The sequence below is a fragment of the Astatotilapia calliptera genome, chromosome 11, assembly GCF_964374335.1.
Source record: "Astatotilapia calliptera chromosome 11, fAstCal68.1, whole genome shotgun sequence".
NCBI lineage: Eukaryota > Metazoa > Chordata > Actinopteri > Cichliformes > Cichlidae > Astatotilapia > Astatotilapia calliptera.
Genome location: NC_137432.1, coordinates 24,810,458 through 24,949,199, shown reverse-complemented (window position 1 = coordinate 24,949,199; position 138,742 = coordinate 24,810,458). Strand labels below are relative to the sequence as shown.

The 138,742-nt window shown below is 39.8% G+C and overlaps 13 protein-coding genes and 2 long non-coding RNA genes across 20 annotated transcripts in view; 8 read left to right on the top strand and 7 right to left on the bottom strand.

Annotated features, from left to right (window-relative positions):
* The window catches only part of ptpn6 (protein tyrosine phosphatase non-receptor type 6), a 23,665-nt gene extending 1,875 nt beyond the window's left edge, over window positions 1-21,790 (top strand). The window contains exons 1-16 of one of the 3 annotated variants that reach the window (XM_026184326.2): window positions 3,146-3,700; window positions 4,070-4,095; window positions 5,521-5,643; window positions 7,047-7,241; window positions 10,447-10,630; window positions 11,852-11,968; window positions 12,247-12,375; window positions 13,764-13,860; window positions 13,974-14,053; window positions 14,182-14,328; window positions 16,321-16,452; window positions 16,563-16,717; window positions 19,299-19,366; window positions 19,499-19,650; window positions 19,949-20,013; window positions 21,497-21,790. In XM_026184326.2, coding sequence (XP_026040111.2) covers window positions 4,088-4,095; window positions 5,521-5,643; window positions 7,047-7,241; window positions 10,447-10,630; window positions 11,852-11,968; window positions 12,247-12,375; window positions 13,764-13,860; window positions 13,974-14,053; window positions 14,182-14,328; window positions 16,321-16,452; window positions 16,563-16,717; window positions 19,299-19,366; window positions 19,499-19,650; window positions 19,949-20,013; window positions 21,497-21,593 — 1,749 coding nt within the window. In that variant the 5' untranslated portion in view covers window positions 3,146-3,700; window positions 4,070-4,087 and the 3' untranslated portion in view covers window positions 21,594-21,790. Of the gene's footprint in view, window positions 1-3,145; window positions 3,701-4,017; window positions 4,096-5,520; window positions 5,644-7,046; window positions 7,242-10,446; window positions 10,631-11,851; window positions 11,969-12,246; window positions 12,376-13,763; window positions 13,861-13,973; window positions 14,054-14,181; window positions 14,329-16,320; window positions 16,453-16,562; window positions 16,718-19,298; window positions 19,367-19,498; window positions 19,651-19,948; window positions 20,014-21,496 lie in introns of those variants that run through there. The other 2 variants (XM_026184325.2, XM_026184324.2) reach the window with 2 other exon arrangements.
* LOC145431940 (uncharacterized) lies at window positions 20,569-24,298 on the bottom strand. Its single transcript, XR_013912269.1, has 2 exons — window positions 23,936-24,298; window positions 20,569-20,723 (listed from the first exon to the last, which is right to left on the bottom strand). It is a non-coding gene; the product is annotated as an uncharacterized LOC145431940 (long non-coding RNA).
* On the top strand, window positions 23,903-27,093 carry rbp5 (retinol binding protein 1a, cellular). Its single transcript, XM_026185260.2, has 4 exons — window positions 23,903-24,427; window positions 24,827-25,011; window positions 25,907-26,008; window positions 26,815-27,093. The coding sequence occupies exons 1-4, from the start codon at window positions 24,352-24,354 to the stop codon at window positions 26,866-26,868; spliced, it is 417 nt and encodes a 138-aa protein (XP_026041045.1). The 5' UTR covers window positions 23,903-24,351; the 3' UTR covers window positions 26,869-27,093.
* On the bottom strand, window positions 26,929-38,155 carry LOC113032361 (tumor necrosis factor receptor superfamily member 5). Its single transcript, XM_026185258.2, has 8 exons — window positions 37,749-38,155; window positions 37,480-37,605; window positions 36,514-36,660; window positions 36,308-36,401; window positions 35,825-35,901; window positions 32,670-32,780; window positions 30,376-30,504; window positions 26,929-28,343 (listed from the first exon to the last, which is right to left on the bottom strand). Exons 1-8 carry the CDS (start codon window positions 37,804-37,806, stop codon window positions 28,165-28,167), a joined length of 921 nt encoding a protein of 306 aa, XP_026041043.2. The 5' UTR covers window positions 37,807-38,155; the 3' UTR covers window positions 26,929-28,164.
* Window positions 32,705-33,170, top strand: LOC145431941 (uncharacterized). The gene is made up of 2 exons (XR_013912270.1): window positions 32,705-32,833; window positions 33,068-33,170. It is a non-coding gene; the product is annotated as an uncharacterized LOC145431941 (long non-coding RNA).
* Window positions 38,156-38,386: 231 nt separating the features above from the next.
* On the top strand, window positions 38,387-43,902 carry c1s.2 (complement component 1, s subcomponent .2). The gene is made up of 11 exons (XM_026184549.2): window positions 38,387-38,621; window positions 38,782-38,980; window positions 39,061-39,241; window positions 39,800-39,925; window positions 40,133-40,326; window positions 41,860-42,010; window positions 42,111-42,226; window positions 42,333-42,417; window positions 42,505-42,639; window positions 42,726-42,800; window positions 42,882-43,902. The coding sequence occupies exons 1-11, from the start codon at window positions 38,608-38,610 to the stop codon at window positions 43,703-43,705; spliced, it is 2,100 nt and encodes a 699-aa protein (XP_026040334.2). The 5' UTR covers window positions 38,387-38,607; the 3' UTR covers window positions 43,706-43,902.
* A 4,379-nt stretch (window positions 43,903-48,281) lies between these two features.
* On the top strand, window positions 48,282-57,674 carry LOC113032624 (ovochymase-2-like). The gene is made up of 24 exons (XM_080308285.1): window positions 48,282-48,428; window positions 48,789-49,002; window positions 49,898-50,081; window positions 50,166-50,306; window positions 50,633-50,838; window positions 50,948-51,095; window positions 51,192-51,310; window positions 51,410-51,488; window positions 51,592-51,726; window positions 52,049-52,123; window positions 52,223-52,428; window positions 52,521-52,735; window positions 52,931-53,294; window positions 53,877-53,989; window positions 54,347-54,560; window positions 54,758-54,935; window positions 55,030-55,170; window positions 55,316-55,521; window positions 55,612-55,759; window positions 55,851-55,969; window positions 56,182-56,263; window positions 56,369-56,574; window positions 56,667-56,881; window positions 57,077-57,674. Exons 1-24 carry the CDS (start codon window positions 48,328-48,330, stop codon window positions 57,441-57,443), a joined length of 4,176 nt encoding a protein of 1,391 aa, XP_080164411.1. The 5' UTR covers window positions 48,282-48,327; the 3' UTR covers window positions 57,444-57,674.
* Window positions 57,675-62,162: 4,488 nt separating this feature from the next.
* Window positions 62,163-68,387, top strand: tapbpl (TAP binding protein like). The gene is made up of 8 exons (XM_026185657.2): window positions 62,163-62,513; window positions 62,814-63,023; window positions 63,109-63,378; window positions 63,474-63,674; window positions 64,822-64,989; window positions 65,073-65,176; window positions 65,577-65,802; window positions 66,256-68,387. The coding sequence occupies exons 1-8, from the start codon at window positions 62,450-62,452 to the stop codon at window positions 66,321-66,323; spliced, it is 1,311 nt and encodes a 436-aa protein (XP_026041442.2). The 5' UTR covers window positions 62,163-62,449; the 3' UTR covers window positions 66,324-68,387.
* Window positions 68,388-70,007: 1,620 nt separating this feature from the next.
* Window positions 70,008-74,512, bottom strand: LOC113032770 (synaptobrevin-like). The gene is made up of 5 exons (XM_026185861.2): window positions 73,762-74,512; window positions 72,597-72,744; window positions 72,242-72,400; window positions 71,781-71,832; window positions 70,008-71,412 (listed from the first exon to the last, which is right to left on the bottom strand). Coding segments are annotated over exons 1-5 (378 nt in total). The 5' UTR covers window positions 73,764-74,512; the 3' UTR covers window positions 70,008-71,395.
* Window positions 74,513-76,067: 1,555 nt separating this feature from the next.
* Window positions 76,068-81,338, bottom strand: mrpl51 (mitochondrial ribosomal protein L51). Its single transcript, XM_026184511.2, has 4 exons — window positions 81,103-81,338; window positions 80,812-80,914; window positions 76,831-76,938; window positions 76,068-76,461 (listed from the first exon to the last, which is right to left on the bottom strand). Exons 2-4 carry the CDS (start codon window positions 80,900-80,902, stop codon window positions 76,265-76,267), a joined length of 396 nt encoding a protein of 131 aa, XP_026040296.2. The 5' UTR covers window positions 80,903-80,914; window positions 81,103-81,338; the 3' UTR covers window positions 76,068-76,264.
* Window positions 81,339-86,006: 4,668 nt separating this feature from the next.
* lag3 (lymphocyte activating 3) lies at window positions 86,007-88,693 on the top strand. The gene is made up of 8 exons (XM_026185476.2): window positions 86,007-86,168; window positions 86,258-86,387; window positions 86,572-86,780; window positions 86,965-87,219; window positions 87,311-87,619; window positions 87,706-87,954; window positions 88,065-88,186; window positions 88,306-88,693. Exons 1-8 carry the CDS (start codon window positions 86,108-86,110, stop codon window positions 88,399-88,401), a joined length of 1,431 nt encoding a protein of 476 aa, XP_026041261.2. The 5' UTR covers window positions 86,007-86,107; the 3' UTR covers window positions 88,402-88,693.
* plekhg6 (pleckstrin homology domain containing, family G (with RhoGef domain) member 6) lies at window positions 88,692-106,701 on the bottom strand. The gene is made up of 15 exons (XM_026185475.2): window positions 106,550-106,701; window positions 101,917-102,121; window positions 101,257-101,385; window positions 100,810-100,947; window positions 100,305-100,400; window positions 100,147-100,197; window positions 99,718-99,867; window positions 97,687-97,797; window positions 95,583-95,732; window positions 95,325-95,459; window positions 94,675-94,794; window positions 94,431-94,563; window positions 94,219-94,334; window positions 91,305-92,773; window positions 88,692-89,341 (listed from the first exon to the last, which is right to left on the bottom strand). The coding sequence occupies exons 1-15, from the start codon at window positions 106,567-106,569 to the stop codon at window positions 89,164-89,166; spliced, it is 3,201 nt and encodes a 1,066-aa protein (XP_026041260.2). The 5' UTR covers window positions 106,570-106,701; the 3' UTR covers window positions 88,692-89,163.
* Window positions 106,702-108,401: 1,700 nt separating this feature from the next.
* On the bottom strand, window positions 108,402-113,218 carry tnfrsf1a (tumor necrosis factor receptor superfamily, member 1a). 2 transcript variants are annotated; one of them, XM_026185472.2, is made up of 10 exons: window positions 113,056-113,218; window positions 111,694-111,895; window positions 111,485-111,599; window positions 111,251-111,376; window positions 110,976-111,131; window positions 110,804-110,882; window positions 110,036-110,079; window positions 109,633-109,820; window positions 109,428-109,545; window positions 108,402-109,321 (listed from the first exon to the last, which is right to left on the bottom strand). In XM_026185472.2, exons 2-10 carry the CDS (start codon window positions 111,760-111,762, stop codon window positions 109,032-109,034), a joined length of 1,185 nt encoding a protein of 394 aa, XP_026041257.1. In that variant the 5' UTR covers window positions 111,763-111,895; window positions 113,056-113,218; the 3' UTR covers window positions 108,402-109,031. The 2 variants fall into 2 exon arrangements, with proteins under 2 accessions (XP_026041257.1, XP_026041258.1); XM_026185473.2 differs by having other exon boundaries at window positions 108,896-109,321; window positions 109,428-109,542; window positions 113,056-113,209.
* A 4,528-nt stretch (window positions 113,219-117,746) lies between these two features.
* Window positions 117,747-125,263, top strand: LOC113032371 (uncharacterized). Its single transcript, XM_026185273.2, has 8 exons — window positions 117,747-117,888; window positions 118,306-118,447; window positions 118,539-118,664; window positions 120,660-120,797; window positions 122,155-122,292; window positions 124,353-124,403; window positions 124,487-124,591; window positions 124,705-125,263. Exons 2-8 carry the CDS (start codon window positions 118,306-118,308, stop codon window positions 124,806-124,808), a joined length of 804 nt encoding a protein of 267 aa, XP_026041058.2. The 5' UTR covers window positions 117,747-117,888; the 3' UTR covers window positions 124,809-125,263.
* Window positions 125,264-125,397: 134 nt separating this feature from the next.
* Window positions 125,398-137,116, bottom strand: LOC113032370 (uncharacterized). Of its 3 annotated transcripts, none has more exons than XM_026185272.2 (11): window positions 136,991-137,116; window positions 136,232-136,342; window positions 136,035-136,086; window positions 135,619-135,729; window positions 135,312-135,455; window positions 133,502-133,601; window positions 133,292-133,326; window positions 126,512-126,628; window positions 126,241-126,263; window positions 126,046-126,151; window positions 125,398-125,835 (listed from the first exon to the last, which is right to left on the bottom strand). In XM_026185272.2, exons 2-11 carry the CDS (start codon window positions 136,298-136,300, stop codon window positions 125,564-125,566), a joined length of 1,029 nt encoding a protein of 342 aa, XP_026041057.2. In that variant the 5' UTR covers window positions 136,301-136,342; window positions 136,991-137,116; the 3' UTR covers window positions 125,398-125,563. The 3 variants fall into 3 exon arrangements, with proteins under 3 accessions (XP_026041057.2, XP_026041055.2, XP_080164501.1); XM_026185270.2 differs by lacking the exon at window positions 136,991-137,116 and adding an exon at window positions 136,499-136,608; XM_080308375.1 differs by lacking the exon at window positions 136,991-137,116 and having other exon boundaries at window positions 136,232-136,433.
* Window positions 137,117-138,742: the final 1,626 nt, after the last annotated feature.

Genomic DNA, 138,742 nt, shown 5'->3' with positions numbered 1-138,742 from the left:
AATAAAGCTCCAAGATCCCCGAGGAGAGTGAAAGTCTGTAGTTTTAGGACAGTTTGGATTTCCTTCAGTCTTTGTGGTGCATTGTACCTGAAAGCAGATCTGCAAAGGTTAGAGTATATGAGAAATATCTTGAGTATTTAACGGGTCTTGAATTGTAGTTGCAAGATTTAAATGTTGTGTGGTAGCTTTATAACTGAACTCAGGCTTCTGGACTTGGCTGAAGAGAATGTGGGTCATAATTCAGTGTAGTTCTGAATGCAGATCGAATGTATTCAAGCATTTGCTCACTTTAGTCCATTACCTGTCACTTGTGCTTTCATTACTTCTGTATGGAGTTTGCATTTTCTACCATAGTCGTGCAGGTTTTCTCTACTTTACATTGAAAAACCTGCCTTAACCTGCCTGTATGGATGCATGACACTCTCACAAAAGAGATTCTTTATTTCAAGAGTATCACTTCCTGGTTAGATAAAGGGTAATAAATGCCTATAGAAAATAAACATTGGTTCATAAATCTTGGAAAATATCTGAAGATGTCCAATTGGGATTTGCCTATTTTCTTTTCCTTTTTTTTAAGTACTTTTTTTTAGTAAATCAGGTAACACGCATATGGAAATTAAAAGGTCTACGCATACACTCACCAGACACTTTCTTAACCTGTCTAATTAATTCTTAATGCAGCAGCTCAGTTTATTAGGTTTATATGTAGATGTGGTGAAGATGACCTGCTAAAGTTCAAACTGAGCGTCAGAACGAGGAAGAAAGATGATTTAATTGACTTTGACCATGGTTTGGTTATTGGTATCAGGAGGGCTGGTCTGAGTGTTTTAGAAACTGCGATTTTCCCACACAACCGTCTCTGTGGAGCCTTGTTAATGTCAGAGTTCAGAAGAGAATGGACAGACTGCTTTGAGCTCACAGAAAAGAAACAGTAGCTCAAATAACCACTCATTACAGCCACAGAACAGCATCTCTGAATGCACAACATGCTGAACCTTGAAGCAGATAGGCTACAGCAGCAGAAGGCCACACCCAGTTCCCACTCCTGTCAACTAAGAACAGGACACTGAGGCTATGATTTACATGGGGTCACAAAAACCAGACAATGAAATTTTTTTCTCTCTCTTTTTTTCTCTTTTTTCTTTTCTGAGCCTTTTCAGTACCTGCTGATATTTTCCATCTGCTTTGTGTTGTTGAGGCTTAAAAAGTGTTGCTTTTCTTGGTACTGATGAGAAACCTTTCATCCATATCTACAACACATTGACCAAGCATCATCTACCAAAGTTCGCTTTGGAAACTTTGAAAACTGCATTCTGGCCTTTACAACCAGGTGCTGCTCACACAGTTTACACCTAAATGCACTGTTAATGACAATGAAATATTAGAAAAATGTCGCCTCATGCGATGAGTCTGCTGCAAAATTCAGATGATATCGTCAGAATTGGGTGTAAACAGCACAATAGCATGGATCCATCGTGCTTTGTATCAACATTTAAAGTGGCTGTTGTGGTGTAAAGATGTGAGGGATGATTCTTGGCACACTTTGGACCCTTAATACCAAGTGAGCATGAACAGCATAGCTTACCTGAGTGTTGTTGCTGACCTTTATGACCAGTGTGCCCGTCTTCTGATGTCGGCTTCCAGCAGGATAATGTGCCATGTCACAAAGCTCACAACTGGTTTCTTGAGCGTGGCAATGAGTTTTCTGTACTCAAATGGCCTCCACAGTCACCATGTCTCAATCCAATAGAGCACCTTTGGGATGTGTTGGAACGAGAGGTTCACATCATGGGTGAGCAGCTGACAAAGCTGCAGCAACTGTGTGATGCTGTCAGATCAATATGGACCAAAATCTCTGAGGAATTTTTCCAGAACCTTGTTGAGTCTAAGCCACTAAGAATTAAAGCAGCACTAAAGGCAAAAGCTCAAAGCAATAATTGGTAGGAAATGCAGCCTAAATGCTGCCTGACTGTTCCCCAATCAAAGCGGTGGCATTTAGTTTGAAACATACAAAAACAGAGAGGAACAACTCTTCACATTTAGAAACAAAGAAGTTGTGATTGTGAGGCTAAAATAACAAAATAACTGTCACCAATCACTAATATTATCTTCGCTCTTCAGGCCTTTAATGAACAGAGCAGAAGTGCGTGTACTGTAAATTCCTCTAAACAGAAACAGTTTGATGCATTGCAACATACCGATGCATTGCAACACTCAGCAGACTGACCAAATCTGGGAAACATCCTTGTTGTCACTCTGAGGCGGTACAAAGACAAAGTGTGTGTGCACATTTCTGCCTGTGTCCCCCAGCCTGAGAACTGAAGCTTTGTGATGTTAGATGGGGAAGCCAGCTTCAACTGTTAAACATGAGAACCTCAGCGCAGAATAATGCAAACTGCAATAGCTTGTGTTAACCACGACCAGCAGCACCTGCAGGGCTCTGTGTGTGTGTGTGTGTGTGTGTGTGTGTGTGCGTGCGCAAGACAGAGAGAGTGTGTGTGTGTGTGTCTATAGGGGGGGTGAGGTGAACTATATGTTGCAGTTTCTTCCACTTTGTCTTAACTTTTTTTTTTTCACCCAGAGTTTAAGCACAGCTTCACTGTCAGCTTTGCAAATTTATCTGTAACGATCTTAAATTAAGACCGTCAGAATTGATTTCACACTTCAGCATGGCCCATGGGTATATATTCTTGGGAAAAGGAATTAAATATTTTGAATTCAAATTTGCCTTCTCAAGCCTGTTATAGGTAAATATGACATGCAAGTTAGATTCAGATTATCTGTGGTTCTTTAACATTTTTTTTTCATGTGTTTGCAGAGTAGCCAGACATTTCTTATGTGTGTCTGTGTTGCATTGCAAGAAACCTGGCCTCTCCTTGAAAATTATGGAGCAAAGATAAACATGTGGCATTAAATTATTTGCCTAATGCCAGTTTTCAGCTTCGGGTTTGGTGCTTCTGCCTCTGTAGTCTGATAATGAAAGGCGCTCACGCTTGCAGCTGAAAGCAGCACATGTGCGCGCACACACACACACACACAGTTATGTATAAACATTTCTGCACACCGAGGGGGGAAGGTTAAACTGTGAATGAGGAAGCGATCTGTGACTCTGACCTTTGTGTGTTATATACACACCTGGAAGTAAAGCACAAACAGTCAACAGTGGTTGCAGACAGGTGGGCAGGCAGAGGGGAAAAGCTTTGCAAATGCTTAGTGAGACAAAGTGCGGGCTTGTTCACGCTGGCACGAGAAGCTCAAACTGCCTATTTGGTGGATGTTTTATTCCTGTAACTGAGCTGGAATTACTGGTGTGTCGCTCTGGCTTGTGATTCGCTGCCGAATGGAACCGTTTGAATCTCGCCTGCTGCCGTTTTTGTCGAGGTCTGCACAGAAAACTAAGCGATGGAGCGCCAGAGGGCACATGTTCATAGCTTAAAACGACACCGTTGTCAAATGTAACAAGTTTTTTTTTTTTTTTGGTTGCTGTTGTGGTTGTCGTCTAAAAAAGTCTCTATCTGGTGGAGGAATTCCGGCCTGTCAGCTATTTTGGTTCCTGTCTTGCTTTCACTATTTTGTGAAAGGAGACGTAAAAAGGAAGGAAGAGGAGCGCGAGAGAGATCGACAGAGAGGAGGAGAGGCAGACGTATACAGTCTGTACGTCTTGTTGAGTGTCACTTGTTTGCCGAGGAAGCCGAGGAGAGTAAGTGTTTACCTGTTTTCCTACTGAGACTGAGGGGAGTAGGATGTAGGAAGAGGGTGGAGGCAAGAGTAGATGGAGGAGAATGGCATGGGCTGATGGTTGTTTTGTGAATGTGGCCTTATGCAGAGGTTAACATTAGATGGGAAATGTCGGTGTCTGAAGTCGAGTAAGTAAGTTAAAGAGTAAACGCACACGAATGAACCAGACTTAATTTCAGTTTAAGCGACCGTGAAGTGAGGAAGGCTAGTTTTTGTCTTAGATTAGTGATTTGAAAAAAAGAAGAAACGTATACTTCTGAGTTTACACATGTGACACAGGTACAAGCGGCTCCTGCTCACCAATCGCTCTTCTTCTTCTCTTTGGTCCCAGAAACGTTGACGAGACAACATGGTTCGGTGAGTCAGTCCCCCGCTGGACACTGTAGTACTCTGTTAGCCAGCTCTGGTCGTGTTCTTTGTGTTTTGTGCGAGCCGTAAAGACAACTTCTCTCTTTCCATTCTTCCTCCTGTGTCGTTCTCCAGCTGCCGACTCGTCCTGCTCTCTTCCCCTATCATGTGGTTGCCTTGTCTTGTCTGTTTGTTCTAAAAAATGTGTCATAGATGATGTTTAAGTTCAGAGCTTTGAGTAAAACACCTGTTAGCCTCAACACTTGCCTTCTTTAGTGGTTCTGTATCACGTTCCCTTTGCATGAGCTGCCACTAGTGTGTATTGGTAACAGTATTACAGATGTTCTCCTTTTCAACCCATTCCCATATAAAGATCACTTTTGGCATCCCAAAGTTAAAGATTTCCTTGATTAAAATGGAAAATGTAATCATTTAAAACAAGTTGGGTTTTTTTAAATTATCTGTGAGTGTAGTTTTATGAACCTTGAATACACCCTACCCTTTTGACAGTGATGTATTCAAACTTGACTAATTCTAGTTCACCGTATTTGTCGCGAAAAACCCAAAGTTAGGATTCTCCAACATTTCTGGGGCCCGTTTTTGTGCCATGCTCTTGCAGTGAGCTGGTGAGGTGACTTTTCCTGATGCAGCGACATTCAAAATGTTCTTGCTGTTTTTTTTTTAAAAAAGCATTTTTAATCTAATGTGCATAAAATCTTTAAAAAGCAACGTTAGGTCTGTTGAATTTTTTTTGTGGTTAGCCACAGAGTGTTAGCCAACGTGTATCACACCTTTAAAGCAAACAAATGACAAACACCGTTTTGGTCCGGAGAGTTTGTGGATTTGTGGGTTATATTTGGACAGATGTGCTGCATAGTATCAATATTTCTGCTGCTGTTTTATTCCATTCTGAAATGCCTTATTGAAACGTTTAAACAGATGTCATTATGTCCTGTTTAATAGTAAATGATAACGAGAATGAGCGGAAAAAGTAATTTTGCATTTTCTGATCAAGATTAAAGTCTGTAAACGTGATTAATATGCATGCACAGCAAAAACTGCCGTTTTGACTGTGAACCATAACATATTAACTGTAAAATTTGCATAATCTAAAAATATCTAAAAAATAGTAACAGAAGTTTGCAGCAATTAGATCAGAGATGTGCTAAAATTGGTGTTCGAAAGGCTGAACTAAGTTTTTCTTTTTCTTTTTGTAGACCGGTGAGATCAGCCTCAAAGTTTCTGTGAGGATGTGCAGCTATTTTGCGTTTTTTTGTGTGTGTTTTTAATCAGTTTACCTTATACTCGCGGCGATCCTGTGCACAGTTACTTGCGTGTTAATATGCATACGACATTAATCTCGTAAAGTCTTTTGTGGCGGCTTCGCATTGAGTGCATTTCTATGTTTTACACACTATATTTATGTCTATGCAGATGGTTCCACAGAGATATCACAGGCCTGCAGGCCGAGGAGATACTCAAGACTCGAGGCATTCATGGCAGCTTTTTGGCTCGGCCCAGTAAGAAAAATGTTGGCGATTTCTCCCTGTCTGTAAGGTAATAGAGCACCCAAAATCTTTGTTTGATTTTGTGAATTTTAAAGCTCGTGCTTGATGTGCATGATTCATCTCAAGATACCCCCAGCGCAAAAATTGGATTCCTGCATTCCCAGCTTCTTTAAATCCCTAAATTCCTACAATATAAAGTATTTCTCTATTTTTTGTCTTTTTCTTTTTAAATACAAAAAGAGATGCTGAATATTTGAGGACTCCATGTACTGCAGGTGTAAATGAAAGCACCCGCCACACTTTGTGATCGTGACAAAGTCAAACTGTGAATTGTAAATTACCATTTTATTCCTGTTAAAATAGTACAGATAAATATATCTGATACCTGAAATAATCATCCTGAGTAGCAAAACCTTGTTTCACAGTGTTGGCTTATGTTGTGACTGTGCAGTAGAAGTGTGATACACTCACACTTGTGAAGGTCACATGTCAGAACTTTTTCCAAAGACAATATTTCTGTAGATGCTTTTGCAGTGTGTCAGTGGTCATTTCCTATAAGCAGGTCTTAAAGTAAAGCTACCATGTAGGTCAGTTTCATAATCCTGAAAGCTGAAATGACATAAAACATCTGTTCACTGATGATCCGAGGGGTAAAATCTGTTGTTTAAGAGACAAAAAGATGGAATAAATTGTAGCTTTTTTATATTTCAGAAACCATCGTCCAGTTTTTACACGTTAAAAAAAAACCACTTTTGGCGCTTTTGTCTTTTTTGGGTTGAAGGTTGGTGATCAAAACCACAGCTCCTCTCATTTACCAAGTCAAAGTACATTAAACCCATTAACCACCATCGGAGGATATTTTAAAAACACATTTTAGTTACACAGGTTTCTTTTTCCATCTTAGAAACGTCTTGCAGATTGGAGCCTTTACACTGAATAGACACGAAACGGTAACATCCAGTTGCTCCAGTGCCAAGATAACAGTTTAAAATTTTGTCCCAAGCCTAAATTCAGTCGATGTTAAAGGGTATTTATTTCTTGAAGCCAAAGTCTTGTTAAATGCAAAAAGAAAAAGACTTTGGCAAGATTCCTGGTCCAAAGTGATAACAGGAAACACAATATATCTAGAAAAGTCTTTACTACTCAGGCAACCAGAGAATACAAAATATATACACCATGTGTTAAAGTGAAGTCACAGCCCAGCCTGACTGAGCATGCACTGACACACACACAGGTACTATACAGCACTGTTGGCTGCAGAATCTGTGAAATGCTCTGTGAGATTGTGGTTGAGTAATTTGTGGGCCGAGCGCCCTTGATCTTTTTTTTTTTTTGACAGATAAAAACGACATAAAATTTGTTGTGCAGGTCAATTTTTATTACACACTGTCAACAGGAAGTTTTATGCCAGGAAAACACTGACGGTTAGTTGGTGTGGCCTTATCTTCTCAGGGTGGGTGAGCTGGTGACCCACATCCGCATCCAAAATACAGGAGACTACTATGACTTATATGGCGGTGAGAAGTTTGCCACGCTGTCAGAGCTGGTGGATTACTACACGGCAGAGAACGGCATCCTGCAGGACAAGGACGGCACCGTTATCGAGCTCAAATATCCCCTCAACTGCTCCGACCCCACCACAGAGAGGTGTGTGCATCATTACGTCTCAGCTCTGTGTTCACTGTTCAAGCCCCAGCCGGTTAATGTGGCCCACAGTCACCGGCCTCTCTGCGCTGGCTCCACCTACACTTTCGGGTTAAGTTAAAACAGTGGTTAGTTAGGCGGTTGAGTCAAATATAGTCAACTGTGACCAGGTATATTTCCTCTGTAGTTGGGATAACAGGCATCATTTGTTGTTTCAATATTTCTTTCGGCTTTAATCTTTTCCTCTGTGGGAAACACTTTTGATCTGTGGCCAATTTTAAAAAAAAATGTATATGTAATAGCAACTTTTCTTTTACCGTATGAGTCAGTAAAAACAAGTGCCCACGCTGTCGAGCTGTCGAGACTTTATTCCTACGCCAGTCTCCCCTGCCGCAGCTTGTGGATTACATACGAGCAGCATGTATTCTTTTCCAGGTGGAAACTTTATTTGCAATTCAAGTATTTCTTCAGAGAAACCCCCACAGGTTACATATAAAAAATGTAGCTCCCTCAAAACAATCGGATATGGCTTTGGGCCCCAAAAAACTAAGAAGACTCAAAAAATTTTACCTCATCCTTCCTCCCTGATTATTCATAATCCATAATCCTGACATATGATCAAATATTCTGCGTGTTTTGCTTTAAATGCTGCATGACACTGTTTTAAGTGGGGTATTCACCCATGATCGACTCCAAAAACATCATCTCCTAGGGCTTCTCTTGAGCTCAGATTTTTAGTTCGGCTTAACATTTTACTTCCTCCAGAAGTATTTAAAAACACTTTTAACCCAGCTCCGGACATGCATCACACGCACAGTGATGATCAAACATTCAGGTGGTGTGTTTGTTGCATATAAATAGATTATTGCAACACTGGTTTTATTTTTTCCTCTTAATAGAAATAGATCAAAGTCAACCAGAATTCCCTCTAAAATTACTTCTATTTTTAATCAGAGGTGCCAAAAAAAAAAGAGAGAAAAAAAAAGAAGGGAAATCAATATCTGGCATGAATTTAAATATGCAGTGATATCAGACTTTGACTCTTCTGATAGCGTAGATTTATTTTTAACCTTTGCACCCATGTATCCGAGAGATTCTGTCAGTACTTTACGCAGCAGTGCCGGAAGCATTGTTTATCTTTGTTCCCAGAACAGAGCAGTTTAAGTAAGTGAATGTGGAAAAAATAACCAGCAATTATCGTCCACGAAAGCCATTTTTTTGAGAGAAATATTAACGAATAATTTGAAACAGTTTATGTAAATAAAGATTTTTATTTTTATTTAGGATGGAATGAACTCATAGAGGATATCATTTCGAACCGTTTGGAGAGGATCTTGTTACGAGAAGCTGCATAAGGAAGAGCCTGCCTTTTAACGCTTGAGTTTTGAGTGGTTTGGTTACAAATCAGCATTGCAGTCATTGCTGTAACAGGAGTAGTTCTTCACTAAAACGACCGCTTTTAAATTTAACCTAAAAATGTGTTTTCAAATGCAGGAATTTTAGTCGCGTAGCAGAGTTTGTAGCAGTTATCATGCTGCTTCCTAAAACACTTTTTTTCCGTTATTTCATTCTTGCTGATGTCTGACGTGTCTGCTAAATATAGCCACAGATGATACAGATTTTCTAACGTCTTTGTCTGCGTTCACATCAAAGGACAATCTGCCCTTCTGCTATACACATCCAAATCTTAATCTATGTATTGTTTGACAAAAACAACATCAGAAAGCTTGCATATATATATTCTTAGAGCTTATATGCGCAGGCTTTTGAACGCTATGACATTGCTGCTAGAGGTGGCGGCTAATTGACGGTATATTCCTCCAAGCTGGAAACATTGTGCGACTCTAGGCTGCTTAAAGTGGGTTAATGTCCAACTTGTAGTGGTAAAGTTGTACACTTTGACTCCTTTTATGACTCAAGGAGGACACTGCTTTCTGTATGTGTGTATTATGGTGTGTTTCACCCAAACTAGATGCTCTACCCTGTGCCCCCCCTCCCTCCCCGTCCTTCTCTCTCTGTCGGTTGTCTAACTTCCCTTTTGTTGCTGCGGTTGGAAACTTTAAGTTTTGACACTTTTGAAAGCAATGGCCAGACCCTGCTTTGCCTTCCTCTATTGCACACTCCATCATGTTCTTGCTCACTCACTTGCTATCTTCCTCATCTAACCCGAACTCTCTCTCGGCTCTTTGCAGAGCAGTTACCTCACCAGGTTGCATTGTGATGCAGTCCTCTTTATATGAGAGTTCCTATTTACCTAGAAGCTTAACGCTTCCTAGAAAAAGGACAAAAGTGCTCTGAGGACAATTATCATGTTCAACCTCACACAACACATGCATATTTAAACTGTGCTAAAAAAAATTTTGACCACTCACACGCACAGCTGCTGTTTTCTGCTGCACAGCGTCTGTAAAACGGAGCCAAAACGACCTCTTTTTTTCTGTCTTTGCTGTTTTTCTTGCACACTGCCTTAAATAAAAATCACCAGGTGCAGTCTCTATTTATTTTTCTTTGTCAAAGCATGCTGTGTGATTTGGCAAAGAAGTAAATCTTGAAAAAAAGAAAGAAGGGAATTATTAAAAGCATGCAAAAACTACTTGCAACACACAAAAAAAGAAGAAAAAAAAAACAAAGCGTACTTATCTGTGGATGATAAACCGGGGGGAGTCTATAAATACTTTGTCCTCTTCAGCCACGAAATCTGTCATCAGAAATTTTCCGACCGCAATGCAGGAAGTTTAGACGAAGAAATCGAGAACTGTGCCTAAAATTAAGTCACAGCCCAGCCTGACTGAGCATGCACTGACACACACACACACACACACGAAGTAAGTGTTGGACATAAAAATACACTTGACCTGCTCTATAACGGCAACATCTGTGTATTTTCTCTCGCTGTTTATAACTCCTCTAATTCTCCCGATTCTGTTGTGGCTTTCTATTTCTATTTTACTGTACGGTACGCATAACAGCCCAGTGAACCACATCAGTGTCTCTCTGACAACCGCTCAGGCTTGAATGCCTTTAATGCAGCACCCATGGCGCTACCGGTTCTTAGCTCACGTGTAGAAAGCAGTAAGAAGGAGGTTTTTTTTTGTTTTTTATTTTTGTGTCTAAAATGTCAAAGTTATCTTGCAGTGCTCACAAGCCAAAAATCTGCAGGAGACACAAGTTGCCATTTTAATATTAAACAAGTGTGCATGTGTCTCAGGTGGTACCACGGTCACCTGTCAGGGTCCAACGCCGAGAAGCTGCTCTCTGTGAAAGACGAGCCAGGGACCTTCCTGGTCAGAGAGTCGCTGTCCAAACCTGGAGACTTTGTCCTCTCTGTTCTGACGGACGAGATCAGCAAAAGCGGAGGAAAGAGGGTCTCGCACATAAAGATAATGTGCCAGGTGGGTGCCATGCATGTTTCAGTGGCAAATACGAATGCATGAAACCAGGGTATTGTTTTTCTTTATCACTGTCTTAGTGTAAACGTACAGAAACAAGAGACCTTGAAACTGCGTCCCATCACAAAAATACTGAGGGACATTCCCGTATATGTGCAACTCACGTTGAAAAAAGGTTTTAGGTCTCATTTCCCCTTCTTATGTAATAAAAGACTTTTTTCTCATACTTCAGCTACTGATGAAATTTAAAAAAAAAAAAAAGCAGTGTCATGTTTTAGTGGAAATAGACAAACAGATGAAACCCAACCTTATCCTGATATCAGTCTTTGTTTACACAGCCACAGCAAACAACTGCCAATGATACTCACAAAAACGTCTCACATGGCCGACTCATTTTCATAGATTGTGTCTTTCCGCCATTGGTCACTATCAGGGCCTTTGCATGTTATTTTTAACCACGGCACACCTCACAGAAAACACTCCTCGGCCTGCATTTAAATTGGTTACATGTTTTGTGCACTGCTGGGGTTAACAAGATTAATATAAGATTAGTGGTGGGGTCACAAAGGGGCTTTTCACAAGCACGTGGCAGAGATCAGGCGAGTTTGCCGGCCACACTGCTCTGAATCGTCGGCTGCTGCAGAAGGTTGCTCGCTGCCTGAGGAAATCGGCTTTGTAGCAACTGTAAAACTGAGAATTTTGGGCAGTCTAGCATTGACGCATTTTTGTAGACATGCTTTGAATATTGTTTGCATGTGCATGTCACAGAGGGATGCTCTCTGACAGCTCTTTTGTACCCAAACCTTTCTTATTTACTTTGGATTGAATCGTGTATGCTCCTTAATACACACCTATTCTACACTCTTATACCGTCTTGTACCATACAGGCCATCTCAATTTGGTGACCTATTCACAGAATTTCTGCAGAATTTCCCATGTCTCCCTTTGACATGTCAAACACTGCCCCAGGATCCACCTGCAGGTTTCGGGGCAATATCTACTCATCACTTCCCAATTTATGTGTTATATTTATGACACATAACTTTATGTGTCATATTTGAAATATGAAAGAGTTTGGAGCCTAGATGTTAAACTCTAAACATTTTAAGCTCGGGTTGTCTGACTGAACTCCAATTTTGCTTTGTCTTTAATTGTGGGTTTTCACTTGGCCGTCTTTGAAACTTTTTTTGTTGTTGTTGTCGTTGACATGATTGGTGTGTGCAGAGTGACAGGTATACCATCGGAGGCTCAGACATGTTTGACACGCTGACAGACTTGGTGGAGCACTACAAACGCAAAGGCATTGAGGAGATCTCTGGAAACTGGGTTTACCTCAAACAGGTGAGATAAACTATAGACAAATTATGTCAATAGACCAGAAACTCTAAAAGTGTGAGTGATGTCTGAGGTAAATGTCACATGAAACCATGTTTGAATCTTATAAAACGAGGGCAGGATGTCTTCTTTGTAAATTATTTTAAAAGACGAGCAGCACAGCCCACAGATAGGAAACATTACTCACTTGTTTGCGTTTGTCTTAATTATGATGATGTGTAACGCGCTCATTGGCTTCTTATTTCCTTTAATCTCTAATATAAAATTTTCCTTCCCTCCCTCAGCCGTATTACTCCACTAGAGTGAACGCAGCAGATATTGACAGCAGAGTGAAACAGCTGGACCAGACCACACAGAAGCAGCAGGATGGCGAGGGAGAGAAGAGCAAGGCGGGCTTCTGGGAGGAATTCGACGTAAGATTTAATCCAAACTTATTGCTGTTTCACACAAAGCATTAGCATAAAATAGACCACACATCAGCATTTTATAAACCAACAGAAATTGCCATCAGGCTTTGGTATTTTACTTCCTTGTGGGGCCTAAACAACTGTACAGGCAGTATGCTACCATCTTGTGGTTGGAGAATACACTAAATATGGGGCATTCAAAGCTTCATTTGCAGCTTTGATCACCACACAAGCAGAACATTTAAGTGTTTCTTTTCTTTTCATCGATTCATTTTGAACTTCTGTTGATTTACTTGTCAAACCAGGTAAAGAATATTAGTAAATTTAAACCCTCGTGGCTTTATTTCATTATTTCATTAAAATGTAAATACTTAATGGAAAGATTGTAAACTAATTTCCAAAACCAGAGTCAGAAATTCTTTTACAAAAGAACATTTTAATCGAAAAATCAGTTCAAAGGATTTTCTGGAGAACTAAACTTATCCTTCAAGTTTCTCCTATAGTGGTGAAATCATCGTGGACCGCACACGGCCCACTTTGATCCATGAGGTATTTTAACATTGCAGTTTCAGCAGTATATTAAATTTTTTGAACATGATAAAATGAATGTGTAAAAGCAGTAGCTCATGTCCAGACTGTCCCTGTAGTTATAAAACAGAACTTTTTTGTTAATTCACAGAAAATGTTCTATTTTCGTGTTTTTAATTGTGAATTCACTAGAAACCCAAAACTTTTTATGTTAGATAGTGAAAAAACAGAAACCTTTGTCAGTTAATTGTTTAGCCACGACTTAATTACATTGGTGTAGTATGAAAAACCTTAGTCATTTTTAAATGACTAAGAATGTAATAAACATGCAAGAGGCCAGTGACAAAGTACGCATGGGAAACTAAAGGAAAAGAAAAGAAAACTATTCCCATTCCAAGTAATCCTTTTCTGTCTGTGCAAGGAAAAAGACATTTGTTTGTAGCATGCTGTCACTCTAGTAAGCAGCCCATGTCAGTCATGTGACTGATGGTGCATAAAGATCACCATACGTAGATGGATTTGTGTCTTTTGGGGAGGAAGGGTCATCCAAAAAAAATGTAAAAATGGACAAACATTAATTCCTGTAGATACATTTATGAACTCATGTCCAGGACTGCAGTACAGGACATGAGTTAATGGGTTATTATTGACAAAGTGGGTGTAGCCTAGGCTAGATTAACATGTCCTTTTGTATGCTACATGTGAGAAAGGACATGTTCAGGCCTTCTGCTGACCTCATTTTTCTGTGAAAACAGCTGTTGTTATCATTTCGTGTTAGTATAAAACTGTAACATGCGTTGGTTTGTATATGGAGCATACTGCACAGGTCACAGCAGGCATCACGCTGTCATCCTCTCTCCTGCCAGGCTCTTCAAAAGTTGGAGGCAAAGGTGAAAAAGAGCAGAGATGAGGGCCAAAGACCTGAAAACAAGAGCAAAAACAGATACAAGAACATACTTCCATGTGAGCGCATTTTTATTTTATCATTATTATTCTCTGAATTAAAGAAATCAACACAGAGCTAACTTTCCCACTGTTTCTCAATGAACTTCTTTCCACTTTTTTCCTCTCACAAGTCAATGACACCAGGGTCATCTTGGAGGACAGTGATCCCAATGTTGTGGGTTCAGATTACATCAACGGCAACTATGTGAAAGTAAGAATCCAAAGCCACTGAGCTCATAGAAACACAGCGTGACAAAGACACAGAAGAAAACTGTGATATTTGTTGCTTTGAAGTCTTTCTTGGTTCCGAGTGTGCATTGATTCGCTCTGTGTTTGCAGAACAAACTGCAGGAATCCGAAGATCAGAAAGTTTACATTGCCACTCAGGGGTGTCTAGCAACAACAGTTAATGATTTCTGGCAGATGGTATGGCAAGAGAGGACCAGCGTGATCGTGATGACAACAAGAGAGGTCGAGAAAGGACGGGTCAGTATAGCAACATCCATGCATCCTTTTTTTCCACTTATCCAATACAGGGTCACAGTTGGGCTGGAGGCAGGGTACACCCTGGACATGTTACCAATCTATCGAAAAGTATCAGAATAATTAATATAATAAAATAAAAGCAGATTAGGGACTTTTACATTTTTGTTTTGAGGGGTTTTTTTTTTGTGCTTTTTGAATAAATTTGTGAGCTGATCAGGACATCCTTAAACGCTTAATTTGAGCATCGGGTTTTGCCTTCAAAATGGCCTTAAGTCTTCATTTCATAGATTGGTGCTAGATCCTCAGACATTTTGATCCACATTGGCATGAAAGCATCACACAGTTGTTGCAGATTTGTCTGCATTATGTGAATCTCCTGTCCCACTGTATCCCAAATGTGCTCTACGCGGAGCACTGTGGAGGCCATTGGAGTACCGAGAGCTTACTGTCATCTTAGGAAACTAGTTTGAGAACACTGCACTCTGGTCAAGGGATGGACATGTTCAGTAGCAATACTCAGGTAGCTTGTGCTGAATGCTGAATTGGTACTAAGGGGGCGAAAGTGTGACAAGAAAATGTCCCCCACACAGTTATACCACCAATCAGTCTGAATTGATGATGAAAACGCAGGATGGATCCATGGATTCGTGTTTTTTTTTTGTTTTTTTTTTACATCAAATTCTGACCCTACAATCCAAATGATGCAGCAGAAAATTAAGACTCATCAGACCAAACAAAGTTTTTCCAGCCTTCCAGTCTAATCATAGCCTCAATTTCCTGATCTTAGTTGACAGAAGCAACACTCAGTGTGGTCTTCTGCTGCTGTAGCCCATCTGTTTCAAAGTTCAACATGTTACAGATTCAGAGATGCCCTTCTTCATGCCTGCGTTGTAATGAGGTTTTTAATGAGGTTTATCTGTTGCCTTCCTATCAGGTCAAAGCATTTGGGGTTACAGGTGTTTGAACAGATATACCTAATAAAGTGACTGGTAGACATTTAATTATACTCTAATACATTTATTTCAGTTTTTTATAGTGTGCTGATTCTTGTTTGTGTTTCACACCTGTTGCGTGTTGTTGGCTGGAACCTGTAAAACTGATGATCTATAGTAGAGGTGTCAAACATAAGGCCCAAGAGCCGGAAATGAGCGGCCAGACAGTTCAGTGTGATTGTAATGTGAAAATTATAAAGAAGGAGAAATTTTGGACTTTTATCTGTGCCTATCATGTCCCAAAGTAATTAGCTAAAACAAACAATTATTTACAAGTAATTAATTATTGTGTATCATTAAGCTGAAAGAAAAGAGACAAATTTGGAGGGTATTTTTAATAGTATGAGGTAATAGTTTCATTGGTCTGTGCCACTTAACATTATGTGTATGTGGCTTTTGATGTAAAATACACTGATTATCCAGCTCTCACATATTAGCTGCTGTGTGCATGTTAGGTGCTAGACAACCGACTGACAACTTAAATCCAACATTTGTAAGTGGTTTTCACACTTACCATGCTGCCCTGATCTTAAGCCTTTAACCTACTGAGTGAATTCACAGTGTGATTGGTCGCCATGTTTTATCCCTTACCCCCCCCAAAAAAAAAAAAAAAAATCTTGGGCGTGAGAAAGTGGCTGAAGCCAACAATTTCCTGTTGTGTGCTATGTGTGAGAAAAGCCACCTTCATACATCACCCTGACCTGCGTCTCCCGACACGGTCCATTTATGCTCATGTGTGAAAACACTTCAAAAGCATGCGTCATCTGACTACTTCCCTCTTAAAGTAACCCTCGTTTGTCCTTCGAGAGAAGACTGGTAAACAATGATCAGCGCGAAACTACTTTAAATAGTTGTCTGCATGGCTTTTAAGTTAAAAGTGGAAGCACAGAAAAAAAAATTTACTATAATTGGAAAGACAACCATGATTTTTAAAAAGCCTGAGATGTTAGTTGATTTTGAAGTGACGCTTAAGGTGAAGTTATTTTTCATTTTTGTGCAGAATAAATGCGTTCCATACTGGCCTGAGCTCCACTCAACTAAGGAGGTGGGCCGCTACGTGGTGAGCTGCGAGCTAGAGAGGGAAGCTGGTGATTATAAAATCCGAGTCCTGGAGATCGCACCCCTGGACCAGGTGACCTACAAACACCAAACTCTCACCTCACTGTGGTTCCTCATCTCTGCACACCTAATGATTTCTCCAGGTTTTGACCTTTCTTGTTTCCCCCCCCCCCCCATTCTTAGCCAAAACATGTTCGCAAAGTGTGGCACTACCAGTACCTCAGCTGGCCAGATCACGGCGTCCCTCAGGAATCAAGCGGTGTCCTCGGCTTCCTCACTCAAGTGAACTCTAAACAGGCTGAATTTCCTAACGCCGGTCCCATGATCGTCCACTGCAGGTACCTAACAGCTGCAACCCACACTCTTCACTGAATATTTCACTTCTCAAATCCTTTCTACTTTAAACAAGTGATGTGGAAAACATCTGCATTTTAAATACAGTAGACATATCAAAGCAACACTGTTTCTTTTCTTTTTTTTTGCAAAGTGCTGGGTTTCATAATCCTTAATTAGGTGATAATACTTAGAGGTTTAAGATTAAAACAAGCACATTTTCTGGATTAAGATTAGTAGTAACTAAACAAAAGGCTTCAAGTTTACTGACAGTTTATCCTACTGGAATTTTCCCAGTGTGATTTAAAAGATGCTGAGGCTGCTTGTGCTTCCTTAAAGAGATTTTGGATGTCGGTCAAGTGATTATGTGATCCCCGTGTTAGCATTTTTGAACGATACAGACATGTTTAAAAAATGAAGTATGAAGAATTTAATACTTTACCCAACACAGGACTCTGCATGCAACAGCATGATGTTTCCTTCACTTAGATTTTTGCCTGATAATGTATAAATATAGAATATTTTCAAATGAAAACAAGTAAAGACTTTAAATTAATTTTTTAAAATCTCTCCTACTCTCAGATTGGTTATTTGGGAGTGCCTATCTCATCAGCTAATAATATAGCATCAAGTCCACATTTCTGACATTTCCTAGACAAACCTATTGATTTAGAAAATATTTTTCTGATTAATAATTAATAACAAATGATTTTAACACTTGATTTTAATTTTGTTTTAAAGCTTCATCCTGGCCTTTCTTCTTTTTTTTTTTTTGAAACAACTTGTTTGTTTGTTTTTTTGTAGTTTTACATATTTCAAACTAGTAAAAGTGTAAGTTTAGTTGTAAAATCCTGTGCACTTTCCCCTGCACAGGGCCGTGGATGAGTCACAAATGAGCCATTTGTTCAGATCACTGGATATAGTAATCCAGTAACAGGATCAAAATTGTATGATTCTCATGAGGCTCTGCAAAAACAAAATGGCTTAAAAAATATTCACAAATGGTTGCATGTGTATTTTTTCTTTACAGAGAAATAAATATAGATTTGTGACTAGTGATTCAGAAACAACATAATAATAATGTATACTTTATTGATCCCTGTGGGGACAAATTTCTCTCTGCATTTAATCCATTCACTCAGTGAAGCAGCAGGCTGCCACCAATCTAGCACCCAGGGAGCAATGTGTAGGGACGACGCCTTGCTCAGGGGTACCTCAGGGTAGCTGTTAAGTGGATTCAAGCCCCTGACCTTCCCATCATGGAGCGACCACTCTACCTACTGAGCTATCTGTGCCCTGTTTTTGTCGGGAAGTTTATAATTGGCATTAATGGTGCTGTGACAAGATGAGTTTTTCTCTTGCAGCATCATGAGACTGACATTTGTGGTTCTTGGAGAAACGTCTCAATAACTACTGAATAGATTTGCATTGATTTTAGTCCTCTTATGCCAGTCCCTTCCCAGCGTTCACTACTATTATGGTGTGCATTACTTTGATTTATGACCAATTTTAGCTTTGCATTGGGTTTTGCTGTATGTAAGCCAGATATTAGATGATAAATGTTGCACGTGTTGCACATGGTAAGCACCAGTATTGATTGAGTAATGCGAGCCTGTTGGCATCTCACTGAGCTGTGAGTGTAACTGCCTCTAGGTCAGTGCTGCCTGTGTGAAAATGTAATCGGAGAAATATTCTGTGGACAGACTGAGACAAAAGCTGAATCCTGTTACAAACTTACACAGCAACTAATATAAAGAACATCATATCAGCAGTCAAACATGGTACTGATAGTGTGATGGACCTGCATGACTTGCTGCAGTTGATGGAACCATGAATTCTGCTCTCTACCAGAAAATCCTGAAGCAGAGTGTGTCCGGCCATCAGTTTGTGTCCTAAAGCTCAGTCGCTGTCAGGTTATGCAGCACTACAAATATTGGAAACACACCAACAAGTCCACCTCTCAGTGTCTCAAAAACAAAAGAAAGCAAGAAAGGAACAATAGTTTTGGAGTGGCCTTGTTAAAATCTGAACTTAAATCGGATTAAGACGCTTTGGCATAACCTAAACAACTGTTTCATGCTCAAACCTCTTCCACTGTGGCTGAATTAAAACAATTCTCTAGAGAAGAGTGGGGCAAAATTCCTCCACAGCGATCTGAAATAATCATTGACAGTTATTGCAAATGCTTGATTGCAGTTTTTGCTGCCAAAGGTGGCAAAACTAGTTTTTCACAAAGGGGCTTGGTGGTTTGGATCTCTTTTTTCCACTTAATAAAACAGCATTTTGTGTTTACTTGGGTTGTCTTTGTCTAATAATAAAATCTGTTTGATGATCTGAAACATGAAAGTGACAGACTAAGAAATTGGGAAGTTGGTAAGTACTTCTCAAAGCACATTGTTATTGATGTTTGTATTGCACTTAGAAGAGATCTTACTGTTGCACATGTTGGTTCAGTATCGCCGCTTACTAGAACACTTAATGGACTTTGCATCATTAATCCATTTGTGCTTTCTTTTCTGGTCCAAATTTCTGACCTGTTTGTCTCCGTGGGTGAGATTAACTTTGCTTCTTTTGTGATTTTTGCAGTGCTGGTATTGGTCGAACGGGCACAATCGTGGTAATTGACATGATCATCGAGACCATTGATACTTTAGGTAACAATACAGTAAAGAAATATGTTCTTGATAAATCAGTCAAGTAAAAATGAAACCATTCGACGTGTTTTACTCTTTGTTGCTGTGCCTCCGTTCACCCCCTTCCTTTTTTTCACTTCCCTTTCATTGCAGGTCTGGACATTGATATTGACATTGCGAAATACATTCAGATGGTGCGAGAGCAGCGCTCTGGTATGGTGCAGACTGAGGCCCAGTACAAATTCATCTACCTGGCTGTGGCTGAGTACATACAGATCGCCAAGGCCAAAGACTCCGCCTCAATGGTGAGAGGAGCAGAGAATCTAGTCACTGTGGCTCAAATATAGTTTAAAATTGGGAAACATAGAAAAGAGGCTGTGAATGAGTGTTGGCTCATTTCATCATTGATTTAAACACTACAGCGGAGCAGTTCAATGCCAGCAGAATGATAAGTTATCAGAGTCCCTCATGAAAGATGAACGTTGACCCAAAGACGCGAAAACAGTCGACCACGCAGACTGATCCAGCAACGTGACCTCACTCCCTGTTTGACTAATTCTTTCTCAGTCACTTGTGAAACGTCTTTGCCTCTCTCTTCCTCAGGAAACCGAGACCGAGTATGGAAATCTCCAAATCAAACACCAACCAGCGGGCAGAGTGGTGTCAAAGTGAGTGACTCTGTGTGTGTGATTGTGAATCGAGTGTCCCGAATGCACTCACGTTGTTCCTCTAAATCTCACACTGCCACCCTATTTTTGTTTAAAAACACGATCCGTCTTCGGGTTCATGTCTGCAGTTTCTGGAGGAAGAACTGATTTACAGTCTTGTTTCATTAACGTGGGGAGCTATCGGCGAGTAGTTCGTACTCTAGTTTAAACCAGTTAAACCAATTAATTAACCAATTAAAATCAGATTTATGTGTTTAAATATTCTTAGAAAAACAGATTGATTCATTTTAATTTAATAAAGGGACATCAGTACAAGAGGAAATTAGAAAGAATTTTACTTTTGAAAGATTTTTTGTGGCAATTTTGGCCTTTTTTTTTTTATTATGTTAGAAAAGATACAGAGAGGAAATCGAGAAATAGGCAGGGCTCGACCCAAATATTTCATTATTTAAATATTGTGTAGTTCCCTGTGTAGGTAGTGCAAAAAAGGACAGGTGCTAACCTCATGGAGATAAAATCTCTGCAATGTAAAAATACTAATGAGAGAAACACTTGTTTAGTTTTCAGTCGACATCAGTAGACCTTTGACCTTTTTATTTGTTGGGGTTTTTTTCAGGCCGGTTTCAGAGCTCTCTCTGGAGCCATAAAAGACTTTCCACAATCTTGTTTTTTCGTAGATGATTCATAGATGTAGTAGCGCGCCTCAATACCTGTAAAGAGAAAATAAAAGTAGAATTCAGCTGATTTGGTCTTTAGCGTTAGGTCCAAAGACAAGTTTAAGAAGGAACGATTAAAGATCAAAGCAGCTGATCTGACTATTAGTCAAACACAGGTTGTGTATAAAAGATGGACACAGACACTCTTCTGAAGCCTCACATTGAGCTTTTTGCCCCTCATAACACTTTAGAAACCAGCCCCAAGTGGCTGTTTGAGAAAGTGCAGTTTTTTGGCTCTACTGCACTGGCCACTTGGTCAAACTCCAAAAACACTGGATCCTACATTTGCTACATCCTGCTTTATGAGCTTGAAGCACAAGTATCCTGCTAAAAGCTGCTTTCAGCCATCATGATGACTTAATGCAAAGAGGACTTTTAATGGATGTAGGTGTAAAAAAGTGTAAAAAATGGTTTTTTTACATTTTGCACTGTGTGAATGAATGAAGTCATATTGTTTACCTGTTGTCTGTTGTGACCTCTGGACTATGAGATGCTCATACTGGACGAGGCTTTTAATGAACTTAATTATTAGGAGAAAGCAGACACACATTGGCCGGTTCACTGTAACGCTGTAAACTTTGACCCACTTGGAGAGCTGAATAGATGGCCTGCAGCTTTGAGTGATGGATTGTTTAAACGTTTCTCATGCAGCGTGACCTTCATTAATCTCTCCACTCTCTCTGATGCGTTTCTCACAGATCTGTGTTTAATCAGTCTTGGCGGCTAGGATGAAATCACTAATCAGCTTTCTCTTCGTCTCTTTCCAGAAACAAAGAGGACGTTTACGAGAATCTGTCAAAAGGAAAGAAAGACGCGAAAAAGTCAAAGTCGGACAAGAAGAGTGGCTCCGTGAAAAAGAGATAGAAGACTGGGAGGTTTTATCAAAGTATGTCATGTTATATTTATGCAGACACCCTTGTTAATGCAATCTATTTGTTGAAGCCTTACGCAAAATAAAAGGAAGGTTCAGAAAAACAGCATAACTTGATGACATCGTCTATGCTACATGATTGCTTGGCTAATGTTTGTTCAAAATAAAGGCGGGCTGTGTGTACACTTTCTGTGCTGCATCTTTATTTATGTCTGTTCTCCAAGATGAAACATCAGAAGCTATAAGGCATGCAACACCGATGGGAGCTTCTCCCTGTTTGCAGTTCAAGCAGGAGGGATTCAGCACTGGTTTTCATTCAGGAGGGAAAAACATTTTTAATTTCGCTTTACTTCTGTTTGCATAAAGAAAACTGGTGTCAGGTTTTAATTTTAGCGAAACATGAGCAGTAGTAGTATGAATCTCACACAGTTTTAGCAAAACTATACGAAACCATAAAAATTCTCTTTTGTTTTTATTTATTTTATTTTGCATTTATTCAATTTCTAAAGCTTCTCTGGGTTGGACCATTTATAAACTCATCAAATTCATTTTCAGTTAGAAGCATTAAGCAGACTTTTTCTGCCTCTCTGGAAGTTTCGCCCACAGCAGGTGTTATTGAATTTGTATTTTCTACTCTAGTTTTTATTTTTGTTTTGTTTTTAATTTTTGTTTTGAATTCAGTTTAATGTCAGAGTGGCTTTGCTTGTTTCAGTTTCCTTCTTATTGTTTGAAAATGTTTCGTTTTAAATGAGTTTTTATTCATTTCAGTGTTACTTTTAGTCTTTTGAAGTATTATTTTAAGGAAAATCCCCACAGCCATTGCAACAAATCACATAACTTACTGAAAGCATTTGACTCACAGTCATGCAGTCATGATAGAAAATCTTACTAAATTAGCACATCCTAAAACTAAGGATATTTTCTCTAAAATTATTTGAGTTCAAAAAATTGTTTTAGTTTCTATTTTCATTTTTTCTTACATTTACCCAGTTTCTGTTTGCAGAAACCAACAGACTGCTCAGACCTCCTTTAAATCTCAAATTGATACTGATTATGTAGCTAACTTTGGTATTGATCTGATACCAAGTAAATACAGGCCCAGCATTGGCGATACCAGCACCGATACTTTTAACTTATAAAGGCAGTTGTAGAGGAGAGTAGTGTGTCATGACATATAAGATAAATCACTGTTATGAGGTAGATTCTGAACAAACTGTAGCAACCACTGAATCAGAATCAATAATGACTTAATAAAACAAAACACACCTTTCAGCTTTTCAAGTATTTTGAGTTTGACCTGGAATTTAAAAGTGATCTGGGTCAACTTCAGTTGTTTAAATGTGCTATAGGCCAGCGGTCCCCAACCTTTTTTGCGCCACGGACCGGTTTATGCCCGACAATATTTTCACGGACCGGCCTTTAAGGTGTCACGGATAAATACAACAAAATAAAACTAGTACCAGTATCGAAAAAAATAAGATTTATTCATAACACACGTGAAAAGACCGAGGAAAACCGAGTTAACAATAAAAACGATAACAAAATAACGCTGAAAACCGATAAAAACCCTGAAAACCATACATTTCACACCTGAGCCTCTACCCTCGCGGCCCGGTACCGGTCCGAGGCCCGGGGGTTGGGGACCGCTGCTATAGGCTGTAAATAAAATAGACACAAAAACATTCAGACATTTTATAGCGCATGTTTCAAGTATATGAACTAGTTCAATCCACTGTTGGCACTGATACTATAGGTATTTGGATTGATCTGCACTTTTTTGGATGGAACACCCTTGGGAGAAAGCAGAAGGCGGCACACAGGTAAGAGACACAATCTGGCCCTTTAAAATGTTTCATTGGTTAACTATGAACTTGCTTTCCTGCCTCTCACCTGTTGGCGTAACAAAACTTGCTATACTATATATACTAAACTTCATCAGTACCAGTTGGGAGGCTACCAACAAGGAAACACCTACAAAAGCATCAATCAGTAAAACATGAAAAACCTCTGTGAGTTTTCTTTTGTATAAATAGGGTCAGAGTTAGCCATGTGTACTGAAGAGGACTTTCATTAAAACCAACCAATCAGAGGAAAGCTGGCTTAAACGGAGAAAACAGCCTTTTTGAGAGGAATGATTAAATGAGGTCTGTACATCAAAGTAAATAAGGACGATTTGGAACATGCAAAACTTGTTTAGTATGGTCAAAGAATAAAAGATGGCGCTGGAAATGAGCATATCAGGTTATCCTTGATGTCTCTTTGTTCCTCGCTTTGACTTTGTGCTGCTCAGCTGCTAGTGCACGAGCATACCCGTTTACTTAGTGCATCAACCAACCCTCTGCATGTCTGGGATCCGAAGCGCCGCCTCTTCTTGCAACTGATCCCTCTGAGAAAAGCATTAGTAAAGATGAATGAACCTCCCCCTGCATGAGGTCCTGCAGAAAAGGCCCCGCTCCCTCCCTGGAAACGATTGCATATACTGAGCGTGAGTCACCACCAGAGTTGCATATTTGGAGCAGCTTGCAGCATAACCGAGCACCAAACTCCAGCAACAATCTGCAACAGGCAGCACTCATTCCACGCGCATTCCCGTCAAATCCGGGTCCATTGTCCAAAACGTTGCGCAACTGAAAGTGATATCACAGGAACCGGCAGCTTGTCTGTGAGATCCACACGGGACTGGAGGAAAAGCAAGAACGAGGAAAAACGGGGATTTCTGGAGTTTCGGAAACAACAAAGAAGAAGAAAAAAATGGCAAAACCTAATTACAGCGGCACTTATCATATGGTGGAACAGGAGAATATGGATTCCTACCTCGGAGCTTTGGGTACAAATCTTTATACAGTATTTTAAATACTTTTGTAATCTTCAAGTGCGTTGCTTTTTGTAACAGATGTGCAGTTAAAACCCTCCAATGTAACAATAATCTTTCATGTCTTTTATTTTTTTAAGTATTCATATGTTCACTGACTCGTTGCCATTAGGTTACTTTAAAAGGTAACCTTAAGTGTCTGATTTAATGGTGAGGACCATCTTTATTTGCTGAAGCACATTAGTGTAATGAAATCACCACCTTGTCCTCTGTGTGACCCCGGATCCATTCACTCCCTCACACTGTGCGTCCCCTCTGCCTGCAGTGTGTGTGAGAGACAAAAAAAACCTGCTTTACTGAAGTAACAGACTGTGGCTCATGCTACAACATCTCTCTCTCTCTTTCTTCTCTTAGATGTTAATTTTGCTCTGAGGAAGATCGTCTGTCTGTTGAAGCCCACTAAAGAGGTCACCCATGACCCGGCCACAGGAACCATGAAAATCCGCACACTCACCACCTTCAAGAACTTCAACATGGATTTCACTATTGGAAAAGAATTTACTGAGGACCTTGGGCCAGTGGATGGCCGTGTGTGTCAGGTACGTGTTTTGGTTTTTCCAAATGTGCACATCGGCATGTTTGTACATGCCAGGTGTAGTCAACCAACAAATATCACTCCAGGAGCAACATCCAAAAACTTAAAGGCCTCTCTAACAGTGACAATCTTCAGCTTACTGAGTCTAACATCAGCAGAACTTTAAACAGCAATGGGGTGTGGAGTAGGGCTACCAGAAGAAAGCTGCTGATCTCCATTTGCAGCTTGCAAAAGATCTAATTGAAAAACCAGGACACTGAACTATAATTCAGGTAAAGATGATATTGAAGCAGAGCTTTTTGGTATAAAATGAGAAACCAGTTTAAATGAAGGAAATGTTGATGGTGGCTTGTTTTGCTGTTCTTAGTTGTCTTTTTCTCATTAATGAAGCAATGAATTCTGAATGATACCAGCAAACTCTCAGGGAGGTGACAGGATGCCTGTCCGTGGACTAAATCCCACGAGAATGTGGGTTATACAACAAGATAATGGCCTCAAACTCACAAGTTCCCCCATCAAAGTGAGGCAAAGAAGAATGAAGATGTAAAATGTATTTTTTGTAGTCATTGCTGTCTACATGATACAAAAAAATGCAAAGGTTCATAAATTTTTTCCACTCAGAGATCATTTTTCTCAGCAAACAAACCAGAGTCAGACTTAAATAATCTAATACATATAAATCTTAAACTTAAATCCACTTGTATAAAAATCAGATGTTTTTTGTCACATGTTTGAACAAATGAAGTATATTTTAAAGGGTTCATGACCTTTCACGGATCACTGTATTAGTCTCCCCTCTTTGCGCTGCACAAAGCTTCTTGTCTCTGTGTGGCTAAGCGTTGTGTGAGCTACTGTACATGCTAATGTCTCACACTAACGGCATCTCTGTGGTTACACAGACTACAGTAGATTGGGACGGCGACAAGCTGGTTTGTGTACAGCGAGGCGAGAAAGAGGGACGAGGCTGGACGCACTGGCTGGAGGGCGACAAGCTGCATTTGGTAAGGATGTACGAGGGGAAGAAGAGGCCAGTGCAGAGAGAAAGCAAGGAAGAGGGAAGAAGGAAAATGAAAGCTTAAAGGGAAGTGATGGAGAAATTGATATGCTAAATGAGGGAGGGTATTCAAATAAGGCAGGTTTTAGAAGTTATTCATTTCTGTTACCGTCTTTGTGTGAAGAGGTTTTTATTAAGAGGTCAGTGGAGTTTGTACATGCCTAAGGCCAAACTACGACCTGACAAAGGAGGCAGAGGAGCCCTGAATGCACGTCTTTATGGAGTGAAGCTCAGAGGCACTTTTGAGCTCAAACAGTTCAAGCTCATAGCTTATCTTTCATTACTGGTTACGTTTTCAAACGATCTACATTGTTCCGCTAAAAAGCTCTCACGAGGTTTTTTTAATACCTTTGTTGCAATCGGGAGAAAACAATGTGTTGTTGATGCTAAACTCAAGAGAGAATTGGGAAAGAAATGCCAGCTAGGATCAAGACTTATAATGGTGGGTTTTAGAGATTACACAAAGCAGGGGAAGGGAACAGTGAGGGACTAATATAGAGGCGGAGGAGGAAAGTAGAGAGCGGGCTGAAAAGACCTGATGAATAGATGGTGAGAGAGTAGAAGACGGATTACGAGGTCAAAGGATGAGAAGGAGAGAGGTGGGGTGGAAATGGTGTCCTGGACACAATCCCAGTTTTGTGCTCGTCTTTAATGTGCCAAATGTTCTCGTTGTTTCTCACCATTCATTTACACCCTCTCACTTCGTGTTTTTTTTTTTTTTTTTTTCTCGTCTTTTCCACTTCCTCTCTGCAGGAGATGAGAGTCCAAGGAATCAAAGCCAAGCAAGTCTTCAAGAAGGCAAACTGAAGTCACAGGAAATGTTTTACAGCGAATAATCCTATTAAAACAAAGTAGCCGGTACAAGAGTCACGTTTATAGCATTTTTATTATAATCAGCAGTACTGAATATTGAAAACAGAATATGAACTGAATATGTCTGATGGGTTTAACAAAGAGAAGAGAGCAGTTTAGCAGAATGACTGCGTCCTTCCCCATATTGCACAATGTTATAAAGAAGTCATAATTCATGCATCTGTCGTGTTTCTATTCCGTGTTTTAAATTATACAAAATGTGTGTGTGTGTGTGTGCGTGTGTGTCTGTGTGTGTTGCTGCTTCATATCTAAAGTCATTTTCACTCATGAACTGCAGCCCTGAACTTTTACAGAAAGTACCAAAGTAAAAAAAATGCAAAAACGACAACAAAACAACAAAACAGTCTGACAGAGTCAGCTCAGACATTAGCTTTTAACCTCCTGTTCCCTGGTTCAAAGTCTATGTGAAGCCGACTATTTACTGATGTGTGCTGCATGGCAGAAAGGAAAACTTGAATCAGTGTGTTCATGCGCATTATAATGATTTACATATACAATACATTCAAATCTGAATTACTGACTTAAGTGGGAACAATATAAGTTAAACAACTCAATATATACAGATTCCATTAAACGGTCAGGATAGCAGTAGATTTCCCACTATCAACAAATCCAAGGAAAAGCTACAAAGATTCATGTATTTTCTGATTTCACTATCTTATCAGCAATAAAACGATTTGTTCCTATAAAGAAAGCAAATCTTTTAAAAGCAAAGAAACCTAAAAATGTTTTTGAAATGGGTGGAAATGATGCTATTTTTGTAGGATTTATTCCCGCTGCTCAAAAATACTCATAGCAGCAGCAGGATGTGGGATGATGAAGGATGATATCACGCACTGCGTCACTTTGGCTCACTTAAAATGTAAACTATATTAGGCTCTGTTTGTTACTATCACCGCTTAATTTTTTTTGGTCATTTCGTGAGAATTGTTGTAGTAACAAAACTAAACAAAAACAAAACATGTCAGATTATTCCTGAGAACAGGACACCACTGTGCATCACCAGTGTTTTTTCAGCTGTGTGGTCAGGACAGCACAGAAATGTCACTTCATTTGAGAGGAAATTCTCATGAGTGTCCTGCAGGTGGCATCAGTCAACCTTCAAGGGACCTGAAAGAGAGCCCAGTCTCTCTCTTTTGGTATTAAAAGGGTTTAAAGGTCTTGAAAAGAACTGCATTGCCTCCGATCCAGTGAGGGTCTGAGGTTGGGTAAGTATGCCGTTACACTGGATTATGTCCCACAGTACTCGTCCTCCTGTGGCTCGGATTGCGACCTGAAGAAGTTGTTGCAGTAACTCGCGTTTCCATTCGTGTTACTGGATTCGACAAAGGAAACGGAAGCTTTCAGTGGAGTTATGGGGTGGCTGGTGTTCAAGGTGTCCTCTGTGCAGGAAATGACCAAAGGATCATCTGAGGAGAACGATAAAATCATTAAGTATGACCATTCCTCACTGGAAATGCAGTTTTGCACTTTATGAGCTGCAATGTTTGTAAGATGAATGTAAATGAGTTCCTGAGAAACTGCAGAAATGACCAACATATAGCATCCAGCTTTAGTGTTGTGTCACATAGATCAAGAGTGTCAAACATAAGGCCCCAGGTCCAGAATTGACCTAGGAAAGACCCCAATCTGGCCCACTGGATGGCTTTGGAAGCTTTTAGACCATTTCTACCCATAAAACCCTCCCTCATCGCCATTCACAATCAGAGATGCCCATCTCTGATTGTTACTTGTAACGCGTTACTGTAATCTGATTACTTTTTTCAAGTAACGAGTAAAGTAAGGGATTACTATTGCAAAAACGGTAATTAGATTACCGTTACTTTCCCGTAGGAACGCTGCGTTACTGCGTTACTAAAACCGTGATTTTTTGCGAGAATGTCTCACGAAGATGACGGACGCGAGTGCAGCCTTAGTGACAACAGCTGTGTGCAGATCAACAATGGATCACATATCGATTGTGGGAGAGAGTATGAGCGTGTAGCGTTTAAAGTGTGGAAGTACTGACCTTACTTTGAGTTTGATTCCATAAAAAGTGACAAAAACATTAGCGTCCATCGTGCGTGAGAAGAAAACTTCTTTTTACAGCGAAAAAAACCCCTAAACTTCCGAGCAAGCACCGAGTAGCTACGACGTGATGGGAAACTCACAGAGAAACTCGCGGATTCTTCAATTGACCGGGGCACACCTGCACCAGGGTAAACCTCCGCCTACTGCAGTCCTGCTTTACAGGTGAAAATAGAGCACAGGACCGCTGAGTCTTTGACTTTATTTATGTTCTGCTGTGTTTTACTTGCATCTATTTGAAAGAGTGAGTGTAAACACAAAAAATATTTTATTTTATGTGCTGGAATGTGTAGAAAATAGGTTTAAATGTTAAACTAATTTATTCAACTCAGAGAATGTTGCATATAATTAAATTTTTGCTTGATGCATAAAGTTAAAAGATTAAAACTGATAAAACAAGTTAAAAAAAGAGACTTTTCCATTTGATTACATTTTGTATGATGGATTATGCAGTAAAAGTAGAATTGGGCTGAAAGATCTATCGCTTTATCACCTCTTCAGGTTGTAAATCGTGTTTTAAAAAAGTAACTAAGTAACTAAGTAGTAACGGGATTACTTTTTTGGGGAAGTAATCAGTAATTCGTTACGTAATTTTATGCGCGTTCTCACGATCCAAGCTCAAAAACTCACGGTGACACCAGAGCAGCACTTCTTTACCATGTAGGAAAAATGAGTCATACTGTTGAAATTGTGGTTCTTTGTCCTATTTTAAGTTATCTCATTGATTAAATGTGTAGTTCAACTTTTCACACTGACAGAAATTGTAGTTTCACCCATCTGGCCCACATAAGATCAAAGTCGTGGCCTGCGATATAAAAAGAGTTTCACATCCCCAGCATAGATGAAGCAGGCTCGTCCTACATGAATTAAGGCCGTGTTTTGACGATTTTAGGGGGAAATGCTGTTTTGATTATCAACCAAGGCTGCCACAGTCTCACCTAGGTGTTGAATTAAGCTGAGATCATTGGAGATTTATTATTTACATACATTGTTCTTGTATTTCTGCAATCACTAATTCCAATGTCAAACACTAAGTGTGTGTGGAGAGATAACTGAGTTGTTCTAGGCATTATGGGGCTGTGCTTAGAGTAGATACAGTGTTGAAAAACAATCATTATAGTGAAATTAATAACAATAATGTTTCAACAAGCCAAGCATGTGAGCAAGGTTTTATAATGGCACTAAATACGGGTGAAAATGTTTTACAGAAAATGATTTTCGAGCCTAAACAAGTGGACTGCTGCACCAACACAAAAGTCTTGGGGCACTTTTGTTGCACGCAGTGACTTTGTTTCAAACTTAAATCCTGCTGTCTGAGAACAAGTCGATAACATTATGTGTAAATGATGTAAAAGAGTCGATGTGATTCTTCACCTTCGTTAAAAATTGGTAACTTGCAGTCGGGCATGATGCAGGTTTCTTGGCAGTAAGAAGGCTGCTCTCGAGGCATTACATCTGGAATGGGAACCACTGCTACTGGAGTAACACAAATACTGGATCGAGCTGTCACACAGACATCACAAATCACAAGGGAAAAAAAAGGCATTTTAGTTTTATGCTCACAAACATGCACAAAACATACAAATAATTCCACCAGTTGGACTTTAGATGGCACTAAAGCCTCCCCAAAACCCCCAAAATCCAAGGGGTTGAGTTTGACCAAAGCACCTCCATGTAAAAAAAAAACACCAGCCACTGGTCATTAGAGTCGCGACATTGAGTCCCTTCACTGTCTTTTGACCATCTGTGTGAACTTTGTTCTGAGTCAGCTCCGAACAGCTCTGAGAACAGCTCTGAGATACAGACAAGCAAACCAAGGCTGTTAGAGTTCCCGAGACTAAACAGAACATTAGCCATAAGCAGGTTACTAGGGCGATCGTGGCTCAAGAGTTGGGAGTTCGCCTTGTAATCGGAAGGTTACAAGGCGGCTCGGACAGTCTCGGTCGTTGTGTCCTTGGGCAAGACACTTTACCTACCGCCTACTGGTGTTGGCCAGAAGGGCCGATGGCGCGATAACCCTAACCCTCGCTTCTGTCAGTCTGCCCCAGGGCAGCTGTGGCTACAACTGTAGCTGCCTCCACCAGTGTGTGAATGGGTGGATGACTGGGTGTGTAAAGCGCTATACAAATATACAAAGGCCATTTACCATTACTGATTTTTTTTTTTAATCCACTTTTAGTCTTTGTCAGCTTTGTTCAGTTTGTCAACACAACTAGCTCGAGAAGGCGTGTTAATTACGCTTGTTTACTGAGACCGGGGTTTCTACATGACTGTGAGATAATTGCGCATGTTGCAATAACTGCTGTAAACTAGCCCCTGACTAATATTGACCATTTAACAACGAAAGAAAGGAAAACTAATACTAAAACTAAACAGTTTTAAACAACATACACGCCAATAAAAATAACCAGTGTGTAACGAGACTCAGGAAACGACTGATTAAATAAAAACCCACAGAATTAAAATAAATTCAAAACTATAATTACTCTGAAGTGTTTCTAAAACGAGACTCAAACAAGTGGCATTAAGAAAAAAACTTTCTGAGCAAAGAGAAACTTCCAATTTATATCACATACTGAAAAAAACATAGCAATAAATTATTACTAGAAAACAAAACTTTGAGCTGCACAAACCAACATATACAGTATATTTATACCATCTACTGTACTGAGCTGGCAGTAAAAATCCTAAAGATAAGTATCTCCAAACCTCAGAAGATAAAACTGAAACTGTTTGCATGGCAGGATATTATGAGGCTATGAAAAAGGAAACTTGCATTTTGGTAATTTCTCTAGTAATAAGCCTTTGATATATCCACGTGCAGATATGTGGAAAATACAGGCATTATGTCATGAAATCAAAGGATCTTATTGGCTCAGAATCACTCTTAAACTTTTCCCACATGACTGTACAAAGAGTAACAACTGGTGCTTTTAAAAGTAACACACACCCCTTCCTGTAATATTAGCAAAACGGCACACACGCTCTCTAAGACAATAATTATATTCTGTGAGTTCATCAGTGATTTCCAGTACTAGCACATTGTTTCTGTGGAAATAAAAGAAATGTCAGTGAAATAGAAGGGTAGCCAAAATAATAAGCTGTGTGACTGTGTCACATACGTAGGAATTGTTTCTCAGTATGAGCTGTCTGCCCGTGAAGAGTGCGTCACATTACACCAAATAACTGTGTCAGCCTGAATATGTACAGGATGTGGTTTCCTCATTGAGACAGTCATGTTCGCTAAAGCTCCTCGAGCATCAGACTCGGCTGCTGCTTTCTTAATCTGTCAGAGAGTTCAACTACATCATATCCTTTTCAAGCGAAAAGAAAAGGAGAAATTCAACTTACTTTACATGAAAGATCACATTTTAATATTCAAAAAATCCAGTCTGCAAATGTAATATTAGGTTTCCCTGAGGTTTTGTTATTAATACACTGCAAGGAAACAGTGGGAGGCCATGTTTGAGAGAGATAAGCAGTGACCTTCAACTGTAAGACTTCAAAGCCAGTACCCTCTCACTGTTGTGGCTTAAAGCATGAGTAGTTACTGCCAGTGGGTGGGCTTACACGCACATCATTTTGCCGCCTCTTCAGGAAGACAATTATGAGAACAAGTGTGAGAAAAAGTGGCAAACATGCCCATCCGAGTGACGTGTCGTACACACCTGCATTGTACGTTTTGCATTTCTTTCTCCAGAGGATGAAAATCAACACGATGACGATTGCGGTCAACACGAGCCCTGACCACAAACCTGCTGGCAACATCCAATAACAATCTGGAAAACAACGAGAAGAAAATGTTCTTAGGGCCATGCCGAGTACATCTACAGTGGGTTATTCACCTGATTGCACAATAAATTTTCACAAGCGTAATATAACTTCTGGGAAACTTAAAGTGGGAGGGAGTGATTACTGATTACAACTCATGTTTCTTCATTAATAAGGTAGTGAGTGAAATGACTGTGACGAGGAGAAACTTGATTTTTTTCTGACTTTATCAAAGAAATAAAAAGACTGATTATTGTTAGTGAAAGATTATATGCATTTCTTTTTGAATTTGCAGGTGGTGACTCATGATCCGTGGAAGCTCACTTAAAGAAAACTCTTTCTGGTGAAGTGCCAACATGTCTAAGCAGCATTAATTCTTAATAAATGGCCGCAATCCACTCCAGAACAGTCCAATCATTTGTAACATACAGCTTTACGTACTGTGTTCATAAAGCAATGATATCTACAACAAAATATCATAAGGTCTAAATGTGCTGTATAAATATGACTCGCATATTTGTTAATCACATTGCTGATTATATGTTGAATACATGTTTAAAATAATATTTTGAAAGATATAAATTATATGTATTCAATTTAAATCAGTTTTATTTAAGGGAGGGAGCCAAGGCAAAAGACGTCAGTTCAATATATTTTCAAGCATTCACTTACTGACTGTACAGCAGGTTAAGCCGCTTCATCATTCAATTCAGTTCAATTTTATATGCATAGTGCCAAATAAGGTAATAGAACAATCAGATGACTTCCCCATCCATGAGCAAGCAATTAGTGACAGCGGGAAGGAAAAACTCCCTTTTAACAGGAGGAAACCTGGCTCAGGGCAGCCATCTGCCACGGCAGGCAGAAACAGGACAAAAGACACACTTGGAAGAGAGCCAGAGATGAATGAAAACTAATCATTAAACACAAAGTGGTGTATAAACACTGAGAGTAAAAAGAGGGGAGTGAAGAAGAAACACTTGGGAAGCCCTCCTCAGCCTGTAGGAGCTTTATGGTAATGCAGCAATGCATTATACAGTGATATACACTATTATACTTTAAAATATATTGGATTAAATAATAATTTATGCTGTTTTTTCTACCTAAGAAGATGAAAAAGGTAAATCGGACTCTAATTTAAACCGTTTTAGGTTAAATTTAGACTTCAACATTAGACTTATGTGTGAGTTTCACTACTGATTTGACTCAATTTAATGGAAATAAGTATTTAAGGGGCAAAATATGCATTTTATGAAACCTGAAAGTAGGCTTTAAAGCTTGCATAAAATGACTATATTTAAAATGTGATAAACACTGGAAATCTTCACCATCTTCAACATCCCCACCCCCCTCTCAGTATCACCCCAGCAAATATCACAGTAGTTAAAAGAAGTCATCTCATGCGATATTTGGACTTGATTCATTGTCTGGAGTATATTTAGACATTTCAGTATGTCTGTATTCTTTGTCTGTGTGCTTCTTCTGCCCCCTCTTTTTTTTTTAGCTGCTCAAAATTCAATGCGCCTCACAAAAACACTTCCTGTTAAACAATGCATGTGGCTTCATGCTTTCCCAGAAGTGACTTTGATAGGTGAATTTGTTTTTAGTACTGAAGCAAAAGAATGTCTTCCTTTGGTTTCATTAAAAAGAAATACCACTGAAAAATAAGGCTCGGCGGGGTCGTATGCAAAATCATTTTTCGCGGTAATGTAGATGTTCACACGAGGTATTTTAAAAACTTTGATGGTTTTTAAAGTTTTCTGCTGACACCACCATCAAACTGATTTTTAATCCAAAAAACTTTAGCCAAAAGAAAAATGACTATTTCCATATGCCATTACTTATATTTGGTGGTGTGGCTCTGCTTTGGGACTTCTCTGCATTTCCATGCTCAGATGGGGAAAGCCTACGGTGAAAAGAGCAGCAGCAGGACCCCCTCACAGAACAAAACTAACGTCGATTACGACAAACATCACATGAATTGAGTCAGACGTAGTGTGAAAAGAGGGAGCTGGGGTTGCAAAATAGCTCACACTGCAGCTATAAACAGGCTAAAGCAGTCTAAATAGGACACCCTACATAAGATTTGTCAGTTTGAAGCACAGAAGAGTGTCAGCTGACATGTGCTGATATTAAGATCAGCCGTTATCAGCTGATCTACTGGGACTGTGGGCTGAGCTCAGCTTAGTAGCCTTCCTGAAGTAATGCTAGGCTCAGTTTGTGGTTTAGATGTTTCTGAAAGAAAGTTAAGCACCTCTTAACCTTCTAAAATTAAAATCTAAGGTGGTGAGCTAGTTAAGCAATATACGTTCTTAACATCAGGGTGTTAACAGGTCAAAAATTAATACCTAAATACAGCCTTACAGGGTTACTGATGTGGCCATACACCACAGCACTCTGCTACCTAACAAATACTACTCTCTTCTTGTCAGTGCCTTGAAAGTATCTGCCCTAAACCCATGTTTCTTCAGAGAACTACACCAACTCATGGTACAAAGACCGAACTGACGCTTCAATATCTTGCTCAAGAACAACATCTTGCTTCAACAAACTGACTGGAGAAGTTTGTGAGTGTACCACTCACCTTCCGACTTTTCTTTTTTAAGCTTGAGGATATAAATTTCAGATTAGTTAAATGGACCACACAAATACTCTTTGTCTCGCATTTAGTTGTTGGAATTTTACGCTGGCTGACTGTGAGGCTGTTTGAGTGGCACATTAATTTAGTGTTATTTGCCGCTCACAGCCTCTGACTAGATATGATGTTTGGTTTTTAAGGCAAGCTATAGATGTAGTGAGCGTGAACTAGAGCAATATTGAGGTCCAGTGGGCTAAACTATAGCTACTACTTTAATTTTACATGAAAAATGTATATATTAGTAATTTTGCATCAATACATCTTCAACTTCCTTTCTTAATTATAGGTCCTGTTACAGGAAGATAATGTCAACAGGAACTCAGTGAATCACTCGGCATAAGAGCATCCGCTGACAACTCCATCTCTCTCTTTTTTTTAACAAGATCTCAAACACTGATAAAGCCAGAAACTTACCAGATTTGAAGTTTCCACAAACTGCATCTCTTTCATTATCTCCTGGAATTTTCAGCACTCCTCCGTAGTCCTCACATCTAAAAAAAATACCACCAACAACAGGTGAACACAATAAATATGAATAATAATAAAATAATAAAAGTCGCAATTTATAGTTGTTGTTTTAAAAAAAAAAAACTGGACAAGCTTTTGCTACAAAATCGGTGTTAAAGGGATGTAAAGAAAAAGGCCTCCTACAAGCATGGGAAACTGTTTCAGCACAATTTTTACAGTCTGGATGAAATATTTACAGTAGGTAGGATGTGGGATGTTGTACGTTTCGAGTTTGTAGACTGAGGGCACCAACCGAAACCAAGAGACTAATTTCTGCTCTGTGTCAATGGATGACTAATTCACTCACAGTCTACATAAAACACACAGTTCTTCAGATTTAATAATAACATAATAATAATAACAATGATAATAGTTGTAATGCAGTCTTGCCTGGTGTGAGGTTTACAGGGTGACACATAATCTGTTACGTTGCTGAAGGTCCCCTTTCCACATGGAGCACAGATTACGTTACTCGTGCCGTCGCCTATAATGAGGAGTGAAATTTATTCACCTGACTTTGTGGCACTTTAGCTAAGAATGTGAAATATCACTGGAGAAAATTATCGTTCATTAGGAATTTTATAGTTAAAGGTTACCTGGAGTCTTGACCCCTTCACCCACTTGGCAGCGGGTTACAGGCAAGCAGTGTTCACATTCATCATCGTTGCAGTAGAAACCTGACACACACTTGCACACTGTGTTTGCTTCAGCTTTGCATCCACTGAGTGTCTGCTGTTTGATACCTGAAAGAGCAAGGGAGAGACGTTATTTTCTTTGCGTTTAAGTGTGTGTGTGTGTGTGTGTGTGTGTGTGTGTGTGTGTGTGTGTGTGTGTGTGTGTGTGTGTGTGTGTGTATAGATGGGGGTCGTTGATCTCCAGTTCAAAGTGTCAAAGTGGCTTGAACATAAAGAACAGTGAAAACCCACCTCACAGTTTCTGCGCTATGAAACATTTTGAAAGTGTTGAACTTGAAAATGTAAGTTCCTTTATTGTCTTAAAATCGTCTCTTAACACAATTATCTTAACATAAATCTGAGCTAAGCTCTGTGGGACTTACAGTAAGTTCAAAATGGAAATTTAGTTTAATTCAATTTTCCCTTGAACTTTAATAGCGCCAAATGACAACAACAGTTGCCACAAAACACTTTTGGACGCTGCAAAAACACAAAAATACAAAGAAACCTCAACAGTCAAACGACCCCTTGTGAGAAATAAAGAAGATGTTAAAGAAGTGGATCTGTGAGCATGTGGTGCTGACTTGGACAAACAACAGCAAAGCAGGTATTATTACTCCATAAGTATAGATATCAAAAGCCATCAGCTTTCACAATCTGCAACATCATTATTGCGCAGTTTCCTGCTGTCAAACAGTATATTTCTTTCTTTCTTTTGCTGTGAAAGCAGCACTCCTAGCTTTTTTGTATTTTGCATAGTAGAGTTCAAATACGGTCTTTCTAGTTCTATATCGTTGTATTTCTATTAGAAATAGACTGAATTGTGGTTCTGTGTTTCTTTGACTGAGCTTCTAAGACTAATGCTGCGTGTATGCCTGTGTAACTTACTGAGAAGGCATTGCTTGCAGCGTTGGCATTTTTCCACATGATTTTGAGAGTCTGTGTAGAACCCATATTGACATGTGGCACAATCGGTCTCTTTTGTGCCATCGCATGCTGTCTTCATGTACTCTCCTGACAAGGTGAAACAAACAGACTTGTATATTAGATGTTGGTTAATGAAAATACGGCTTTTGAAGAATGCTGTGCAGCCTGTAAAGAAAGTTTGTTAACCGAGGAGAAACGTGAGGAACTGAAGCATTGTCGTATTCACTGACCTGCATTACAGCGTTGACAGCATCTCCCACCATACTCGAACTGATCTTCTTTGCACATTTTGTATCCTATTCGTCAACAGCCCTCCACCTGCGTGTAAACTCTCTAAACTGTAAAAGCCTGCGTCTTTTCAAGCTGTTTCTATACCTGAAAATTGGCTAAATCGGTATGGTAGCTCAGAAGATAAAATCCAGAACTGAACTCTGTCGATCGCCTTGGCTTTTCTGATGATCAAGCAGTTGCTGCTCAGGTTCATCTGCCTCCACTCTATTTCTGACGTACTGTCTCTGATTTGTTCCCCCTCCTCACTCGGTCTTACCTACTTCTCATGTCTTTTCTAGTCCTACACAGTGGAAAGCCCCAGTGACCCTCATCTGCTGTTTCTCCCCCTTCGCCTCTCTGTAGCTCTGTCGTTCCTCATTTCCTTCCTGTACTAGCCTTCTCATGTTAACTGTAAATGTGTTTCCGTACTGTAGCTACAGGACTAAATGCTGATTTTGGCACTCGAAGTGCACAAAGGAATATTTCCTTCATCCACTACACCCTTTCCTTTCATCCTGTCACCATTGTTTCAATACAATATTTGTCCCGCTGACAAAGGATCGGTGTTGAGTTGAAAAGTGCAAAGCTGCTGAAAAGCTTTTGGCTCGGTTTGTCTTCCTGTTGCTCCACAGTCACCCTCCTGTTGCCGTAGATGCATAAAGAAACTATCTAGAAATAGATTTATAAATGCTTACGGGTGCAAAACATAAGCAAGAGAGGAAGGGGGCAGCAGGAAGAGGGTGAAATAGAAATTAATATGAAAAGAGGAAGGAGACATGTTCAAATGCTTTATTTGAGAAGAGATTTGATCAGGACAAGATGTTAAGATCAAGGTGGGTTTGGATTTGTTTAATTATCACAATAGATGTGCAAAGAGTGATTACAGAGTGTCTGTCTCTGACATCCAACTACTTAATTTCTGTTTAACGCTACTTTTTAAAAAAAATATTCTTTACCCTTATATTTATTTTTGCTTTGCACCATTTTCTTCAGTCTCCTGCTTCTCCCGCTCTTCCACTCCACGTACTGCATGCTGCTGGGATGGGTGGAGTCTCCAGGTTATCCCAATGGGTACTTACCTCATGCTAGTCTAAATTGGAGCAGGTGCGCCCCCAAAGGTCACAGCCTCTCCATAAGGTTCATCCACCTGGACCTGGAGGACAGTATCGACTGTGAAAATGATGCAGTGAAGGTAAGAGGATATCTTAAATGATGTTAATACCTGCCACATACTATTTTCTCATTATGCCTCTCATCTTTTTTCCCCCTCAGATCTTTTCAAATGGAAACTTAATTTCCGTTTTGTGTGGCACAAAGGAATTTGAGGAGCTTCAGTCCACTGTAAATCCTGCGCTTTTCTCGCCCCCGGGTGGCTGCCTCGCCCTTTTGTTCCACTCGGACTACTCAAACATAAAGAGGCACACCGGCTTTAGAGGCTTTTATACAACCCAAGGTGAGAATCAGAGTAGAAATCTGCAGAAGGAGCTCAGCTTGTGGAAATATACTTATACTTTTGTAATCATATTTCAAGGAAGTCATTTTTAGAGAATAAATCACAGTGTAAAAAGCTTTTTGTTTAATAAAGAAAACATAAGATTAAAAAACATTTGTGTGCAAGAGTTTGTCTTCTTGCACTGCAAAAAAAAAGTGCTGACGACACTAACGTGACTGATGTTTCACCTAAACCTCGTCTAGTATCAGTAGACTCTTGTTCCTCTACTGAAGACTTTTGCCACACATGTTACCTAGAATACAAACCAGGAGAACTGATGCGAAACTGTGGTTTTCTCTGATTTTTTTTAATGCAAGAGATGCAAAATGTCAAGGATTTTTGTTGTCACTCTGTCGAGATGAACAAACATTTGCTGTTTGATCACTTGTTGAGTTATGACTTCTGTTAAAATGTTACGATAGATAGCATGATTGATATATTTATCAAGTCATTCCAAGGAATTGTTTTTTTTTTTTAATGCTTTTCTGCGTTTAACCGTTAGCTCATTCCCTCTGTTAGACTATGACGAATGCAAGGATAACGAAATCAACCAATGCACCCAGTTCTGTCACAACTTCATCGGAGGGTACCACTGCTCCTGTCGCCACGGCTACCACCTGGATGTGGACAACCACACTTGCACTGGTACAAATAATCAAATTTGCTTCCAAACATTCAACAGAATCAGTATTTAACACGTCTGAAGGAGACAAAAATACACAAAGAGAAGTGAAAATGGGAAAATAGAGGAAGCAGAAGTATTGTGGGGAGATTTTTGGGAAGGTACTGATTGTGTAAAACTTATGATTTTGTTAAAATGAAGGTAATGGCAATGATCTCTCATGTTCACAGTGAACTGCAATAAGGACCTGTCAGGAAAGAGCAACGGTATCATATCCAGTCCTTCCTGGCCCAACTCGTATGCAGAGAACGCAAACTGCCAGTACACGCTGCTCGTCGACTCCCAGTCTCAGGTGGAGCTCGAATTCTCGGACGTTTTTGATGTGGAACAAGGCCCCAATGGTCAATGCATAGATGCACTGAGAGTAAGTGATGACTCAGAATATGCAAATACCTCTCGAAGCTGTGTGTGTGTTCCCCCCAGAAACTTTAACTTTGCATATCAATAAACAAAGAGGAAGTTCAGAAAAAAAAGTGTTGTAACCATGGATTTGACAACAGACAGTCATCCTATTTTTGACGTTTTATGGTTTCTCTGTGTTACACATTTGGGTTTTTTCTTTGTGTACCATTCCTGTGTACATTGATCTCATCTTGTTTAGTTTCAATTTGACATATAACCTAATTATTATTTTGTTGTTGTACTGTTGTTGTTTCTTGTTTCAGAGCCACAGAAAAAGAGTCTCTAATGACATTTGAGATAAATTTTCTCCCAAATAATAAAATAATAAATGGATAAGTGCTAGAAATATAAGTTAGGGTAGTTCTTTGTCAGTGTTAGACATCACGTCTTTTGTCATTTTCATCTACACAGGAACTTTAAGGCTGATATTTTTAAGGTCATATCAGGCCTCAGTTCTTACATTCAGAGCCCATGTCGTTCACCAAGTAACAGCAGTTTTTTAGCCCTTAACCAGGAAGTGAAACTATTCGAGATTCAGAATCTCTTTTGTGAGATACCTGAGACAAGCGCTAACCAAAAGGGGGAGGGAGGGTGAGTACAGCTGCTACCAAGAGAAACCAGAGCTCCAGAAGAAAACCCCCAAAGCGGTGGGAAAAATGTGCAAACTCCAGAGAGAGAAGGGCCCTGCTGGGGCTTGAAGCCCAGGCCCCTCTTTCTTTGAGGAAATGGTGCTAACAACGTCACCAACCTGCTGTAAGCACATTCAGAGGAAATGGTGCTAACAACGTCACCGCCCTGCTGTATGCACTGTCAGAATTTCCTCCAGGATTTCTCTGTAATTGACTTCAATCATTTTTATCTGAAAGCCTCCTGTATGCATTTTCTGGCAACATGTTACTTAAATGTTGTGACTTTTTTTAAAGTCTGTCGCCTTCTAAAATTGACGATCTTGTTGGCTGCTGCTGTGTAGTCTCAGTTACAATAAGGACAGGAGGCTGTGGAGGTTTGTGGTCAAAGATCCCTCATAGAGCCTGGAGGTGTGTTTTAGGTCATTAGGTCTTTTTCAGAAATGAATAATCATCCCACTGAGCACAAACCACTGCAGGATACTGTGGTAGTCATGCTGGTTAACAGACTATCACACCTTAGACTTGTATCAGTAACCACATAAGCAGATGCAAACCATAAATCCAGTTTTTAAGTGCAACCTTATGTCTGGAAAGCATTGATGTGGGTTATAATATGTGATTTCTAAGGCTGGTCTTCCTCTGTAGCTGGGAGGACAACACACTGTTGTGGGCCTAATGATTTCTTTTTTTTTTTTTACAAGGGTTTTCCTTTTTTAAACGTCCATGTCAGAATGCTATAAACGGATAGTCTCGCACATCCATCGAGCAGTTGTGTTCAAATTCTTGACAGGTGCTGCACGTCTGCATCTTAAAGAAAGTCTGTAAACTTGAACTTGGTGACAGTGCCTGTGTTGTTTTGTTTGCAGATTGAGACTCCCTCTGGGACTCTGGGACCGTTCTGTGGCAACACGCCTCCCGAATCGCCATTTCTCACTCACGCAAACAAGCTCACGATCCGTTTCACCACTGACGACTTTGGCACCAACAAAGGATTCTACCTCAACTTCAGGACCAGAGGTACTGCAGCCTCCTCATCTCAGACACAGCTGGTAAAGAGCATCTGTTTGGATGTTTGTTGGAAACGACTGTGACTCTTCTTCTCACATCTTAATTGCAGATAAGGTCTGTCCAGCAGTGGTGACCTCACACTCCACCGTGACTCCCAAGAAAGCAGAATATAATCGTGGTGAAGAAGTGAAGGTCACTTGTGAAGAGGGCTATGTTGTAAATGATGTGAGTGCAGAAAGAAATCTGAAGTGTATCCTTGACATTTGATGTAAATATTTAATTTATTAAATAAATTGAATTCTAAATTAAATTACATTCTCATTTTATTAAGGATAAAGGCATCCATGATGTGAAATCAGAGTTCAATGCAATGTGCCATAGCACAGGTGTATGGACTCCCAGCTACACCTGTGGATGTGAGTCTGACTACAATTAATTTCAGATTTTTCTGTTTGTGTCTACTTGTTTTTTTCACACTCAGTATCATTTTTTCTCATATATAGTGGTCAATTGTGGACTTCCTGATATACCGGAAGATGGTATTCTTCAGTTGGTGGGTTCAGATGACCCACAAACTCAATATAAAGACCAGATCCAGTTTAGCTGCAGCTCAAAGTACTACACGCTGGAAGGAGATGGTGATTACAGGACGTTTTTGCTCATACCTTTTCTAGTATCACTGATCTGTTATTCCTTTTGCAAATTTCTCCTTGACTCTTTTCAGACACATTCATTTGCGGTGCCAGTGGCGAATGGATATCAACTAACGGAAATGCAGAGTTTCCAAAATGTCTTCCAGGTACGGATGTATTCCTTCTGTTTTTCAATGTCACTATTCGTTTGGAGCTCTGGGTTTAATGATGACTTCTATTTGTTTCAGTGTGTGGGCAGCCTGAAACACTGATAGCAGGTACAGGAAGAATTTTGGGAGGTCAGGATGCAAAACTGGGAGAAATACCATGGCAGCTATTCATAAAAGAGCCCAGCAGAGGAGGAGCATCCCTGATAAATGATCAGTGGGCTGTGACAGCGGCTCATGTTGTGGATGGGCATGAGAACAGCCCTTTGAAAGTCTTTGGTGGACTGATAGATAGAAGGACAACAAATGCCCCAAGCGCACCTACCTTGATCACTAACAGGATCATAATTCATCCTGGCTACAGAAAGGGGATCACTGGAAGTGCACGCACTGATTTTAACAATGATATTGCTCTTATAAGATTCACCTCCAGAATCACATTAGGCCCAAACCTGCTTCCCATTTGTCTGCCAGAAGAAAACAGTGATGTGCTGGAAAATGAACAAGGTACAGTGTCAGGCTGGGGGAAGACAGAGAAAGACAAGCCATCAGTTTTTTTAAAATATGCTCATGTTTCAGCCTACTCACGCAGCGAGTGTGAGAATACACCGAGACTGAATGACATCCCTATGAGTTTCAGTAATAACATGTTCTGTGCTGGAGACAGCGGGAAGGACAGTTGTCAGGGAGACAGTGGAGGTCCTTTTGTTTTGCCCATGTTGTCTTCTAGCAGTGGGCCTTACTATCTGACTGGGGTTGTGTCATGGGGAGATGAATGCAAGCTTCCCACGGGGGTTTCAACTACAATAGTGAACAAGGGTTATTATACCAAGGTAGGGAATTATGTGAAGTGGATTAAGCAGACAATAGAGAGAGTAGAGGCAGAAGAATCAGAGAGAAAGTAAAATAAATGATGAAGAAAACACTCTGTTATATACGATAATAAAATCATTTTCAGGGCTGATTCACATTTTAAAAAATTACTTTGCTTATAAAATAAAGACCGCAACCTTATAATCAAATGTACCAAAATAAATAACACAATCAGAACAGCTTGTTATTTCTACATTGTTTCCTATTAAAGAGAAATGTTTGCAAATCATCTGCAGACAATCTGTGTGTGTGTGCATGTTTTCAATTATTTAATCCCTATTAGTTAAGAGACACACAAAGCTGCATTTTTAAAAACTCTTGTATAATCAGTATATTTTCCCTATAAGTGACAGCAGGCTATGATCTTCTTTTCCTTTCCGGTGCTTCTTTTAGGGGTTGCCACAGCAGATCATCTGCCTCCATATCACCCTGTCTCTATAGTCTATAGCATCTTCTTCTGTCACACAAACCCTCTGCATGTCCTTCTTTCACTACATCCACCTTCCTCTTTTTCTTCCTGCCCGGCAGCTCCATCTTCAGTATCCTTTGTCCAATACATATCCACTACGCCTCCTCTGCACATGTCCAAACCATTGTCCCTCTTTATTTTCAAATCGCTTAACCTGAGCTGTCCTTCCGATGTACTCATTTCTAATGTAGTTAGAACCATAAATTAGAGGATCATCACAGTGCTTTACAGACAAACAAGCTTTCTCACATTAAAAAACTAACACCAGTAGCTCCAGATGTTGCTCTCAGTATTGAATTAATTAATTAATTAATTAACCAATTCGCCTATTTTTTTTTTTAAACAATTTATTTTTTCAAAATAATTCTTCAGTTATTTGTTATTTTTGTGGCAGAGGTCTGGCTATGATATCTACTGTTATAACATACAGACACACTCTATAAGAAGTGGTGTATTGTTCCGATATTGCATGACAGTGTCTGCATAATAGTGCATGACAACTGAAAACAAGGCCCTCAAACCAACAGCCTGACAGAGCCACACAGGAGAAGTGCACTTATTTTTAGACAGCCACAAACCATCGGCCTAATCCCTGACACTGCAGTGTTTAACATCAGTATGAGAAGCATGTTCTAGAGTCACAGCAGTGCAATCTTCATAAAAGTTGTTCTGATTAATACTGCAGCCAATATGCTCTTTAAAAAAAACTAAACTATAATTAAAAACAACCCTCAGCTCATTACGAAAACAAATCATGGCTCCAGTCTCACTTCCTCATTAGGGGTAGTGATGCTCTACTGCCGCTTAGTGGTGACACATATTACTTACTGTAATTCTATCCATCCAAAACAAAACTGAACTTATTAACTGCCCGTTATATGTTTTTTTCCCCATACATTCACCTGTATTTCTTTTCCGAATACAAAAATGATCAATGCATGAATGTGCATACTTTAACACATGATCAAACTGCGAGGCCGTCTCGCCAATCGGATGATTGCAAGACCCAAAGAAACTGAGTTAAATGGTGAGAGAGAGAGATGCTTGTGTTTAAAAAACAAACAGAATTCAGTTGCTTTGCTTTGGCCTTCAACAGCAACAGATGTTGGCAGCTGTAGACGGTGCACATGGGGTAAGTTTGAATTTTTGGTTATCTCTCACACAGGTTTCTGAGACGTCCTAGATTCAGCCGAGTGGTTTTACTTCCTAAACTGAACTACACTGTGACAGAAAACTTAAGATGATATAAAGGAGAATCAAACATCCAGCTAAACGCTCACAAGTCAAACTAGCCAGCTGCATGTGAGACCACAGACTGTGAGAGTCAGAGCTCATGGAGGCAATAAATATACTTTAAAAAACACAGACCTAAAAATAAATAAATACATGATAGATTTGGCCTTATTTCAATGTCCTGCTCATTTTTCTCATAGTGAAGTCTATGAAAGCTTATGTAAATCACAGGAACCAGCTAATATTTAGAAATGACACAAATGAAATTATTGTATGGGGTTGGTTGGCATGCACTGAAAACAATATAGTTACAAAGAATGACGCGATAAATGTAAATAGTGTGAGCATTTAATTCAAGTCAAGTCAAATTTATTTGTATACCACATTAAAAAAAAGCCAGCTGCTGACCAAAGTGCTGAACGGCTGAAACCCCCCCACAGTGCAACATCTGCTTTCATCTAAACCTAACCTCCTCTACCACACCAGCTCTCTGCATGTTCTCCTTCAGCTCATCCATGAAGTTTCTCTCTGGTCTTCCTCTTTTCCTCCTGTCTGACATCCTCTGTCCAATACGTCCACCATCCCTTCTCCGCAGATGTCAAAACCAACTCAGCCTGAGCTGGTCCTCAAATTTTTAACCCTGTTCTTCTCGGTCACTCCCAGTGAAAGTCTTCAAACCTTCAGCTCTGCCTCCTGTCTTTTTGCTACAATCTCCAAACTGTACATCATAACAGCTCTCACTACTAAAAGCCACCTCGACAGTACAAGACTCCGCTATACAGTTACACCTAAAGTATAAAGGTCCCTCTTTCAAGGAATGAGTTCCCATTTTGGACCGAGAAAACAGATGATTTAAAACTGTAAATGACCATCACTGAACAGAGGGGGTGGCTCACACGCTCTCAGTCTTTAGATGCCTTCCCAGACACTTCAACCCCGACTCACATCTTACACCAGGTGACCTCAATAGATCATGTGATAAGGTAGTTCAAGGTGTCACGATGGTGTCATCTACACCTCTGACCCATTCCCCTTATTTTAAGGTCATTTGCAAACAGGATTCCATTTAAAAGCACAGGTACACACTGCAGACGTTGCACGCCATATACCTTTATATATTAGAGATATTTGTATTATTGGAGCTACTGAGCAATATTTTGTAATGTCATGTATTATTTAATATAGTACTTTAACTCATTTCTTACTATTTTTACTGTCTTGGACCAACTGGGACCACAGAATTTTCTCTGGGTTTAATAAAATATTCTGATTAGGAGTTTGCCTTGGTTCATGAGATGATGCACATGATTGAAAGTATAGGTCAAGGGTTTAAATATTTGGGAGCTCTACACGCTTTGGTCTTAGAACTGGACAAGCCTCTTGGATGACAGGAGACATTTTTTTCAATTAAAAAAGACAAGAAAGGAACGCCCAGTTGCTCTCTTTTCAAGCACGTAAGTCTCATTATTATCTTGGAAATCTTCCATTTTCCTCACTATGTCATCTGCAAGCATCATACAATCACAGGCCCGGAGACTCTGCTTGACCTCATCTGTCAACCTGTCCAGTGGATCAAAGCTGACCCCTGATATCATCCCACCCCAGTCTGTCACCCATATCACACCCCTCACCACTGCCTTGTTGTCCTCATACATGTCCTGCACCACCCTCACTTTCACCCTCACTCTGCCACACTTCCTCATGCAGAACCACACTTCCTTTCTTTGAACTCTATCTTATGCTTTCTAAAGATAAACAACGACACAGTGCAATTCCTCCTGACCTTTTCTAGACTTCTCCATCAAAACAAAAATAGCATCTGTAGTTCGCTTTCTTGCTCAGTGACCATCACCTGTCAGCCTAGCTTCAAAAACTCTTTCCCATGGGTTTATCCCTTTGTAGTTTGTACTACTACTACTAATAATAATAACAATGAATTATCCTTTGTACTACTTTTTAATAAAAAACATTAAGAAATATTCATTGTTTTCATTAAAATGTGTATTAAATGTATCTGTATTAAAATGTGTTAGCCAGGTAGCATCATTGTAACAGACTTTCTAATTTTGTATCAAATTATAGCTGACTCCTGTCTCTGTCAACTTAAAATAACAGATTTTCTATGCCTCGATCAGTTAAAGTTTTAGGATGCTTTTGCTGGGAGGAGCTAAATTAAATAAAATTGAGAAATATACATGGTTGTTGCGACCAGATAAAAAATGTAAACCTTTCAATAGTAGATTTTTGTTGGTGGCCCCCTCTAGTGGTCTGTAAAATAACAGCGTGGCGGCCCCCTACACTCAGATCAGTCCGTTTTGGCAACTAACAAGGTTAAACAAACACAAGAACACAAGACTAAAGAGCGTCAGACTTATGGGAACTAATGCAAAACATTCTAAGGTAAAGCAGAGAGGAACAGGTTGTTTCAGTTCGCCTTCAGAAACTGAAACACTGATGCTATTTTGAGGGCAGAAATAAACCACATGCTGATATAAATAATGACAGGCAACAAACACATCCACATACTTGATGAATCTGATTCCTCATTCTGGAAATCAGTTGCTTCACCTGCTATTTTAACATCCAGACGTTTCGGCATGTCTGCTTGGCCTCAAGTTAAACTCTGAAAACACTTGCTGTGATCAAGGATGCCTAAAAAACTGTTAATGCCGCCCTCTGGTGGTAGGATGAGGATTAAGAGTGGATTAGACAGTGAAATAAATCAAGATCGCTTCATTATTCTAATGTGATAATTGTGCTCAAAAATTGCATGAGTTTATGTTATATTTTTTAGATGTAGAATTTGCAAAGTCTGTCTCGTTCTCTAGTTTAGAACAAAATTTTTCCTGTTTATCTGCAATTTGGAGTTGCTTGATTTTGCCAAGATAAACAATTCCTGGCATTAACGTAGAGAGTTGCTAAACACTGGAAACGACAGACTTTGTGACATTAATGTTTTACTTGAATGTGAGACATTTGCTCTCGCAGCAGCCGACCAGTTCACTCATGGATACGGTTAATTGGAAAATGCGCTGGGTCTCTTGTATCATCTGGTAAGTGGATTAGACATTTTCAAGTTGTCAAATATCTCCTAAAATCCCTTTTTTGGTCATAAATTTCCACTTTTGTGCAGAAATTTTCAAATCATGTAGCTGAAAATAGTGGAGAATTACTTGTGTTTTTATACTGATAATCTGCAAGAATTCACTTTAGATGAACAGTGTTTTATATTTTTATTCATCAGTCAGTATGCCATATATATGCAGTCTTGACAATATTATATTAGTTGCACAGTGGTGTCGATTGTGCCACTGTGTTTGTTCTTCTCTGTTTGTATCAACTTTGGACTGGCAGATCAGATGACTGCAGACTGATAAACAGATCAAACTCTTTCCTTTTTTGTACCTTTCTAGGTTTCTGTATGTCTCAGTGTGTGAGTGCTCACCTCTGCCAGAACCAGAGCCTCAAATGTACGGGAAGGTCCAATCTCCTCTGTACCCTCAGCCTTACCCTCCCAACCTGCAGGAGCAGTGGGACCTCGTTGTCCCTGAGGGCTACCAGATTCGACTCACCTTCACACATTTGGATATTGAAGCTTCTGCGAACTGCTACTACGACTCACTTACAGTCAGACCCATATTTCAATACATATACAGAATTACCCTAAAAATCATAATATTAATAAATAGCTTAAGGTGAAAACCCAAATATGATTCAAGAGTAACGCTTGACAACCTGATTTGAGTTTACCACTTACATATGTTTTCATGTTTCTGTCAAGGTAATTAACAAGGTTATTATAGTTAAAACTAGATGTAAAAGTTTTGAAAAACTTTTGAATAAAATTAAAACTAACTGAAATTATTTTTTAAAGTTGGGAAATTAAAATAAAATATAATTGCAGTCACAAAATTTTATCGACACTTGTCTGATGAGATGTTGCCAAACATGTTTAATGAGACTTTGGATATCTAGAGGACTGTCAGTCAACTGCTTTCAAAAATGCGTGTTTTTATTGTAGTACTTGATTTTCCTAAATCTTGCCTCTGAAATATACATCCATACAATAATACTTAAAAAAGACTAAACTGAAACTATGATAACCCTGGTAATCACCGTGATCATCTTGTTGATTGTGATAATTGTAAGTTAAAAATTTACAACAGTGTATAACCACTGGAGACAACAGCAACAGATAGCTGTAGCTTATCAGCAGATTGTATCGCTGCTGCTATGACAAAAAGTTTTAGAGTCAGTCTTTACTGTGACGTTGCACAGAATTTAAAATGGTAGAGGGACACATAACTGAACAGATTTTTTTCTCTGCATTACTATATCCAGTTTGATGTTGACTTAACTAAACTTAGCATTAGTTCTGGCGGGTCATTGGATTATGTTTGGCCTTTCTGGCACTTTTAACCATCTTAGACATTTAAATGAAGAACCCATGAACTGAACATAAATTTTCATCTTCTGGATTTTGCCTTATTTTCATGTAGGATTTTATTCTTTGATCCTTTAGGTTTTCTACAAAGAGAAGGCCCTCTGGAAATTTTGTGGCAGTGAGAATTCTGCTGATGGGCATCACCCAGGCAACGAGCCCATCTTGTCTCCAGGAAACAGTCTCACCCTCATCTTTCAATCAGACAGCAACAACCCGGAGGCCCACCAGAATCTGGGCTTCTCTGCCCAGTACCATGCAATAGGTAGCTCCTCCACCTCTGTTTCTTGCACTTCCTTCTTTTACTGCTGCGCCAACTCACACTAACGTAATGACTTCTCATTATTAGACATAGATGAATGTTCTGCACCAGAGCCTGGAGATGGCTCAGGGCCACTCTGCTCTCAGATCTGCCTCAACACTCTTGGCTCATATCTCTGCTCCTGTCATCATGGCTATGAACTTCGCTCTGATCAGCGCACCTGTGTGTGTGAGTACCATGAAGATGCTTCCAATGAATGTGCGCTCAGACCATCAAACTGGAGTCTGCTGGGAGAACTTAGCTCCACTTCACAAACACATTCAAACATATAGGATCTCAAGATTACCAAAAGCACTATAAAAAAGAGGAGAGGATGGGGAGTCTGGGTTTAATGTTGGAGGCAGTTGGGTCATCAAACAGCACTAATTATTATCACTTTTTTGATTCTGGACTTAAAACATTGTGTAAGGACTCCCCAAATTATCCTCAAACACTTCAGTCAATTCATTAAGAGGGTAAACTTTCTCAGTTTCTTTCCTCTCTCTCATGCCCAGTATCCTGTGGCGGTGGTATATTTGATGAACCAGAGGGGCATCTGTTCAGTCCGGGATATCCTAATCACCCACCTCATGCTGTGTCCTGTCAGTATGTCATTTCTGTACAAGAGGGCTTCACTATTACTCTAAACTTTACTGACAACTTCCACATTGAGAGCATGGACAGCCCAGAGGGCCCGCAATGTCTCCATCACTGGTTGGAGGTAATGGCGAGCGATTTCAGCACACCTAGATTCATCAAAATCACAGGAAATAAAAATGTCTCTATATGTCATACAATTAATAAACTGTGCACTACTCTCTCCTAAAAAGTTGACTGTCAGAGACGAACAGCCCACAAAGCTATGTGGCAAAACGAGCCCAGGACCGATAGTCACAAACTCAAACATGGTCAAGCTGGAATACCACATTGATGATGAAGGACAGAGCAATGGCTGGAGCCTCGACTACAGCACACACAGTAACATGTCATCAAGCAACTGCAATTCTCCTGTTTGTCCTTCTGGGTTTAAATCTCAGTGTAAAATATATGTTTGATTGTTTTTGCTGTTTCCAGGGGTGAAGTGTCCATCACCTGGAAGTGTAGCTAAAGGCAGGGTCACTCCTAATTTGAGTGAATATCTCTTCAGAGATTACATCTATGTACGCTGCGATCAAGGATACAAGCTGATGATGGTTAGCTGAAATTGTGTTTTTTAACAGTGAAAAACAAAATAATTGTTTCCTGGTTACTGTGTATAATGTAAAACATGGTTTTTATACCCTTCTTTAAAGAATGGTCGGGAGATGGAGAGTTTCTCTTCCATTTGCCAAAGCAATGGGCAGTGGCACCTTCCTCTGCCAGAATGCCACAGTAGGTCGTCTCTAAGCATATATACACAAAGTCTTCTCCATCCATACTAGTGTTCACAGACAAAGTGCATTTTGTTGAATTTTCTTGTTTTGTTCCTCTGCAGTAATTGATTGCGGAGAACCTGACCCCTTGCTGAACGGAGGCGTGGCCTTCCTTTCTGGGTTTCAGAATCAGTATCTTTCTGTTATTCAGTATCGCTGCAATGAACCATTTTACTCTCTCCTTGGGGATGCAAACGGTGAGATGTTAATAGTGCAATTTGTTTTGGATTCCTACTGTTCATTACTTTCCTTTTGCACAGTTCTGAAACTTTACTATTAGCAGGCTCCATTAACTATAATGTGCGATTCTCATTCAGTCAAACCATCATGGCATACTGATATGATGATACATGATATATACTATCATGATTCAAAACTTAAATAAGATTTAAATGCTAACATGATTTAACTGGAAATATATACCCTTTACATTTCTTCCACAAGGGGGAGAACTGAAACTCTTGAGGATCAGCAAAAAAAAAATGTAAAAGTCACATTGTTTCTTCTTCTGCTCCTCAGTTAACTTCACATGTGATGCAGACAGGAAATGGAGATCAACCCATGAAGTTATTGACAGTCCACTTTGTTTACCAGGTATACATTTCCATCCTGCAAAACTTGATGAAGATCAAATGGTTAATTTAATGGGAAATTGATGTGTGAGATTTATATGTAAGTTTGTATCCAATTCAGTTTGTGGTCAGCCAACAAATCACATCAATGTGTATCAGAGGATCTTTGGAGGCCAGGATGCTCCAGATAATACAATCCCCTGGCAAGTGCTACTGAGTGTAAGTGGAAACAGGGGAGGAGGCATGGTGATTGGAGACCGGTGGATTATGACAGCAGCTCATAATGTAGTAAATGAGGGAGTGATGGTAGCAAATGAAACTCTACGGGTAAGTAGTTGACTGTGAGCATTACTTTGTATGATCTCTGTCTGATTGGGATTCCCTTGGTAAGTCTTTCCTTTTATGATATTGACTTGCAGATTTTCATGGGACTTAATGAGGTAAAAGCCCTCGAGAAATCTCCTCTGTTTGCTGCCTCAATCCATGTTCACCCTGAGTACAACAACCCCAACTATGTAGACTACAACAATGACATTGCCCTGATCAAACTGAATGTCACACTCACATTCGACTCATCTGTAATGCCAGTGTGTTTGCCAGAACCAGGAGCCACATATGATACTGGTGTGATGGGGTAAACAAACTATTATTGTGTCATAATGATTTTGAAGTCTCTTTAATGTCATCTACACTGTATAAAATTTGATGTTACTTTTAAGTGCTCTCATTGTTTGTTAACCACTTTATTTTGACAAGCTATTATCTTTAAGGTTCTGGATTAGTAAGAATTTTACTGAGCCCACAATGAATGTGTTTTGTATTCTTTCAGGCTGGTGTCTGGCTTTGGTGTTACAAACGAGAATAATCGTCGCATTATAACAAATCAACTGAAGTATGTTTATCTCCCAGTGGTGGACCAGCAGACATGCAGGGATTCAGTCACTTCGGCAAGGAGAAGACGTAACAACATACCAGACTTAACAAATAACATGTTTTGTGCTGGACTCCCTGAAGGTGGGAAGGACTCTTGCCAGGGTGACTCTGGGGGCCCCTTCACTCTGACTAAAGATGGGCGACACTGGGCTGCTGGGATTGTCAGCTGGGGGGTTGAGTGTGGAGGAAAGGGCACATATGGAGTCTATACCAGAGTCGCTAATTACCTGAACTGGATCAAGACGACCATGCAGGAGAACTAAAGTTACAGTAATTCAGTACAACACGGTGTAAATACACGATGAGAAAAAAAATTGCATAATAAACTAAATTTTCTCTGTTGTGGAGTTTGATTTGAGAATTTTTAATCTATATTTCATTAAAAAACTCTATAAATTCAGTTATTGATTTACTGTCTGTAAGTCAATGCATTATCTTTAAATCCCTGCAAAGCCTGTCTTTTACTACGTTTGAATAAAGATAGTTAATGCAGATCTGCATGTGTTTTATTCTTGTGTCTAAGATTAATCAAATCCTCCCACTTTAAAAACAATAACCACATCATCAGTCATTTCATCCCACTCTAACATTACTAAGCAATACTTTTATATGCAAAGAAGGCCCGCTCTCTTTCCACGTGCTTTTCCTTCGGCTCATTCTCTACAGGTTTGTACTTGATACGAACTTAAATTCTTTTGGTTTTTATGTATAACCATGTTCGAGGCATTATTGGCATTTTTTCTCCCGTACAAATCATGTTTCTACTTGTTTTTGCCAAAACAAACAAAGATAAAAAAGCTTGAAGACAAAAAGTCCAGTTCAAATTCCAGTGCTAAATACAGCTAATCATCTTCTGTGTGACAGTCATGGTTCATTCCAGTCTGAGACATCTCTTCTGGAAGTACAATCGACACCAGAGCTTTACAAACATGGGCTGGACCCACTGCATCATTTGGTGAGTGTGATGAAGATTTTTTTAATTTGTTCGTTGTATTAAAGAATCTTTTATTTCGGTGAATTTCTCATTAAGCTCATGGAGCCTATCAGTATTGCAGAGCTTTTTGTTATATGATGTTTTTTTTAATCATTATGCTTCATCTACAACCAATGTTCTAGACATATAGCTGTTAAAGTTGAAGACGTTGAACAAATTGTTAGTAATGTAGAAGAAATCAGCTTGGTGATTGAAGAAAGTTGATGTTAAAATTAAAGTGAAAATCAGCGGTTGTGTCACTTTATTTGCTCTTGTTCTGTTTGCATCAACTTTGGACGACTGACTCAGCTCCAGCTCTCTGTTTATTTGCTTTTCCAGGTTTCTGTGGTTTTCAGTGAGCGAGTGCCAGCAGCTGTCCACCACTGAGCCTGAAATGCACGGACAAATCCAGTCTCCCCAATATCCGCGACCTTATCCTCCCCACCTGCAAAAGCAATGGGACCTCTGGGTTCCCAGGGGTTACCAGATCCAGCTGTCTTTAACACATCTGGATATTAAAGTTTCTGCAGACTGCAGTCAAGACTCTCTCACAGTCAGAGCTTTGATTAGATCTGAATTTAAAAAATATTTCAAACAAGATACAAAACTTTTTATATTGCAGTTTTCAATTTTAGTGTATTCATTCATTCAGTTTGATTGGAAGTTAATTTGAATTAAGACGTTGGTTTAGAATTTTGTTTTTTTTTACAAAAGCAGTTTGTTAACATGAGTTTTGACTTAATTTTCCAGTTTTTCTACGATGAAAAGGTTTTGGGAAAGTTTTGTGGCCAGGGAAACTCTACTGATCACCATGGTGACGAGACGATCCTTTCTCCAGGCAACAAACTGACTCTCGTATTCCAAACAAGTGACTCTACACCAGAGCATCAACAACATACTGGTTTTTCTGCCACGTATAAGGCAATAGGTACAGTTTTCCTGAAATTTTCCAACTCCCATTAATGTACTATTTCATCAACAGCTTCAGGAAAAGTTTAACACAGTAAATATTCTTTAAATAGACATAGACGAGTGTTCCAAAACAGACCCAGGACTGGATTCAGGTCCGCTTTGCTCTCAAATCTGTATCAACACTGCTGGGTCCTACCACTGCTCCTGCCACAGTGGTTACAAGCTTCATTTAGACCAGCGCACATGTCTGTGTAAGTGTCGAATACAAGAAATTAGGCCTTTTTGTACATTAATACTTGTCATATGAAGCTCAGTCGCTAGAATATGGTTGAGGTGGTATGCTGATTACTGATTCTCTTACTGTTATTATTATACTGACCTTTGGTTCTTGCCCAGTGTCCTGTGGTGGGTGTGTTTTTGACAAGCATGAAGGACATCTGTCCAGTCCAGGGTATCCTAAACCCTCACCCCCTTTTCTCTCCTGCAAGTACATCATCTCTGTGGAGCCCAGATTCATCGTGACGCTCAACTTCAGAGACAATTTTCACATTGATAATAAAGATAATCAGCATGGTTCAAGCTGCCAAGGTCACTTTTTACAGGTAACGACTCGCGGTACCCACAGGGATTAAAAGTTACAAACCATGCTCCTCTGGTCTGTATGTAGCCTTCCACTATCTCTCCCCTCATAGGTGACCATTCCAGGCAGATTAGCTATGAAATTTTGTGGAACAAAGAGTCCTGGTCTGATAGTTACAAACTCAAGTACAGTCAGGCTGGACTACCACACTGAGGAGGAAGGTCTGAGCAACGGCTGGAGCCTGCAATATAGCACACATGGTGAGGAGGAGAGGTGGCATTTCCACGTTAGCAGTTTAAAACTATTTTTCTCATGCTGTTCATTCATGTTTGGTTGCTGCGTTCTTTACAGAGGTGAAATGTCCACACCCAGGGAGTGTGACAAAAGGCAGGATCACTCCTGATTTAAATGAATACTTTAGTGGAGACTCGATCCATGTCACTTGTGACCAAGAATACAAGTTGATGATGGTAATATGACATTTCATTGTTTACTACAGTGTGCATCAGTGAACTTTATTAACAGCCTCTTTTCCCTCACAGGATATTTATAGAGTTTTTTTTGCTATCTCCATGTGTCTGTGTTTGAGCAACAGAAGCAGATCTTTCTTCATTTTTCTTTAGGTTTTTTCTTTGGTGAATTTGTCAATTAGAAAATGTGTGTAACAGTCATATATTTTCAGGGACAACAAGAGATTAAGACATTCTCAGCCATGTGTCAAAGCGATGGGCAGTGGCAACTCCCTCTCCCAACCTGCATAGCAGGTACTGATGTGCTGTCAAAATAAAATACTCTAATAACAAATTTAGGACTTCAAAATGAAAGCATGAAGCCTTTGCTTACACCTGAGTTCTGTTCATCTTATCCAGTTTGTGGTCAGCCAACAAATCACATCAATGTGTATCAGAGGATCTTTGGAGGCCAGGATGCTCCAGATAATACAATCCCCTGGCAAGTGCTACTGAGTGTAAGTGGAAACAGGGCAGGAGGCATGGTGATTGGAGACCGGTGGATTATGACAGCAGCTCATAATGTAATAAATAGGGGAGTGGTGGTATCAAATGAAACTCTACGGGTAAGTAGTTGACTGTGAGGATTACTTTGCATGATCTTTGTCTGATTGGGATTCCCTTGGTAAGTCTTTCCTTTTATGATATTGACTTGCAGATTTTCATGGGACTTAATGAGGTAAAAGCCCTCGAGAAATCTCCTCTGTTTGCTGCCTCAATCCATGTTCACCCTGAGTACAACAACCCCAACTATGTAGACTACAACAATGACATTGCCCTGATCAAACTGGAAGACACACTCACATTCGACTCATCTGTAATGCCAGTGTGTTTGCCAGAACCAGGAGCCACATATGATACTGGTGTGATGGGGTAAACAAACTATTATTGTGTCATAATGATTTTGAAGTCTCTTTAATGTCATCTACACTGTATAAAATTTGATGTTACTTTTAAGTGCTCTCATTGTTTGTTAACCACTTTATTTTGACAAGCTATTATCTTTAAGGTTCTGGATTAGTAAGAATTTTACTGAGCCCACAATGAATGTGTTTTGTATTCTTTCAGGCTGGTGTCTGGCTTTGGTGTTACAAACGAGAATAATCGTCGCATTCTAACAAATCAACTGAAGTATGTTTATCTCCCAGTGGTGGACCAGCAGACATGCAGGGATTCAGTCAGTTTAGCAAGGAGAAGACGTTACAACATACCAGACTTAACAAATAACATGTTTTGTGCTGGACTCCCTGAAGGTGGGAAGGACTCTTGCCAGGGTGACGTTGGGGGCCCCTTCACTCTGACTAAAGATGGGCGACACTGGGCTGCTGGGATTGTCAGCTGGGGGGTTGAGTGTGGAGGAAAGGGCACATATGGAGTCTATACCAGAGTCGCTAATTACCTGAACTGGATCCAGAAGACCATGCAGGAGAACTAAAGTTACAGTAATTCAGTACAACACGGTGTAAATACACGATGAGAAAAAAAATTGCATAATAAACTAAATTTTCTCTGTTGTGGAGTTTGATTTGAGAATTTTTAATCTATATTTCATTAAAAAACTCTATAAATTCAGTTATTGATTTACTGTCTGTAAGTCAATGCATTATCTTTAAATCCCTGCAAAGCCTGTCTTTTACTACGTTTGAATAAAGATAGTTAATGCAGATCTGCATGTGTTTTATTCTTGTGTCTAAGATTAATCAAATCCTCCCACTTTGAAAATGATAAACACATCATCAGTCATTTCATCCCGCTCTAACAAAGAAGGCCCGCTCTCTTTCCATGTGCTTTTCCTTCGGCTCATTCTCTACAGGTTTGTACTTGATACGAACTTAAATTCTTTCGGCTTTTATGTGCAACCATGTTCGAGGCATTATTGGCATTTTTTCTCCCATACAAATCATGTTTCTACTTGTTTTTACCAAAGCAAACAAAGAAAAAAAGAAGAAGCTTGAAGACGGGCGATCGTGGCTCAAGAGTTGGGCGTTCGCCTTGTAATCGGAAGGTTGCCGGTTCGAGCCCCGGCTTGGACAGTCTTGGTCATTGTGTCCTTGGGCAAGACACTTCACCCGTTGCCTACTGGTGGTGGTCAGAGGGCCCGGTGGCGCCAGTGTCCGGCAGCCTCGCCTCTGTCAGTGCGCCCCAGGGTGGCTGTGGCTACAATGTAGCTTGCCATCACCAGTGTGTGAATGGGTGGATGACTGGATATGTAAAGTGCTTTGGGGTCCTTAGGGACTAGTAAAGCGCTATATAAATACAGGCCATTTACCATTTACCACAAAATGTCCAGTTCAAATTCCAGTGCTAAATATAGCTAATCATCTTCTGTGTGACAGTCATGGTTCATTCCAGTCTGAGACATCTCTTCTGGAAGTTCAATCAATGCCAGAGCTTTACAGACATGGGCTGTTTTTCTTTTTCTTTTGTGAATTTCCAATTTAGCTCACAAAGCCTATCAAGATTTTAGAGCTTTTTGTTATATGGTGTTTTTTTTAATCATTATGCTCCGTCTACAACCAATGTTCTAGACATGAAGCTGTTAAAATTGAACAAGGCGAGCAAATTGTTAGTAATATAGAAGAAACCAGTTTGGTGTTAGAAGAAAGTTGATGTTAAAATTAAAATAAAAATCAGCGATTGCATCACTTTATTTGCTCTTGTTCTGTTTGCATCAACCTTGGACGACTGACTCAGCTCCAGCGCTCTGATTTTTTCACTTTTCCAGGTGTCTGTGGTTTTCAGTGAGCGAGTGCCGGCAGCTCTCCAACACTGAGCCTGTCATGCACGGACAAATCCAGTCTCCCCAATATTCTCAACCTTATCCTCTCATCCTGCAAAAGCAATGGGACCTCTGTATCTACTGGTTTCAGATTTTTATGTAACTTAATGATATCAGAACATTTCAGCGCTCTCTTCAGTAAGCAGCTCAGTCTATTTTCACCCTGAGTACAACTACTCCAGCAGTACAGACTACAGCAATGGTACTGACTTGATCAGAGTGCAAAAGTAGATCTCATAATCTCATGTGTAATGCCCATATGTTTGCCAGAGGAGGGTGCTACACACATAACTGAAATAAGAGGCAAATAAATACATTAGATTTTTTAAAAGTATCATATTTATCTAAAAGGAGTAAACATTTTCCTCATAAATTTTTGAATTTGTTCTTCTCCCCTAAGTAACAACATGTATAAATTTCACTAATTTTGTGGAAAAAATTTACAGGAAGTCACTGCTGTATTTTTGTTTTCACGCTGGTTTCGGGCTTTGGTCTTTCAATAATGAGCATGTGTATTTCCACAAGGAGACACATGAAATACCAGAATTAACAAATAACATGTTTTGTGCTGAACTCCCTGAAGGTGGGAAGGACTCGTGCCAGGGTGACAGAGACACTGGGCTGCTGGGATTGTCAGCTGGTGGGTTGAGTGCATACCAGGTAACAATCTGTTGTTAGCATAAAGGCATTTAATCACACATTTAAGTCTTCAGTCTGTTGTCAGACAGCAAAATCCCTTAAGTGTAAGAGTATATCATGAGTATAAATGGAGCCAGGAGAGCAAGCATAGTTGCAAGACCAGTTAATTATGACTTCAAATAGTTATGTTGTAACGGGCAACCTGTATCAAATTTAACAGGTTCAATTGCATGTGTTATTTGATATTTGCTTATTGAATACTTCCCCCCCTTCCTCTTATGGTGTTGATTTGCAGATTTTCATGTGATCTAATAATATCAGAACCCACCAGGTCTCCCCTATGTTTCTGGTCACACTACAACAATGCCATCACCTTGATCAAACCTCTACACTTGATCATATTCACCTCATTCATTATGATTATGTCCATATGCTTGCCAGCAGAAGATGCTGATTCTTGTGAACACATTCGCCAATTTATGCTTTTCTCCACTCGAGTGCCAACCTATAGATCTCACTCGGCTTCAACATGAAATACTTGTAGATGTTTTGAATTTTCCATAAGTCTCAGTTATACAGTGGGATGCAAAAGTTTGGGCAACCTTGTTAATAGTCGTTATTTTCCTGTATAAATCGTTGGTTGTTACAATAAAAAATGTCAGTTAAATATATCATATAGGAGACACACACCGTGATATTTGAGAAGTGAAATGAAGTTTATTGGATTTACAGAAAGTGTGCAATAATTGTTTAAACAAAATCAGGCAGGTGCATAAATTTGAGCACCACAAAAAAAGAAATGAAATCAATATGAAGTAGATCTGCCTTTTGAAGAAATTACAGCCTCTAAACGCTTCCTGTAGGTTCCAATGAGAGTCTGGATTGTGGTTGAAGGTATTTTGGACCATTCCTCTTTACAAAACATCTCTAGTTCATTCAGGTTTGATGGCTTCCGAGCATGGACAGCGCTCTTTAACACACACCACAGATTTTCAATAATATTCAGGTCTGGGCTGAGATGGCCGTTCCAGAACGTTGTACTTTTTTCTCCGCATGAATGCCTTAGTGGATTTTGAGCAGTGTTTTGGGTCGTTGTCTTGATGACCACATATTTTACTGTAGGCAGCAGGTGTTTTTCTTGGAATGCTGTGTTCTTTTTCCTCCATGCATAACACCCCTTCTTATGTCCAAATAACTCAATTTTAGTTTCATCAGTCCACAGCACCTTATTCCAGAATGAAGCTGGCTTGTCCAAATGTGCTTTAGCAAACCTCAAGCGGCTCTGTTTGTGCTGTGGGCAGAGAAAAGGCTTCACTCTTGCATACAACATCTCCTTGTGTAAAGTGCGCCAAATGGTTGAACGATGCACAGTGACTCCATCTGCTGCAAGATGATGTTGTAGGTCTTTGGTGCTGGTCTGTGGGTTGACTCTGACTGTTCTCACCATTCGTCGCTTCGGTCTATCCGAGATTTTTCTTGGTCTGCCACTTCGAGCCTTAACTTGAACTGAGCCTGTAGTCTTTCATTTTCTCAATATGTTCCTAACTGTGGAAACAGACAGCTTAAATCTCTGAGACAGCTTTCTGTATCCTTCCCCCAAACCATGATGGTGAACAGTCTTTGTCTTCAGGTCATTTGAGAGTTGTTTTGAGACCCCCATGTTGCTACTCTTCAGAGAAAATTAAAAGAGGAGGGAAACTTACAATTGACCCTCTTAAATACTCTTTCTCATTATTGGATTCACCTGTGTATGTAGGTCAGGGGTCACTGAGCTTACCAAGCCAATCTGAGTTCCAATAATTAGTTCTAAAGGTTTTGGAATCACTAAAATGACAACAGTGCCCGAATTTATGCACCTGCATGATTTTGCTTAAACAATTATTGCACACTTTCTGTAAATCCAATAAACTTCTTTTCATTTCTCAAATATCACAGTGTGTGTCTCCTATATGATATATTTAACTGACTTTTTTTTTTTATTGTAACAACCAACAATTTATACAAGAAAATAATGACTATTAACAAGGTTGCCCAAACTTTTGCATCCCACTGTACTTTTGTTTCAGGCTTTGGTGTTTTGCTTTTGCATTGTAAACATGGATAACAGGCAGATTCAAACAAGCAAACTGGAGTATGTGCATTTCTCAGTGGTGAAGCAGGAGACATGCAGGAATTTAATCATTTTGCTTAGGAGAAAAACATAGGGGGCACATTGTGTCTATAACTATCTGAACTTGAGCAACACTGGAGCCTATCCGAGCTACAGTACCATAAGGTTAGAAGCAGGGTGCACCCTGGACAGGTCACCATGTTGTCGCAGGGCCAACACAGAGCCCAGGATAAAATCCTGTAACAATTTATTCTTGGAGAAATTCAGCAAACAAAACAGACCAATACATTTAGAATCTAAGTCTTCATTAGGGTCTATAAGAAATCAGACACATCAGAGGGACACAGTGGAGACACCTCTGGTTGAACGGTTTGGAGACATGCTTGTGTGTTAACTGGACAAAGCATGGATGTCCAGTCCCTGTCCCTACCATGATCCACTTTGGTAACCCTAAAACCAAACAGACAAAAGAAGATTTATTTATTTAATTATTAATTCATTCATCCATATATTTTATTTATGTTGTCGATTTACGTTAAAATGAGCGTGTGTGCTTGTTTCCGCATTGACTGATGACGGACCTCTGCTCTGTCATTGGGCGATCCTGCCTGTTCGCTTTCACTTTCATTCCACCCACTGCTACAGTGCGCATGCTCCTGACAAAGAAACAGCTGCACAGACTCTTGAACTACCTTTATTGTTTACTTTTAGATTGCGTTAAATTTAAAGTCCAGCACGTATGATGATCGCCATCGATGGAGTGAAGAACGGATATAAACAACTCTAGGCAGTAAACTCCTGAATAATGCGGTGGTAGTTGTTGAAATCAAAAGTGAAAGTGCTGTGGTGCACTCAGCAGTTATTTGATATCCTTCTAATTTTAATTTACAAAAAAACTGGGAACACTTGCACTATGGTGGGGATGATGATGGTTATTAAAGTCATTTTAACTGGATACCTCATGACGTGCGTTTATGGTAAGAGCATAAATCTCATTGATTAAGCACTGACTGTAGAGACGTGACTGTGAGCTCGACATTAAAGCTTTTAACAGAAGTATTTGCTGATAACCGAAGAGCTCTGAGAAAAGTGGGTATTTTCTGAACCTCTAATTAACAGTATTTAGGTTAAAATGGCAGCAGAATAATAGAAGGGCTCAATATACCGAAACACCTGAGCTCTCTGATCTTTTCTCTCTATTAGTCCAGACAGTGGTTCTATCTTAAATGCTGGTGCACTAAGATTTTTAAGAACTGTTCTTCTTCTTGTTTCTTCAGCTGATGGAGTTGCAGATGTGGTACTCACCTGCACTCTGGTGGAGGAGGGAGCTGGACTTGGTGGAATGGGAGGCGGTCACTTCACTCGGACTCCAGCCACTCTTATTTTACGAGATGTTGCTGTGGGCCCGGACGAATCACTCGAAGAACTCACTCCGTTTGTTCCTCCCTCCATCCCTGATCCAGACCTCCTCCTGTTTGAGGCCAAAGGTTTTTCCCTTGCCACCTCTTTGTGCAAAGTTTCCTCTAATGTAAGCAGGACTCTGTGATGAACTTCTCTTATTCTTTGTAACAGTATCATCTCCTGAGATCCCCAATGCAAACGTGCTGCTCCATGCAGACTGCAATGAGCAGGAAGTGATGTGCGAATTAAGTAGTTACTCTCCTCGGGGATTCGAGGAAAACTCAGATCGGGTCTTTTTCATGGTGTCCCTCAGTGTGGATGAGGTTGACTTCAGCACTGCGCTGATTCTGGAGACCTTGAAGGTGGAGAAAGACAAGTCAACCCTGATGCAAAGCAAGCTGGCTCTTCCTCTCAGCCAGTCAGGAACTCTGCTTACCGACTGTGAGATCCATAGTTTAATATCACATTTTATACGAAGGAGCTTTATATGGTTTTCTTAGATTACACATCATCCTCAAATGTTTTCTACCCCTCAGTGATATTTGTGGTGTTCACCCACATAAAGTCTGTGTCTGCCCCTCTGAGAAGTGATGTTCTCCTCAACTGTGGCTTCAAGCAGCAGGACACGCCATTAGCACAGGAAGTGGGCATTGAGTGGCGTCTGCAGCACAGAGGTAAAGGCAGGAAGGTGCTTGAAATGAAGAGGGCGCTGGATGATACAGAAGGCAGCACGATAGGTGAGCATTGTAGGTGTTAGCAGGTGTATCTGCATGTGTAATGCAGGGTTTGGCAATGAGAACCTACACTGTTTATTTTAATGGCTTTAAGACTGATGCTACTCAGGATGGTGATAGTTCAATAGTGGCATCCCACTTTACAAATATATGTTTAAAAAAAGGGGCTTTGAATGATTGTTTCTAGTGATCTTAGGAGGATCATTTTAGTGACAGTCTTCTGAATGTTTTCAGTGAGTTTCTAGCCATGGGTTTCTTTATGTATGTAAGTTTTGAACCAAATGTCTGATTTTTATTAATTGTTTAGATAATGTTATTGAGACAAGTGGAAAGGAGACTATAATGTCAATTTTTGACTTTTATTTCAGGCCTGTTGTCACCAAAGATGACCTTTAGCATCTTAGCATTTTTACTATGTTTCTGTAAAGTTGCCACAAAAAGTTATCAGAAAGTTAACTCAAAAGTTATTTGAGATTTTAAAAAATATTCATCCGTGGAGAAGCTAGCAAACAGGAAGTGAGGTCATATGAAAAGATTTTTATGGTATTGGAACCAAACTTTATGGATGTATTTAAAGATTACAAGCAAACAAACAAAAAACAAAACAAAACAAAAAACCACTGAAAAAACAAAATGCATCTGTCTTACTACTATTGCCACCTGTAAAATGAAGATAATTTCACCTTCACCCTTTTTGTACCCCACATTGCTGCTTGTAGTTGTATTTGAATAAATAGATTTTAAATAGGTGTACAAGTTTGTTATTTTATAAATAATTCAGGACCTCAGAAGAACTGTTAAAACATATGAAATCACAGGGACAGTGGGTGATCTCAGTCCTGCACCAGCTCCAGTGTCAGTGTACATATAACTAGATTTGGATTTTAATTACATAAAGTTTTTACATGCCTTTTACATGCCTCCTTTAAAAATACATTTATCTTGTAGTTTTAAAGGCGGTCATTTAGGAATTAAATATCTTCGTCCTTTACCCACAATTCACCTCTGTGTATTCATGAAATTCTGCTCTGTAGTTTAGTCTTGCTGAATTACTGACAGACAGGCAGATGCCATTAAAGCACACATGTGGAGATGATGTGAAGAGCACGAACTGAAGAAACATCAAACAATTATTATTCTGTCTGTTTAGTGGACGGTGAGAGGGCCGGCTCAAGCATAAATGCTGCCCAGGTTGTTGGTGAGGGTAACGCGTCTTTGACTCTGACCACGCTGAAGGTTGGAGATGAGGGGACCTACATCTGTACAGTCAGTCTTGGTCCTTTCCACTCCCAGCAGGTCGTTCAACTTCGCATTATTCGTAAGTTTCACTCTGATCTTAATCCTCAGCCGTTGTTTTCTTTGATATTCTGTTAATTCTTCTCTCTTACTTTCCCCCCATAGAACCTCCAGATGTTTCCCTCTCAGTCGAGAAGTTGGTTTTAAAGTCAAGTTCGTCCCAGAAATTAAGTTGTCACAGCAGTAAATACTACCCACTGGATTCTCACGTCAGTAACTGTGTTTTGAGATGTAACTGTTACCCATTACTGTTTTGTAACACCATCCTTTTAAACACCAATCTTATTAGTAACTTTAATATATTATCATGTTTATGAAAGGAGATTTTTTTCTCAATCACAATGAAATAGAGGAATTTAATAGAGAAGTTATTGCAGGCCTTAAACCAGCCTCTCTCTCAAAGTCTCTCTAAGGACGCCTGAAAGTGTAGATATTTTTAAACGTACCAATGCTCTTCATCTTGTTAATGAAAAGTGTCTTTATTTGCTGTTTTGATAATAAGTTATCTTCCATATTTATTCATTTGTGTCCTTTTGAATTGCACTAGCTCCTAAGGCTACATTTAATTGAATGACAGGTCATAATTCTCTGCTCTTTTCTGTTTTTTAGATTGAGTGGTTTTCCCTCTCTCCTACGGACACAGAGCCACAGCTCTTTATAGATCAGGGCTCCCTGTCCAGTCATCGGCAGCACGGTGATGGAACGTTCACCCTGTCCTCTCACATAGCTGTGCCTCCCACCACCGTCCCAGGAACCAAAATCATCTGCAAGGTCTCCCACACAGCTCTAGAAGAACCGCTCTTTGTTAGTGTGGTGGTGGAACCTCCTGAGCCTAGTATGTATATCTATTTAACACTTTAAAAAAAATTTTTTTTACCATTATCAAAGGGTTTTCATTATCTTGCTGAGAGTGGAATATAAATAGATGACAAGTCTGACATTGCTATTTTTATATTTTTCTATAGAAAAAAACTCTGGTTCGGTCCTGAGCTAACAAAATCCTACAGTGGAAGTTTTGGTTCAATCATATAGAAACTGGCAGTTGTAGTTAAACCAGGTGTTTTCCACATTTTCAGTTGGCATTTGGGGCCTTGACGTGTTACAAATGTAACAATTTACAGATCACTTTTAGCACCCTTGATGTACAACACTTTGGTTGACTTTGTGGATGAATTCAACATGACAATTTATTTCAGAAACAGTGTAAACATTTTTTTTCTATTATGAAGGTGATTGTATTTATGTCTGATGTTAACCTTATCCACAAAACCTTTGTGTGTCTCCGCAGATTCCTATTGGTGGATACTGGGCTTCCTGATCATCACTGTACTTTTCTTCTATCAGGTCATGGGATAAATTTCACTTACATCATCGTGACTGGAGACTAGAAAGTTTCTTTGTGTCATTTTAGTGTTTAAGTTATTTTTTTTTTTAGGTATTCCACTGGTTTGTTCAACTCTTCCAGCTTTCTAGAAACTGAAAAACAAAAATATAGAATAAAATTAGTCTCAGGAGGTTTACAAATGTGTAATATGTGATCAACAGGTGTATACTAAAATTTATAAATGTGTACAATGATTTGTAAGTTTTGAAGACTCACATGCTCTAATCCACACACAAATACAGAGGAATTGGAACACATGGAAAACTAATTTACAAATGGATATATCAAACCTGAATAAACAGTCAGGACACAAATTTTACAGTTCGACTTTATAAATTTGATAATTTGTACTTTTAGAAAGTTTCCTGTAACATTCTTTATATTCTCACATACAGATCTTTAAATATGCATGCATGAATCCTCTGATATGCACAGTGAGGGTTTGAGACTTCACATTGTGATGTTCACATAGTTCCACAAATGTAAGCTGTGTTCAAGTGCTAGAGAAAACAACTGGTACATCTGGGGTTCCAGTGGATTCATATGTGTGCTTGTTTTAGTTACTATGGATTATGTAGGGTGGAGAGACATCTCTATGGCTCGTCCTCTGAAGTGAATCCACAGGTGCTGACAATTTCTTGTATATTTTGATTATATATGATTAAGTTGATATGGATAACAATCTAGGTTACTATATGGCATCTATGTATGTTTCCTAGTCCAGTGTAATGAGCTGTTCTGTTTATTTATGTGTGGATCGAGCACCCAAGTAGTGAAAAATTTAATCATTGTGCACATTTGTAAATCTTAATTTACGTTTAATTTATATATCATTTGTAAACATTTGGGAAAAAATTTTGCTCCGTACAAAAAACTTTTTGGGGGGGTGAAAGCTATGCATATGGTAACCGATCTATTTATGACATAGCTGTGAAATTTCTATACATGATACATTTTTTGTTTATTATTTTTAATACCAACCTATTTTTGCACTATGCAAGTTTGAAGCTTGCAATATGCTAAATTGCATTAAAACCCACAGATCACATCCCAAACTATGTTATTCCCCAACAGTACAAATTTTATTCATATACGATAACACTGCAATTATACAGTAGCAAACTCCCTTACATGGAATTATTCCCTTCACAGCTTTCAGTATGGTTGTTGTCGGGGGGGGCTGTTGTTTGCAGGTAGAAAATAATGGTGTGTAGGGGCAGTAGGCATTTTCATCTTCTGCAGACATGAAAGGTCCACACGATTTGTATTTGAAAGCAGCTAATAGTGCAATTGCACTATGAGTATTTATTACCTGAGACATGGTCTCTGTAATATTTTTGTAAACTATTTACTTTATATTTTTTCCCAGGAGCCCACAAAGGCCCAGAAATTATTTTTTTAAAAGAGCAACAATATTGAAAGCACCTTAAATGAACATAAAGTTGTTTTTCCTTGAATGTAAAATTATGCTTTGAGTATTTGGGGCTTATTTAGACTTTTTTTTTTTGGATCAATATAAAGTGGGAAAGGGTTGTTTTTTTCTGTGACTCTACTGAAAAATTGGTATGACTATTTAAACAATCACAGCCTCTTAAATCCCACTTACCTGCTGAATTTACTGTGCATTCAATAATTTAGAAGCCTGGCAGAACTTTGTTTTATATTCTAGTGGAGATCCTGATGCTCCCTGTGACATTTAAGGAGGATGGAGTGATGCTGCCATACAAGCCTTAGTTTGAATGTGTGACTTGGTGTGTAACGTCAGTGAAAGATGGTACATAGACCCAATAAATGTAGATTATTATACTTAAAGTGGGAATTTGAGAAGGTTTTTGTTATACTTCTTATTTTTGGTACTATATATATATTTGTTTTATCCTCCCTTCAGTTTTTGTATGATTTTATTTTATTTTATTGTACCTGTAATATAGAAGGATTATGTAATACTGTGACAATGGTTAAGGAATTTCCACTGATCAATCTTTGTACATTGTGGAATTGATTGAAGTCATTAAAAAAATACAACATCATGAAAAGCTTCATGCTGTTCATAATAAACCCCTCAGTGCAATTACATTTTATTTCTATAGCACCAAATTACAACAAAAGTCTCAAGGTGCTTTATCTTGTAAGGTAAATCCATCCATTCTCTTCTGTTCATCCTTGTCAGAATCCCGGGGAGGCTGGAGCCTATTCAGCTACCACAGTTGTTGGGTACAGCCTGGACAGGGCTAGCACGGAAAGACAGGCAGCCATTTACACTCACACCTATGGACAATTTAGACTCACCAAATTAACCTAACCCCAATAATTACATGTCTTTGGACTGTGGGAGCCACGTGGGAGCCACGTGGGAGAATCCTCATAAACAGAGAGAGAACATGCAAACTCCACGCAGAAGATCCCTGGTCAGACAGTGGACTCGAACCCAGATCCTGTGAGGCAAGTGTTAAAGAACTGGAAAATTGACTTTCATCTGACAAGAGGACTTCGGAGCAACAGTCCATTTCTTCTCTTTTTACCAGAAGACCAAAAAGACACTTTTGACATTGGAACTCATTTCCTAAAGACATCTGTGTGGTGACAGAGACCTCCATCCACTCCTTGTGAAGCTCTTGCAGGTTTTTGAACCAACCTTTCTTAACAATCCTCTCAAACCTGGAGTCACCTCTGTCGCTTTTGCCACAATTTTCCCTTGCAGTCAATTTTCTATAAAGATGCTTCTTTACAGCACTGTGTGAACAGCCAGCCTTTTCAGCAGTGACATCTTGTGGCTTGCCCTCCGTATAGAGGCTGCTCATGATCATCATCTGGACAACAATCACGCCAGCAATCTTCCCCATGATTGTGGTTGTGTGTATTGAACTAGAACAAAAGATGCATATTATTTACAGTATACTGTGTGACTAATAATTTACTCAAACTCTAAATGAAATATTCTAATAATTTGTGAAAGTGGATTTCTGATTTTTGAGACCTAAACATCAAAAGTAAAACGATAAAGGCTTAGAATATTACAATTAATGTCAAATATATAAAGAAATTAAATTATGAAAATTTTGATTTTGTTGAGGAAAAAACTTTTCATTATAATCTTTTAGTTTTTTAGATGCTATAACATGACCAAAGGATATAATCAAAGTCAGTATGTAGTCACTTCATGATTTCTTTATTGGCATCAGCAAAAAGTGGTAAACATGCATTTGTTCTCCTAAATCCAGTTGCATCTCTTCCAGTAGTTCCAAGTAAATCACAAAACATCTTCTCATGAACCATGTTAACTATCTAATAATATTACTGCACAGTATCATTAGATAATTTTGGCTAACCGCTACAATTATGCATAAATGCCCTTTGCGTTTTATCAACCCTGAATATCAGTCCAAAGTAAGGAAAATAAACTTCATATCCTACAGCCCCTCAAAAAACTTGAAAGAATTTATAAACCTGTTTTCAGGAGCGTAAACTGACAGATGTGTACTATAGTTCTACTCATACAACACGAATAATACTAAGTTTTCATTTTTCACTACAGTAGCAGTTTGTTTGCAGTCTCTGGATATTATTTTACTGTCCAACACAAGTGATCTTAACAAAATGTTGGCAAACTCTTGAGCATTGTTGCATTGCATAAGCAGTAATTATCAGATCAGAAAGACATTGTACATAGGTCCTTTAAACCACTAAGAAAAAAAATGTACAGTCGGCAGTAAGGTTCAGAAATGGCAGATACACAGGTTACACAAAAAGGCAAAACTACGGACACCGTTTGCCATGCAGGTTAGAAACAAAAGCTTCACACTGGCCGTTATCATACTGTCGATGACAGATGGGTGCTTTTATGTGAGTCAGCAGTGACGGTGGGACGACCAGGTGGCTCAGGGTTTCTAAAATCATATCCTCTTTCCTCTTTTCCTGCTTTCTGGACAACTTAAACAACAATTAAACACTTTGACAGCACAACTCTCAAAATAACTATATGTCTCTACCTGTTTGAAATGTGGCGCTACACATTCATCTGTCTATGGCTGGGACTCTCTGCAAATCAGAATTAAGAGGCCTTCCTCTGGACTGAAGCAGTTAGTTCATGTATTCGTTAGATTGTCTGTAAGTGCCTGTTCGTGTGACTTAATTGCTGTGCATATTATTACTAAAATGCCACCTCTATGCCTGTGGTATAAACATTCTGCTTTTTCAGTCCGGATTTAAATTTTTACCTATTTATGCAGTAGAAATGTGTTGCAGTACTCCTACTACCTTTCCCTGAATCACTTCCTCCTTTCCTAAACTCTCACACAGTCTCTTTCCCTATTTTGCATTTCTCTTTTCTTGTTATCACTGGAGGTTGCAGAAAAAAAAGACTTAAGTGAGTGAAAGTTAGACAGGAAAGGGAAAAAAAATACCAATCAAAGCCTACCAGGTAAAAGTGGAAGAAAGCTTTTAGCTACAATGCTTTGGATCACAGATACACACAAGCACAAACAACAGAAACTAGCATAATCTTAATCTAACATGACCTTGTGTTAGTAAGTAGCAACTGTGGAAGTAGCAGACAGAAGATGTGTGTTAGTTATGCATGTCAGTATCAATTTACAAATGTTGAACTCTCAAAAAAACGTCATATGAATAAGCTTTGGCGTACTCGGTGTAGAAAGACTCTTCTGTACACCCCCCACCAGCGTGCTTAGCCCCACGTGTTCTCCCTCTACCTTCTTTCCTTTTCTTCCTTCCTTCCTCTTTTGACTCTGCCTGCTGTGTCCTTCAATAATACATGAGGTGCAGAGGCAGCGGAGAGTGAGCAAGAGTTCAAGTCAAAACAGTGGAAGAAAGCAGCAAGGAAAGGGAGGGAAAGAGGACGAAGAGAGCAGAGACATCTATAAACACTAATGTAATGTTTAAGTGCAAGATGGTTTGATGGAAGACTGTGTGAAGAGAGGAAGGAGAGGACTGACAAAATTGAGGAGCAGCGCTTGGGTTTCTTTTTTTGCCTCTCCCCTCTCATATTATCCTCAAGTCCATATTCATCTGTACTGATGAGCTGAGCTCAGTGGAAGAAGTATACTGTGAATTAAAGAGAGAGGGAAAGAAGTAATTAGTTTAATGGGTCTGGCAACACGTCATTAAAACTAAACGGGCAGAGGACACACTGACCTCTCCTTATGCAGGAATGTGGGGTTGTTAAAGACGAAATAATATTATGCTAGTGTTGTCTTATATGTATAATATTGATGGTTTTTTTTTACATTAATAAAAAACCCCATCAGTATCAGTTCTAACACTGATGTATTAGTGATTTCTAAATTTCTCACGTGTGCAAGTGGAAATAGCCATGCTGAGTGGGAAGTCGACGCATGATGATTATCTACATTTTGAAAGTAATCAGTTAATTGTGGAAATTTTTGCATCGGTGTCAGAATGAAACTACTTACAGAATATGATTCCAACCACAATAACTCCAATGATACCCATCATGATCATCATCTGAAAAAAAGAGATGAAAATTTTAGACTTCATCCTTTTACAGAAGAATACACGAAGCTGTGTTTTTAGGGTTTCACTATGTTCAAACAGAATAGAAACCAATCTGAACCACAAAACAAAACAATTATGACACTTAAAAGGCTCTTTGTGTTTGTTGTGGCTTAGTTATACAATCCCCTCAGTGTTTAGAGTGAAAACTCCACAATAGCAGATGCCTTTCTCCCATTTCCCCTGAGGTATCACTTCAGTGCTCTACAGCAGCTCATTAACAAATTCCTATGTTGTCCTCTATTCTCTCTGCATGCCAGAACACATACTAATAGGAATTTGTTCATTCTAAGTCAGATGATACCATAGGTTTCTCTCTGTTTTACCAATCTGTGTAAAGGAGCCACAGTAATGCGCCCACCTTGCAGTTCTTCCACCAGTACTTGTTTTTTAGCTTGGCTGCGCAGCTTTCAAACTGGGAGGCTCCAGCTTGGAGAGCGTCCGCTCTGTCATCCAGCTCTGAAAGCTTCTGGTCCCTTTCCAAAACCTTGTCCACATTCACCCGCATGATATCCACCACCTAGACCAATCCAGCAAGGATGAGAGAGCATTTTTTTTTTTTGGGGGGGGGGGGGGGGGGTAGTAAAGGAGGAAAATAGATGGGAATGTCGTTTTCGTAAGTGGTAATTCTTCTGCAGTTTGTTGCTCATGCATATTTTACATCAGTGACTTTCTACACAAAATGCATTCTGACCCAGAAGCTCAGAACAGCTCACCTCTTCCACTTGGGCCTGAGTCTGTTGTAGCCTGCGGTTGCTGCTGGTATTGGGAGGGCCAGGAGGTGCGCCAGCTGGGGCTCCATCTGCGCCAGGGGCACCTGGAGCTCCAGGAGCTCCAGCTGGTGGGGCAGCATCTGGGGCAGACCTGACCAAGCACAACAATGAGAGTTTTGTGAGAGAAAGAATTGGATGAAGTCAGAACATTTCACATTCAACAATGGATAGGTTTTTATAAAAATCTGAAAAGAAACTTGAAATATGCTGAGAAGGAAAAATGCCCTGTCTAAAGGCTTGAAAGAGTCAAGAGTGTAATTTGCAGGAAGGGAACCTGCAAATCGCAAACGTAGGCAGAGATGTTAGCAAGAAATGATGAACTAATGGGTCAGTGAGAAAGGGGCGCATAAGAGAGAGTGGGGGAGAGGTTTTTAAAAAAGCTATGTAGGCCACAGGATGGCGGTGGATGAGTAAAGAGAGAGAACGTTTTGGGGAGGAAGAAAAAGAGAAGGCAGATGTTGCTCATGATGGATTACAGAGAGATGGTTGGAAGTGAAAAGAAAAGGTGAGGCAGAACTGAGGAAACGGTTAATCCAGCAGGAGGGGAGAGGAAGGACAATTAAACCTGAGCAAAAAACCTCTGCAGAGGCAGCTGCCAGTTTAATATATGATAAACTAACTCCTGCAGGATGAAAATTTACAATATTTTTAAGAGAAATTCTGCATTAAGGAAGCTACTGATAACCCAGTTTCCTTTAAAAATTCACGTTTTACAGCATTAAACAGATGATGACCCCCAAGTCCCACAAAAACCTTGTAACTCATCCAGCACCACAAAACACGCTGCTTTCTATTAAATCTGACACAAAAACATCCAAAACAACTCATTCAGCCCCGTCTCGGGCTTTGTATGAGACAGAAGTCAACCTCTGAATACATAATTCAGCGAAGCAGTGATGGAATATTTTTCGCTTGCGTCAGCAAAAACCCTTCAAGCTGAAAGTAAATCATCTCACTTCGGACCGCCAGTGGAAGAAAATAAAGAAATGAACACGTTTCAATGTGGGTTCTTCCGCCACCACATATTAGATATCTGATTTTGTTGTTTTTTTTTTCTTTTCTTTTCATTTTTTTAAGAGCGCAATGGAAAAGCCGCATTAATACTCACATCTTCTATGCAGCTGTTTGAACTGACTCACGGGCAGCGGAGGAGGGGTGACTGGCTGTGAGGCAGGAGGGTCTGAAGTACAAAGCGAGAGAGAAAAAACCCCCAAAAAGACAGAAGAGACGAAAAAGCGGAGGCACGTGTGCAAAGGAAAGTCCAGATGCTTAATTAGTAAACAGACTGAAGTGGCGCACTGACAGTAAACTGAGGCGGAGGCTCTTGGCGCAGTGGAGCCGATCTTCTAGCGATGCTTTTATACTGCAAGCCGTCACCAAAAGTACTGCAATACTGAGACACGTATACAGGTCGGGTGATAATTCACTGTGTGACCAGATTAGTGGGCAGGGAATGAAAAAGGAGCGATGCCAGCTCAGGAAGGAAGTACTTCCAAATTATAATCCATGCAAAAGAAATCCACGGATGTTTGTATTCTTGCAGAGCTGCATCCGGCTCCTCCAAGTGATGCTCCCCTCCTAGATCCTGAGACGCAGCACTGATTGGCTGGTTGTTGAGTTGCCTCTTCTGAAAGCTACTGACAGAATACCTGCGATTGAAATAAAATAATAATAATAACAACAATAAAGGGGGAAAGTGCAGTCACAGGAAATCGGTTGTCTCTGATTGCCTCCTTCACTCTCTCTCTCACTGCGCGCTGTATGCGAGGTACGCGAGTTTTGTCCGTGCAAAGTGGCTCGGTGGGCAACTGCAATAATGCGTCTCTGCTCCTGCCTTCACCACTTGGACTCGTAACGACAGTGCGGCACCCCCTCCCCTCCCTCCCTCTCTCTCCCCTCACACTTTGCAGTACTGCAGCTCTGTGTCGGATAGGGCGGCGGGACGACACTGCGGTACCGTGAATGCCTACAGAGTGTTGACTCGACTGTTTCCTCCCTGGCCTGGGATTCTCCCAGCTCCCTCCTCTTTCTGATCCTGTATCCCATTTCCCTTTGCAACGGCTTTCGTTTGAAAACTAATGGAGTCCTACATCTGAGCCTACCACTATGCTTATATTTTGAATCAAATCTTATGCATATTAAAGTGAGCGGAGTTAGAAAAAGCCTCACGGGAAATAAAAAAGGTCAGTAGAGCAATGAAGTGAAACATACTAGAATGTGACGCTCTTCAGATGTTAAAAAGAAAATTACAGTTAAGCAGTATGTCCAAAAGGTCTTGTTTAGGATGTCACATTTAGTCTCATTGAGACTAAATGTGACCTTTTCAAGGTTCCTTACAATAACTTGCATTTGTCTAAGCTGCAAGAACAGCTTTGAAGAGTTTATTCAAAATTTGATGACGTATATGGAGAAAAATTAAGAAGTAATCTGTTTTGCAAATACATTTGCTTTTTGTCCCATGACACTATGGAGACAGATGTTTTTTTGCACACTGGGGAAGTGCTTTCCCTGTTTTAACACAAGTGCCCACATGAGGAACTTCACCTGCACTGAGCCTCCACCTCCACCCTATCAAACACCCTGGGAGTGAACTGGAGTGTGGGAAAAAGCCTTCTTATGGTTGAACACCAATGAGCGAGCTCAGCAGTGCTCTGGAGTAGGAGAAAATTGCTGCATGCAGAGTTCACTGTCTCACTGAAACTCTTCTCAGACAATGGAGTCCCATTAGCCTTGAAATGGTAGATCATGTGCATTATGTTTAGGCATTTCCATTGTTTCAGACATAACATTAAAACCATCTGCCTAATATTTTGATCCTAAAAAACGAACAAACAAAAAAACACCAACCCCACAGAAACTCTGAGGCTGTCCTGTGGCTTCTGTGAAACCTGTATTGGATTAGCTTGGGGGAGTTTGGGGAGCAAGTTTGCAGAGCACACTAACACTTCTATTGTGGAGGACCTTGGCTAAAAGCTTGGTTTGTAACAATGTAATACCTTCGGTGGCACATGCCAAAGTAACATCATAGTACAATCAGGACCCAAACTTACCCATCAGCTTACTGCGATAACGAGATGATCAACAGGCGAGGCAAATGTATTCACACAGCACAAAGACTAGTCATTCAAGGTCCTTTACAAGGTGAAACTATTACTCGCTTCACTTGATAAAAGTTAAAGCTCTGAAAGTTTCTCAGACCTCAAACTAACTCAAGAAACCCTCCAAATGATTTTTGTATTAAACGTCTGAATTTATCAGTTACTTCAACAGGTCATTTCATCCTAAGCTTTTTCTGACTTTTGCACTAGAGCCTATTTTCACGAAGTAATCCCATGATATCATTTTTAATTACAGACTGACTAGTTCAGCTTTATCTGAATGTTCGTTGGGTCTCGAGGAATAAAAAGCCACAAATTCCAGTCCATTTAAAATTTATTTTCAGGTTTTAGTAGCATTTATTTTGAATCAGTTACTGATAAGAAATGAATAATGCACATTCAGTCTGAAACACACAATAACCTAGAAAAATGGAAACAGAGCACAGTGACAGCATGAAATCACACCAACAGACTGACACAGTCCTTCTTGGCTGCTCTGCACTTTGTTCAGCATTAGCGATGTTTGCCAGTGCGGTTGAAGCGTCTATAGAGGAAGCGTATCCTCTTTTCCAAGTTGTGCCTGTCCTGAGTCATCATTCTGTCTCCCACCATCTTCTTTTTTCTAATTGCCCGCTGCAGTTCATTACCTTTGAAAGCTTTCAGCCAGCAGGGGGCAATAATTAGGTCTTTAGGATGAGCTTTAAAGTCCCCTGTAGAAAGAGCACGAAGAGAGAGAGACAGTTTATGTGAAAGAAAAAAAAAGTGTGCTGTGGGAGAGGCAAAACTGGTCAAATGAACAGCAAAGCAAGGCACCATATCAGATTAAATGTCGGATCATCATAGATTTGTTCACCTACGCTCATACCCAGCTTATCTTATCACACCATCTCCTGCCAATTTACTGTGCGGATGTTGAGAATACTGTAAGACTGTATGCACACACGCGCACACACACACACACACACAGTCAGCCCTTAAGACAAGTTAAGTTACTCATTATGACTTAGAAACAGCAAACTAACCATCCAACAGTTGTACAGTACATCCTCTTAATTTTCTTGGATGCTGAGGATACTCACCCAAGATTCCTATGTTATCATAAACTCCATACATGCTCCTCTTCTCAGTCCATCTGTCCACCTTTTTCGGCTGAGGGATGGCGTGCATCCTGATCTGACAGCATGTACCTGAAAACAGCACACAGTAGCACAAAGTGCTTGTTCACATTTGGGGAAAATAGTCTATTTTGTTCTCTAAACAATTTGCAGATTACTCGATGTGCTCATTCACATTAAATGATTCAAATCAAAGGTATCAAATACAAAAGCTAATGTACACTTTATGCACCATGTTGTTCACAGACTCAATGAATCAGCATATATATGGCTCCATACATACAGTACAAATAAACACATAACATTTCTTCTACTCCCAGACAATTAAATTATTTGAAAATATTTAACATCCAGGTTACTAGAAAATTATAAGAATAACTTTACCAGGTAGCCATATTGGAACAGATGTTTACTAATGACTCAATAGATACCAGAGAAGCTTTTTAAACACACTCATGGGAAAAGTGTGATTCATGCACCGCAGGTCCGGGGTGGTTTGAGTTTGTTCTGTTTCTTGTTGAGGAAAATATAACTGTTGTTCTTGACAGCAGAGGTCGCTCACGACTTCAATTTCTATGTGAACCTAATTTTTTGTCTTGTTTATTTGGTAACGTGTAATTGCTTAGAGCTTTAAAAAGGTCGTGTTCATATCGTGCTGGTCTGACTTGTGGACGACATTTAAATGATTCGAACATGCGTGACTTTATTTGAACAAATAAAATGAGGCAGTGCAAAGAGTAAGCAGGTCGTCTTTTTGGAGTCCACATAAATGTTTCTACACAAAATATCAGATGCGACAAATGCTCATATAAAAACATGTTGGAATGTGGAATGTTCAGTGAAGCAGGCAGATAGAGCAGATATTCCTTTTACTAGCTCATCTTTAAGTTATCTTAATTATATCCTACAAGTGTCCAACTGTTCCCGGTGAACATTTCATCATGATATTGAATGGAATATGCTAACACACCATGTGTTTGTCGGGCAGTGTAGGCCCATTTCTACTGAGCTGAGAGCGACTAAAAAGTGAGAATGGAGGGAATGATTCATGAATATCCATCACAGCACGCATCAGCATCATAGCTTCAATGTCCTCTTTCTCACAACTGATGATGATGTTGATGATCATGAGAGGTAGTGTCGTTAACTAGAGGTTGTAAACACAACTAACTGGCAGTGACGGAGTGATGACAGGGTGGCTTGGGGTTGCAGTTTTGCCGCCTCAGCTTCAAAGAAACAACTCAGGCTTCTGTAAATGACACTGATGATATTTCTGAACAACAAACACTCGGTGTGGAGAAAATGTTTTTTTATATATAGATATAGATAGATATGCAGTTTTGGACTATTGGACAATTTCTGGTCTTTTTTTATTTTATGCTAACTGTGCATACTTTTTACCTTACAGTGGCACATATTACACTAACAGTGTAAAGAGTGACATAAAATCCACAGTCTGTGCACTACTCTCAAAAACAGTGCTTAAATGAGGCCAGCCTACATTAAAACTACCCTGCATTTGGAGAAAAATATATAAAGAAAAATCTGTCAAACTTATAACTCTTAAAATGCCTTAAAATAAAAATAAATACAATAAAAGTTCAATTCATGTCACCATAATTTAACCCAAACAACAGAAATGCCTCCCCTTTTTAACCCCTACTCCCATTTTTTTGGGTGAAATTACAGTGAAATTCCCACTCAAATCAAATTTAGAGAGGTTATGCACTGACTGGACAAAAATCCCCTTTTTCTGATTTATCAAGCTATCTTAACTCTTTCCCCCACACCTGTATGTGTTTTGAATCCCATATATACACACATAAAATAAAAGATTAAGTTTAACAACCATTAAAATGTGTTCCAGGTTTTTCTAATGAATAGCCCTAGTAATACCACGTAGGAAGAGATTAACCCCACTAACTTCTGATGGACATCTAGTCATTTTGTTCAGGAAGCCCTATATACAGTGGGGCAAAAAAGTATTTAGTCAGCCACCGATTGTGCAAGTTCCCCCACCTAAAATGATGACAGAGGTCAGTAATTTGCACCAGAGGTACACTTCAACTGTGAGAGACAGAATGTGAAAAAAAAAATCCATGAATTCACATGGTAGGATTTGTAAAGAATTTATTCGTAAATCAGGGTGGAAAATAAGTATTTGGTCAATAACAAAAATACAACTCAATACTTTGTAACATAACCTTTGTTGGCAATAACAGAGGTCAAACGTTTACTATAGGTCTTTACCAGGTTTGCACACACAGTAGCTGGTATTTTGGCCCATTCCTCCATGCAGATCTTCTCGAGAGCAGTGATGTTTTGGGGCTGTCGCCGAGCAACACGGACTTTCAACTCCCGCCACAGATTTTCTATGGGGTTGAGGTCTGGAGACTGGCTAGGCCACTCCAGGACTTTCAAATGCTTCTTACGGAGCCACTCCTTTGTTGCCCGGGCGGTGTGTTTTGGATCATTGTCATGTTGGAAGACCCAGCCTCGTTTCATCTTCAAAGTTCTCACTGATGGAAGGAGGTTTTGGCTCAAAATCTCACGATACATGGCCCCATTCATTCTGTCCTTAACACGGATCAGTCGTCCTGTCCCCTTGGCAGAAAAACAGCCCCATAGCATGATGTTTCCACCCCCATGCTTCACAGTAGGTATGGTGTTCTTGGGATGCAACTCAGTATTCTTCTTCCTCCAAACACGACGAGTTGAGTTTATATCAAAAAGTTCTACTTTGGTTTCATCTGACCACATGACATTCTCCCAATCCTCTGCTGTATCATCCATGTGCTCTCTGGCAAACTTCAGACGGGCCTGGACATGCACTGGCTTCAGCAGCGGAACACGTCTGGCACTGCGGGATTTGATTCCCTGCCGTTGTAGTGTGTTACTGATGGTGACCTTTGTTACTTTGGTCCCAGCTCTCTGCAGGTCATTCACCAGGTCCCCCCGTGTGGTTCTGGGATCTTTGCTCACCGTTCTCATGATCATTTTGACCCCACGGGATGAGATCTTGCGTGGAGCCCCAGATCGAGGGAGATTATCAGTGGTCTTGTATGTCTTCCATTTTCTGATGATTGCTCCCACAGTTGATTTTTTCACACCAAGCTGCTTGTCTATTGTAGATTCACTCTTCCCAGTCTGGTGCAGGTCTACAATACTTTTCCTGGTGTCCTTCGAAAGCTCTTTGGTCTTGGCCATGGCGGAGTTTGGAGTCTGACTGTTTGAGGCTGTGGACAGGTGTCTTTTATACAGATGATGAGTTCAAACAGGTGCCATTCATACAGGTATCGAGTGGGGGACAGAAAAGCTTCTTACAGAAGACGTTACAGGTCTGTGAGAGCCAGAGATTTTCCTTGTTTGAGGTGACCAAATACTTATTTTCCACCCTGATTTACGAATAAATTCTTTACAAATCCTACCATGTGGATTCATGGATTTTTTTTTCACATTCTGTCTCTCACAGTTGAAGTGTACCTCTGGTGCAAATTACTGACCTCTGTCATTATTTTAAGTGGGGGAACTTGCACAATCGGTGGCTGACTAAATACTTTTTTGCCCCACTGTATGACAGAAACCGCTCGGGTCAGAAAAGAGAAACAGGGCTAATAGGGGTCCAAGGAGGAAAGAGTTAAAATCCCTATACAACTTTGAAAGCTTGATTTCATGAGATCCCATCCCTAAGATAGTTTGAGTCTAACTTGTTTTTTGTTACTGAAATCAAGAAAATTCATGCAGGCACACGCAGAATGTCACATTCACACCGACATTCGTACAAACATGTTTTAATCTGCGCCAAGTGCATGCTGTCTTATTTCCAAGGATACTTTGGCCGAAGCAATCAGGGGTCAAACCAGAAATCTTCCGAGTAATAGACGACTTGCTTTACTTCCTGAGTTCAGGTTACCAGTTGCTACTGGAACCAGTGAGACAACTCACCTGTAGAAATGGTCCTGACGGTGTGCAGCAGCGTCCCAGCAGACTGACAGTAGGACGCCCCAGCTCTCAGCAGACCTCCCAGCAGAGACATGTCCACAGTTTTCTGCCAGAAGTTGTTAACAGATCATTTAGATGAAACTTGAAGTCAACGCTCATAAAATTCAGAGTATTTTTTAAAGTTTACTGTTCCTTCTTTAAACACTGCATCAGTTTCTTTAACCATCTTTACGGTGACCCTTAGCTTTAGCTTCAGCTAGCACATTACATCGAAGTCAGTGTTTCGACCATTACCTGTTTCCACGCGTGTTCAGAATCTTATGCCACTCGAGTCCTTTGTTTATATCGCAGCTAAGGATCACTTACGAACATGCAACGCTTTAGAATGTTTGTTATTGACGCTTCGACATGCTCTGTGTGGCGGCTTCCATCTTTACTCTGTGTCCCATAATTCAACGCGGCAGTACCGTGTTGTCTGTAGAGAAGCGCAAAGGAAGAGTTTTATTATTGTCTTTGCAACTTTTTACTACGAATTCTACCCAGTAGGGGGAGATAGGCCTGTCGATACCCGAGTAAATAGGTAAGTTAAGTTTATTTAAAGCGCTTTATACAGAAAACTGGGAATAATCACAATAAACATTAAAACTGTTAAAAGTGATAGAGAATTAAAAAAACAGTTATACAAATAATAATAAAAGAACATCAATAGAAGGCCTGGCTAAGCCTTGTTCTTAAAGGAGTCTACAGAGCATTACATGTTTTAATATATCTAAAAGTAATTTTCAATTAAAAGTTAAATGCCAGGTGAGGAGAAATCAGAAGTTGGAGAGAATGGCACTCACTAGGATTTAGTTATGTGAAATGTGTTTAACATCTGTTGTATTTACTTTTCGAACAAAACAGAATAAAACTGAATGCCTTTATTTGTGTTTCTACAGATAAGGAGCGTCTTCCTGAGCCGTGCACAAGTGAGACACATTAAGCAGAAAAACTTCAAGCAACTTCTAAAAAAAGCCTTGCTTTAACAAAATTTAAAAATATATAAACGGGATAGAAATTAGAAAAATAGGACAGGTATAAGTTAAAATCCACACACACCATACACATTTATGAATTTATGAACACACACGCAAATATCACCTGTGAAGTCCTTGGCGATATTGCACAAGGATGCTGTGCGTGGCGGCAGTGTGCAGTTTAATGCAGGCCTTTATTGATCTCTAGCACCATCCAAGTGGCAACAGAAAGAAAAGGTGGTTGCCAGGATGAGAAGAGTCCTTGTTGTTGTTTGTGGCACGACTTGTAGCTGTGCTTCTAGCTGAGTGACAGTGGTTTTCTTTTCTGATGTTTTGTTTCTGTCAACGGCCTTTTTGTCATCTCCAGTGAAGATGGTATTTCACACCAAAATGCCATAGTGGAGTAGAATAACACCAGCAGCTGTTTGGTCAGCTTGTTTCTCCTCACTGTGCTTAAGATACAGCTCTGCACGGTTTTCTTAAAGTCCTGTTTGTGCTGAGGAATTTAAAGTTGGAACATTTTCCACATTGTCTCCACCTTTGTTCAATGGAGCAGGATTCTCTTTCTGTCTGCTGAAGCTGATGATCATCTGTTTTGTTTTGGAGGTGTTAAACGCCAGGTTATTGATGGAACAACATCAGTCGCTTTGCAAATCATGCCTGTAAACAGCCTCATAACAATTACGTGCAACCCTGTGGTGTCATCTGCAAGCTGAGTGCAGTGGGTTGGTGTGAAATCGTGGGTGCACAAGGAGTAGAGAAGTGTGTTTAGCTTTCAGCCCCGAGGGGCTTCTGTGCTGGGAAACTGTTGCTGTTTTGTTATGAAACATCTGCATGTGAAGTCTATGTGCAACATAATTATATATGTGTCCTGATGTTCACATTCAGCCGCCCTCCTATAAGTTTGTACAACACTGGACTTTACGGTAAAAAGGGACTGAAAAGCAGAAAATAAGACAGGTGAATTCTTGCACTGAAAAACATCTGGGGGAAAAAAGAATACATTTTATTGCAAACCTCATAAGTGCTATTGCAAATCAGACAATCCATGCAGGCTGAGTAGCCCATTGCAAATTTCAATATCATTTAGTTTTTCTCATTTATGTAAATGAAAACAAAAAAACCCCAATATAACACAACAAATGTCATCAGCAACACAATCTACAGTCTGGTTAAAAACTAACAAACATACTGCAGGAATTCTGCATTTGTGGTATTTGGTTGGTGTGCCTAAAAAACTGGCAAAAACCACAAATTGATTGATGAGATTTGGTGCTGAGCCTGCAGCTGCAAACATTCAGGCTGTTTTTGCCTATTTTGCCTTTTTCTCTCTCTCATTCACACACGCATACGCACTCAGATGACATCAGTGACAGATGCTGATACTTTCAGTCTTACTGTTGCAAAGAGCTGAATGGAATAATTTGTCTTTTTCAAAGAAATAAGACCAGCACAGTTGATCTTTGTCTGTATTTCATTATTGGTAATGCGGCAGACACTATGTGGAAATTTAGCCCAAACAAAACATCATCAAACATTAGATTCCATTCACATTTAGCATAACCACAGAGCAATACTGTGTGCAGAGAAGGCTTACTGCTTTACTGTAAACATGCAACCTTAATTTAACTTTGACTTCAATTTAGATTAAATGTGCAAAAAAACAAAACAAAACCCAAAAACAATTTTTAAAAAAGTGTCAAAAAGTGCAGCTTTGTTTGTGTATATATGTTGAGGTAATGCTTAAAAAACACGAATCAGATATTTTTCAGCAAGCCCGAAGTGTAATTTTGGAAAAATATTTTGCCACGCACTCGGTTTTTGCATCGCAGTACAGCGTTAAGTTCCCTTACACTGTTGCTCTGAATGCCGGCGCAAATAAAATGCTGACATAAGAAAATGTAAAGAATTTCTCAGCAGAGCCGCTTGTTTTATCTGCACTCTGCTTCCTGCCAGTAAAACCCAGTGCAAAGATATTTCAGCATAAGCAAATACAGAATATGTGACCCTGCTATAATTCAGTCAGTTACTGAAATTAAACCGCAGAACTATCGACAATAACAGAAAACATTCATTCTCTACTAAAGGTTGTGAAATGCTGCTGTGAGTTTAGAAAATGGACAACGAGGAGAGATAATTGTTCTTGACACGGGAACAAACTACTCATCTGCCGTACTTGTACAGAAGGAGTCTGATTTGACTATTTTCCAAAGTAATCTCTATTAGCATATTCGTCTGCATCCCTTCAAGCTCAAAGAGCAGTAGTTTCCATATGAGGGGTGTTTTCCTTCAGGGTAACATCATCACATATTCAGATACGGTGGAGATGAATAAACGACAGCTGAGGGAAAGACCACCTCACAGCACTGAGTAACACGCTGAGAGGTGCCCCCTGCTCTCTCAGGGTGTTTTTCAAACCAAAGCCTCAAGATCAAATAAACAAAACAGTGATTTCAATTTGAAGGCCGACAAAGGAAGTTCAGTGTGGATGAGATGAAAGGATTACAATATCAGTCACACAAAAGTCACATGGCTCTCACCAAGGAAAATGTCTTACCAAGATGAAGAAAAACAGCCCTGAGGTTTCACCCACATGTTCTCAGGTATATCTGGGTAACTGTCTCAGTTTCTCTTTCTTTCTATGCATGCACGCATCTATCTATCTATCTATCTATCTATCTATCTATCTATCTATCTATCTATCTATCTATCTATCTATCTATCTATCTATCTATCTATCTATCTATCTATCTATCTATCTATCTATCTATCTATCTATCTATCTATCTATCTATCTATCTATCTATCTATCTATCTATCTATCTATCTATCTATCTATCTATCTATCTACCTACCTACCTACCTACCTACCTACCTATCTATCTATCTATCTATCTAGCCTGTACTTTAATACAGTGTATTTGATGTTAATAAAAGGAGATTCAGGTAGCTTCACACACAAGTGGATTGATGCCTGGTGATATTTTCTTTGTTTAATGTGAGCCTAGCCTGTATTCTGTATTGTCTGTTGTCATGTACTGACGTGCTGAATAATGAATAATTAAACAGAAAATGTGTAATTATTTAACTATACAGCAGAGTGAAAAACAACACATAGAAATAGTTCTAAAGGTAAAACGAACAGATAGTATATATTTATTATACTGACATTTTACTGACACCACACCCGCAGCAGCAATTCTTTGTGTGGTACATCTAAATGTATTTACACACGACATCAAACAGAACAAAAATATAAACCACACTTTGTCCATGCAAGCCCTGTTTAGCAGCATCACTTGTCAGGTGGCTGAAGTATTCAGTGAGGCAGACATTCCCTTTACCGTCTCACCTCTACGTTATCTTAATGATCTCCTACAAGTGTCTAACTCCTCTGACGAGATTCAGGGGAAGAGCTGTAATCGGTGTATTTCCTCTAACCTGACAGTATTCCCTGTGAGCATTTCATCTTGATATTGAATGGAATATGCTAAAACGGTACGTGTTTGTCTGGCAGTGTAGGCCCGTTTCTACTGAGCTGAGAGCCACTAAAAAATGAGAATGGAGTGAATGATTCACTTTCATGAATATCCTTCACAAGAAGATACCATAAATGTCCTCATTCTCAAACTGGAGATGATGATGATCATGATGATGATCGTGAGTAGTGGAGCTAACTAGTGGTTGTAAACAAAACTAACTGGCAGTGACGAGATCATGACAAGTAGTTTGGTGTTGCAGTTTTGCCATCTCGGTTTCAAAACAGCAACTCGAGCTTCCGTGAATGATGCTGAAGATATTCTAAACACTTGCTGTGGAGTAAATGTTGTATATACACATTATTGTTTATTTGTCCCCAAACTTTGTGTAACATAAGTGACTTTTAGAGGTATAAATACAGAATATCTTACCGTCCATGGTTTCATACTGTATGTTTCTTGTGTATTCGTTGGTTTAGAAATTCAATAATCGAACATACTTTTACAGAGTGATTGACGCAAAAGAAACAGGAAATACATTAGAGAGAATCCGTGGGAGGAAGTGGGGCTCCCTGTTTACATCTCTGTCTTATAGTTTCCAGGCTGACAAAGAAAGACCGCAAGAACGCTTGGCGTGTAGCTGAAGTCACATGATCAGCAGAGGAACTACCAGACGCCCTGCCTTCGGTACCTTCCCACGGGCTGATATATAAACCTCTTCAACCCACATCGCAAAAACATACCAGAAAAGGCAGCGCTTGAAGAGAAAGGCAGAGTTTAAGAGTTTGTGGATACAAAACCAAAATGAACAAAACAAACTTGTTGGATTTTTTTATCTTTGGGATGGTTTCCATTCTTATAACAGGTAACTGTGTGATCAACTCAAAAGCAAATCTGCGCTAAAATGCAATTTAAAAAAAAATTGAAGTTAATTTCATGTTTTTCTTCACACAGGCTCCAGATGTGAGGCGATACACAGTGAAGTATTTGCTGCAGAAGGCTCGGATGTTGTACTACCCTGTAAATACCCTGCAATACTGATCAGCAGTCCACCTGCGATTGTCTGGAGTCATAAGGAGAAAGGGTAAGATGAAACTTCTCTTTTTTTTTTTTTTTTTACATTTTTGCTATTCTCTTTCACTTTTCATCTGCAGATTAATCAGCTTTAACCCCTTAAACAACAACAAACTCCTTCCTCATTCACTAATAAAAGACTTGTATCTATTTGTTGATGACTCTGGATTGTTGTGATTCCCGTTCATCTACAGCACTATTTGGAGGAAGGAACGGAGCGGTCTGGAATACCGCGGCTCTCGATGGTCCCAACGTGTGCAGTGCCCCCACCTCCAGCTTGATAGTGGCACATTCAGCATTCAGATAAACAACGTGACAGAGGACGTTGTTGGACTTTATTCCTGTAAAGTGGACCTTAGAAACCAAGTGATTGAAAAGCAGGTCATGCTCAGACTTATTAAAGGTAAGAAGCACTAATTGAGCACGCCTACACTCACTAATTACAAAAGACCACAGAGCTTTTTACCATATAAAAAAGTAATATTTATTTGTGATATAAAAATGTGACCAATAAAATAAATATTAAACATTTGTAATATGTAGTATTTACTGTAAATTGACAGAAATCTCACTCTCTTCATTTACAGTGTCCTTTTCTCCACCGGCTCCCCTCTCTGGGAGCAACACTCAACTGTCTTGTGCTTTGAAACCTTGGCGTCATGGCGTCTCTGTGGAGTGGATGTTAAACAACAATCCATATTTGCCTCAGGCTAAAACCGGCTTGCACGGCGACAAAGTTTCAAGGGTTTTAAGAGTCACCGAGAAAGAGAGCGGAACCTGGACCTGCGTTGTGACGTACAAAGGAGAAAAGGGCCAAGCTTCAGCAGCTCTGGATGTGAAAGGTGAAATATTAAGCTGGACAACTGATTTATGAAGCTGTTGGATAAAGCATTTTGTGCTCTTAACAATTTTCTTTCTTTCTTTCCTGCACAGGAATCATCCAACCACCCAAAGATAACGCCAAGGTTTACGCTACTGTGGGGTCTCCGGTCACTCTCCCCTGTGTGTTTTCCTCTGGTTTAAGAACTTTGAGCGCAGGCTGGGAGAAAATCAATCCTGTGTCTCCATCCACCCGCGATCTCCAACTGCTTTCTTTGGCTTCGTCCTCACCTGATCGGCTCCGCTGGGATAGGTCTATCCATATTAATGAGGTCACATATGAGGACGAGGGAAAGTACAGATGTAGTGGGAATGTAGGAGAGCAAAGGTTGACTCGGACTTTGCAGCTCGTTGTTGCTAAAAGTAAGTTTGTGATCTTTCAGTTTGAGGGAAAATTCAATGCACTTGTATTTTTGATATAAAATCATTTCTCTTGTTTCTTTTCTCAGTCGTCCGCTTAAAGCAAAAATACTCAACGACGCTGACCTGCCAGCTGAGCGATGCAAGCGAGGTCACCGAATACGAGTGGGCTCATGTGACCTACGATGAAAATGGCACCGCGGTTGTTGGGTCCATCCAGAAGGGAAAGGATATAATCATTACCGACGGGTCAGAGGAGAGCTGGGGCGAATGGACATGTAGTTTCTATGGGCAAGATGGCCTTTTGGGGAATGTGACATACAATACTCATCTGATGAGTAAGTTCTCATTTTTGGTGTTTTTCTACTTCTGCTGTGCTAAAAAAGAAATATTAACTATAAAGAACATTAAAACCTTTTTTTTAAATGTTTATTTTATATTTTTGCAGGTGGTCTGAGCGGACAGAAATCCTCAAGCGCATCAAATAACACCGCCACAGTGGTCGGCCTCAGCTTTCTCCTCATTGTTCTGCTCCTCATTGTGGCTCAGATGTACAAGAACCGCCAAAGGGTAAAAAAAACAAAATTTGTAATTTTGAAAAATCGCATAGAATAAATATGAAAGCGTGCATTCACAGATTATATCTGTAGAGATTACCTCAAATAACGCTGTACATCTCTTCCCCACAGAGGAAAAGGATCTTTCAGTATCCCGCCCTGGAGACCATTGTTCATACCATCTCCAACGAGCGGGAGGAGAGAGAAAGGAACCGGGAGAAAATCTAAGGACACATAAAATTCGAGGCTTCGCTGGAAGAATTTCAGAGCACTAAATTGAAGCAAAATCTCTTGCCGCCTGCAATATGTTGAGAGACTCTTGTTTACACAGATTTTGTAAATATTTTCAGAGCAGATACTGTAGCAATGCTGTTTCATTCGAACAAAAATGAAATGCACTATATCCTGTGTTTCAGCTGTGCATGTTTTAAACTGTTGTATGTGTGACGATTTACATTTGCTTTTAAATGACAAACTGAGAACAAACTGCTTGACAAATAAAGAGCATTTAACAGAAATACATCGATTTTTGTTTATTACACGTATGCACAGTCGAATTATTGTTGGTCAGTGGCAGAGAACTATTGGTGCTCGTATAAATAAAATACACAGCAACTTAGAAAACAAGTTTCAGTATTTACATCAAACACTAGCTCTATAAACCAAACACTGACTACATTTATCGCTATTTTACATTCACTTCAGAATAATTAATGGTCCAAAATTCAGACAGTGAGGACCGATGTGCTACAAATAAAATATTTGTGCAAAGAAGTATCTTTTGTAAATCTCCTTTCCCTCCTTAGGTTGCTTCAACTTTTTATAAAAAGTCTACCATCCTTGTCAATTCATCGCTCTGAAATTAAGATCCACATCCATCTTCTTGCTCCGACAGTTTTTAGCCAACCCACTGCGACTGACCTCAGCTAGCTGGCTGGCAGTTTAGCGCTGAAACCACTCTGTGGCTACAGCTGCAATGCCGCTTTCACGCTACACCTGGCTGCACTCGCCATCTTCTTGCTCCGACAGTTCGCTGATACCACACAAGGCCAAAGATTGGTTGATTTCCTCCAGAAAACCATTTGTGGAAGGACGTAAATGATCATTAACTTCTTCGTCATCAAAGCACCAGCCGGGCCAATCCACATTTACACCTTCTGCAAACACACTGAAAGGGGGAAACAGAAGGTCAAAGGTCATCATTCTTTCAACATTTACCGGGTCACAATCAGGTGACCCCTTAAAGAGCTTTTAGTCTACCTCAAGTCGGATGATGCATTTTTAATAAGCACATATATATAAAGCAATGTGCTTTCAGTGACAACATTAAAGATAAACATGCAGAATGTCCATGTTTACCATTATGTTGCTTTTAGTACAACATATTTATTGATGCTTTAAGGTGCACATCGCTCCGAGTGTAAAGCTGTGTAAACACAGGCTTAAAGTGTTAACTGAGTCTATAAAAAGATTAAAATTACATTTTATATTACTAATTTGACTCTGAAGAGTTGCAACTAATGTTACTAAACTGATGTAGAGGAGGCTATTTTAATTAACGGCGTAGTGAAGAAGAAGTTCAAAATAGTAAAAACAAAAACACAGTAAAAGTAACTCTATACTTCAGTACTTATATCTCTGTTTTCTATAGCATGTAGAATGATATATTAATACATATTATATAGATATTATATGTTACATAATACCTGTTATAATGCATAAGCATTATGTATAATGTTATGTATAAAGATCCACAGTTTTCAATATTGTAAGAACACTAAATTAGAATGAATGTTCCAACAATAATTGAGGAATTATACATACTTTTTACTAACCAAAAGAACAATATTTAAATTTAGAAAAAAGTAAATAAAGATATTTTAGGAGTGCTGCTGACTCCGGCATAAAAAACGAACTTTAAAACAAGAAAAATGTTTTTTTTTCTCAGTGTTTTGTGAGAAAGAAATTTGCTTCATTATTATTCATTATGTTAATCAAAACCTAAGCGTGCTTATAGCACATTGAGGTTAGAGACAGTAACATTTCCACTGTAACAGAACGGTCTATTTGTTACCAGCCTACACCTCACTGAAAACTCATTTAAAGATTAGAAGCTTTATGGGCTTAAAGATATATTTAAAAGTGATGCGTGCTAACTCTGTCCACTATTTTAAGTCAGTGAGTTTTTTTAGTTAAATGTCTGATCTGCACTACAGCGTAAACTATTTGCTTCAACTCAATCTGTCAGTATGTGGGGCACATGAGAGAAAGCAACCCACCCGACCCCACTGTGGTCTTTACTGTGGTAAGTGCAGTATGCAGCAGAAATCAGCAGCAATGCAAAGCATTATGAAGATACAAATACTGTAATACCACAAGTGACTTCAAATGTCAATGGAAATTTTAATGTAACAAATCTTCTTTGAACATTATGGAAAACTGTGGCTTTTAAGGCTCAATTTGCTCTGTTTCATCTTGATAACTTAGCTATTCTGAGGAAAGCTTTTATACCCATAACGATCTAAAGATAAAATATGTAATATGTAAATCTTTTGAGTTGATATGATAGGTGCATGTTTTCTCTGATTGTTGTCTGTGTGTGACAGTAAATGTTCAGGGCTGTTGTTTTACATGTATTCCTTATGTCTTTATTCTTAGAGGATGAAAATCACTTGCCTGGCAGTAATCACTTGTTTTTAAATGTTCAGTAGTCCTGGTAGTGCTTGTTTACAGCTCTGTGTTTATTCTCGGACTCTACTAGAGTAGCTTTGCATGATTCACAGTTCAAAAATTTATCTTGTAATGGGCTTTGTTCCAGCCTCAGGCTGAAATAAGCCAGCTTTCTTCTCATTAATGCCTCTAAAAAATAAAAGTTTTCTGAACAGCAGGTGGGTGGGGTGCACGCTCTTACAGTCAGTGCAGTGTGCCTGAGAAGACCATATTAGGGATATGGCCCCTCTTTGACGTCATTCGTAGGTTGAAACGAACATTTAGAGCGAAACAAAAGCCTGAGCTTTTCATTTGCGGGGATTAGATAAATGACAGAAAATGGAGGAGGATAAAAGGTCCCTTTTAAATAAAATGTGAATAAGAATGAAAACAAAGGGAACTTATCACTGCCATATACTGACCTGTTCCCCTGCTCATCTTCATCTCCATCTACCAGCTGCTCCTTCCATCCTTGACTCACGCTGAGGGCCTTGGGTCTTGCTACTTCCACTTCCTCCAAGTCTGTGTCTCTGTCTCCATCACTGCGTGACGGCGAAGATGTGGCAGAAAATGAGGGAGAAGGAGAAGGGTATCTTGACCTCAGAGTTGTTGTTTTTAAATTTCTGTCTTTTTTAAATCCTCCTCTCCCCCTGTCTCTGTCTTTCGCTCTTTCTAAAAGGCCCTCCAGTCGTGAGGAATGTTCATCGTCTGTTTGGGGTGGCGTGTGTAAGCTACTGGGGCGAAGTTTGGCTTTTCCTTTTGGTTTCATGTTGGAAACAGAAGAACTTCTGTGGGTTTTTATTTTGGGCTTTTTGTTTTCCAACTTCCTGTCAGGCAGCTCAGATTCAGAGAAGGCTTGGGGATCAGAAAAGACTCTATCATTCCAAAACGTGTCTGGGTTTGACTTCAGGGTGCCCAGTTTGAGTGTCTGCTGTGGATCAGATTGGCAGGGCATGTAGATAGGAAGAGAGTTTCTTTTCAGCTTTGGGTTGTAGTCTGAGCCAAAATTAGAGGAAGAGTAGTTGTTTGAAGCAGCCCCAGTTTGTTCCAAACTCTGAAAAAACTCCTTAGATGTGCGAAAAGTGGCTGGATTTGTGCTGACTGGTCTCCTCCGTTGTATCCCAGGAGACTTTATATTTCTGGAGACCCACGCCTGTTGAGGTGTCTTAGTGTCTCCAAACAGACTGCCACTGGAATTTCTCCCTGCGTCCTGGTTCACGGAGAGGGAATCTGAGTCTTTTCTTGTTAATATTTCTTGTTGAGTCTGCTGTCTTAAAAACTCAGGTCCCTTCATTATTATCGGTTGATAATTAGATTGTAAAGTGTCATCTTCATTTGTTGGGTAGTCAACATCTGGGAGTTCACCTGGTAAAAAACTGTATTTTCTTACGGTGTTGTGTTTAAATGGCAGTGCAGCACTTGTGAGAGAATCCAGAGGAGGGAAAGACTGTCTCAAAGTCATGCTCTGCTCCTCTGTCATCTGAGATTCAACAATTCTGTCTTCATCCTCCCCCTGGTTTCCACTTTGATCATGTCTCACTCCCAATTCTATCCATTCATGTCCCCTGAAAGCCGGTGAACGCCTCTTGCGCCCGATTTTGTCCTCAGTGTAATTGGGCTCTGTGCACCAAAAAGGTAACTCACTTTTATTAGTGGTCATCTCATCTGGAGATTGATACGGTTCTGGCTCTGCCAACCCATTTATCAAGTTAGAGATAAAAGTATCATCAGTGGATTCGTCCATCGAGGTCTCCATTCCTGGCTGTGCAACAGGTTGTTCTTCTGTCTCCACATCGTCTGTCTTTGCTTCTTTAACAGGGTTTTCATTTTGCTGGTTTGTCTCTGTCTCCTGTCTGTGGTGCTCTGCCTCTCTCAACTGCCTCAGTGTTTCCTAACAAACCATCCAAAGAAAAAAAGTGACTCAACTGGTTCACACATAAAAACACCCATTTACCACCTACTGGTTCCACACATTTCCACCAAAATGTTGAAAGTACTGCCGTCACGCTCTAACGAAGGAGCTACGACATGAAATTAATAAATGGCTTGCAAATGCAGCCCACAGATTCTATCTGCCATTCATTTTTACATGAAGTACCCCAAGTTCTACTAGCAATACTATGTCAATACTATGTTTTAGATGTTTTATGAAACTGGATTGAATTGTGGGCGGGTACTGAAAAGGCACCTTTGAAAATAAAAGCCTATTTTAAATTCTTAATTTCTTTTACTGGACTTTTTCAAGATAAAATTTAACCAGGATCTGCAGTTTGGGACAAATCTCCCCGTTTGGGGCAGTACAAAAAAATCAGGCAGTCTTGTAAAGTTTTTCGCAGGACTTAAAATGAATTTTTTTTATCAAAAAACAAATGCTAGATAGACCAAATATGACAAGTTGTGCAACAAAAATGAAAATATCCGTGGATATATCAGTGAAAATATCACATCAACACAAGCCAAATTCAGGAGGTTCAGGATCGGACTCTAATCATAACTGAAAAAAAAATAATTTTGTTATATATATGCATATTTTTAATTTTTGGAGCCAACTTTGCAGATAGTCTGATAACTCAGATTTAGTTCAAAATATATTGGAAGGCATTAAAAACACAACAATGTGCTGCACAGTCACTTCACATGCCGGCCTTTTTCCACTGCTCTACATACCACTGACATAGACTGGCTATCAACAAGAACATCCGCTTAAGCTGAGACAAAACATAACTCAAGTGCACAATGATACATTTCCACTGAGAAGATGGAAAATTATGCAAAGCAGGACAGTAAAAAGTAGGCATGCATTCTTGCAGCTTTCTGTTCTAACAGGTGACGACAAAGTAACTTTTATCCATCCTTCCTTTTATCCCCAGTGTACAGCAGCTGAGCTGTTCTGGTCCCCTCCCCAATTGGACCAGTAGTGACATGTTTAGTTTTCCTTAAACAGCTGGCTGCCTGAGTAGTGTCCAAAAATGATATGGGTTTCTCTGCTAACAAGGCCAGGGATGGAGTTGCTCTCACTTCTGGAAATCTGGCAGAATTAAATATTTTTCTAGAGGAATTTAAAAAAAGATTCCAAAACATGACTATCCAGAGTCATGACTGAAAATAGGTCACTGAGCTTGTGTCTTATTTATATCAGTGTTAAAATAGCAACACTGTAACACTGAATGGCTGCAATAAGAAGATGCTTTTAAAGTTCTGTCAACTATGTGGGGTCTAAACCAAAACCTGACACTGTCATTCTCATAGCAAAGGGTATGGTGCTCTTACAGATAAAGTTTAAGCCAGACTACAAAGATTTCAAAATTTCTAATATTTTATTTTATTTTCTGATACCTTCGCTTGGTCGATGGTGGACACCCATATGGAGCAATTCTCTGAGGTGCTGGCGACAAGTATGACGACATTCATAGCACTCTGAAGCTCACCTACCTCCACAAGGAGAAATGAATCTGAGAGAAGCAGACAGACAGTTAGATTGTTCTTTTTATAATAATTAAGCTACATCCAAGTGTCTCGACTCTAGTCTAAAAGAAAGTGCTACACACAGCCATCTTTCAGTGGTATGCAGTACATCCTGTCGAGAGCCAGAGGAGGTCGAACCACCTTCAGCCGCTCTGTTTTCTTCTGGACTTTGGTGAGTAGAAGCACATCTGAGAAAAGCAGAGCCACCAACTCCAGCTACATCATACCAAGAAAAGGGGAAAAAATTAATAAATACAAAGTAATTTGTAGTAGTTTTGAGGAACGCAAATTAAAATCATAATAATTAAGTGCACAGTTTTTGCTCACTTTACTGTCTTTCCTGCCTCGAACCTTCAAGCTCTCCTCACGCAGCAGCTTGCGTACAACTTCAGAACCTACACCTTTGATGGGGCACGTTAGGTCAAACTTGCAGACTTCTCGGACATGCTGTCAATGAAATCAACCTCATGTAAATATCAAAAGCATTTCAAAAGAATAGAGGTAATATCTTTTTGAGTTTCCTGTTCACTACATTACACGCACTAGTGATTATAAACTCAACACTGACCTGCTGCATCTCACCAATATGTAACCCACTCTTGTGTGAATCCCACCATTTAGAAAACCACAACAATAAACTCAGTGCCCACAGAACTTAGTCATTACAGCACTTCGTGCTTTACATCCACAAAACAAGGTAAACACAGATGTGACATCTAAGCTCTCGCATCTTTGAATTAAACTTTTTCTCTTCTCCAGATTTCAAGCCACACAAACATCAATGCACTTTTTATGTATAATGCACTGTGTAGACTTTATTGCAGTAAAACAAAAGTACACTTTCAACACAGAATGTCCTCTGGGCTTAAGAATGAAGTAAGTCTGTTTATTTTTTGTTGAAAGGTCAATCCATAAGCTACAAAATAACTCCAAAGAACAGAAAAAAGTGACAAAATGATGACAAAGATGTGTTTTACCCTGTCGATTTCCTCATTTAGTCCATCCACCTCATACCCATCCAACCTCTGAGCAGAGATGTTGAGTGCGTGTTGCTCATCTTTTAGTCGCAGGTAGTCATTGATACCTTCCAAAAATTTTTTTACACTGAACAACTGTACAGGGGAACAGACAAAGGAGGCCAGTGTGATGCAATGACTCACATATTGCATCTATAAAGGGAAAAACATTCTGTGGTGAATTTAAAAGGATTTTATTTAAAGGTATCTAATCCTCACCATGCCTCTGAGTGTGTGCTCCACAGGAGGGTCCTGAGTGTGTTTGAGCACAGCTTTGAGCAGCAGGGGATACTTTGTGATCCTCTGATGGGGTTTGGCCTGCATGTCTCCAAGACGCATCCGATCGCCCTGAGGATGATTCTCTACCCACTGGAAAGGACAAAAAAACACAAGAATATAAACTCAACTTGATGCTTTCAAAATAAAACTGATAGCCTGACAACCAAGTTTCTTAAAACTATCCAGTTAAGTTCAAGACTCATTGTAATAATGCAGAATTTGTGTAGTTTTGCCTTTGTACAGCACAACAGCGGATGTTACGTGACTAAACAGCAGGCATTCAACTTCAATTCAATGGGTTCAAGAAAAAAAATTAATTATTCAGCAATTTAGAAAAAATTTCTTTACGCATCTAGACAGAGTGACAAACAGTTTCATGGTCTGTTGTTATTTCTTCACAATGAAGCAGTCATAATATCTGCAAGTGATTCAAAGTTCCCAGTAATTTTGAATACGAGGCCCAAAGAGATGTGAGGGAAAGTGAAATAGATGTCACACAAGACATTGTGACAGAATTATTTCCACGTTTAAGACAAATAAGACCAACAACAACACAGCAACTAATCAGGTCATAAACATTGTCAAGGAGGTGGCTGCATCATTATCAACATCTACAATCAACAGACGCCTCCATGAGTGCAAATATAGCACATTTACAACAATGCGCAAACCACTGGGTACGCTCAAGAGCAGGAAGGACAGATTCGATTTTTCCATAAAACTACATATGCTACATATATCAGACTTATCCGAATGCTACAAAACCGATCGGGCAGGGCTTCACAGTGCAAATGGATAGTGACCCGAAGCAAACTGGAAAAGCAGTCCAAGAGTTTCTCAAGGCAAAGACACGACACGTTCTGCAATGGTCAAGTCAGTCACATCAAACAGAGCAGCTTTTCAGTTACTGAAGATAAAACGGAAGGCGGAAAAAAGAAAACCACAAACAGCAGCAACTGAATTTTGCTTCACTGAAGGCCTGGCAGAGCATCTCAGGGAAACAGCATTTAATGATGTCCATGGCTTCTACACTTTGTTAAACCCTTTGAATTACAGCAAGTCCTGCTGTACCACCACGAGTAATCGATGGAAGGAGCAGATTCAAAGAAAGTCAATTCAATCACATATTGATCATTTGATTAAAAACCCACTGTGGTGATGTGGAGAGACAGAATTGAAAAAAAAAACCTGTCTTTATCTAACGAATGCACTAATTATATATTTGATAAAATCATCGACTTCACAGTGATTAAACAAGAAGGTGAAGACAATTCACAGAAGTCTCTGATTTCTCTATAATTTTATTAATGAACTGCCAGAAGACTCTGTGACTGATATCAGAACCACCTCTAAAACCTTCTGAATGAAACTATAACTGGAAAAAGAAAAAAACCTTAAATGAGTTATTTTTGTTTTAACAGCCACACCCTCATTGCCCAGTAAGCGCCAGTTCTTGGTAAAGGAAGGCTTTAACTGTTAAACACAAGGTAGCACTAGCTGATTCTGCTGGAAATATCTACAAATATAGAACTGGTTTTAGTTTAAATATGATTATGTTCATCTAAAGGTACTTTCTGACTCGTCACAGCGATGTTTGTGATGATTCTGATTTTTTCGACACCAGACGTGACCATCCCCACAAGGATTTCGCTTCTTCTCTCAGGGACAAAGTGAGGATCGTTTGCCTGTTAGCCAAATATGTAAGAGGTGTTGTAGGTCACACTCTTCTTGCAGCCTCTTTTCCCATAAATCTTCTGCACAAATCTTTGTGAACTAGATATCTTTCACACCGCTGTTAAGGCTGAATCATTTGGAGAAGACGTTGGTGCCCGTCAGGAAGCAGCTCTTAGAAGTCGCCCACAAGCTTATGAAAACATTACAAACCACAAAACACAACCAATAGCAACTGAACTTTTAGTCAGTCATTAAAATGAATTACATTGAAATAATAACTGGGTTAGTGTGGGAGAGCAATTCTTTGATCTTCAGATGTATAGAATGCATGCACAGGCTGTATATGGATGTTACTGCTGCTTCACTGTACCTGGACGTAAGTGGAGAAATGTAGGTTGTTCTCCATCTGCCTGCGCGAGAATTCAAGATTGTCTTCCTCCTTCAGGCAGTATTCATGATAGGAAGAGAAGCGTTTATGAAACTGGGGGAAAAAAGAAAAGGATAAGTCCCCATAAATTCACATCAGTATGTTTATCATTATTATTAACGATGCAGAGGTTAGCGCTAGTTAAATATGCCTTTTTAACCCTTGGATACTTCACTTTGCTCCATTGTGACGCACATGAAGAGCTTCAAATTTCCCTGTTGCATGAACAGTTACGCCCATAGTTTGTTGGACAAAGACACCATTTCTTTGCAGTTTTGCCTCTGTACACCACCGCAGTGAATTATTACTCAAATAATAAACATGTGATTGAAGTGCAGACTTGGATACTTGGTTTAGTTTTATCTACAGTAACTGTAAAAGCTGCTGTTTCAGGTTGAGACCTGGTGACTGACTTGACCATTTCAGAATATCCCATTTCTTTGCTTTGAGAAACCCTTGGGTTGCTTTTTTTTAGTCCTCATCCTTTTGCAGTCTGATCAGTTTTACAACATATGGATGAATGCTGAGTACTGTTTAATCTGGCTACCTTGTTCTTCAGTATACCCAGCGGTTTGCACCTTGCTGTAAACCCTCTGCATTTAAATTCATCAAGGCGTCACTTGATTGTAGACGGTGACAATAGTACACCTACCTCCCCACAAGTGTTATTGACTCGGTTAGATGTTGTGAAGTTGTTTTTTCTTAATCATGGAAGTAATTCACTAATAATAATATACAGTAATAATATAAAAATGAGCATTATAAGATAATAACCTTGTCATCATGCACTTTAGTTATCTTCCTCGGTCTTTCTTTTGGTTGAGCTGAGCTGGTTCACATAGTCTTTATTTTTAAGACTGTACCTTCTTTACTTATTGGTTTATTTATCTGTCTTGGTTTTCTTTTCTTTTTCAGTCCAGTGATGACCTCCCTCACTTGCATCGACACCTCTTTGACTTTCGATGCTTTCTGGAGCAGTCTAATTTATCCTTCCTGTTCTTGCGCATAACCAGCGGTTTGCATCTGGTTATAAACCTGTTTATTGTTCAAGAAGGCGCAGATCTTTATAATGATATCCCCCCTCACCCACTTCACTTACCCCCCCACCCACTTCACAAACTCCCCACCCTCATACTATGTTCTTGACTCGGTTAGTTGTTGTCTTAACTGTGGAAATAATTCTGTCATCATGCACTTTGCCATTTTCTTCTGTGGTCTTTCCGGTCTACTGTTTGTACTGTCGCTCTGATAAGTTTGTGTGGAGTTTTCAGTGACAGCCTCCCTCACTTGCACTGTCAACTTTGGGCCTTATATTTAAAATTACTTTGAAAAGCTTTAAAACAAAAACCCAGCACTTCAAAAATTGTGTCTGGTTCATTTGCCATGAAAGAACAAGCCAACAGATATCAGCTGGCCATAAAACTGTCCATCAGTCAGGTGTGCATTTTTACAAGTTTGTAAAAATGGAGGACTTTGTATACAAATGTCTGTAATGCCCCAAAGAGTTTATGCAAGGTTTTTGCAAAACCCATAAATTAAAGCTCAGAGTCTGCTCTTCAATTGCATCTTAACTGCTTCATTTAAAATCCACGGTGATGGTGTACAGAGGCAAAACCACAAAAACTGTGTCTTTGTCCTAAAACAATATGCACATAAATTTATACAAGTAGGCCTAGAAAAATGGCAGAATATATAAACATATCCCAAGTGTTTCCACCTGCAGGACTACTTTTATGTATTACTTCATTGTACGTGAGTAAATGTGCTTATATGTCATACATCTGGTGGATGTTTTGTTCCAAAACAACGTGCAGAAAAGCAAACTCATGTGGAAACAAAACCTGTACCCACATAGAGGTGAAGCATGATGTAAGAGGTGCAAATGAAGGGGGGAGACTCTATAACTGACCGGTAATATAAACTGTCTGCACGTACAGTATCATTCAGACTGGAGGGGAGGGGGGGGGGACTTACCTGGAGACATCCAGGGTCTAACCTCATGGGGTCAAAGGGCTTGCCTGTTTTTCGCGCTTCCTGTAACATCGGATAAACCACCTCCTGCCAGAACTGCTGATGTTCTTCGAGGATGGAGGGGAGGTTGGAGAAAAGCTGCTCGGGGGTCACCTTTTAAAACAGGAAGTGCGACAAAAATAAAAACATGTGTTTAACTCCCCTGCTTTGCTATATTTTCCGACTTCTCAGTGGAAATGTGTTGTTGTGCTACATGTTCCACTTGCACTCGAGTTGTATTTTGCCTCATCTTAAGCGGATGTTCTCGTTGTTAATCAATCTATGTCAGTGGTAAGCAGAACAGCGGAAAATAAGTCCTGCAGGTGAAGTGACTGTGCAGCAAACTGTTGTGTTTTTAGTATTTAAATGATAATGCATGCTTTGCACACTGACCTCCTGGAGAAATCCTTTTTGGTGCAATTGGACAAGAGCCGCAATAACCAACTGTGGGAGGCAGACACAACTTTGTTATACATCCTGTTGAAACTCCCTTTCTCCGCTCTGAAACTTTAATGTAACTGACTGTAAGCAGCTAGAGAGTGACATCTTACGTCTTTTATAATAAGCAGCTTGTTGATGAATGTGAGTTCAGTATAGACAAACTCCCACAGCGCCTCCTGCTGGTGTCTCTGCATTTTTGACATTGTCTGAAAAGAGGAAGCAGAAGAAATGTCAGGGTCATCAGAAAGAATGTCAAATGTGCATATTGTGTAATGATTATTGCCATCAACGAGTCCCACAGCCAGAATAAGGCCAACAGAGTATCAGTTCCTCTATTACTGTTTGCCACCCCCACAGCCAACAGTTCACACGGGACACAAGCTCAATTGTTCCTGCCAGTAAAATGTGCTTTTATTTCCTAAAAAGGCAGTGCATAAGAAGCATGTACAATGGCATGGTTTACTGAAATAAACAATTTGTGGACTTCATTTAGACCACATGAGAATAAACTACAGGATGTCAGGCCTTGGCCAATGAATTGATCTGTTTTGTTCTTTTAATTTGATTTGTTGGCAGTAAGAAAAAGAAATATATATATAACGATAGGGCCCGTACTGAATGAGACTGCACTATATCTGTCCAGCTCGTCTCCAGCGTGGTTCCCTGACTTTCCTCGTTCCATCGCCACCTGAGATCCTCTGACAGAGAGAAGGCCTCCAGGACTTGCTTCAACCCATCCAGTTGACTTCGCTCCTGGGAAGTTGTCATAAACCATGAGAATAAATAAATAACAAAGAAGAAGAAAATAATCAGGCAGGGAAATGAGGGGAAAATATGACGCTCTACTGAATCAGTCCTTCCTTAATAGAAATAGATGTTAGTTTTGGCCACAGGTACATCTAAAAGTATGACAGTGGAACAGAATGAACTGCACTGCTGCTGTGAATTTGGGCGTTTGAGTGGGCGTTTGAGTGGGCGGTTGAGTGGGCGGTTGCCTTTACAGCAAGTCTGTATCTGTTCCTTAGAAAACCAGTATGTAGTTTGATGAGCACAGCACAATACCTCAGACGCTTTGTCAGACACTCCCTGGCTGAACAGGACTTGTTTGAGTGCAGTTCTGGGTTTGGCTCCTGCAGAAGTTCCTTTACTCAGAGTTCCAAAGTCATTCGCGACCTTTTGCTTCGTTCGCCTCTGGAAGCACAAAAATGCAGCGGGACATGTGAGCATGTATGCACAAGAGAGGTTTGCAATGAAAATAAATGAACTGAAACAGTGTAACACACCTAGAACTGAATCTAAACTTAATGCACGGTACTTCGGTACAGAAGAAGTATTTTACAAGTCAAGGTTTTTGACATCTTAGTGAAAGTACAGGGATTTTTATCAATAAAACATTTAAATAGTCAAAGTAAGAGTGCTTCAAGTGCCAATTTATAATTTTCATAATGACATATTTTTAATATTTAAGTTGCATAAAGTGCTGATCTCTATAAAAATCAGTATAATGTATGAAAAATACTTCAACTGGTTTTAAATACTAAGTTGTCCAGAATAAGTCAATAAGCTGCAAAACAAAAAAGGAATAATGGGTTTCAGCCTATAAACATATACAAGAAAATTACCTTAATTAAAGTACTCAAGTAAATCTACTTAATTTAACCCCCACTGGTGCCAGAACAGTAGGCTTGCCCCATCCTTACAATTCTGTCCCACTCCACTTGCCTGATAGCCGATTGTGCTGTACTTGTGTTTGTCTGCTGCCCTCTTGTGGTGGATGTTTAGGTCTGCAGCTTTCCCGTCAACGACATCAGGCTCTCTGGTTTCCGTCTCCCTCTGCCTCTCTCCATCCACAGTCTGCAGCACCGTTTCTTCCATTGGTGATTCACTCCCCCCTCCGTTGTTTACATGCTGTGCGTTTGGGATAAGGCTAAAGAGGAGCACACAGAGTTACTCAGTGCCATTATAAAGTGTGTGATGACTTCTTCAAAAAGAAAACAGTCCTTTCACAGGACTTTTATTAGGACTTTTTTTTAAATCCAATGAGTAAATGCACATCAGACTCACAACCTAGATATAATGATAAACTGAATTATCATTAAACTCAGTGACAAGCTCCAGATCATTCATGGCAAATCCCACTTTAAAAATACTTTTCAGGATTCCCATCAGTGACACAGTTTGAGTGTAAGCAATCAGTCCAAATGAACAGCTAACAGTCCAACATAAATGCACAGCAAAAGGTACGCCATTTAGAGCCTTGTTTCATTTTAAATAGTCTTAAAAAAATACGTAAAATTAAGAAAACTCAATACATGTCAGAACTTATAATTGTGTTCATTTATTTAAAGATTTAATTTAACTTAAACAATTTAAGTTTATTTAAGTGTCGTTCTGGTCTGCTGCTCGCCGCCCTCGCAGGAACCCTGATTGGGCTGTCAACCATCAATCTCTAGCCCACCTGCCCAAGGCGCCCACCGCGATTAGCAAAAAAGAAAATACTCCACTCAACTTCGGTCTTCTAAACATTCGTTCATTGACGAGTAAGGGACCTCTCATCCAAGACCTCCTATCTGACCGTAAGTTTGACTTTTTCTGCTTAACTGAAACCTGGCAACAACCTGATGACTTTTCTCAGCTAAATGAATCTACTCCTCTGGGGTTTGTTTACTTTTCCAAACCCCGCTGCTCAGGTCGTGGGGGTGGTCTCGCGATCTTTTTTCACCAGCACTTGAAAGTCCTTTCAGTTAATGTTGATTCCTTTAGTTCTCTAGAGGTCCTTGCATGTGAGCTGACTGGACCCATTCCCACCATCATAGCTACTGTATACCTCCCCCCCCCAAACCTAACCCTGTCTTCCTCAGTGACTTTGTTAATTTACTAACCCATTTTTCATCTCTCTCCCCAAATGTGATCTTGGAGGGAGATTTCAAAGTTCACGTGGACAATAATGACCTTCTGCTCACCAGAGACTTTTCCTCCTGTCTCGAAGGCTCTGAATTTAAGCAATTTATCGACTTTCCCACTCACTCTAAAGGACACACCCTGGACTTGGTCTGTTGTTCTGGTCTTACTCCCTCGAATCTTTCTGCTACTGAAATCCCCATAACTGACCACTTCCTCCTTTCATTTAACCTCACTCTGTGCTGCTCTTCTACCAAGCCAACTGGTCTCATCTCGTTCCGCAACATCAAGAACATTGATATGGACATTCTCACTACCAGTTTGGACAATGTTCAGATTCCGGACTTCTATTCTACTCCTGATGATTTGTTGTTATATTATAATAATTGTCTATGCACTGTCCTTGATTCTCTGGCTCCTGTAAAAACCCACTCTGTTTCCTTCGCTCGCTCTGTTCCCTGGTTTACCCCTGACCTCCGAGCTCTGAAGGCCAAAGCTCGGCAGCTAGAGCGTAAATATAAGAAATCTGGTTTAACTGTTGATTCAGAAATCTATAAATATCACGTACTTCAGTATAAAGACTCCATCAGCAAGGCCAAACAAAGCTTCTACTCTGGTATTATCAGTTCTTATGAGGGTAATGCAAGGACTCTGTTTTCAGTTCTCAACAAACTAATTCAACCCCCCAATGCTTTACCACCGCACTTCTATTCCTCTGAAACCTGCAACTCCTTGATGCTGTTCTGGACTACGAAAATCAATAACATCCACCAGCAACTCAGATCAAATGTTGTGTCTGCGCCCTCTCCAGAACCTTTTCTCCTTTTTGAGCCATTTTCCACTTTTCATCTTCCAGATTTATCTGATATTTCCGAGTTCATATGTAAATCAAAGCCTGCCACATGTCATCTTGACCCCATGCCCACAGGGCTTGTGAAATCCTGCCTCTCTTCTTTACTCCCACTCATCTCTGCTATCATTCACTCTTCTCTCACCACCGATATCGTTCCCTCCTTATTCAAGACTGCTCCAGTCACTCCTATACTGAAAAACCCTTCTTTAGATCCTAACAACTTTAACAACCTCCGTCCGATTTCCAATCTACCCTTCATTTCTAAGATACTCGAAAAAGTGGTTGCAGGTCAACTTCATTTACACCTGGTTAATAATAACATCTACGAGAGATTTCAATCTGGTTTTCGCTCATATCACAGTACAGAAATTGCTTTACTTAAAGTCACTAACGATCTTCTAATCGGAGCTGACTCTGGTCTTCTCACCATTCTCGTCCTTTTAGATCTGAGCTCAGCCTTCAACACCATTTCTCACTCTGTCCTTCTAAGCAGACTTTCCTCTCTCGGCATCTCTGACACACCCCTCGCCTGGTTTCAATCATATCTCCTCGACCGTTCCCAGTTTATTCAACTAAGATCATTCCGCTCTCGTCTATTCCTTGTCCCCTCTGGTGTACCACAAGGCTCAGTTTTAGGCCCTCTTCTCTTCATAATATACATCCTCCCTCTAGGTACAATTTTCCGCAAATTTGATCTTCAGTTTCACTGTTTTGCTGATGACACCCAGTTATATCTCTCTTGCAAACCTGATTCCTCCCTCCCACCTTCCTCCCTTTCAGAATGTCTATCCGAGTTAAAATCCTGGTTTGCCTCTAATTTTCTAAAGCTCAATGAGGATAAAACTGAGATCCTCCTTATTGGCACCAAATCCAACCTTTTGAAGGCGAACCATTTCTCACTCACCATCGATAACTCCACAGTTTTCCCTTCTCCTCAGGTTAAGAGCCTTGGTGTCATCCTAGACAGTTCACTTTCCTATAAATCTCACATCAATATTCTCACCCATTCTGCCTACTTCCATCTACATAACATTTACAGATTGCTTCCTTCTCTTTCCATCCAGTCTACGTCCATTCTTGTCCACAGTCTTGTTACCTCCCGTATTGACTACTGCAGTTCTCTTTTGCATGGTCTCCCCCAAAAATCCCTCCATAAGCTTCAACTGGTTCAGAACTCTGCTGCTCGCATTACTACCAGAACCCCCTCCTACCAGCACATCACCCCTGTTCTTCGGGAACTTCACTGGCTCCCTGTGAAATTCCAGATAATATTCAAACTTCTTCTGGTCACCTTCAAGGCCATTCATAACCTCGCTCCTCCTTACCTTTCTGACCTGTTAACCACTACCTGTTCTGCCCGTTCACTTCGATCTTCTTCTTCTATCCAGCTTGCTGTACCTTCCTTCCGCCTCACCACCATGGGAAGCAGAGCTTTCAGCTGCTCTGCTCCCAGGCTGTGGAACTCTCTGCCCCCAGAAATAAGAAACATTGGTTCTCTCCCCCAACTCAAAACTCATCTGTTCAAATCTGCATATTCACTGTGAATCCACTGTTTGTTAATTTTATCTTGTGCTTTTGTTTTATTGTTCTTATTCTGCCATTGTTTTACTAAATGTTTTATCCTATTGTAAAGTGTCCTTGGGTGACTTGAAAGGCGCTCATAAATAAAATGTATTATTATTATTATTAAGACACATGGCAGATTTAATGACAAACGTATTTACTTCCAATAAAAAAGATTAAATAAGCAGGACAGTCACAAAAAAAAAAGACCAGATGACAAAACCAGTCAAATACACGTGAGCTCCTGTCTGAAGTGAGCGATGCTCTAATACTGACCCACATTCTGACTTTAAAGGATCAGAGTGACACGGCGAATACCAGCAGTGAGCCGTCTGAACAGACTGCTGATCGCACTGATTAAAACAGGACACCAGCAGTTTTTAATGACTCCAGGTGTCGTTACACAGCTGTGCGGGTCAGGGTGTCACACCTGGACTTATCTGTCATTATTTCTACCTTGTAACATTTCCTGCAGTAGCTTAAGCCCCCACTCCCCACTGCACCATTTACAGCTGTAGCCTGCGGTGTCATTGTTACACTGCCAGGATTAAAGCTTCAGGTGTGTTTTACATTAACACTTTTACTAGGATTCCTACTCTCATTTGGACAGTCTGAGAAAGTATCGTAAAAGCAAAGATTCTCACACGAGCAAACAGATTCAGTACACCGCACGCATCTGCTGTCACTCTACTGTCAAACATCAGCGCACTGACTCAAGTGCTTTCATCACCATGTCATACTTGTTTACAATCACTGCCTATATCCTACTGTAACTCAGTGATCAGTGAATTATAATTATATCGGAATTACAGCACTGGATCTTCTTTAAAACATGATGATTAGTCAATAAAGACAAGCATGTTGGTAATTTTATAACTTCAGCAAGCCAACAAATCAAATCAGAGTCCGTGAATCTACACATGAGCTCTGACGTGTCAGGGCCTTGCTGTGGTCAACACATAAAACAAACTGTTCCTTCAAAGCAGTGTCTACCCTTTAACCAACAGCTGTTTTAACAGATAAAATCATAAAGTTTACCTGGACTTGGCTGAATCCATTTTGTTTCACAGAGTCATCTTTGGTTTCTGTTAGCTTTCTCCACCTCCTTTCTTTCTAGCTTGCTTGTCCCTCCCTCCCTACTCTTTTCATCTGCACCCCTTCCTTCTGCAACTGGCCTGACAGGAACGACTGGATTCTGCAGTCAACAAATCAGCACTGAGGGTTGGTTAATGTGTCGCAGTTAAGGTGCTTAGTGAAGCGGAGGTGGTGCCTTGCTTCTTTGAAGGTGATCTGTTTTGTTGTTTCTTGTCAATCAGGATTATTGATCACCCCGAACAACCAGGAAAGTTTAAAAACAGCAGCAGAGTGTGTGCGTGTTCGTTCAGCTATTCATTATATGAGAAACCAATAAGGGATACAGAGACGAGATTCAGTGTTTTATATTGCATGCACAGGGAGTTATGGGGAAGAGGTCTAGGCAAAGGAATGTAGCTAAAGAAATAGAATTTTTATAAAACTATCAGGTTAGGTTAAAGCAAAACGTCCTTCCATTTAAAGCCACAGAAAGATAACATTTCGTGTTAATGATTAAAGCCCCGTTGGAATGCAGACTGGCAGCGTGCCTGCAGTGAAATATGCACAATTACATTTTTCACACATGTAACTCAGACACACAGAGAAAGAGACATGACACATTTATTAAAACTTGAGTTTTACATTTGATTGATGCGCAACATTGATTGACAATCATCATCCAGTCGGTAAATATTTTTGTTTTAAGTATAAAACCATTTGAAAATACACTTTTCAATTCAAATGTTACTGATTGCTATGTGAATCTGCACGGTGAAACAACTGTATTATAAAAGTCGCTCAGCTGAGAGACACTGGGAACAGGTGTGTCCTCTTTTCTATAGCAGTATGAATAATGCTTGCATGATAGGGTTTCATTGAAAGCTTATCATTGAATGTGGCAGCAGTCAGCCCTACTGTAAGTAGGAACCACAAAGTTTCCAATACAATTTCAGTGGTCCTCAACTGCAAGGTGGGCCTCCCTGTGTGGGTGCAGCACCAGAGGAAGAACATGCACAATCAAGGGGTAAAAAGCTTGTCAGTATTACTGTGCTGACCTTCATATGACTGAAATTCAACTAGAATCTCTGTCCCTCTTTTTTTAAGTTCCTTCCTCATCGATGTTAATGAGTGACAGAAACCGTGCACGAGCTCTTGCAAGGGAAAGGAGGTGGGGGTGGGGGTGGGGGGGGTTGATAAATTGATTTTTAAGTTGAAGCATGCCACAGAATGTTTGTGAACCACTGTCCTATTAAAACATTACCTGTTAACTCAACGGTACCGGGATTAAATACACCACTTCCCTCTAGAAAGAAATACATGTTTTGCAATAATAAGTTTAACTTGTAACTATTTTTTAATTGCAACTATTTACAATAAAAAAAAATGGGTAGCTTAAGTTAAACACACTAGTAAAGTAGATACATTTGACTCCCCTAAAAGTTAATAAAACTACATAGAAATGCATACGGTACAAAATGCATCAACCATTTTAAGAGACTTGTCATAGTGATAATAAAGAAATAACACATTGGTTAAGGTGCATTCAGACTGCAAGATTTTAGCAGGAAAAAGCTTTAGCAGGATATTAAGTTTGAGGTATGCCGATCGCACAGTGATAACGCCTCCTGAATCCTACGCTACAACGAATGAGTGCAATTTCTCCACCACTCTTCCATCGTACGTGCCAACATTTACCTGGCATGACTCAACTAGACCTTCTTTTGGAATCTCAAACATTTCTTTTTGCATGTTTTACCTCAAAATCTATTTGTCTGCTTTGGCATTTCTACAATTGCACCATCACATTGTCTCACGCTACACTTACATTGCTCATTTTGGGTTTGTTTGTTTTTTAAGTTGTCAGATTTGTTCCTGAGGCTACTTTTGGTCACAAAACTGTCTCAACGCCCAACTTGGGACTTCTCTACTGGTGCAGCGTAGGACTGTCATTCTAGAGCCAGAGGAACAACTAGCCTTTAACACTGGTCATGTTAATGAATGTCTGCGTCTTTGGGAAATATAGTTTGCTTTGGGGAGTATAGCTTGGCTTGGTTTAAAGGTACAAAATAGCTGTAGGATTATATATAATGTGAAGAGAGTAGCATCAGTCTTCTCAGATATTGCTCAGCAATAAAGAAATAATCCTGGTTTTCAAAATGTAAAAAACTACTCATTGTAAAAAGCTCTTTGAAAATGATCTGAATGCAAACGTTTTCTGCGACGCTTTCAGCCATTTGTTCATTTGTTCTTAGTTGTTTCTTCCCGTCATCTCGCTGTGTGATTGTCAAAGAAGGACCCAAAGTCTTCAGTCTCATATGTGTACTGTGAAATAAAGCTGCTGCTTTTGTTGTAGCACCAGGCCAGTTTGGCATCCACGATTGAGTCCTTAAAGCCAGCAATACTTGGGCTCATAAGCATTTTGTTCCTCTTGGCACGTTTTACAGAGTTACTGAATGCCATATTTTGTCTCCAGTTCCTCAGCTGCTTTCCCCAGGTGCATATTTCTTAGTTTTTCTAATAATTCATTGAACAGTGGCCTGTGCAGCATTCCACCTCGTCCTCCTCCACCTGAATGTAAGGCCCACACCCGCAGCATCTGGTAGTGAGCCTCCCGGCAGGATCGGTGATCCATCTCTGCTTGTTCAATCTCTGTATCAGTCACACCAAGACAACGCACCAGCTGCTTCACCTGCACCACAGGTACCAGATCCAGGACGGCATAGATCAGCTCAGAGACTGTTGGGGGGAGAAATGAATAGGGGTATTGAGCAAAAGCGATACAACTGAGCACTTTTTGTTGAAGCTTGCACACTGGACCTCTGATGAGGAGCTATACACTCACGATTGATTTCCAGCGGGACACAGTCAGGCAGTTTGGACGTCTCCATTTGGGCCACAGAAGTCTGAGGAACCTCTGTCACAATGGTCTCCAAATGTTCCTCACTCTTCACCAAGACCTGCTATAAAACAAGAGCAGATCCTATTTATTGTCTGCAGATTGTAGACCGAACTGAGAAAAGTAACGACCGGCAGTTAAATCAACGTACCTCACAAGATTCCTGGGAAGTGTCAGATCGCTGGGAGGACCGTAGTAGCCTTTTTTTGGTTTGCCGTTTCGTGATCACGTACGTCATTAAAACCACCGACACCATCAACACTAATATTCCAGCTCCAGCTCCAGCAATTATACTGACAAAAGAGTCCGATTCATTGGGCGTATTTTCTTTTGAAGTAGCTAGAGAGTTACAGAAAAAAAATAGATCCATATTAAAACATAAGAAAAGAAAATGTACAGAAAATGTAAAGTTTTACTGGAGTTGAGAATTGAAAAAACATACATTATGTCTTAGTCAACAAAATTATTAATAATATTATAATATGCTTAAGTACATCTATGATTATTCTATTTGCTCACTCTTTTGTGAGAAAGAGGGCCTGGTTGGTGCTCACCTATTGTGGGTTTTGAACACAAGTGGTTGCACTGAGGAGAGCAACTGTGGAGAAGAGAGAACACTTTTCATAACACGGACGAGGAAGTAGCACATCTTAAAGAGGAAACGATTCACATGACAGCCAAGATGCCTTTTTTACATCATCATATGAATTCAAGCAATTTCATTTTCACACTTTCAGTACTGTTTCAAAGTTACCACTAAGCAAGTAATTAGTGTTGAATTAACACTTATTCAGCTGTCACAATCACTACTAATTGCTACATTTATTTGTTAGAAAGAATGTAGCTCGGGATTGTTGAAAGTACGGGCAGCAAGTTCCCTTGGGCTCTCAGGTTTTTTCCCATGATAAATACCACTGTACCTATCCACATGCTAAATTATTAACTAACACAAAATGTGGGTTGCCATGATTTTTACATTCATAATTCTATTTTTTTAAGTATAAGACATCCACATAAGACATCTGTCTACATCGGCTTGACTCGAGTGTTTCTAAGACTTATAAACATTTACTTCCTCCCTGAGTGGGACAGACAGACCGTGTGTTTAACAAATGAGAACTTGTTCAGTGACTGTTCACATCTCAGGTTTTCATGTGTCATAACTTCTCTGTTGCCAACAAATGGAAAGACTGAGAAATGTGCTGAGAGTTTCAATTCTACAAACACACTTCCCCGTTAACATTTAAACAAACAATCCCAAACAGTGAAATAGGAACAATGCGCACACACACAAAGCTCACATACAACAGTCGTATGCTCACCTCTCGCACAGTTTGCACTTGCCGTTGTCTTTGTAGTAATTGTCCTTACATCTGCACACAGTGTTATTATCTGGTGTACCTGTGAACAGCAAGATTGTTTCTATTTAGACTCACATGAAGAAATGCATTATGGGCCATGACTTAGTGGGTACTGGAATAAGTTAAGGCTTACATTTCTGCATTTCCACTTCATCGGCTTTGCACGTTTTACATCTGCGACAATCAAAGGTTTCGCTGTCAATTCTAATCTTGTAATATCCATATTTACATCGACACTTAGTGTTCTGGTTTCCTAAACATGGCGACACCTGGATTTCATTCTTTAAAGCTGCAGAAAGGAACGCACACACACACAAAAGAAAATCAAGTAAGGCAAACCTGAAGCTGAAGATATACTTCTAAATCTAACATGTTAGACTGAGTCAGGAAAGGATAAAGTTGCTCTACCTTTGCAGGTTCTGCAAGGTAGGCAGTTGGGGGAGTAGTTCATAAATTCTAAGTACTGTCCTCCCGGACACTGTGTGCAGGTTGATCTCTCTTTGGGACCATGACATTTTTCTTGAAGCTTAAAACCTTAAAACAGGAAAATTACGTGTAAAAACAAAAAGTTAGCTTGATGATGTCTCAGATTATTTGCTTGTCACTGTGGATATATATGACATACAGTGGCTCATACAGTACCTGGACTGCATTTGTTGCAACATATTCCATCTTCAGTGTGAAACTCGTCAGGTTTACAGTTCTTATTAACTTCCTGTGACTCTGGTAACGATGCCAAAGTGGTGATGAACATGCACTAAAACAAAGAATTTACAATGAATATCCAAAGAGAAGTTCCCAACAAGGGAATTTCTCATTTCTTCATGCAGTGACCTTTAAGGTGTTCTCACCATCAGGCAAAGTAAGGTGCCAAAAGAGGCTTTTTTACTCCTCTGTCCTCTGTGCCGAAGGGCCTCCATAATCAAAATGACCCAAAGTCCACTAATTTGAGGAAGTGTAGTTGCATAGCATAGCTGCTGCACTCCATCAGCCCCCGATCCTCGCACTGGCCCCTTGGCTGCTGTGTAGGATTGCGGTCTGTTCTCTGGTCAGCTGAATGGTAATTAACAAAAAGGATTTTAGGAATAGGCACAGTACAAAAATCATAAAGCAGGATTTTGGCAGAGAGCAGAATGCATTTTAAAGCTCTAATCGCGTCAGCCGCTACCATGTTTGCTTGTGCACTTTAGAACTACTCATATGCTACAGTATTGTGTCATAACATTAAGACATACTGTGCTTTTATCAGGTGTTATGGTTGCATAAATGCTAAAAATGTGCTATTTAATCCAGTTGGTAGGTGAATGCTAGGCAACCAAATGACATCATAACATCTGATGATAGATAAGAACCCCGAGACCTGCCAAGTTTGGTTGCTCAACTCCTGATAACATAGAAGGAGTTTGCATAGAGATGTGGAGCATTATTAAAAAAATTTTTTTACATTTAAATTAGCAGAAGTGAAACAAAGTGAACCCCGGGTTCACGTTGTGTCCATAGACTTGTATTGGACAGAAATTTTAAATAGATTAGATGAAATGGTATGTGTGGTAGAGGTTGAATTATCAGAAGTGGTTTTCCCAGCATGGTGAGAAGATTAAACGAAACTCTCTCCAAGCCGCTGCACAGGTAATAATTTATCTCATTTATCTCACAAATGTAACGCGTGCGGGGGCTGAGGCTGCAAATGTTTTCGCCTGGATTTTTTATTAAAGCTGACTATTAGCAGAGCGGTGCTTTATACAATCCTACACATAATACTGCACATTATGCATCTTCTCCCGTTAACAAGCCCTTAATTCAATGAATTTAAACACCTTAAAGAGGACGAGTTTGGGTGTGACTACTGTGAAGACAGTGTGATCCCTAAAGAAATAATTCACAGAGAGACTGATTTTGTGCTCAGTAAACGAAGGTCGCATATCTGCGCCACTTGTTTGGGCAGCTTCCCTCTTCGCTTCCCTGTCGCGGTCAAAGGCTGAGATTAGAAACTTTTTCGAGTGTTTTTAAGCGCACAAAAACTCGACGTGTCTTATTTTTACGTATTTACAGATTACACTGACGTGTTTGAGAACTTAACCTGCACTTTTCATTTAACTTTTTTCTTGTCACTGGTTTCGATTTAACTACCCACCACACAAACGCCCACCACAGTCTGATATGAATCGCTCCTTCCCACAGACACACTGCTTCGATATTTAACTGTCACTTACCTGGACGACCACCGTCACTCTGAGGAATATTTCTTAACCTCAGCTCCTTGCGTGGAAATCGGCATTTCAGTTACTGAAGTACACATATATATTTTAGAGAAAGCAGCGCGACAGAACTGCTGCTGCCCAGTCTCTGAAGAGGGGAGGCGGTCTCAAACGGGAAATGCTGTGACGCGCACGTTTCACAGGAATTAGTTTCACAGGCAAACTGGCAAAACTGCACCTGAGGTTCAAAAACACAACAAACCTGTAGGAAAGCCGTTAAACCAGCAGACAAGTCAACTTCAGTTCAATAAGGACAATAACAAGAATCATAAAACACTTGGGATGTGGAGCTATCTGTAAATAAAAGCACACTACGATCATTTTCAGCTTTTTAAAAAAAATGAATTGGAAATTTCTACATTAAAAAAAGATATTAAATTAAATTTTAGACTATGTATACACAGATATCTAAGGGAACAATCCACAACCTAAAACATAGAGTTAAACATCGATAGGCCAGTAGCTTGACCGGATAAAAAGAGTATCTCGGAGAGAGGGTGATTTAGTCTTTCCCAAATACAGGGAGGGGTTCACCTCGGTGCGAAAGACTGCGTGGGCTAGTAGTTCATACTAGCATTGCATTGTAGGTTTTCATATTCAGAAAACCTCTGTATACAAGTGGCAAGGACTGCAAGCCGCTGCACGTCCACGCACCAGTGTGAGTGCTAAAATCTGGCATCCATCCATCAGTCCTCCATCGTAGTGGCAGCAGACTAAGCAGGATATTCCAGACAGTCTTCTCTCCAGCAACGATTTCCACTTCGTCATTGCGGGGGAGGGCATCGTATATATCAAAATATTGAACAACACCCCTTAATCTTTTGGCGCCATTAAGGAATCACAGAAATTATCTATGAAGCCGAGACCAAGTGAAGTTACAGTGCTGAGCCACACTGTGCAGAAAAGTCGCCAACGCTCCGCTGACTCAATAACTGCAGAGTTAATGGCGTGGCCAAACAGCTGTAATAATAACGTGTAGGTGTTGGTGGCTCAGTATTTATGTATGTCTCAAACGGGTTCTGGGTCTTTCTGTGCGTCTGCTCACAGCTGGGCAAGCCCGTAAACCTCCCAAAGGACGGACCCAGATAAAAAACATAACCAAAGACGATCCAGAAGCGTTTTGGGGCCTGAGCTGTGATCTAATGAATGAAAAGGTAAAAGATTGCCTCCCAGGGGATAAAGAGGAATTTAAAAGCCAGCACAGTGATGAAAGGGAGGGGACATTACTACATATCATGTATGTAGCTTTCACATTTGTGTCACAAGTACCATCATTGCAGGCAGGTGCTGCCATCTGCTATGGATGCTTAACTGACCTCTCTGCAGGCCATGTTGTTTACATTATTAAGGTGTGCCAGCTGCTTTTTGTAAACGGGGTTGCTTATTAACTACTCTTTAATTAAAGACAACGTTGAAACGTTAAAAAACGTTCTGAGGGACCCAGGGTCCCTGAGCAGTTGTGGACCTTTTTATATTTTGTGTGTGTGTTCACTGTTATTTTTTTCTGTGTGTATTTATAGGGAGGTGTGTGCGTGGTTGTGGCTGTAACCAGGAGGCCGGGCTGCAGGCTGAAGATTGCTGGCCACGCCCGAGGAAGATGCCACACACCGTCAGCGGATCAGCATCGGCGGAGGGAGCTACTTAATAGTGTGCAGCCTCCACCGACGCGGGATGATTCTGTCACGGTTTGCCAGGGCAAGCCGTGGGGATGTGGAGGAAAATAGGACCCAAAACGCTAACGGCGCGTTTATTTACAGTGCGATAAATGATAATACATCCCCGTGCTCTCCCTTTACTCCCGTGTTGTGTCTTCTTCCCAGCTTCTGTCAGGGACCTGGTCTGGGCACGTCTTTCACTTTCTTTCCACACTTGCAGTCTATGACATTCGTCTTGCTCTCTTCTGCTTGAATGTGCCAAAGATCTGAAAATGTCCTATAAAGGGATGAACCTTTAATACCTTTGTATCATTTTACTCCTAAACGAATCACCAATTGAGTGGACGCTGAGTGGTTAAGCCATTACTTTGAAATCATTAGTTATTCTGGAAAGGACCTGATAAAAACGTCTTTGCATACTGTGAAATTGACTACAGAGATTAAGCATAGGCTGTAAGGCAAGTATCACTTAACTATATTTATAGGCACCATAATTTTTAAAAGAGCATCCTGTAGTAGACCAGTCCTTTATTAAAGAGGCAGCAGAGCGTTACCTCACGCGACTTTGCTATTACAGTATACTAAAGAGCTCATTCAGCAGAGCAAGACAAGTGCTTCCTCAGAAAAACCACATCCTTCCTTTATAGGTAGCAACAAAAAAAGCATCTTCATCTCTTCACTCTTCCTCCTCCCTCTCACCCAGTCTTCCTCTGTGTCACACATAAAGTGTCACTTACACTAACCCGTTTGGCATACATAGGTCTTTGCAAAAATGCACATGCAAATAGACTGTTGATTCCCCCACACAGTCTTCTAGTCCAGCTGTGAGGACTGACTGGCTCATCTCTGACTCAGCATGCAGATTTTGTCAACTAAAAAGTGGCGTTGTTTATCTGTTTACTTCATAACAAAAGAGTCAACATGTTCCTGGCACAAGAACTTTTGAAGTTCTGTTTAGACGTATCAACTCTTACGGTCAAGCATCAATACTGATACTGAAACCTCAAGATAAGCATGACCAGTTTTGCTGTAACCAGTTCATGATCAGCCATGGTCTTGTTGCACAGTCATCTCTCATCCAGTCATCTCTGTATTCTGTTTGAGTGTTGCTACTCAGCTATAGTCACACTTGTCACTTGAGGCTGCCCCTATTTCCTTAAACCTAGTCCCCGTTTCACTGTTGAAAGGAGGTCACGTGCTGTGGCTTGGTTTCTGTGAAAACTGAGGTCAAGTATAGTAATTATCGCTGGCTGGCAGCTATCTACACACTAATGGCATTTTGTCAGTTTTTGCTGATTAATGTTCTCACACCTACGCTACCAGTTACACCAATAATAAAGCAATTAACTAGAAACATATCATTCTTATCATTTACAGCACGGTTTTACCCCCGTCTGGAAAATATACCTTTTGTTTTAATTCAGAAAAAATACACTCAACCTTCAGATAACAAACTGAAGTGTGCATGAAACTAACAGAAGACAGTCTAAGACTTCATACAAGGATATCAATGAGGTCCACACCATGAACAAATGAGCTGCTGGATCCAGATGAATGTCTGGATCCGGATCGTTTTTTTAATATTGTGATTATATTGAGAGTCTATCTTAAACATGATGCCTCACTTTTTTTTTGTTATCCCACTTCAGAAGTGTGTGTGAAGCTGTGATGTGAAGTGCCCAATTTTGTCCTATATCAAAATGTCAGCCTTTAAAAAACTCAGCTAGTTTGCCCATTGTGTAAGTTTTTTTTTTTTGACTTTCTATTAGGTTTGTTTAATGTTTTATATCATTTCTTGGTTTTTTTTACTCTTAGTAAATTTAGCCCCATTCTTGGTTCCTAGTTGCCTTGTAATTGTAATTGTAATCCTTCCTGTGTTCCCTTTCTGCTATGTCAAGTCTTGTGCATTAAATTCATTCACGTGTATGTCTTCCCTATTTAATTATCACATTTCCCGTTTTACTTTGAGAGTTAGAATTCCTTGTGCGTTTCCTTTATTTTTGCTTCTTGTACCTTGTTTTCTGTATGATTTAGTTCACCTGTGTCTTATCTCCACTTTCCCTAATTACCCTTCTGTGTATATTGTCTGTGTATGTTTCTGTTCTCCCTCCCAGTGGTCCCGACCTCTGGTGTTTCTGGTGTTTGAAGGCCTTAGTGTGCTTTCAAGTCTTAGGTTTCAGTAGTTATAGTTTTCAGTTTCCTTTGTCCCTCATGATTCACATTTGTACAACCTTGACATCAGTCTGCAGTAAACAGCTCTCTTTTTGTTCGCCTCAGTCTGCCTGTCATCCTGGCTCTAAATCTGACTCCAAAACTTAAAATTGTAGGTTCACCCATGCTCCACTTTTGGTAACATTTTTATATTAATCAGTCCTTACCTTCTGAGTAATCCAACTGACAACACAGTTGGATTACACGCACGCACACACACAGCCAATAATCGCGCATATTATCCTTTAATTGCTCCAATGTGTATATGAGTTGATAAAGAATAACATAACTGTTTCTTAACTTGCACGTTATTCTACAGAAACATTTTGGTTTTTTGTCAGCCAAATGTTTATATTTGAAATGATAAAAAAAAATTGTAATGAGCAATTTGGGACCTATGCATGCAATTGGCATTGCAATGTTTTCAATCCTCATAACATTACACGCCTTCTCATTATCACAAAGTAATTTCTTGGAATGACATTTTTCTCATTAACACCTTTCTATAAGAGTAAAAAGATACCTATGAGGTAAACGATGCCTTACATTAAACGACTTCATCATCCTGTGCTAAGAAGAGGCGAGAGAGAGCGAGAGTGGCAGAGGTGAAAGAGAAAACGAGAGAATAAAAAGCATCAGAGTGCTCGCAGCAAAAGCAGATTTTGGAGGAAACGAGAGAGATAGGATGATGGAAAAATGTGGAGGCTGACGGGGGTATGTTGCTGTGCACAGCCAAGGTGGTCTCCAAAAAGACAGGAGAGAGAGAGAGTGGGACAAGGATGTTGACTGTTAATATGTAAGGTTTTCAGGATGAGTCATCTCTGACATTTTATGAATAGTCCCTTGACACACTTCTCGTCCCCTGCTCAGTCTCAGGCTCAGAGGGTCCCAAGTGACATCTTGCTAAAACCTCTTCTCCACAGTAAGTAAAGATTTTCACAGCATGTATTTTCAGCTATAACTTTATCATTTTGAATGTTTTAGTAGAGCCTTGTAACCTGTTTGCATTAGGATGTAAAGCTGGTCTCTCTTAGTGTTGTATTTTGTATGTGTTTTATCATCAGTGTGTTACAGGCTTTTTTAGAATTTAAAATGTGTGTCCTAACATATTTAGGCAGCCTGACTACCGAATTCTTTTTCTCAGAATGGAAGATGTTATGATATTTATCATCTTTAATCTTTAGTGTGTTTCACTGAGTGCCTGCTGGGATTGTTATGTGAATACATTTGACAGAATCATGATAGTAATACTTTTCCTCCTGTCTCTGCTTACTCCCCTCCTTTTCCTCCTCCTCCTCCTCCTCCTCCTCCTCTTCTTTTCTTGTATGTTTCTTCCCAGATGCGGCCACTCTGTTTTATTTTACCATTACTGTGCTTCCTACCTTTGCTATCTTCTAACCCTGTAAAGCCCACTTGCAGTCCAACACAGTACAGCTGGCCATATATATCACCTACGTTTTGTTGTGAAAAGTGCCCTGCAGGTACAGTAACTTCCTCACATCCCATTAAAGTTCATGGCTGTGATGTCAACAGTAGTGCTTTAACTGCAAACTGATGTTTCATATATTCCAGGTGAGTTTATGGCCAGACGCTCACAGAAAAACTGTGACCATAAATGTGAACCCTGTGAAGCTGGGAAATACACAGCCGGCTACAACACGGCGATGAACTGTGAATTTTGTGACAGCTGCAGTAAACGTGAGTAACTTCACATCTTTAGCTTTGGGCGTGGAGGCGCTACAGTACATGTGAGGATTTGAAATGTGTGAAAACTTTAAGGCAATTTTTAGACTGACAGCACAAAGAGCTTTAGTGGCAGGAATGATGACGTAGTGGGTTTTACGACTTACACGTTTTTCTACAGACACATTGATTCGAGCTCTTGTACACAGATATTCCCGCTAGAGCGCACCTGTTATCTTTTAAGCAGATAGAAGAATGACAAAGCATTACAGTAAAAATACTACTCAGGACCCCCCCCTCCCCTTGTTATAGTGAAACATGTGGTTGCTTATACATTTTGTGTTAGTGTGTGAGCTCTATCATGCTCTCTCTTGATGTGAGATGTGTGAGTGAGTCATTAACTCTCTGTCGACCTGACCACTGCATTTGACCAATGACTCCACAGAATTTTGACAAAGTCAGACTGCTAGCTGTTTCTCAACTCAGGATTTCAGAGAAGTTTGCATATACAAAACTTACACAAGGGGATTTCCCATTTCATGTATCAACGGGGGGATACAGTCAGAAGGAGATGAAAGACAGAAGGGGAAGAGAAGGGGGTCTGTGAAACCAACTGTGAGCCAGCACTGGGGTTTAATATGATGAGATTCTGCAGCAGAAGTTTGTGTTTACACAGTAATCTCGACATGGTCTGCGGCACAGCCCACCGAGACAGGAGGAGGCTGAAAAAGCAGACCATCTTCATGTCAGTGGAAAAAAAGAGCAAAATACCAAAAAAGCAGCAAACAGTGGAAAGAGCAGAAATGTCATGTCCTATGTTATTATTACTCAGGGCTTTGTGCTGGTACAGGTGAACAAAACAGCATGTCGTGCCTTTTTTAAATGTCACTGTGGAAAACAGACAAGAGAAAACACAGAACTGAGACAAATTTGAGTTTCTCGGTCTCAATTTTGGCTACATGTGCATTTTAGCTGAATTTGACTTTTTTGTGTGTCAACCAAGAAGCCTTTTTTACACATATCATAATCAAAGGGCTCACATACCTTTTTCCAAATTACAAACCAGATACATATAGACATTTAACATCGACCAAACATCTACTTATTGTTTATACACCTGCACATTAGAACAACTGTTTACATTTCTTCAGCAGAGGAAGGTGGGCGTTCAAAGCACAAGAAGGGGCTTTATACCAATTAACGGCTATGGAAATAATTCAGCCCACTCAAAAACTTTGCATAGCAGAGCAGTGATATAAAAAGTGCTTCTGTGTTGTTGGTGCCAATGATTTGTTGGTGATGATGATAAGAGTTTGGATGTGTGGACCTCAGAGGGCTTCATGGAACAAAATGCTTGGTTACCTGTTCTCTTCTGTTTACTACTCTGTATGTTTATGCTGCTTACTGCTCTCACTGCATTTTAATTCATTATTATAAGACAGCAGAGTAAAACAGTGCTGAGCACACACGTAAGAGTCGCTGCCAGCTTTAAAATGTCCACAGTCCTCGTGTTGTGACCTCAGCTGCTCATTTTATAGTAATCTGTCTGGAAAAAGTGAAAATATTTTCATTCTGCTTGTGGACCGCTGTTGGCTGGTGAGCTTTTAAGACTCTGCATGTTGTGCTACGTCCCTCTGTAACCCTAAATGCCACAAAATGATTTCTGTTTACGATTTTCACTTTGTGTGTTTGGTTTTGGGATGACTGTGACTCTTTGGAAGTCATATAAGTAGTTCGCTGATTGCTAATATGTAACATCAGATTGAGGTGTGCACACTAAAGCATCATTTAAGAAAGACCTTGTTTCATCAAACTGAAATTCTCTAAAGAAGAAGCACCAGACGTGATAATATAACGGTCTTATGACTTCAAACCAGAATCTTTACCTGTCGTGCCTAGTTTTGTGAGTCATTTCACATTTTCAGTTTTATCACAAAGACATCCTTTGCACACACTTTCAACTTTATCCGTCTTTAAATCACTTTTAACAATGACCGTGTTTTTCCACAGCAAACATGGAGGTCAAGACAGAATGCAGCCCGACTCATAACACTGTGTGCACATGTAAGGCTGGCTACAAGTGCAAAGACCAAGACTGTAAAGAGTGTGTATCCACAATCAAACCCACCGTCCCTCCATCTACTACTGGTAAGTGAGCCCTTCTCGGCACAGTCAACTAAATGTGAAACAATTGTTGACACAGTGGTTATCATTTATTCATTGCAGTGTTTTGTTTTGAATAGTTTCAACCATAACACACTTGAGGGCCACGTGCAGCATCACATTCTCATTAAGGAGCTTTGTCGTTTTGCATTCTTTCATTAACAATTTGCTACAGATTATCAGTGTAAAAGCACAAAAAATAACATTGTAGATGCGTTGCCCAAAGACATAAGATCGGAGACTAATTTAACACTACCATGAAAAGCAATAACATAACAGATATACTCATCTTTTACACCAAAATGATTTAGGCGTCAAACTTGTCTGAGTGTACAGGCTGAACCACAAAAGGGCAGCAAATGCTCATTTTTCATGAGAAGTTACTCATTTAACTACATCTGGGAATATAACTTCTTTTTATTTAAAAATACTCCTGAGAACCCATGAGTTCAAATGCCTTATTTTATGAAAACAAGACTGAAAGTAGCTCAGAGTAATAAGTTTGTTAAAAGAAACTGTTTATTTACATGTATGCACAAGAGCATTTACTAGCGTGTTTGTCTGGATCCAGTGGGGTACCTACAAACAAGGAAACATTCACACTCAAAAAATATTCATGCCCAAAGTGGTGGCGTTAAGTAATCTGATTACATGAAAAAATTCAGTTACGTAAGTACAACGTAAAATGTTCAAATTAATGGAATCTGGCCAAATGAAACTTACATTGAGCTCCCTAAAAAAAATAAATCACAATTAATGAATTAAATGAATAAACCTTTGATTTGATATACTTCAGTTTCATTTTGTGTTTATGAGGGCAAAGACAAATTTTTTGAGTGCATATTTTAACCCAAAGAAAAGAAGATATCAACACAAAAGTACCATCAGGATATTGTAAAGCAGCACTAACGTCAAGACTTGCTTAGAGAAACCCAATCATAGATAGTCATCACCCACAACCCTACAGAGGTCAGTCAGCTCTATGTGGCCTTTTAGCATCTTTCAGCTCGTTGTTTCTAGTTTTTAAAGTCTGCCAGTAATGAGTTTAGATGCACTTAACACTGATGTCATCCACCTTAAACCCACTGTGTCTGCGAGGGACAAGTATGCACTCTGAGGTGATAACATCAGTGTTTAAAAAGTGTTTAAAATTCTCTAAAGAAGAAGCACCAGACGTGATAATATAACGGTCTTATGACTTCAAACCAGAATCTTTACCTGTCGTGCCTAGCTTTGTGAGTCATTTCACATTTTCAGTTTTATCACAAAGACATCCTTTGCACACACTTTCAACTTTATCCGTCTTTAAATCACTTTTAACAATGACCGTGTTTTTCCACAGCAAAAGTGGAGGTCAAGACAGACTGCAACCCGACTCATAACAATGTGTGCCCATGTAAGGCTGGCTACAAGTGCAAAGACCAAGACTGTAAAGAGTGTGTATCCACAATCAAACCCACCGTCCCTCCATCTACTACTGGTAAGTGAGCCCTTCTCGGCACAGTCAACTAAATGTGAAACAATTGTTGACACAGTGGTTATCATTTATTCATTGCAGTGTTTTGTTTTGAATAGTTTCAACCATAACACACTTGAGGGCCACGTGCAGCATCACATTCTCATTAAGGAGCTTTGTCGTTTTGCATTCTTTCATTAACAATTTGCTACAGATTATCAGTGTAAAAGCACAAAAAATAACATTGTAGATGCGTTGCCCAAAGACATAAGATCGGAGACTAATTTAACACTACCATGAAAAGCAATAACATAACAGATATACTCATCTTTTACACCAAAATGATTTAGGCGTCAAACTTGTCTGAGTGTACAGGCTGAACCACAAAAGGGCAGCAAATGCTCATTTTTCATGAGAAGTTACTCATTTAACTACATCTGGGAATATAACTTCTTTTTTATTTAAAAATACTCCTGAGAACCCATGAGTTCAAATGCCTTATTTTATGAAAACAAGACTGAAAGTAGCTCAGAGTAATAAGTTTGTTAAAAGAAACTGTTTATTTACATGTATGCACAAGAGCATTTACTAGCGTGTTTGTCTGGATCCAGTGGGGTACCTACAAACAAGGAAACATTCACACTCAAAAAATATTCATGCCCAAAGTGGTGGCATTTAAGTAATCTGATTACATGAAAAAATTCAGTTACGTAAGTACAACGTAAAATGTTCAAATTAATGGAATCTGGCCAAATGAAACTTACATTGAGCTCCCTAAAAAAAAATCACGATTAATGAATTAAATGAATAAACCTTTGATTTGATATACTTCAGTTTCATTTTGTGTTTATGAGGGCAAAGACTAATTTTTTGAGTGCATATTTTAACCCAAAGAAAAGAAGATATCAACACAAAAGTACCATCAGGATATTGTAAAGCAGCACTAACGTCAAGACTTGCTTAGAGAAACCCAATCATAGATAGTCATCACCCACAACCCTACAGAGGTCAGTCAGCTCTATGTGGCCTTTTAGCATCTTTCAGTCTGCCAGTAATGAGTTTAGATGCCTTTAACGCTGATGTCATCCACCTTAAACCCACTGTGTCTGCGAGGGACAAGTATGCACTCTGAGGTGATAACATCAGTGTTTAAAAGTGTTTAAAACAACAACAAATTAAAAAATAAAATATTTGTTATCGGATCGCATTTTTCATGAAACACAATGAAGAAATGTTGTTTACAACTTACAGCTTAAACAGATTTTTTTTAATTATGGTTACGTTTTGGCACCATCAGCACTTCACAAAGGTTAGGGAATTTACTAACTTCATGTGAAGTGCTTGAGTTGCCTAAACCTAACCACAGAGGAGAGCACAGACACAGGTGAGAATGTGAGAATTGTGCACTTCTCTTGTCTACCTCAACAGCCTCCTGGCAAAGCTCTGCGCAGTGCTTAAAGGAAATTTCCTTTCATGCCTCCATCCCCCCTACAACATAACTCAGTAACAGTGTAGCAATCCATGATAACAAGTTCTAGAAGACAGGCAGATTTAGGGGTGTAGTACATGAATCTGTTAACTGATTCAAAGTCTTAATGTCGTGTCCTGTGTTATTATCACTCTGGGCTCTGTACGAGGGCAGGTGAGCAAAACAGTCTGTTGTGTCTCTTTTTTTAAATGTCACTGTAGAGGCCCTAGTTGTAGCATGTGTTTTCCTGTACTGTAATCCTGCCTACATACAGTAATGTGGACAGGTCATAGTCAGAATCCCTAAAATGTTTCTGATTCAGCTGAAACTGTTACATGACTAAAAATAATCCAAACAAATGAGCTGTTAATAATGCTTGGAAGCTATTTGCATGTTCTTGTAACTGTTTGCCTCTTCTGTAGTAACCGTGGAGAAAGGACACACACATTCAAACACACACACACACACACAAACACATGATGAAATAAGTTAAACATTAGGGACAAAAGAGTGAGCTCACTGACAAATCCAAGCCACAATAGTGTCATCTTGTCATCGAACTAATAATGCCTGCAGTGAACTTATAAGGTTCTCTTTTTTTTATGTTTCCCTCTAGTGGCGACACCTGATGTTACCACCACCAGGCTCGCCACTAAACCGATTGCAGGTAAAGTAGCCAAATTGTGTTGCCTGTGAAATTATTGAACTGATGTAAATTATGGAAACTAACTCTCTCATGTGTTATTATAGATACGGTGTGGTTCCTGGTGATAATTGCCCTCCTGTGTACAGGAATTGCACTGGTTGTTGTGACAAAAATCAAGCCATTTTTAGTCTGGATTAGGTTCACTCACGGTTAGTAGATTTCTTTTAAATCACTTAATATTTTTCTTAGAACTTTTGTGTTATAAATACCCCCAAATGTTTAAATTCTTATTAAAACCATCCCGTCATTTCTTGCTGCTTAGGGTACTTCTTGGCTGAAAAACCTGCCACACAACCTGCATGTGATGAAGAAGTGTCCAAGCCCGTCCAGGAAGTGTGCGGGAAATGTGACCAACCTATGTGTTAAAGACCAGATCTGGAATTTGGAGGAGCGAGAACCTAACAAGACACTCGGTGGCACATCCCAGATGGAAAACATTCGTCACTGCTTTTGGACATTTAAATGGAGCTAAAAGGCACTCCGCGCCGTGCTGATCAGTGAAATGCCAGAAGGTGGAAAGTTTGAAACTGTTGCTGTTTCCTGAGAGGACAGATGATCATTTTGGCATCTGTGACTTTGAAGTGTATAAAATTGTGGTGGGTAAAAATCTTGGAACTGATAAGACAGAGGGGACATTGTGGCAGTGAAAGGAAAGTATGTACTATAGTACATAAAGTTAAACATATTTCATGTATATCTACATATATGTGCAGACATAATTAGCTGCTTTTGTAGCCAGCTTTTCAATATCACATGTGGATGTTCTGTGTACATTTTTTCTTCTATTTCTTTTTCATTTAAAATAAACTTAATAAATTTGACTAAAACTACCTAATAACTACCTAACAAAGCTTTCTACACCTTGGATGGCATTCTTTGCACTGAGCCAAAGAAGCTTATTAAAAGTATATACAAGAGTTCGTAAATCATAACTTACAAAGAAGACCACTTTGCAGCTGTTCTTCCGAGATTTAATACATTTCTGAGGTGAGTGTTTTCCAGAAGCTGCAGAAACAAAGTCAGTGCATCCGCAGCTTGCTGAGGAAAGACGAATATGATCCATACTCATCTGTGGTTTCAAAGTTTGTTGTATCCAAGTCTTCTGAATTTTTTGAGATGCATCATAGGATCTCCTCTTTCGACATGTGGGAGTCTTTCCCCTGCTCCTGGGAAGGGAAGAAAATGGTGTCATTCTCTCCACTCCTCTCCTCCTCAGAGAGATGAATGCTGGGAGAAGATGCAGGATGAAACACTGGACAGTTTCTCTCATCCTCTTCCTCTCTCCTCGCTCTCTCAGCTGTCTTCCCGCATTCGGTCGTTGGCCCGACTTGACCCGTAAATTGACTGAGCAAGCTAAAGATGACTGTGCCTGGATTGTGCACATGGACTGGACCTACAGGGAGAAAACAAGAGCAGAGAATGCATCAAAGGATGTTTTTAGCAACCTACAGAGATACATTAACCTATAATCTACAGAACAGGACAGCTAAGTGCAACTCGGACTCATAACGGTATCACAGCTGCATCTTTTTGTTTCTAGCATATTTTTTCTCGAGTGAGTCAAGCATTTCACATAAGAAGTCTTCATTTTACTCAGCTGTACCAAGATTGGCTGCTGAAGGTGTTGAGGGCTGCTGCTTTGTACTGAATGAGTCTCTGGGGAACTGATGAGTTGGCTCCCTTGACTTGTGAGAAGCACCTCGCCCTTCCTACAGGAGAACACAACCATGAATTTGGCGCAAACAAAGGAAAAAGGATGTAATCTATGTAAACACATGAGAGTTCATTAGACTTGTACCTCATTCCAGAGCTTTGCAATAGCTGAAAAAACAGTAGATTGAATAATGAGTAATAGGAAACTGGTGTGTTTTCACATTTCATGAGTGGTGACTCAACATGACTTAGCAAAAGCAGTGAAGAGCATATCAGCAAAGGGCATGATAACCCTAAATTCACAGTAATTTCCACACTGATCTTGTTGAACGTTTATTGTTTCTCAGAACTGATTCAATCACAGAGTTTGACAGAGGCGACAGAAAATGAGCACTTCCTGGACGTAAACATCTTACTTTGCCTTATATATGTCTCATCTCTTGGACGACAGACACAGAACAAGGTGAGAAGGGCCAAAGTTGCAAGGACACCCACTGGAATGAAAATAGCTGCCAGGTAACGGTTGGCATGACCTATAGGAGAAATAAAAGGATGATTAGTGCTGTGCCTGAAATCTCTCTTTTGCAGTGTAACACATAAAAGCGTTAGCAGCTTTGTACATAAAAATCTAGAGAGAGTTTTTCATTCTATATTTAACAGAAGCAAAATGTTGCTTTTGATTGCTTATCTTTCTCCCAGCTGAGAGTTCAGTCCAGTTCTTTCCATAGATGATTAATTAGATTAACACTGTTGGCTGCATGAACATGACACTTATGTGCAGTGTCAAAAAGCTGTATTTAATTTCCTAAAACATACTCTTTCAATATTTAAAACTCATTTTATAAAATCCAGCCAGGATTATCGGGATTTTCCCTGTTTTCTTTTTGAAACCTGGGCTCCTCGACCGTGGAGTTCAGGATCAAAGTGCTTTGTCTGTACCCATAAGTAGATTCAGTGTGCAGCAGGGAAGTCATCCATCCTCACATGCACATTTTCAAAATGGACGATAGACAAGAAAAATAATAATAAATTCCCGATTAGCACTTTTGCCTCACGACAAAAGGTTCTGGGTTTGAATCCACCGTCTGGCCGGGGCCTTTCTGTGTAGAGTTTGCTCCGTGTCTTTGTGGGTTGACTCCGGCTTCCTCCCACAGTCCAAAAAACATGCACACACTGAGGGTGGAGGTGTTTCTAAATTGGCTATAGGTGTGAATCTGAGTGTGAATGCTTTTTTTTGTCCCTCTCTGCATTAGCCTTGCAACAAATTGGCAACCTGTGCTTGGTGTACACCGCCTCACATGCTACGGTAGTTGGCATGGTCTACAGCGATTGCTGGATGGATAAATGTAGAATAACAAAACTGCTTGTTCATCTGAGTGACGGCTGCTGGAACAAAGCTGCTTTTAAGCACTGTTGTTCTGTACTTTGGGACCAGAGGCCTTTATCTACATGGAAACTGAAAGTCAAAATACAAAAAGTGCATGTCGTCAAAACAAAAAATAAAACCTGTCAATCGCTATACAGTAACTGTCTTGTAGCCAACAGGGATCCTGGGTTCATTTGTGGCTAACGAATCAGAGTGAGTTTTTGTTCTTCACAGATAAATATCCAAACCATGACAGTAACCAAGAGGACAAAACAGACTCAGTAAATCCCATCCATCCATTTATTTCTGGTTATCTGATTCAGGGTGGGGGTGAACCCAGCTGTCACAGGGTAAGAGACCACGTACACCCTGGACAGGTTGACAGTGTCTTGCAAGGCTAACACAGAGAGAGGACAACCACTCACACTCACATTCACACCAACAATGAATTTAGAAAAGACCCACACAGGCAGGGGGTGGACATGCAAACTCCACACACAAAGTTCAGTTTGGGGTCAACAGATGTCCCAAGATATTTATAAAACTGAACGCATTCAATATGACCACTTGTGCATTAGAGCATTTTATAAAATTAGTGATCATCTTTTGTCTTAACCCTTTAGCGTTCTGCTCAACCAATTGGTACACATTTTCGGGCCCTATATCTAACTTTCACTGAAATTGACCTACCTTGTTGAGTCTTTTCTACCAATTGGTTTACATCTGTAATGCCAAAAAAATCCACCAGAAGACACTGTGAATGGAAACTGTTGGCTCTTCTTATACCTCTCCCAACCAGAAGGTCAGAAACAAAAAAACATCCACCATATTTTGAGTGTTTTTGATTCAACTAAGATATAATTTTTTGATATATGATAGTGTTAGAGGACTTACTAAACAGATGTAGGTCACTTGACAGCATTAAAAACGTGAAATTAAATGTTTAATTTTTTTTTTTTTAAAGTGGTCAACCAAACGGTTAGCATTCGCACCCTTTATGGTGCTAACATAACATAACCTAAATGTTATTAAAATTGATTATTTGCCATAGAATCAGACCACTAGATCCATTTTGTTTATTCATTGCTATTGATAAATCACAGTAAGTGTTAGCACAGCAAGAATATGATGAAATAATTTCCTCAGTAAATTATTTTTGTAACTTTCTGAGTTAATATTAGTAAAATTGTAAAAATCAAGAATAACACTTGGAAATCACACATATCACAACTGATTACCTTTTAACCAAATTAGAGTAGCTGGTAAATTAATATTACTAAGTTGTCAAAATTATAATTTCATGTTGAACAATTGGGCTACTATATGGACGCTAAACAATTATATGGCTAAAAATCACATGGTCCTGTGGCATGATACTCGTGATACCATCCACCTTCAACCACAGTGTGTTTGAGGTCATGGTTTCATAAGAAGCCAACAGGGCTGGCACTCTCCACCAGTATATTGCCAACAAACCAGATGAGTGGGGCTTTAAATTGTTCTGCCAAGCAAGTTCATCTGGCATCATCCACAACTTGCTGCTGTATCAAAGGGGCTCTACATTCTTCAATGCTCCCCTCAGTGAAAAGGAGCAGAAGCTCCCTCTAAGGACCAGGGTTGTAAAAAAAAAAAAAACACTATGCAAACCCATAAAAGAGCCTCAGCTCTTCACGAGTTTCACCTTGGTCCAGAACTTGCACACCTCCTTGGGTGTCAGGTGCATTGGTACTGTATGACCGGTGGAGCTCCCCTGATGGCAGACAAAGACCTGATGAAGAAGGGCCATGGAGCCTGTTATTACAGGTCTGATGAAGGTCTGATTGCAATAAAATGGTTTGACAAGAAATGTGTCAGCCTTCTAAACAATGCCTGTGGGTTCATGCCTCTTTCATCGGTGGAGCAAAGAGTCCAATGCAAAGATCACCATTCCATGCCCATCACTCATCCCTGTATATAATTAGCATATGGGAGGAATTAAGCTTTCTGATAATAATAATAATAATAATAATAATAATAATAATAATAATGGATTGGATTTATATAGCGCTTTTCGAGACCCTCAAAGCACTTTACAATTCCACTATTCATTCACTCTCACATTCACTCACTGGTGGAGGCAGCTACAGTTGTAGCCACAGCTGCCCTGGGGCAGACTGACAGAAGCGAGGCTGCCATATCGCACCATTGGCCCCTCTGGTCAACACCAGCAGGGGGTGAAGTGTCTTGCCCAAGGACACAACGACCAAGACTGTCCAAGCTGGGGCTCGAACCGGCAACCTTCTGATTACAAGACGAACTGCCAACTCTTGAGGCACGATCGCCCTGATATGCTATTACACCTGTATAAGACAAGTTATAAGTTACAAGTTATGGTGATGGCATAGTCCACTGTTCGGATACATTCTTGACTTGAATACCTGGTCTACAAGAGGGACTGTGCCCTACTGGACCAGAAACCGATGGCTCTCAAAAGGTTTCCACCTGGCTGTGTCTGAACCAAGTTAACAAGCCAGCATCTAGAGTTGGACAACCATGATTCAGCTCTTCCAGACCACAGAATCAATGCTACACCCAACGACCGAAACCACAAGCAGATGTGCTTGATTTGCACTGTTTTTATTTTTTAAAAACAAAAATGATTTTGCACACTAGTATTCAATCAGAAGTGGCCTGAATGTGAGTATTTTGTGCTGTAGTACATTACTCCCATTTGCAGATTAAAAAACTATGTATTTTGTTGTTTGATATAATACTTTCCTTTGATGGAATGAAAACAGCAATGTTCACTGGCATGCTACTAGAAATAAACTGTATCCAATGCCCTGGATAGTTTTGTTATTAATTTAATCATAATTTGGCCCTTTATTTGATTTTTTTCAACTGTATTATCTAATGTACTTGTATTTGCATGACATTTCATACTTTTACCAAGTGACATCTCAACCATTTGGTGGAGATCAATATTTTAAAAACTACAGGGTCTATTGAAAAAAAAATGATTGTGGTTATTGCTCACCGAAATCAATAAGAAATGCAAAGAAAAACAATTTCCATTGCTTTTTTCTTGGTGTGGACCTCAAAGGGTTAATTCAGTGGAGCACTGGGTAGTCCCGTTATCCTGTAGCTTACTCACAATAAGTTAATTTGCATACTTTGAGACAATCCTGTTTTCTTACCCGCTCTGACACTTTTGTGTATGGTATAACAATAATATTGAAGAGAGTGCGAATCCCCGTAGGATGGCAGTCAAGGAGCAGATCTGATCTCCACAGTGGGGATAAGGTTCATTTACCCAAATTCAAAAAGTCAAGAATTCACCCTACAATATATTTTTAAATCAAATTGTTCTAAACGCCTCCTGATTAAAATATGAAACTGACTTATGTTGAAGAGTAAAGAAAAACTAGCAAACTTTAATAGAGCATGAGACACTTTTTGAGCTGTTGAGAATTAGGTTCAGCAAGTTTACTCTGGCATTTCCAGGCCCGAGATTAACCCAACTTAAAGTGCCAAAAACTGCAGTTCGAATTGTTCATAACTGGCAATAGACAACTTAGACACCATTTCTGCCCCCACCCTCGTCTGGACCACTTCCCATTTTAAAACAGCCTATTGTTTTGTTTTCAGAGCTGATTTCCGGAGCTCTCCAGTAAGTGAATGTTGTTCGCTCCTGTGTTTCCGTCTAACCTTCACTTTCTATCAATCTCCCTCGGACCTTTTGCCCTTTATCAGACAATAGGACACAGTTATCTCTTCCCTGTTAGAGTAACACCTATTGTTTCAAAGATATGCTGCTAGTAGCTACCAGAGAAAACAAGAGTGCTATCATCCTTCTGTTTGGTTGTACGAGTAAGCTTTCCCAGGAGAGTTTGTATCCAGTGATGCACAGAACTGCATAAAAAAGCCTTATAGACAACTGACAGTACACCAGTAGTGTTATTATTCTATTGCTGCCACATTCTGCAATAAAAATTTATTTTATAAATGTACAACTAATGAAACAGACTTGTCTGTTGCCTCTTTGTTTCAGACCCTGTGTTGGTAATGTGAGTTTCTCCAAAGGGTCCTTGGACTTGGGGAAAGTTCCTGCAGTGCAAATGTGGCTTTTACAGTTTCAGTCACTAGTGGTTTGGTGAGGCTGCACTTTGGTAGAGTCAGGCTTTAGCTAAATGCTAAAATACTCATGACACTGCAGCTCTTATTATGGTATCGGTTCAGTAGATATTTGATGATAAAGGTATTTTGACTAAGTAGCAGTTTCACCTGATGATCACACTAGAGCGTTGGTTCTCAAACTGTGGGGTAGTCCCTGCTGACAAGCCACAGTGACACTGCAGCTGGAACATGGACAACCAGGTGAAAATATTTTTAAATAAACGTCAATGTGGGGGTCTGAGTCATCCATGTTTTAAGCACTGAAGTTGAAGGAAACTGGGCTTGTTTTTAGGTTTATGAAGGACTTTGACCTCTATACGTCTGAATAAACCTCTCAGATGAGAGCTGAAACATCTACAAGAACCTTAAAAGAAGTTTAGCTGCCTACTGTAATTCATTATTATCAGGATGTCCAAAAAACTCACTGAAAAGCCTTCAGCTAATCCAAAATGCTGCAGCAAGAGTCCTGACATGGACTAGAAAGAGAGCATATTTCTCCTGTTTTGGCTTCCCTTCATTGGCTTCCTGTTAGATCCAGAATTGAATTCAAAATCCTGCTCCTCACATACAAGGTCTTAAATAATCAGGCCCCATCTTATCTTAATGACCTTGTAGTACCGTATCACCGTATTAGAGCACTTCGCTCTCGCTCTGCAGGCCTACTTGTAGTTCCTAGAGTATTTAAAAGTAGAATGGGAGGGAGAGCCTTCAGTTTTCAGGCCCCTCTTCTGTGGAACCAGCTTCCAGTTTGGATTCAGGAGACAGACACTATCTCTACTTTCAAGATTAGGCTTAAAACTTTCCTTTTTGCTAAAGCATATAGTTAGGGCTGGAAGTGACCCTGAATCCTCCCTTAGTTATGCTGCAATAGGCTGCCGGGGGATTCCCATGATGCATTGAGTTTTTCCTTTCCAGTCACCTTTCTCACTCACTATGTATTAACAGACCTCTCTGCATTGAATCATATCTGTTATTAACCTCTGTCTCTCTTTCACAGCATGTCTTTATCCTGTCTTCCTTCTCTCACCCCAACCGGTCGCAGCAGATGGCCGCTCCTCCCTGAGCCTGGTTCTGCCGGAGGTTTCTTCCTGTTAAAAGGGAGTTTTTCCTTCCCACTGTTGCCAAAGTGCTTGCTCATAGGGGGTCATATGATTGTTGGGTTTTTCTCTGTATCTATGAAGCGCCTTGACGCGACTTATGTTGTGATTTGGCGCTATATAAATAAAATTGAATTGAAATTGAATTGAATTGAATTCAGCTCAACAATCAAAGACCATAAAACAAGTTTATTTACTACACATTTTACTAAACTTCACCTTTTTATTCTTAACGCTTAATTACGGTTCATTCTGTATGGCATGAACTTTTTCCAACATGTGAACTAAGCACATTAGAAAAAGCTGGAGAACCAATGTGATAATGAAAAATACAGTTTATCTCAAGGGCACCATGAACATCCTCGCTGAATTATGTAGGACCTAATAGGTCCTGCAAAGGGCACTGGTGGCATTTTGGTACTCAACAAAGTCCTCGGAGGAGCATGAATTAAAATAATGTGGTGGACCAGCTCTAACTGACATAACCTCCCATAAGTTTTCAGTTTCCGCTCAAATGAAAACAGTAAATACTCTCCAAACACTCCCTTTCATCCACATACACAGTCATAAAGTCTCACCTCCCGTGGGATTCGGCTCTTTCGTTGGGTGACACCTGTGTGAAGGAATAAAATGTTAAGTATTTCAAATATGTGACCCCCCCCCCTCCCCTCCCCATGTGATGAGGGTAGTCTACAATACTTGTATCAAAATCTGTGACAGCTTCATGTAACACAGAGATTCAGTGAAGTATTCAGTATTTACTGTATCAAAGGAAATTTGAGGCTTACCCTGGAGATTGGCAGGGTTTGGGAGAAGTGCTGGTATGTCCGGAGGAAACTGAGAAAGGCGTGTGTTTATCTCTGACTGAGATCTCTGTAGCTGCTGCTTCTAGAGAATAAACCATCACAGGATTGGTTTCAGACTTCAGAGGAAGAAAAAACCTCAAACACAGTCTCACAGACCTGCCTGAGTTACTTTACAATGTGGATAAGTACATTTTTCCACTTCATATTAAACAAGGGTAAAAGGCGACCCCTGGGCTGTCCTGCTGGCACAGGGGTGAAGGCGCTGGTCATGAACTGTATTGTCCTAGGTTGGATTTGTTGCATACAGTTCCAGTTTTTCTCTCTCCCTATTTCCTGTCATTGTTTTACCTTTATCATTAAGAACGTGAAATCCCCCCACCAACACCACCACACCACACACAGACAGACACAGACAGACACAAACACATACATGCACGCACACACACACACACACACACACACACACACACACACACACACACACACACACACACACACACACTGACAAACAAAAACTGTTCCTCAGAACTTGATAACCTGGGTGCACTGGGAAAACAAATTCATTTTAGTTTAACCCCGTTTGTTTATTACTTGTAGGGGAGTCGCCCCCTGCTGGCTGTTACAAAGAATCCACATTTAAGCCACTTCTACACTGGCTTCATTTTTCAGATCCATCCTCTTTTACACACTTAGTTTGATATTTTGTTGGACAGTGAAACAGTTTTTGCAGTTTTGCATCTGCACACCACAACAGTGGATTTTAAATCAAACATGACGTGACTGAAGGGCAGCCTTTCAGGTTTTTTTCCCACAGGGGTTTTAAAAAAATACAGACATTTTCAGTCCCCCTGTTCAGAGTTTCAAAATTAACTGAACAAACTAAAGAACTAACATTAAATATAAGAACTGTTTTTAATACTTGGATGAAAAATGACTAAGTCTAGAAGTCATGGACATCACCAAATCCTGTGTTTCCTCCTTTAAGATGCTCGGGTAAGCCTTTACTGCAGCCTCCTTCAACTGAAATTCTACAATTTTGATTTAAAATGTGCTGCATCTTTGACCATCAAATTTACTCTGTACAGTGTGCAGTGTGACACCGTGCTCTGCAGTGGTGGGTGTGCCAGAAATACTACTTGGTCAGCAGTGACATGTTTAAAAATATGTCACTATTTATTTTTAATAACTCGCTTGCATTTTGTCGGGGCCAAACACAGCCCTGCTGTTTGGCACTCTGCAAGAATGATCAAGTATTATACAGCTAGTTAGGGTTTTGGGTTGTTTGGTTTTTTTAGAAGACAAGGCTATGGAAGCAATTTGAATAAATCAAGAAGCAGGCAAAACTATGATCTACCAATCTGTGCAGAGCGTTGGAGTGCTGCAGATTAGAATGATTATTTTCTGCTGGTTCTTCATAAAATATACTTAGAACATAGAAAAGTGTCCTTTGTGACACTTTCATGTCAGCTTGATGGCATTGCATTTTTTAGAGAGCATAAAGATTTCCAGGAATATTTTCAAACCTGTTCATATTAGACAAGTTTTGCATATTCATGGCAACTTGAGAGGAACCTGTTCTCAGAATGATCTGATAATAACGGGAGCCAGAGCTAAGTTTACATATCCTGTCAGCTATTTTTTTTTCTTTTGTTTTTTAATGGCTGCGGTAAAGTTGTTTGCTTTGACACTGGTCATTTTCTCAGCTTTAGAAGTTGTTTTGTTTGCCATAAGGCCCACTGTTGGTTTGAGCTTATCTGACATGAGAATTCAAAGTGTTCTTCTCGGTACTTACTGGTTGGGGTTGGGTCTGGCATCTTCTCACAAGACAAGCAGTTCTTTTTGTCATGGGCCCACCTGATGCATCTAAAACCATCCTCGCAGTCACATTTCATATCAGACGTACTGGTGCAGTTCTGAACCACTTTAAGATGAAACTCTGAGAAAGAGTGAAATAGAGATTATTTTAGAGACTATTCATCTCAGTACATGTGGAGTTACTATTAATGGTTTATCAGCTCTTTATAGAAAACCAGAGATCACGGGTATAGCATGATCCTGATGAAATCATTAAAGGTAGAAATGACTCATAGTTTCTTTACTAGGGTTGCAGTCTCCAAAGCAGCGATGGCATTCATCTTCATAGTTCAAGTCAGTTGTGTAACTTCCAGCAGGACAGTGTTCACATGTTGTACAATCACTCTGATACATACCTGTAAGAACAGAAAGAAACCAATGCAAACAACTTGACGACAAGCAGTGTGAGCAGACAGCCTGCACACTCAGGATGCATATTAATGAAGGATGTGGTCATACTGCACAAGCTCAGTCTGCGTCATTTTTCATCAATGCAGAAAAAAAAACAATGCATAGACAGAAAAAAACATACTTCACACCACTGTACAAAATAGAGATTCATTTTTAATAATAATTCTGAGTAAGTTTAAACTGACAAGCAGACAGCAGAATTTTAAAAATATTAATAGAAGCTCACATCAAGTTATCACACATTTCCTACCTGCAGGACAATATTTACACTCTCTCCCACCAATGGTGTAGGTGTTCTTTGGCTGTCAACACAGATAGATATTAATCACTAAAATGAAAAAGTCCTCATTAACTCATCATCCATGCCACATTCACTCATGTCAACTATTTGTCTTATTTGATAAAAGTGTATGCAGTAATTAAGGCGAATGGGTTACAAAGTCTTACTGTGGGAAAGCTGAGCACCAACTGTGTGGATAACATCAGGAGGGCCACAGAGTATTGCACCAATCCCATTCTGTGGACAGATGTAAAGCTGCCAATCGTCTACAAACACCACTGCGAAAAGGACAAGGATCAAAATCTATAAAAGCTAACGCAACTACCAAGTTAGTATCACAAATAAAGACTATTACAATAAAACGATAATTGTAAAAGAAAGAAAGAAAGAAAAAAAGAAAGAAAGAAAGAAAGAAAGAAAACAATTATTTTTACCTTCAGTATGATGTGCCTTTTGTTCTACTTCTGTTGTTTTGCTAACTTCCTCAAGATGTGCCTCACTCTTTCTACTCTCTCTCTCTCTGTGTGTGTGTGTCGTTTTACTCACGCTACTGATTCTGTGTCATTGTTTCCTTACCTGGTTATATCTTCCTGTCTTCCTGTTTCCCCCACACTCTGTTCTCTAGCAGGCAGCTAAAACTGACTAACATTTACACGTCAAAGCCTTAAAGCCTAATCATTTTCCATATAAACTGCGACACCTCATGAGGAATAAATAGCCAGAGTAACTATTCTAACTCTTTATTTGAAAAAACAGATGAGCAGATCGTTTGTTTGAAAGTGACGCTTTACCTTTCATTTTAGATTTGAATGCCTCCTTCTTTTTTTATCATATTTAAGCACATTTTATTTCTTTTATTCTGTTTAAACTCAGCTTTAGACCAGGTAATGGATGAGTTTGCTAACTATTGATATGTTGACACTTACCTTTTTCAAGTGGGTTCTTGTAGTCTTTAAGTAGTTTAGTTGAACGTAACAGGACTTCTTTCAAAACCCAGTTACCTTCATGTCCTGTCCCCACTTAAGTTGTATGAGAAAGAGCATCTGACATAAAATCTTAGCCAATTCAAACCTGCGAAAATATCAAGAGTAAGGACGTGCAGAGTGTTGGTGTGACAGAGAAGGAAGAAGTTAAGAACAGAGCAAGTTTGAGACGGATGCTATGCTGTGGTGACCCCTAAAGGGACAAGCAAAAAGAAGAGGAAAAAGAAAAAGAAGCACATTTAAGTTTAATACTAAGGTGGACAGAAAATGCTTTTCTTTCTCACTTTCATTCCCCTCAGTTGGAGTTTTGTTTTCCTCTATGCTGTCTTTAAATGTTTGGACATGAGGAATAAGTTGGATCGTTCAATTTCTATCAACTGCTTTCTATAAACTATTGTTAGTATCTCTGGCTCTCGTCCACAGCGTGCCTTTTGTCCTGTCTTCCTCCTCCCACAACAACTGGGCGTGGCAGATGGCCCCGCCCCTCCCTAAACCTGGTTCTGCCGGAGGTTTCTTCCTGTTAATAGGGAGTTTTTCCTTCCCACTGTTGCCAAAGTGCTTGCTTTGCTTTGGTCATATGATTGTTGGGTTTTTCTCTGTATGCATTATTGTAGGGTCTACCTTACAATATAAAGCACCTTGAGGCGACTGCTGTTGTGATTTGGCACTGTGGGGAATGCTATAAAGCCCATTTATTGTCACTCTGACTGGTCATCCTTACCCATTGCACCTGTACAAAGGAGTGTAGATTTGGAGTGCACTGCAAAGGCGGTTTGGAATTCCATGTCAGCAGGATACCAGTCTATGTTGGAAGATCTGAAGTTTTCCACAGGAATGTACTACCCTACCTATGTCAAAACATGGGAATACCCAGATGGGCAACGCGTGGTTACTACACACTTGGCTGGTGGCCAAGTAACATATTGACATATGAAACACAGCATTTCTGCAATGACTCTTTTTAGCCCAAAGTGATTTATCTTGATGTACCTAAACACTTTTGTCCTTGTTGTTCATCAATCAAATTTTTTTTAAAAGGGTTCTAAAGCTTTTCCAACTTAATTCTTGGAGGAATTCAGCAAGCAAAACAGTTCAACACATATCAACTCAAAGTCTTTATCAGGGTTTTTTTTGCTTGTTTTTTTGTCCTTACGACATCATTTCCACTGGATATCCAAATACAGCAAATGTCTCACTTTGTCTTAATCAGTGTCTTTTTTTAGTTTCTTTCCAGGTTGTAACTGGAGAATCTTGATTTATCTCTAGATTTGAAAGAAAAGTATATATTCAAGACTATATTTCATTTACATACGCAATATCAAAGCCATCATACAGTCATTTCACCAAAGCATTTGCATTTCAGTTGTCGATCTTCCTGAAGTGAAAATTTTAAATAGACTTTTCTAAGCACACACTCATAAAGAAAGAGTACTACTGGAAAAATATCTGACTCAATTTTACTGGTGGTCTCCATCAAAAAACAGCTCATTCCATTTGTCATTTTAGGCAACTGCTTTAGACTGTTAGTGAGTTTCATTCTTCTCCTGTGCATCTGAACTAGTAAAAGTCTTCTTAAATTGCTTAGTTATGCTAGAGGCCCCCCCCCCAAAAAAAAAAAAAAAATAGGACAGATGCACTGAAAAGGTTTAAGATAAAAGATGTGTTTTCTAAAAACTGATAAATATGGTTACAAAT

Excerpts from the sequence above, each read along its gene's own strand:
- rbp5 (XM_026185260.2), top strand. The coding sequence starts at position 24,352 with ATGGCAAAACCTAATTACAGCGGCACTTATCATATGGTGGAACAGGAG. Across the intron at positions 25,012-25,906 it reads TGGATGGCCGTGTGTGTCAG|ACTACAGTAGATTGGGACGG; the intron begins GTACGTGTTTTG and ends GTGGTTACACAG. Across the intron at positions 26,009-26,814 it reads AGGGCGACAAGCTGCATTTG|GAGATGAGAGTCCAAGGAAT; the intron begins GTAAGGATGTAC and ends TCCTCTCTGCAG.
- LOC113032361 (XM_026185258.2), bottom strand. The coding sequence starts at position 37,806 with ATGTGCAAAGAAGATCAGTTCGAGTATGGTGGGAGATGCTGTCAACGC. Across the intron at positions 35,902-36,307 it reads CCCTGTAAACCTCACACCAG|ATGTGAGGACTACGGAGGAG; the intron begins GCAAGACTGCAT and ends TATTTTTTTTAG. Across the intron at positions 28,344-30,375 it reads GTTACCAATTTTTAACGAAG|ATGATCCTTTGGTCATTTCC; the intron begins GTGAAGAATCAC and ends CGTTCTCCTCAG.
- c1s.2 (XM_026184549.2), top strand. Across the intron at positions 39,926-40,132 it reads GGACAACCACACTTGCACTG|TGAACTGCAATAAGGACCTG; the intron begins GTACAAATAATC and ends TCATGTTCACAG. Across the intron at positions 40,327-41,859 it reads AATGCATAGATGCACTGAGA|ATTGAGACTCCCTCTGGGAC; the intron begins GTAAGTGATGAC and ends TTTTGTTTGCAG.
- LOC113032624 (XM_080308285.1), top strand. The coding sequence starts at position 48,328 with ATGTTTTACTTGAATGTGAGACATTTGCTCTCGCAGCAGCCGACCAGT. Across the intron at positions 49,003-49,897 it reads GCTACTACGACTCACTTACA|GTTTTCTACAAAGAGAAGGC; the intron begins GTCAGACCCATA and ends TTGATCCTTTAG. Across the intron at positions 56,882-57,076 it reads TATGATACTGGTGTGATGGG|GCTGGTGTCTGGCTTTGGTG; the intron begins GTAAACAAACTA and ends GTATTCTTTCAG.
- tapbpl (XM_026185657.2), top strand. The coding sequence starts at position 62,450 with ATGGTGGGGATGATGATGGTTATTAAAGTCATTTTAACTGGATACCTC. Across the intron at positions 63,675-64,821 it reads TACAGAAGGCAGCACGATAG|TGGACGGTGAGAGGGCCGGC; the intron begins GTGAGCATTGTA and ends CTGTCTGTTTAG. Across the intron at positions 65,177-65,576 it reads ACTACCCACTGGATTCTCAC|ATTGAGTGGTTTTCCCTCTC; the intron begins GTCAGTAACTGT and ends TCTGTTTTTTAG.
- LOC113032770 (XM_026185861.2), bottom strand. Across the intron at positions 72,401-72,596 it reads CTCAGGCCCAAGTGGAAGAG|GTGGTGGATATCATGCGGGT; the intron begins GTGAGCTGTTCT and ends GGATTGGTCTAG. Across the intron at positions 71,833-72,241 it reads ACTGGTGGAAGAACTGCAAG|ATGATGATCATGATGGGTAT; the intron begins GTGGGCGCATTA and ends TCTTTTTTTCAG.
- mrpl51 (XM_026184511.2), bottom strand. The coding sequence starts at position 80,902 with ATGTCTCTGCTGGGAGGTCTGCTGAGAGCTGGGGCGTCCTACTGTCAG. Across the intron at positions 76,939-80,811 it reads CGTCAGGACCATTTCTACAG|GTACATGCTGTCAGATCAGG; the intron begins GTGAGTTGTCTC and ends TGCTGTTTTCAG. Across the intron at positions 76,462-76,830 it reads TGATAACATAGGAATCTTGG|GGGACTTTAAAGCTCATCCT; the intron begins GTGAGTATCCTC and ends CTCTTTCTACAG.
- lag3 (XM_026185476.2), top strand. The coding sequence starts at position 86,108 with ATGAACAAAACAAACTTGTTGGATTTTTTTATCTTTGGGATGGTTTCC. Across the intron at positions 86,169-86,257 it reads GGTTTCCATTCTTATAACAG|GCTCCAGATGTGAGGCGATA; the intron begins GTAACTGTGTGA and ends TTCTTCACACAG. Across the intron at positions 87,620-87,705 it reads GCAGCTCGTTGTTGCTAAAA|TCGTCCGCTTAAAGCAAAAA; the intron begins GTAAGTTTGTGA and ends TTCTTTTCTCAG.
- plekhg6 (XM_026185475.2), bottom strand. The coding sequence starts at position 106,569 with ATGGATTCAGCCAAGTCCAG. Across the intron at positions 95,460-95,582 it reads AGCACACACTCAGAGGCATG|TTGTTCAGTGTAAAAAAATT; the intron begins GTGAGGATTAGA and ends TCCCCTGTACAG. Across the intron at positions 94,335-94,430 it reads CATACCACTGAAAGATGGCT|ATTCATTTCTCCTTGTGGAG; the intron begins GTGTGTAGCACT and ends TGCTTCTCTCAG.
- tnfrsf1a (XM_026185472.2), bottom strand. The coding sequence starts at position 111,762 with ATGGAGGCCCTTCGGCACAGAGGACAGAGGAGTAAAAAAGCCTCTTTT. Across the intron at positions 110,883-110,975 it reads TGAAGTGGAAATGCAGAAAT|GTACACCAGATAATAACACT; the intron begins GTAAGCCTTAAC and ends TGCTGTTCACAG. Across the intron at positions 109,322-109,427 it reads TGTCCCGCTGGAAATCAATC|TCTCTGAGCTGATCTATGCC; the intron begins GTGAGTGTATAG and ends TCCCCCCAACAG.
- LOC113032371 (XM_026185273.2), top strand. The coding sequence starts at position 118,306 with ATGCGGCCACTCTGTTTTATTTTACCATTACTGTGCTTCCTACCTTTG. Across the intron at positions 118,665-120,659 it reads TTGTGACAGCTGCAGTAAAC|CAAACATGGAGGTCAAGACA; the intron begins GTGAGTAACTTC and ends GTTTTTCCACAG. Across the intron at positions 120,798-122,154 it reads CGTCCCTCCATCTACTACTG|CAAAAGTGGAGGTCAAGACA; the intron begins GTAAGTGAGCCC and ends GTTTTTCCACAG.
- LOC113032370 (XM_026185272.2), bottom strand. The coding sequence starts at position 136,300 with ATGGGATTGGTGCAATACTCTGTGGCCCTCCTGATGTTATCCACACAG. Across the intron at positions 135,730-136,034 it reads GTGTAAATATTGTCCTGCAG|GTATGTATCAGAGTGATTGT; the intron begins GTAGGAAATGTG and ends CTGTTCTTACAG. Across the intron at positions 125,836-126,045 it reads ACCTTCAGCAGCCAATCTTG|GTCCAGTCCATGTGCACAAT; the intron begins GTACAGCTGAGT and ends TTCTCCCTGTAG.